Source organism: Henckelia pumila, chromosome 3 (genome assembly GCF_033568475.1).
Source record: "Henckelia pumila isolate YLH828 chromosome 3, ASM3356847v2, whole genome shotgun sequence".
Classification (NCBI taxonomy): domain Eukaryota; kingdom Viridiplantae; phylum Streptophyta; class Magnoliopsida; order Lamiales; family Gesneriaceae; genus Henckelia; species Henckelia pumila.
In genome coordinates, this window is record NC_133122.1 from 142,538,900 (window position 1) to 142,683,078 (window position 144,179).

The 144,179-nt window shown below is 35.3% G+C and overlaps 5 protein-coding genes, 1 long non-coding RNA gene and 2 pseudogenes across 10 annotated transcripts; 4 read left to right on the forward strand and 4 right to left on the reverse strand.

The window, feature by feature from the left end:
- Window positions 1–5,655: 5,655 nt before the first annotated feature.
- Window positions 5,656–13,035, reverse strand: LOC140890596 (protein DAY-LENGTH-DEPENDENT DELAYED-GREENING 1, chloroplastic). 3 transcript variants are annotated; one of them, XM_073298501.1, is made up of 7 exons: window positions 12,009–13,032; window positions 10,583–10,668; window positions 9,673–9,846; window positions 9,427–9,541; window positions 8,750–8,847; window positions 7,722–7,857; window positions 5,656–6,013 (listed from the first exon to the last, which is right to left on the reverse strand). In XM_073298501.1, the coding sequence occupies exons 1-7, from the start codon at window positions 12,618–12,620 to the stop codon at window positions 5,945–5,947; spliced, it is 1,290 nt and encodes a 429-aa protein (XP_073154602.1). In that variant the 5' UTR covers window positions 12,621–13,032; the 3' UTR covers window positions 5,656–5,944. The 3 variants fall into 3 exon arrangements, 1 of the variants encoding a protein (XP_073154602.1); XR_012152219.1 differs by lacking the exon at window positions 5,656–6,013 and adding an exon at window positions 9,174–9,285 and having other exon boundaries at window positions 7,723–7,857; window positions 12,009–13,035; XR_012152218.1 differs by lacking the exon at window positions 5,656–6,013 and adding an exon at window positions 9,144–9,285 and having other exon boundaries at window positions 7,723–7,857; window positions 12,009–13,035.
- A 609-nt stretch (window positions 13,036–13,644) lies between these two features.
- On the reverse strand, window positions 13,645–18,087 carry LOC140890741 (organic cation/carnitine transporter 7-like). The gene is made up of 6 exons (XM_073298762.1): window positions 18,049–18,087; window positions 16,852–17,120; window positions 16,186–16,423; window positions 14,911–15,412; window positions 14,628–14,830; window positions 13,645–14,239 (listed from the first exon to the last, which is right to left on the reverse strand). Exons 2-6 carry the CDS (start codon window positions 17,118–17,120, stop codon window positions 14,012–14,014), a joined length of 1,440 nt encoding a protein of 479 aa, XP_073154863.1. The 5' UTR covers window positions 18,049–18,087; the 3' UTR covers window positions 13,645–14,011.
- Window positions 18,088–34,175: 16,088 nt separating this feature from the next.
- Window positions 34,176–37,860, reverse strand: LOC140887507 (organic cation/carnitine transporter 7-like; annotated as a pseudogene).
- Window positions 37,861–60,170: 22,310 nt separating this feature from the next.
- LOC140889652 (glucan endo-1,3-beta-glucosidase 8-like) lies at window positions 60,171–62,233 on the forward strand. Its single transcript, XM_073297373.1, has 2 exons — window positions 60,171–60,616; window positions 61,033–62,233. The coding sequence occupies exons 1-2, from the start codon at window positions 60,288–60,290 to the stop codon at window positions 62,231–62,233; spliced, it is 1,530 nt and encodes a 509-aa protein (XP_073153474.1). The 5' UTR covers window positions 60,171–60,287.
- Window positions 62,234–68,925: 6,692 nt separating this feature from the next.
- LOC140892042 (uncharacterized) lies at window positions 68,926–73,898 on the reverse strand. Of its 3 annotated transcripts, XR_012152708.1 has the most exons (6): window positions 73,767–73,898; window positions 72,536–72,642; window positions 70,880–71,337; window positions 70,723–70,803; window positions 70,566–70,637; window positions 68,926–69,089 (listed from the first exon to the last, which is right to left on the reverse strand). It is a non-coding gene; the product is annotated as an uncharacterized lncRNA (long non-coding RNA). The 3 variants fall into 3 exon arrangements; XR_012152706.1 differs by having other exon boundaries at window positions 70,723–71,337; XR_012152707.1 differs by lacking the exon at window positions 73,767–73,898 and adding an exon at window positions 72,851–73,306 and having other exon boundaries at window positions 70,723–71,337.
- Window positions 73,899–77,464: 3,566 nt separating this feature from the next.
- On the forward strand, window positions 77,465–97,715 carry LOC140889653 (glucan endo-1,3-beta-glucosidase 8-like). Its single transcript, XM_073297374.1, has 3 exons — window positions 77,465–77,669; window positions 96,171–96,435; window positions 96,533–97,715. Exons 1-3 carry the CDS (start codon window positions 77,465–77,467, stop codon window positions 97,713–97,715), a joined length of 1,653 nt encoding a protein of 550 aa, XP_073153475.1.
- A 4,530-nt stretch (window positions 97,716–102,245) lies between these two features.
- On the forward strand, window positions 102,246–104,029 carry LOC140889654 (glucan endo-1,3-beta-glucosidase 6-like; annotated as a pseudogene).
- A 929-nt stretch (window positions 104,030–104,958) lies between these two features.
- Window positions 104,959–106,594, forward strand: LOC140889655 (glucan endo-1,3-beta-glucosidase 8-like). The gene is made up of 2 exons (XM_073297375.1): window positions 104,959–105,308; window positions 105,412–106,594. The coding sequence occupies exons 1-2, from the start codon at window positions 104,959–104,961 to the stop codon at window positions 106,592–106,594; spliced, it is 1,533 nt and encodes a 510-aa protein (XP_073153476.1).
- Window positions 106,595–144,179: the final 37,585 nt, after the last annotated feature.

Here is a 144,179-nt window from a genome sequence, read left to right on the forward strand (position 1 = left end):
GATGTTCCTCGAAATCGCATAAATTTTATTTTTTATGTTCATGCTCCTAGTTAATTATTTATGCTCCTGAAGAAGCATATCATTTAATTTTATATTGATGTTCTTGATGTAACACAACATGTTTCTATATTGATACTTGATGTATCTACGGATATAATATAATGATTTAATCTATCAATATTCCGGAAGAATATTGATACAAGATATAAAATTGTCAATATTGATAGATTATTTAAGATCTGACAATATTTCTGAATAATATTGACTTGATAGCATGATATATTAATCATCAATATTCCGAAAGAATATTGATTTGATTTTAACAAAATAGTCAAACTTATGATTTAATATTTAAATCAGAGATTGTTTATATTCTTGAAGAATATTGATTCAAGATTTAAAATTGTATCTATATATTTTGTAGATCTATCAATATTTCTTGAATGGATATTGATCCAAGATATAAAGTCTGTCAATATTTATTAAGAATCAAAACTTTTGAGATTTGCCAAAATTCTAGAGGAATTTTGATATTTGATTTGTCAACGATAGTGATATAAGATCTAATATTCATCAATATTAACAAAGAATATTGATTCGAGATCTAACATATATCAATATTCTTGCAGAATTTTGATTAAAGATTCAAGATTTGCCTATTTTCTTGAAGAATATTAATTCAATACGAAATGTATTCTTGTTTTATTTAAGTTTTCTCATCATATCTTGACATGTATGATTATTATTTGCATTCTTAATTTTATTGATTTAAGAAGTTGCTAATATTTTCTTTATGTAAACACAAATATTTGATTGATTAATAACTATGTCAACATGACAAGTTTATACACATTTCCATAGTCTACATGATACTATGTTTATTTATATTTTCTTTGCATAAATCGTGATCTATACCTTAGATAAATTTAACTTATTTATTTTTATGGGTATCTCATTATTTAATCTTTTTATATGTTCACATCCTTCATGAAAATAATGATATAAGTTATAATATTTTTTTGTGTAAATTATATATGCATTGGTTGTAATTATCTTTGAGCTATAACTTATCTAATTTATTTTTAGATTAATGAAGGAATATCACGATGAATGTCTAGCTGATAGTGGTACAACGCACACCATCCTTCAAAGCAAAAAGGTATTTTTTGGAATTAACATTAGCTGAAAATAATGTTATAACAATCTCGGGTGCATCAAAAATTATTGAAGGTTATGTGAAGACAAAAGTCATTTTACCAAATGAGACAAGCCTGTATATTGAAAATGCACTCTATGCAAGCAAATCCAGTATAAATTTTCTTAGCTTTAAAGATATCCGTCGAAATGGATATCATATTGAAACATTAAATGTAAACAATGTTGAATACCTTCGCATTACATCTATTATATCTGGCCAGAAGCATATAAAAGAAAGATTACGTGCACTTCCCTCATGGATGTATTACACAATAATAAAATCAATTGAAGCAAATACAATCACAAACAAGAAGTGTGTTGACAATAAAATTTTTTATTATGGCACGACCGACTTGGTCACCCTGGGAGTTCAATGATGCGAAGAATAATAAATAATTCTCGTGGACATCCCTTAAAGAACCAGAAGATTCTCTTACATGATGATTTTTCATGTGTGGCTTGTTCACAAGGAAAATTAATTATAAGACCTTCCCCAACAAAGGTTGATATTGAAATTCCAACCTTCTTGGAAAGAATTCATGGGGATATTTGTGGGCCTATACACCCACCATGTGGACCATTTCGATACTTCATAGTATTGATTGATGCCTCAATTAGGTGGTCACATGTTAGTTTGTTAGCATCTCGAAATATAGCTTTTGCTAGATTACTTGGGCAAATAATTAAATTACGTGCTCAGTTCCCTGATCACTCAATCAAGGCAATTCGTCTTGATAATGCTGCTGAATTCAAATCACAATCATTTTGATGAATTTTGTATGTCGATCGGGATTTCAGTTGAACATTCAGTTGCCCACGTTCATACACAGAATGGTCTTGCAGAATCATTTATTAAACGATTGCAATTGATTGCTAGGCCGCTACTCATGAAAACAAAACTATCTGCAGCTTGGGGTCATGCTATAATACACGCTGCATCATTGATTCGTGTGAGACCAACTAATCACCACCAATACTCACCTTTGAAACTTCCATATGGTTAAGAACCTGAAGTTTCTCATTTTCGAGTATTTGGTTGTGCGGTACAAGTCTCTATCCCACCTACACAACGGACCAAAATGGGTCCACAACGTAGACTTGAAATTTACGTGGGATATGATTCACCATCTATCATTAGATATTTGGAGCCTTTAACGGGTGATTTATTTACTGCAAGATTTGCAGATTGCCACTTTGATGAAACTGATTTTCCAACTCTAGGGGGAGCAAAGTTGTATCCTGAGGAACAATGAAAAATTTGTTGGATTGAGAAAACATTATCTCATTATGATCCCCGTAATAATCAATGCGAGCAAGAAGTTGAAAGAATTATTCATTTGCAAAGAATTGCAAATCAATTACCCGATGCTTTTGTTAATACAAAAAATGTGACAAAATCATATACACAAGTAGAGAATACTCCGGTGAAGATTGATGTCCCTGTAGGACCATGTAATACTTTACCCGCAAACGAATCTAAAATACGCCAGAAGCATGGTCGACCAATTGGTTCGAAGGATACGATACCTAGAAAAAGAAAGGTACAAGATAAAGAAGCAGTTACAGCTCCAGAAGAAGCAACTTTACATGATACAACAAGAGAAATAAATGAAACAGATGTGAAAAACATGATTCATGAAGAATCACAATCACATGAAAATATCGAGATTTCGACAAATTATTTGATATCTCGTAAAATATGAGATCAAAGTAATACAAACATCGATGATGTTTTTACTCTAAACGTAATCCTTGATATTATGCAAGACAATGATGATCCTGAACCACAATCTGTTAAAGATTGCCAACAAAGAAATGATTGGCCAAGATGGAAGGCGGCTATACAAACTGAATTAGATTCTTTAGAGAAACGTTGAGTGTTTGGGCCCGTATTTCAAACACCTAAAAATATAATCCCTGTAGGATACAAATGGGTGTTCGTACGAAAAATAAATGAAGATGACGAAATTGTAAGATATAAATCCAGACTTGTAGCCCAAGGTTTCTCTCAGAGACCTGAAATTGACTATGAGGAAACATACTCACCTGCAATGGATGCCACCACTTTTCGATTTTTAATTAGCTTGGCTGTATCAGAAAAATTGGACATGCGACTTATGGATGCGGTTACTGCATATTTATATGGTTCACTTGATAACGATATATACATGAAAATTTTTAAAGGATTTAAGACATCAGAAGCAAGTGATACAATCCCTAAGACCATGCTCTCAATAAAACTGCAAAAGTCATTATATGGATTAAAACAATCCGGGCGCATGTGGTACAATCGCCTTAGTGAGTATTTATTACAAAAAGGTTACACAAACGATGCTATTTGTCCATGTGTTTTTACGAAAAAAAAACGGATGAAGGTTTTGCAATCGTGGCAGTATATGTGGATGATCTAAATCACATAGGAACTCCCGAAGAGCTCACCAAAACTGCCAATTATTTAAAAAGTGAATTTGAGATAAAGGATTTGGGAAAGACAAGATTTTGTCTTGGCTTGCAAATTGAACATTTACAAGAAGGAATATTTGTTTATCAATCCTCATACGTAGAAAAAATATTAAAACGATTTTACATGAATAAAGCATATTCATTAGCATCACCAATGATCGTTAGATCACTTGACACCAAGAAAGATCATTTTCGTTCACTTGAAGATGGAGAGAATATCATTGGTCCGAAAGTACCATATCTGAGTGCAATTGGTGCATTATTATATCTTGCAAATTGTACTCGACCAGATATAGCTTTTTCTGTTAACCTTATAGCAAGATATAGTTCTTCTCCAACCCGAAGACATTGGAGTGGTGTAAAACATATATTTCGTTACCTTCGTGGTACAACTGACATGAAATTATTTTATTCGAAAAAAATCAAATTTCTCTTTAATAGGATATGCAGATGCAGACTATCTTTCAGACCCACATAAAGCCAAATCCCAAACGGGTTATGTGTTTACATGAGGGGACACCGCTATTTCATGGAAGTCGACAAAGCAAACTTTGACAGCGACATCATCAAATCACTCTGAGATCATTGCAATGCATGAAACAAGTCGAAAATGTATATGGTTGAGATCTATAACTCAATATATTCAAGAATCATGCGGACTACCAACAACGAAAGATAGCCCGACGACTATTTTTGAAGATAATGCCGCTTGCATTGCACAACTAAGGGAGGGTATATCAAAGGCGATCGAACGAAACACATTTCACCAAAGTTTTTCTACACGCACGAACTACAACAAAAAGGTAATATTTATGTCCAACAAATCCGTTCAAGTGACAATGTAGCTAATTTATTCACAAAGGCATTACCGACATCAACATTCAAGAAATTGGTGCAAAAGATAGGGATGCATCAACTAAAAGATATTCGGTGATTGAAATCAGGGGGAGTATCAATTGTTGTACTCTTTTTCCGTCGTTCAGGTTTTTCCCACTGGGTTTTACTGACAAGGTTTTAACGAGACAACATTGGACTCTTTATCAATCATCTAAGGTGGAGTGTTATATATAGATGATTTGTAGTTGATTGATTTGATTGAGATTTTCCTTTCTTTACACTAATCCTTCTACCCTATAAATAGAGGTGTTTAGTTCATATATTGTAGACTCTTTTTTCTCTATTACATTTCTCTAGTATTTCATTCTCTTCCTCCTTTCCCCCAACTAAATTTATAACAAGCAACATTTATTTCTTTGTCCGAAATAATACAGCACATGTGCTGGACATTAATTTATGTTTATTAATAGTGGGGGCCGGGGACGAAAACAGGTGAAGAGAGTAAACAACATTGGATCATATGTTTCAAGGATTACAACGGCCGTGAGAATGAATGAGTTGATTTGATGGTAAAAATGAGACAACATCAATTTTCGGCCCCATCATAGGGAACCAAATGCTTGGTTCGGCAATCAATACAAAAACGGGCGTCGAGTCATCGAAGTGGTTCAAGAAAGCATATCGTGGTACGTCGTGGATTGCAACAGTGCACACCCTTGGTATGTCTTGCACAAATACAAAATTTACGTACTTGTGTTTAATTTCTTTGATTTATAAAATTTATTTATCAATTTTATATCAAGTCGTTCGTTCCCATTAAATTTCACGTCAGAACAATCACAGAGATGGAGATGGTGATCGAACTATGACACTTCGACAACTGATAGTTCAATTTAAAATATTTGCCTCACATGGTTGTACAAGAACTAAAGTCATTTTGTTCAACCCCGCAAACTGAAGTAGCTATTGCTGGGAGAGGTCTGTGATGTTTCGCATAACCGACGACTATACCCCCCCCCCCCCCCCCCCCCCCCCCCCAATTGTCCATCTGTCCTATAGGCCGAGGTTATGCAGTGTATGCACGACGTACGTTTTAAAACATTTGAGCTGGATTAGTATAACAGTTAAAAATTTGTTCTTGGTCTAACAGAAACGAACTACGAAAGTTTAACCAGTTATATAAACCTCAAAGTCTCAACATATTTCAATTTTCGTGCATGGATTAGTTCTATATGTGGACATACATACAACTTGGCCAGGCTTTAAAAAGCTCCTGCTTCATCGTCAGTGTAATAGCTCCGTAAAACGAAAAAAAAATCAACCCCCCACGAAGAGAGAAAACAGAGAGAGATGGAGGGAGTACCCTTGAGGTAAAGAATACAAGTTGTAGCAAGATTCTTTTACTAGTTGAAAGGTGAGCCTCGGACAAAAAAATATATGTATCTGGCTAATGCCTCTTCATTTCTTGGAAAATATTCGATACCTTTGTGGATAGTTTTGGCAGATACTTGAATAACTGAAAAAAGAAAACAAAGATTAGCATAATGGTTTATAATATCGGTAAGCTTTGAATAAAATAAGATGAGCCAGCGAGAGACGAGATTTTTTGAAGGAAGAGACTGTGAAAAATGATGCAAATGCAAGTTCTATTTTCTTTTTTACATTTCTGCAAGAAAGGAAAGTTTATTGACTTTAGAGATGCGAAAAAGGCAATTACGAGGAATCTCCAAATGGCATACTAAACCCGAAAAACAAAGATAATCCATTGTGAGTTTCTGAGAGTGTTTCATCAATTATTATGACAAAGATTCTTCACATTTTCTTCCGTTAGATACTTGTGCTCTAGTAGTCTCTTAAAAACACAAACAACTAAAAGGTACGAAAAGGTCACGATTTCTAAAGAAGAGAGCTTCACTGGATTGTACTTATGAACTCATCACATAAAGTAATATTAACCATGCACCTACATTATAAAGCAAGATGTAGAACTATATCGCATAAGATACACAATTAAAAACACGGAAATTCGCATGCATGATAACCTTCATGAACAAAAGCGTGTCATATCAATGGGAATTGAAGAAAATCTTTGTTCAGAATGTGATTCTCTAATTTATCGAGGAGATATGAAACATGCCAAAAAGGCCTTTCAGGACATTTCTACACATTCAAGTTGAACAGATATTTGTGTTACACGAGATAGGTTTTATTAACACAGCTTCTGGCATCATTTTGTTTCCTTCAAAGCAAATGTGTACATAAAATTTCTATACCAAGTTGTTGCTCAGAAAACTGGAAGGTGTTTGATTATTTAGGGAGTGTTTGCAATCATTAAAAAAAATGATCTTTAGATTTTGGCTTAAAAATCACTTTTGTGTGTTTCTTAAACCCAAATTATGTGTTAGCTTATGCTTAACTTAATTGAAATCCAAAAGCTAGTTATATGATGAGTATGATTCTCTAAAAGTGATTTTAATAAAAAAGTCAATGTTAAAATAACTCTAATCACTTATTTATCAAACACTATCCAACTTTGGTTTTTAGATTTTCACGTTCGTTTCCAAACACTACCAACTTTTGATTTTTCTTAATTTTTTTAAATCTATAAATTTAATCACTTCTACAAAAGCATAATATTTTGCAAAAATTACTCTAATCACTTATTTATCAAACACTATCCAACTTTGGTTTTTAGATTTTCACATTCGTTTCCTAACACTACCAACTTTTGATTTTTCTTAATTTTTTTAAATCTATAAATTTAATCACTTCTACAAAAGCATAATATTTTGCAAACACTCCCTTAAGCCATCATCAGATTACGTTCTTTGACCCATAAAGAACTAATATTTGCATTGTGTATGCATAGAGTCACAAATCATGCATCAGCTTGTTTAAAAAACTAATAGCAGATAACATAGGATCGGGTTTGGTTTAAAAATACCATGGACGCACACGTTTGGAATTTCTAATCCAAGACTAAAATCGAACAATGTAATGTAAAAATGTACATGGGATATATTGCTAACTTATAGTATGGTCGAAAAATTTAAAGAAATATTCCCTACCTATGTGTGCATTACATTTTGCTTTATCTATCGACCTAGATTTTGATGACATAATAATTGGAGTAACCTCAAAAAAAGCTAGATTAGTTTTGATAAAAAGGAAATTGTTGATGCATAAAAATAAAATAAAAGATAGACTATGGATAGGCAACATACCCAGAGCTTCACACAAGCATCTATTACGACCGGAACAAAGCATATAAATATAGTTATGGCAGCCTGATCCACCTCTAGTCCATAATGCTCAACTATAACCTCTAATAATGTCTGCCAGCCAGATTCAGAATGATACCTGCACATTTAACTGTTGCTTTTAACTAAACTACAAAAGAAATAACAGAAGGAGAAAAACACTTTCTTAAGTAGTTGCAGAATACTGAAATTCCTGGAAAGTGGCGCTATCATATTCTCAGAAAATTTAGACCTAGTAACAATACCGTGACCAAGGATACAAATGAATTCAAATGACTGGCGAACTTTCCTAGCCGGTTCAAGTATAATTTGATTCATATTCAAAATTATCAAACTTAATTGAGTGTTTGCACAAAATTGCTTGTTGATTAGGTTTGGACCAAACAAACCAAGCTCGAATTCGAACTTTCACTAGTGTGAAAAATTGTCTATATTTTGAGATTTTAGGTGAGCTTCAAGCCATTTAAAAATTTTCAAACATGAGTTTGGAGTGCATGCGCACCTTATATATCAGTCCTTTGAATTTCAAACTTGCTCAAAAACAGTTCAAGGATTGTTGAAATGCACAATGCTCATGTTTTGCATATTTTTTTGTTTGATATTGATATTAGGAGAGACTTTATTATTGGAGATAATTTCGAGTTGCACCAACACTTGGAACAGTGAACGATTTGTTCACACTCTAAGCAATATAGAAGTTCAATAAATAAAATCAAATTGAACGAGTTTTAAATTGCATGACATGCAACATATTGTAGAATGAATTAAGTGACGGGAGGTTTCCTACAATATACCATGTAAACCTCGTCCGTTGTGTTGAGGTATAATATAACTCGGATCATAATGGAGTGAAATAGGCAGGGCATGAGTGAACTTCACTTGTATAAAATTAATAGATCTTCCCCTTTAAACAGGTCCTTCGGCGAAAACCCCAACTGATCAAACTACCATAAACTGTGATAATTTTGTGGAGAAAGGGAGGAGAGTTTTACCCCAAAAAAATATCGGTGATGAGTATAATAAGAAATGCTTTCCCTGTGTCTGAGATGTTATTGAGTAGCTTATAACCTGTGAATTTCAGCAAAGCTACCTGCAAAAGTTTGTGAGAAAGTGAAAAGGCATCATCTGAAGTTATACAAAATGTATTCAAATGCGTATGAATGGCAGAGAAAAAATGCAGGGATGTGATCAGGAAACGATGATGAAAATTTATGAGAGGAAATATCAGATTAAAAATGGACTTCTCTTTCCTTCCACATTAAAAAGCTGGATCTATTGTATTTCAACCCAAACTAAAAAAATTTACGTGCAGTGAACTATTTTGTGTGAAGTATCAAGAATAATAGTTGAAACCTTGACAAAGAAACAATGGAAAGTGGGCCCTACCAGAAGAACAAAAATGGTTAGTCTTCGTACCATCAACAAATGTCAAGCTCAAGCAGTTTGCACTCAAAACTGTATTTGTTTGCCTCTTGTTAATGTTTGACTGGAGTCTTTTAATTATCTTCGGTTTCTGGTGTTGAAACATCTTAGTAGCAAATATAACAGACAGAGTTGTGAAATTAATGTAAGCCCAGTGTTCATATATCAGAGTTCAAGAGACAGAAGAGATAGAAGAATAATATGTTGCAGTAGAAGTAAGAAGAGAGGAAAATTTGATGAAACTCACTTGATTCTGAAAGAAATATAGAAGAGCGAACAATGACACCCCAAACACAATGTCTGACCAGATATTTGCGAATGCTTTACGGTTCTCTAACCTCCGCTCATCTCTCAATGCTATTCTGTTTATAGTAACAAAAAGTGACTGATGACTCCAAGTAGTCTAGTCCTCTTATTCGTAAGATATTTAAGTATGATCAGAGGGGGAAAAAGGCATTAATGAATTAATGATTATAATGTTAGTAAAACTTACGCTTTCTGTCGTATTACCAGGAAAAGATCCTCATCAGAAAGAGACGGAGATTTACCAATCTCTACTTCAAGTCGATAACGTGCCTTCTCAAGATTAAGAACCTTGACCATTTCTATCTTTTGTGATCTCCTCACATCAAGCATCTGCGCAGCAAGTGGAACGGTCTTGACGTACCTGGTCAAGACAATGGGAACCGTGATTGATTGAAAATGGATAAAACTACACTAGGCCAACTGTCAAGAGACATAGCCAGTACCAAATGAATCTTAACTTGCAAAGAGCTACTTTATTATTAATATAGAGTAGATCATGGGCTAATCATGCCCCTATACAGCTTGAAAATTGACTTCCTCTCTAAAGCATAACCCAACAATTTAATTCATAGCAGAATGCCTAATTAATATTTTCCACGTTTCTGCGGCTTAAGTTTGGTACTTGTTAAAATTTAACTGTTTTCTTTCTCATCATTCTGTTCTTTTACAAACTCGTCATAGTTCTTTCAATCCTCTCGTCCCATATGAGCATTTGTTTCAACTTTATGATTCACATTCAAAAAGAAAAAGAAAGGGAAACTTTACTATGTAGAATGTGATCCCCTTGCCCTCTCACCTTTTGTTTCCTTACGTTGTGTTTGTGGTGATGAATTTAAGTTCAATGAATTTCAAACCAAAGGCTAAAAGTCCCTTTTCAGCCCAATAAAATTCAGGCACTTTTAGATAAATTTGAAATTAGCTCTCTGCTTAGCTGTCATTGCAAATCTATACCCTTCAAAAAATGACAATAGTAAGCTGATTCTCTCCACTTTTTTAAATTTAGAAATCAAGATCACCACCATGTCATCACGAGGACTTCAAAGAGTGTATCACTTCACTAATCCAAAAGAGGCAATGTATAGCATGTAAAAATATACCTGTCTAAGAAAGGCATGAGAGCATAGTCATGAACCAAGAAATCCATAGCCCACGGAACAATAATAAGTACTGCCAAAAATTTGGCCTGAAATCAGAAAATTATTGTGCACGTCAATTGGGATGGAAAGATGTAGCATGCATGGATGGCTTATTAAACTTTTCAAACAATCATCAATCCAATTACACATTAATATTTAGAAAGTCATAAATATAGAACTTAAATCTCACCAATGCAAGGACCTACTGCATCTTTATATGCCAAAATTGTAACATTCCATTACCAACAACTCAACTCAAAAGTAGATAGGTGGAAAAATGAAGGCAATGGCTGATGCTATAAGATTTTATTGTACAGACATAAGCATCACAAATAGGAATTTGTTTTTTTACTCAATTTGGCCAATTTATCAAAACTCATGGTGCATAATTTCCAAGCATCTTGCGCATTTTTCAATTTAAAATTGATTTATACCGCAATCGGCGTTCAAAATAGTACCAACTTCAACTATAAATAAATAGTACCAACTAAGCTGAGCTGCAGAAATCACTAACCTATGCCTTGTCCAAGAAAATAATTGAAAAACCATGGAAAATTTACTTCAATCGCTTAGATTAGCTGAGTGATTATGTACAGTGTTTGGCTCCACTGAAGTCTAATCTTCCATAAATTATTGTTCATGGAGAAGATTAGGTAGTTACTCACATATTCATACTGTTCCGCTTATCCAAGGAGCAACTAGCAACAAGGCCAATAACAGCAGTGCCTGTTTTCTGATTACTTTGGCGCAGCCTAATAATATTCATGACTTATCATATTTCACTAGAAATAAGAAAGATCCACACATAGAAGAACAAAGAGACATGTACAATTCACCGGACTGAGGGCTCTCTTATGTTTTATTTTAGTCCCTTCATTATTTGTGCCCTTGAATGGCATGACAAGAATCTTTTAGCTGCAACATCTTTCCATTTGGACTTAATGGTTTGGAGCATCAAAACCAATCTATTCGAACATCAAGATTCAAATATTAGACGCGTATACATAAACATATGATTTCCCTATAGGATGCCGACTTTCATAATCGGCATACTAGTATTGGATCATATTTTGTGCTTTTGGCATTGGTTACTAATATCAGTCCTCTCGAACTCCAAACAGGTTCTTTCAGGCTGTAAGACTGAAGTATGATATGATCTACATGATGAATTTGGACAACCAAATTAGATAACAAAACAAAAATCCTACTGCAGAATCTGGAACTAATTCACATTGCACCCATATTCTTGTATGTGATAGCACCATAACAACACCACAAGATCGACAAATAGTAAGGTATGGTATGAGAATTGTCATCTTGACCAATACAAAAACATAAGATTAAATCTTAACAGAGCTATATCGATGCCAATGTGTCAATCACTCACCGAATTGATCGAGGCATAACGAAAAACTCGATCTTCATAAAGAATGTCATCATCTTCTCTGCCTAGAACCATATCCCTCACAGACTTAACCAATCCCCTCCCAGAAAACACGTCGGTTAAATCTTCTACTATATCATTTCCAGGCTTTCCAACAGCATCATTCGAGTTTTCAATCCATGATGCGCCGTTACCAGCATCATTACTACTTCCATCAACAAGCCAATCCTCCCACCTTCTACTCTCCTCATTCTTTACATCTTCCTGTGCTTCCCTCAACTCAACAATTGCCTCAGCTCGTCTTTTCCACGCTTCAAATTTCTCATAATCAGATACCTCATCATCGCTAGAATCTTCGGACTCTAGCACATCAATCGTGTCGTCATCTTTCAAACCAAGCCAATTCCCATCCTCATCAAAAAGGAATCTCTGCCACCAACTTTTCTTCCTCTTCGGATACTTTTTCTTGGCATTCGCAACCAGGTCACGAGACTTTTTCCGTACACTTGACAATCGAACCACAGCAGATGCGGGATTATGATTCGGAAATGAACTACTGGAGCTACTGCTCTTGCACCAAGCTAGACTTTGACACAAGACAATTGAATTGCTCATGAAGAAAACGTATGAAATTCCACATTTTCAGCCTCATATACCTATAAAAATGCAATCTTGGTCAGAGAAACTCGCCAAACATACAATAGAAACCATTGATTCAATCACCCACACAGCCCCAAGAAATGCAGCATCATCTCTCAATAGAAATCAGACTTTCAAAAGAGACATTTGCTAGTGCGCCATTCTTGATAAGATGATCCCAGAAGCTAGAAGAGGGCTCTAAAATATGGAGGAAACAAAGCCCGTGAAGCTTCCAGCAAAAAGCTGAAAAAGAAAACCAGAATTTTGTAGTGGGTTTTATCTATTGGCAGAATAAGAAGGCGAAAGGAAATGGATAACGGTCTTGTCTTCATTCTCTTTGGATAAACCCATCGCTGTTTTCAGTAATCGCGCATTATCACTGTAGAGTCGAATACTGACTTAAAAGTTAAACCAGGCACTGCACATTTTCGAAATAGTAATAAAAAATTATACTTATTATAATATATTTGTGTCCCTCGACTATTATAAAATAGTAGAGATAATTATCCAAAAAAACTGCTAAAATAAAGTGAAAGATTATTTTTCTATTATTTTAGATTTACGTTTATCTTGAAATAAATAAAGACCATAAACACATGATTCATATTGATTTTTTTTAAAAAAAACAATCAAAATCATATTTCAAAGATATAATTTTTGAGCTACCACATGAGTTTTTGTGAAATGATCTTATGTATTTATATCTTTAAAAACAGATTAAACGTACAGAATGAAAAATAATATTTTTGACATAAAAATTAATAATTTTTTACATGGTCGAATATGAGATATGTGTCACAAAATTAACTTATAAGACGAACTTACCAAAGTTTTTGTGTTTATGTATTTACTCAAAATATCACTAAATTTGATTCTTAAAATATCGATATCACACATTCATTATACAAACTCAACGTCACCACATTTCTGAAATATGTATAGACAAAAAGACCAAGTCGACAATTTCCTAGTGAAAATTTGTCAAGGTTCCACTCTTTAATAATATATATTAATATTTTATATATATATATATACGACTATTATATTATTTATTAAAGTATACATTTATAATAAATTTAAAAAATGTAATAAAAAGGTTTAAAAAGTAAAGCCCTGCACCAAATTCGTCGGAGCAACTCCAATGTGCCCATGCCATTTTAGTGTGCAGCATTGGGGTCAACGTTACTTTTACACAAATAACATGCTACTTCTACACCAGGTCCTGTACTGCAACGCTATCACCACCGTGTCTTAACCTTTACCGCGAGTTTCGTTCGTGGCAGATCCATCTTTGTTTCACATTTTCCACTGCAAATCGCAAAAATATTAACATCTATTATACACATGCATTGTAATCCCACCGGCGATCAAGTATTTCCTAGATTGTCCGACAAATTCCTGCCATTTGTCTCGAATGGGGAGAGCAAGACGCTGAGTCCCGACAGCAATATAGCGATAACAAACAGGACAACAGCAGCTGCTTGATGGCAGCCATTGACCAATCCAACCGCCACAAGAGGGCATACCATGCCACCAATTCTTCCTATGGCAGTGGCTATTCCTACACCAGTTGATCTTATATTTGTAGGATATACCTGTTAAACAACAAAATAACTTGTAAATGAGAAATTTGAATAGACAGAATGGAAGAGCCAGACAGGAGGTTTATGTGGCTGCAACATGTCGCGAATAATTTTATTTGGCCAGCCACGACATGACAGTAGGGTAGATGTGTAGTTACGCGAGAATGTTTCAAACAGAATTACATGAAAACATATTAAACTAGCAAAAAAAGTGTCCATGGCGATTCACTTCGTAAAAGCCAATGCGCATGTGGTCCATGAAGTTACAGAATGGTGGTACTTTAGTCCCTTCTGTTTTGAAGCAAGAAGTTTAAATTTTCCAGAAACTCCAACAGCGCATTCAACTCATTCCTTCATGAAAAAGAAAAAGGTTCATGATTAAATCCACAGAAAGGCTAACCTCTGGGGCGTAAATACAGGCAACGGTGAAAGTTGCAGAAATGAATGTGCGAGCTCCAAACAATAAAGTTGTCGCCAAAATCTCATTTTGACGACTCAACAGTGGAAGAAGCAGAATTGCACCCAAGACGAACATCAGCGCCATGGAAAGCTTGCGACCCAATCTGTCTACCACAAACGCTGATAAAATAAGCCCGGGAAGCTCTGAAAGTAGATCCAGAATCAGTTTTGGAAACAACAGTAATGAAAGGTTAACCTTCTTTTTACATCAATAACGTGCTTACCTGCCAGACTTGTAAGAAATACATCAATGTAGAGGCTAGAATTTTGGTCTTTCACTGAATGCAATGTGATGTCGGCACATTTACTTTCCCCACTGCTCAGTTCAGAGGTTAACAATATGATGCCATAATATGAAAATGTATTCCCAAAGTACAAGAACCATAGAAGAAGGTTTGTTCTGATTAATTTCATAGAAAAAAGTACAGATAGTGATGAGGAACTGGAATTACAATAATTTTTCTCTCTTTTCGGGGAAAGTAAATGAGTATTTTCTGACGCAGTATCGTGATCATGCCTTTGATCAGAAATAAGCATTCCGGTTCCAAGTGAAATTCCGTTTAGCAGTGCTGCACTTTCCAGAATACTACGAGCCTCCACAATTCTGCCTTTCATGAATAGAAATCTTGGAGACTCGGGCACAAAACCATAAAAGAGAAGTACGATGAATGCAAGCACGGAAGAAAGTGCTACCAACCATCGCCAGCCAAGACTTGGTGATACAATCTGTTACAAGAATAGCCAAATATGAGGTTGCAAGGCTCCCAAATTTTCAGATACTGTAGCTGTTGAGTGGAGATGGATGATAACGATAATTTAATTCTTAGTCTGTGAGCAACTTCGAGCCATGGTTACTCTGGAAGATTTGAACCACCAATTATTGCCCAAAGATGTTTCTTTAAAACATAGTCGCACATTGGTTTTGTCTGGTTATCAACTGAACTGAACTGACCAAACATATTTTTTGTAAAAATCAACTAATGAATCAAATTTACAAAAAATCAAACAAACAGAAATAACTGATAATCAAACTGACCGAACTAACTAAAACCAAAACATGTATAAAAGGACTCCCCTAAGTTCGATTTATTTGGTACTGAAGAAAAATAAATGACACCATTGAATTGATAGATAATTATCAAGAAAGAATGACTGACTTAAATTGGTTCTGTGGGTTAGTCAATTGTACCGAACTTTTGAACAACATGATCAATTACCATTCAAATTTCTAATCAACTCTAAGAATTAACAAGTGTGTGTATAAAATATGTATTTTCAATTCTATTCCTGGTCCACGAGAAATTGACTCTAGCAAGTAGCACAAACACTTGAGTTTTTAAACCAGAATCCGTCACGGGATAGGAAGTATATATCCCAGATCATCACTTGGCAAAATTACAAGGAGAAAGAAAACAGCAAAGTGAATAAAATAACTAATGATTGTCTTGAAACTTTTGAAGATTTGAATGATAAACAGAAGATATAATATAATAGCATACCCATGCAAGTGCAGCCTCAAAAATTGTTCCAACTGTCCAAAAACTAGATAAGACAATCATCCACGCACCCCTATTTGGTGTTGGAACAAATTCCAAAAACCATGATGTAAATATATGCATACCCCCAAGACCGATTCCAGCTATGCAACGAAATATTATTAGAGAAATATAATTCGGTGAGAAAGCACTTAATAGCCCACCCACAGCTGTTATAGTAGCCACACCAAGGATACCTTTTCTGAAAGGAAAGCAGAAGTAGATTTTGTCAATAAGATATGAGACATATCAGTGTTGATTATAGAACTGACATAGCACTTGCCACTATCACGGAATGAATAGATATATTGCTATTGCTACTTGAGCCCTGCGTTTCGACTACTGTCTCCTAATAAATGCTCAAAATTGTCATTCATGAAATCGAAAACACAATTTTTGTTCTATACTTAACTGGAGGATAGGAAGCAGTCAAACTATACCAAAAATTATAGATAATGGTAACGGTAAAACTCAAATACTTTAAACTATATGACAGCTCAGATACCATATATTAATACTTGTACATTGTAGTCTGGTATTGTTGCTCCCTAATGCAGATGAATTATCACACCTTTTGCCAAAATTGAGAAATTGAAACTCGGGTAGACAGGTAAAATCCAAACATCTTACTTTCGTCCAAAAGAATCTGAAACAATACCCCAAAAAGATGCTCCAACCAACATGCCAGCAAAAACGATGGTTGATATCAAGCTCTTCTCAGTGGGAGAAAGATTCCACTCAGATTGAACAGAAGATCCAATAAATGAGAGAATCATCATTTCCATAGCTTCAGCGATCCAACCCAATCCTCCATAAGCAAGTAGAAGATATTGGTATCTACCAAACCCAATAGTAGCAAGTGCTTCATCTAGGGTAAATTCTGGATCAAAATCTCCCATCTGGATAATTAAACGAGCAAAAACCATGTAATGGCGTATGAAAATGTGACTGGGAATGGGACAGTATATGATACATATTTATGGGAAAATGTCTTATTTTCTTCTGTTAATCACCGAATAAGTCCTAAACAAATTATCGTCATATCACAACCAAAAAATATATTCCATGAGCATCATCATATAACACTTGATATAAAAGGTTGAGTAAAGAATTATCATCCTTTGGGCTGTGAGGCACTAAGGCTTATATATAATATATTCCAACATCTGTTTAGCCGAAGGGATTTCATAACTTAAAAATCCCAAGAAACTTCAAACTACAACCATCATTGCTCTTGAAAGAAAAGAGATTAAGAGAGATAATCTTGACTACCAAAGACTAAAAAAAAACTTCTCAAAGATTATACAGAGGAAAATTCAACCAAAATCTAGAATCTTGAAATATAAATTCGTTATCACGCAATAACTTCGTAACAGCAGTGCAGAGAAAGGCCCAGAGCACAACAAGAATCCGATAGAAATTGAGACGATTATATTACAATCTGCTCTTCTAAAGTTTCAAAATCAAACTAATCTGTGTTTCATGTCATACTGAGACACCATCTCTCTATACGTAAAACCTGTCATTTGAACCCCCATCAAAATCTTGGGGCGATATAAATGGGCTAATGCGAGCATGAACTCTTCGATAATTAGCAACACAAAATTCAATATATATCGTTCCTACAAGAACAAGCGTATAAACAGATATCATTTCATTTGAATATCCATTGAGGATAAACCACCTTCTCACAAACCCACTCACCTTCTCACCCCCAGCCACCAAATTTCAGCAAAAATTTAGAGGTCGATGAGCAATAAAAATAAGGAAAATCTTCAAGATCTCACTAATGCAATAATACTATGAAGCTAATCATAGGATTCTTACCGAGTGGATTCTGCTGGCTAGTGTTCGCGTTTAGTTGTGTAAATTATATTATGAACTTTTTGTTCCTAGTTTTTCCATCTATATTTACAAATATTGATGGATTTAGGTATTAAATAAATTAATTAAATAAACTAGAAGCTTTATTTTAGAAATTAAGAGCAGGTAATAAATTTATTCTAAAAACAGTGGAAAATATTTAATAAAAAATTAAGTACCCAAATCCATATTGAAATCCTTTGAGTTGTCCCCTTGTAATTATTGATAAATAATTAAATCGGATTTCTCCTCCTAAAATATAAAAACCCTAAAAAGGATAAATTATAAATCAATACCCAAACCTATTTTCATCTTACATCTTAATATCTCATCCATTTAAACTTATTTTCTACTCCCTGAAAAGAGAAAATTTTGTTTAAAAATACCAATTCTACCCTTATCTATTAAAAATCCTAAATCATCAGTAAAAAAAAAAAGAGAATGGAAAATAAAAACAAAATTAATCCAAATAGTATATATGTAAAAATTCAAATTAAAATCAAAGAACATAAACCATATCATATATATGTTTATGTTGATACATGAGCAAGTATGTGTTTAGGAAGCAAACATATACTTCCAAATCATTATTGAAAGAAATACGATAAATGATTAAAAGTTCGAATAGGAGATGGATCAATAATCATGCTTGATACAGTAGCAGAAAAATTAAAAATAGAAATTGTGGAAACAAAATTTGTAATACCCATTATATACCAAATAAAATCAGGAATGAAAATTATAATAGGAAATAACTTTTTAAGAGAATATCTTCCTTTTACACAATTTGAAATCACATAACTTTAAACAAAGAATCATCAATGATTTACATTCCTAAAATACGAACAACATTTCGTGTAGGAAATGAATGATTTACAAAGAATTTTCATAAACGAAATACAAATCCAATAGAACTAAAAATAGAAAATATTTTAACGATTAATCTTGAAAAAGAAATCATGAAGAAATTTCATGATATTTGTTCCGAAAATCCTCAAGACAAAACTAAGAAAAGAAAACAATTCATTGCTTCAATAAAACTCAAAGACCCTAATATCACAATTCGTGAAGCACCAAGAAGATGTAACATGGATGATGTAAAAATATTTGAAAAAGAGGTTCAAGAATTATTAAAACTTAAGATAATCATCCCTAGTAAGAGTCCACACTCTTCACCAGCCTTTTATGTCAGTAAGAAAGATACTGATAAGAAAATAATGGTAATTGATTATCGAAAAATGAATAAAGCAACAATTATGGACGGATATTATATCCCAAATAAGAATGATTTACTATCTTATATAGGAGAAATGAAATATTTTTTCAGTCTAGATTGTAAATCAGGATTCTGACAAATTCAGCTAGAACCACAAACACAATTACTTACAGCATTCAGTTTTCCAAAAGGACAGTATCAATGGACTGTATTACCTTTCGGACTCAAACAAGCACCAGGTATCTTTCAAAGATGTATTGTAGGGGCCCTACCCGGATCCACTACCTAATCAGAGTTAAGAGCATAATTAAACATGCATTAAATAAATTGTTGCGGAAGACTTTAAATAAAAACAGACCGGCAGAATACAACCGGTTAAATAAATTCGATTATACAACCCAATCGAATAAATAAACCCTAAAGGCAAAACCTACAGCTAATCCTGCTGTCTTCACTGGTCACTGGCTACTCCAAGCTCCTGGTGCTCAATCCTGCACCTACACCTGCCCCGTCGAATGGGGTGTCCAGATACACAGAAAAGACTGAACATGAGCTCTAAGCTCAATACGAAAGCACTGGGTAAAACATATAAATATGATGCATGCAAATGATAGGGTATCCATATCTGGGATAACTGTATATAATTGCTCAGTAATGGCGCCTAGGACATGAGTGGTACAACCCGGGGAGCAAACCCTGTGTACACTGCTCATTCCTACAGGACGTAGACTGTGTCCCCAGATGCTAATCACCCATGACCCGTCAGTCACTAGGCCCTAGACATCAACCGTCCTAACAGGGCTGAGCGGCCCTACATGGCTCATCTCAAAAGATGGACAGGCATAATATGATATGCACATGCTGCATAATAATATGACACATAAATGCAACATATAAGCATGCAAAACCCGCTGGCTATCTCAGTTTGTACTTACGTACCTTACTACAGGCAGTTCCTAGCTGTCCCGCTCTAGGTTCCAAGCCTATATCAGTTCTACAATGCAAATAGCCATGCATCAATAATTAAGCTCTAAAAACCTTAATTAATCTATTGCATACTCCTAAATAATTTAAGGAGACCATAGCTATACCTGCGTCCGTCGTCAGCCCGCTGATGATAATTGCCTCAAAACTTAGGCACATCTCCGCCTCGACGTCGGGATCGCTATGCCACTTCCGGATTCCCAATAGGATGCCTAGAACTCCCTAAATCTGAGTTAGAAGGCAAAGGAATCAGAGAGAAAAGAGGGAAAGGTGCGAGTTGAAAATGAAATTTCGGACCTCTATTTATAGACGGAGTTCGGAGCCTCCGAACCCGGTTCGGAACGTCCGAACACGATCGGAATCTCCGATCGCCCAATATTACGTCAGCCATGATGTCACCTTGCTGACGTAAGCGATGGCGTGTGCCCTGGTCCCGATCGGAACGTCCGATCTCACCGACGGAGCTTCCGATCTCGATCGGAGCCTCCGATCCGAGTTCAGATCCTCCGATCCATCCGAACCCTCGGAACCTTTCCGACCATTTTCGAGTGCCCTGAATCCATTTCTGGACTCCGTTAATCCATTTGAAATTTCCTTAATCATGTTTTATTTAATCTAAACATGATTACACGATTAATATACTCATTAATCGCTAATTCTGGATACGGGTTACTACATTCTCCCCCCCCTTAAAAGATTTCGTCCTCGAAATCTAGGGTAAAACCTCGAGAACGTACAAGAAACCTTGGCTCGAGTGTCTGGTCGAAATATCCTCCGACACACTCAGACTCCCGTCGAATTCTCTGCAAGCTTCATTAATGCTGAACCGCATTAACATTTTCCCAGCTGAAAATTTCTGCGCTACTGGTCGACAATCGAACTTCCTTGACGCTAGCGTATCGTAACACTGATACACCTTTCACTCAGACCACGATCTTCCTGACCACGAAGGATACAATACCCGCTTGATCAATATCATCGTCCCAAAGTAATTTTAGACTAACAAAGACCAAGTCATAACTTGGCTGGCTTACGACAATCGTCGAATCACTAATCAAATTAACCATCTAATGGTTCCAAAAGTTCCCGGTGCTCAACACCTCTAGTTAGGAAAACACTAATCCCCAACATGTGCTGACACATTCTAACATGAATCTCGCTTTAAGATAATCCAGTTGACTCAAGTCTATACTTCAACGTAACTGCTCACAATGTTCCCTAGACTACCCTCCCCACTCTCCCTGAAGCACAACCGGCTTCCCAAGGAATACTGGGAACTTAAACCATCATGTCTAGTACATTATGTTGTCCACGTTTCTCAGTATAACCTCAACACTGTGCCCTGATGATAACTATCATCACTTGAAATTCATGACGCTACGTCATCTCCTAGCCATTGGCCTGCGAAGTCACGCATACATTGTAATGGAAGTCATCACGCCGCTGATGATCTACATCACCTCGATCATAGGTTATTCACCTCATGAATTTCAATCGATAGACATCCTTTGGTTAGTTATACATACTCGCAACCACTGTACACATATCAAGACTAAGGCAAGCTCCCACCAATATGCTCGACTGGGAAATTCCACAGTGCACAGACATATGAAAACGCTTCCTATTCTGTCTCGAAACTCGACAGTCATTGTACCTGGTATAACTCAACTCAGAGTCTCAGATAATACCATCAGCTCATACCAATCTCCCAAGGTTGAACATACTGATCTTGGAACTAAATCCCAACGGATTCTCAATAGTCAAATCGCTCCCTTGCTGAATGCATCATCCTTAGCACTGAAAAGACGAAGATTCCTGATGAACATGTCATCCCTGGAATATCGCAATTCGCTTTTTACCAAATTACTTGTCACCTAACACACGTCCGACTATCGTCCATTGCTAAAGCGCAATATCCTTGACAAATAGTCCGCACGGATGTGACTCACGGCTTGAAAAGAACAAACCTGATCCCTCCCGATCTTGCGAAATCTTCAATTCCCACAACAATCTTGTTGGCTACTAAGTTGAAATTCTACTATCTCTGTCATTTCAGAGACATCGTTCATCACACGCTAGAAGGCTAGTGACACCTCCTGCTAGATCTCGAGGATCAGATCCTAGCTAATGTCACAGATCAGACAACTGATGTTTCCTTGCTAATGTCCATTAGCATTTCCAACTACTCGTCGGATCCAACCACAACGGTACACATAGATGCCCTCACTTAACCTAAATGTCCCGTCAACAATCTTCACTATTGTTGTTCAATGGAAAACTCTCACATGAAACAATAACATGATCCTTTCCTGACCTATTGCTATCACTAAGCAATTGATTGGATCAATATCAGTTTCCTTCTTAACAAGAATGCACTATACTGGAAACTACCAACTCCCTTGCTTGTCTCCACTGTCAAGTTAGCACCTAACTTGATCATACAAGTCCACTTGCAATCGTTCCCGATTACAGCAATCCCAGAAGATTCATCTCTGACGATCATTGAGACTAAATAACTCAAATCTCCGATTTCTCTGAGATGGTATTCAGTACTCTTCCCATAAGAATTACTTGACAAAATACTATCCCAAGTATTTCTTAATTGCTACATCCTGATCAACCCTGATTGGTTCAACCAATCAAACTCGCCGATCTACTTAAGCTCACACACATCTGGTCAGACGACCACTGATCATTCAACCTGCCTGGCTCGGTCAATAACTATGACTCAGCTACCACAAAGAACCATTTCCAAACGGTGTCAGATCACAATACATAAGTAGTTTACTTGGCACAAGTCCTGCGCCTTTTCAGCACTACTAACCGTTGCTTCGTATTCTGAACTTAATCATCCTAACTCTGACAGAGTTACCCAATAACCACTAGTAGTCACTAGCACAAATCCCGTGCCACCTTAGCACTACTAATCGTTGTCTTGTTCACCCAAGGCAAACATAAACTAAGCCCATTCCATCCCATGGAAAATCCTACGCTCAATATCTGAAAATATCAGACAGTACTTAGCGCAACCACTGGACTCACTATCCTTACCTCGTTCATTCAGAATGAACACCACGTCTCGTCAAGTCCAAGAAGAATAACTAAAGAATCCCAAAGATTTCCACAATCTTCGGACACAATCTTGATTATATCCCTCGCTAAGATTGTTCAACAAATTAAGACCGAGGTAGCCTACCACCATGTCCCACCTGGAATCACCACCAAGTGTATACTGGCATCACGCTTTCCGCATGCCTCAATTAGTCTTATACAATCCTTAGGACGAACAACCCCATTACTGATGAAAAACTAACATCGCTGGAATTACTCACCTCCGAGTCAACGTCTCTGATAGTCTTCACTCTCCCCTCCTAAATAAGTCTCATATCAGGAGAATCCAATCATATTTCTAATATGATACTAGTCAGATGATATCCCCAATCATCATGGTGTAGTCCTCGTATTTGAGTCAAAGTCTCGTAACAACATCCCATCCAATATCTTGGATAATTCCTATCACAAGGAAATTCTAACCACAACTTTGATGACAACCCATAGCCATTGCTGGTAGAATCCGTCCACCTACTAGATCCATACGTCTAGCAGTAACCCAAAGGTTAAAACCTATCTGCCCAGAGTACACACTTGTCAAGAAAATCCCTCCATGACTGGTTCCTACAGCAGAATACTCAAACTATATCTCTGGCACACCAGACGATATCAAACCATTGATATCAAACCTGATATCTAATCCAAGGTCATACCCTGTCGTGACTGTCACCAAATCCCTAGACTGAACAGCCTTCCCACCGCCAATCCTGAAGCACATGGCTCCCAGATAACCTCTGAAGTACAAGAACTCCCAGAGTAACACTGGCATAGGGTCGCGCCCCATCACGTCTAGTCCTGGTCATGGTCCACAACTCTCGGCATATACTGGACCTGGCATCCTGATGAAAACCCATCATCACAAGTCTCAACCTAACGAAGGTCAGACAGCCTACTGTTCTAAGGAAACAACCTAGAACAAAGCCCAAATGTTCTAAACCGAACAATACCCTTATGCCCCTAGATGAGTCCACTCATCGCTAGCACTAACATACTCCACTGACTAACCAGGTCAATCCTAGGAAAACGCCTAGACTAACCACAAGTCAAACCATCACAGTCGGCCCACTCAAATCCCATGAGCTACAGCAGTTGAACACTAATCAACTAAAACAATGTCAATCCTAGCAAAATCACTTGCAATCATCCACGAATTACTAGATAAATAAAACATGTATCATTGCTTCCATTTATGTACAATTTCTCAATTACAATCCCATGTAATACATACAGTATTCAAAATACAATGAAATGTACAATCGAACTTGAAATGATACAACCATAGTATGATGATTCATTATAACTGAAATACTGTTTACAACTACAACGATACAGTATTTAAATCATCGTACTAGTCTTCGTTTCTTGAGCATGAAGCTTCTAATCGACACACGCATTGATACAAGCATACTCCCGACCAAGTCTCTCTACATGTCCTCCTACGAAGAACTCTGGAGAAATGGCTCGTGATAGCTAATCAGCTATGCTCTACGTCAGTGCATGTCAGTCGACTCCTTCTGCTCACGATCTACCATCAGCGTTCTTCTTGTATTCATATCATGCTTTTGAACATGAATTTTCCCGTGTGCTTACCGAAAGCATCGATACAAGCATACCGGCAAAACCATGTTCTGTATGAGGTTAAAGACCTCACGCTCGAAACATGTCATGCTTTAGGCACTCGAGGCATTCTCTGGTGAAAGTCTATCTGACAATCTCTCCATCTACGGCTGGAGAATCTTCAGAGTAGTGCTATCATGGTATGGACGATACAGATGCAAGCATCAAGTGCATCCCATTCAATGCTCTGCCACTGCCTCTGGCATCCGGTACTTGATCCAAAGCTAGGATTCACATGAGTAGAAGTCTTGAAAACTCGGACACGATCCATCACTCCTATCCGCACTTGCTGGTATCCCATAAGCCAAATCTTTAGAAATCCTGCCGATGATGATAGTCTCTGGGCAACTAATTGCCGCATCATCACTTCTTCCAATGTCTCATCCATCCTATAAGGATAACCCAAAGTCTCATTACTATATCACAAGTCTCTTGCATGCATATGCTCTGATACCAAAAATGTAGGGACCCTACCCGGATCCACTACCTAATCAGATTTAAGAGCATAATTAAACATGCATTAAATAAATCACTGCGGAAGACTTTAAATAAAAATAGACCGGCAGAATACAACCGGTTAAATAAATTCGATTATACAACCCAATCGAATAAATAAACCCTAAAGGCAAAACCTACAGCTAATCCTGCTGTCTTCACTGGTCATTGGCTACTCCAAGCTCCTGGTGCTCAATCCTGCACCTACACCTGCCCCGTCAAATGGGGTGTCTAGATACACAAAAAAGACTGAACGTGAGCTCTAAGCTCAATACGAAAGCACTGGGTAAAACATACAAATATGATGCATGCAAATGATAGGGTATCCATATCTGGGATAACTGTATATAATTGCTCAGTAATGACGCCTAGGACATGAGTGGTACAACCCGGGGAGCAAACCCTGTGTACACTGCTCATTCCTACAGGACGTAGACTGTGCCCCAGATGCTAATCACCCATGACCCGTCAGTCACTAGGCCTTAGACATCAACCGTCCTAACAGGGCTGAGCGGCCCTACATGGCTCATCTCAAAAGATGGACAGGCATAATATGATATGCACATGCTGCATAATAATATGACACATAAATGCAACATATAAGCATGCAAAACCCGCTGGCTATCTCAGTCTGTACTTACGTACCTTACTACAGGCAGTTCCTAGCTGTCCCGCTCTAGGTTCCAAGCCTATATCAGTTCTACAATGCAAATAGTCATGCATAAATAATTAAGCTCTAAAAACCTTAATTAAGCTATTGCATACTCCTAAATAATTTAAGGAGACCATAGCTATACCTGCGTCCGTCGTCAGCCCGCTGATGATAATTGCCTCAAAACTTAGGCACATCTCCGCCTCGACGTCGGGATCGCTATGCCACTTTCGGATTCCCAATAGGATGCCTAAAACTCCCTAGATCTGAGTTAGAAGGCAAAGGAATCAGAGAGAAAAGAGGAAAAGGTGCGAGTTGAAAATGAAATTTCGGACCTCTATTCATAGACGGAGTTCGGAGCCTCCGAACCCGGTTCGGAACGTCCGAACACGATCGGAACCTCCGATCGCCCAATATTACGTCAGCCATGATGTCACCTTGCTGATGTAAGCGATGAAGTGTGCCCTGGTCCCGATCGGAACGTCCGATCTCACCGACGGAGCTTCCGATCTCGATCGGAGCCTCTGATCCGAGTTCGGATCCTCCGATCTTTGGTTCGGATCCTCCGATCCATCCGAACCCTCAGAACCTTCCCGACCATTTTCGAGTGTCCTGAATCCATTTTTGGACTCCGTTAACCCATTTGGAATTTTCTTAATCATGTTTTACTTAATCTAAACATGATTACACGATTAATATACTCATTAATCGCTAATTCTGGATACGGGTTACTACATGTATGGATGAATCTTTTAAATCATATGTAGATTTTTGTTGTGTTTATATAGATGACATATTAATTTATTCAAAAACACTAGATCAACATTATAAAGACCTCATGACAGTATTAGATATTTGTCATAAAGATGGAATTATACTTTCTGAAAATTAAGCACAATTGTTTAAAACAAAAATAAATTATTTAGGATTACAAATAGAAGATCGAAAACATTGTTTACAACAACATATACTTAATAAAATTCATGATTTTCCTAGTGAAATCAAAGATAAAGATCAATTAAGAAGATTTCTAGGATTATTAACTTATTTTGGAAATTACATTAAGAAACTTGCAGAAATCAGAAAACCTCTTCAGGCAAAAACTTAAACAGGACTATAAGTGAAAATGATCTAAAGAAGATACTAATTATATAGACATTATTAAAAAGAAAATAATTAGTAATCTTCCTGAGTTATATTTTCCTTCTAATAAAGACATAATAATAATTGAAACAGACGCTTCAGATGAATACTGGGGAGCATGTTTAAAAGCTTATACAGGAAAAAGAAATTTAGAAGAGCTTACTAAGACAGCTACCAGGAATAATGAAGAATTATGTAATTATACATCAGAAACTTTTCAAGGTGCACAACTAAATTATCATTCAAATAAAAAAGAATTATTAGCTTTAATATTTACAATTAGAACTTATGAAATTTACCTTATCTCTAAACCATTTCTAGTAAGAACCGATAATATGAATTTAACATATTTCAAGACAAGAAAAATATCAAAAAATGTAGGGAAAAATGCAGCAAGGTTAATTAGATGGCAATTGGAATTGAACCAGTATCAGTTCGAAATCCAGCATGTCAAAGGAACATATAATTCATTACCCGACGCATTAACCAGAGAACTTCATCCAAATTATACTATCTGTAGTAACGGAATAACAAAGAAGATCTTAAATGATCCAAAAAATGACTGCGAGTCATCCGAACATGCCTTAGAAATCATGATGAATATAAATTGATGAAATGAGATTTATATTCAGAAACATGAATTATTTTATGGCTTCAAGTCATCCGAACATGCATCAGAAAGCATGGGTAATATAAATTGATGAAATGATATTTATATTCACAAACATGAATTACTCTATGAGTAAAATAATCAATCTCATAAAGATTGGTTCAATTCTTGCAAAAGAATTCATAAATGCAATGATACACATAATAAAACTATCCGAATTACTCACGATAAAGAGTTAAATTTCTAACCATTTACATATATATATATATATATATGTGTGTGTGTGTGTGTGTGTGTGTTTTTTTTTTTTTCTTGTGCAGGATGGACAAACTAAATCAATTAAAGGAAATATTGATCGACATAAAGGAAGAAATTCAAATTCTTCAACAAAAAAAAAGAATATAATCGGAAAAATTCAGAGGATAAAAGAGAAGATGACAACCTCGTCATCATCATCCTCACCAAGAACACCAAAAAGATAGCAAATCCATTTGATAAAATAATGGAGATGAATGAGAAACAGTCAGTGGTCACAGCCAACACTGACAACAAAGAAAAAGAAAAGAAAAAATAATCGGTGGTCACAGCCAACACCGAGAAAAATGAAAAAGAAGAAAGGACGTTTAAAAGCGTACTTGAAACAAGAGAAAGAAAGATGGTCATTTTGCGACCACAAAAACCAATTTTTGAAAAAACAAATTTTCCAGAAAAACTCAAGACTGAATTCTTTGAAACACTAAACTATTTGAGAATAGCCAAACCATCTGCAGGATCTTGGCTACAAACTTGTGACACACAAAGCATATCAAGAGCAAGAACACTGCAGGGTGCTCCAGCGCATGAAGTCGCAAGATTCTTTTCAAATGGATTATTAAGTGGATTAGAAGTCAGTCCCAACAATCAAGAGATAGAACTATTTCCATATCAATTGAGAAATAGTATCATCCAGTTCAAGAAAGCAGTCTTCAAAGACGATCTGGTGTTAACATTGAGTATTCATTCAACCCTTCCAGATTGGGAAAATGAAAAATTCTATCAACCGATGACATACATTCAATGTCGAAGAAATAAAGACAAGTTCTTATTTGAAGGATCAAATGAAGAGAAACCAGTAATGGATATCTCAACACTTCTTGAGATAAGAATAAATACATTAATTGACACGATCTCAAAGACAGGAAAGATTGATGGAAATTCAAAGATTAAAATAAATTTTGCAACTAGTAAAATTTTATTAACCACTGGACACAAGGAGACAATCCAAAAGAAAGAACAAGCCATGTTAGCTCAATTCGAAGCTCCAATCTATGAAGCAAAAATTGACATGACCAGAGAAACTCAACAAATGCTATGTCAAAGACTAAGAATAATGATTTTCACTCACAAATGTGGACATTGCCAACCAATTCAGATAGAAGAAGCAGCTGTCAAAGAAAAGACAAACCAATAAAGAAATGGTTCGAATGTGAAAGTGACACAATATAAAAAAACAAAAGAAATCGTGGACCACACCACATGTGAAAGGCATCCACTCAGATGTAAAATGAGATGTTTTCCATTATGTAGTGTCGGGTGGTCCCCCTCTTTTTCTTTTATTTTAATTTTGTATGCGTTTCTCCACGCCTATAAAAGGAGATGTTTCTGTTGTAAATAAACAGGTGAAGTTTGAGTATCTCTCTCTTCTTAAGTTTCTTACAATCTGATTCATACAAGACGTATGAAAACTATCAGAAACTAAGAAACATAAAATCAAAAATAAAATTAAGCCTTATGGCTAATAACTAAACAAGCAGGACGTAAGGAGGATAAGGTTAGAAATCAACCATTGAAGTTTCATGTCTAGAATAAACCTGGAGATCCATCTAGCAAGTACCAGTTGATCAAGTGATCATTAAGGAAAAGCAAGGATTTGACCTCTGCTAAAAAACAAGACTCATTCAATCAAGGTAACCTTCATAAACTTCCTGCAACCCTTAATTTAAAGAAATATTCAAAATATATTAACCATGTCATCATCCTTTATAAGAAATGGAAGATTAATAATAAAAAACTGGTTTGAAACAGAGGATGATCATGAATATGATACATTTCATGAATATCGTTTCAATAATTCTGTTTTAACCATATTCGAATCAATTTATCAACTAAAATTTGTAATAGTAATTTACAAATGGGACCAAATTGAAATTAAATCATTTATCTGTTATAAATGAATCAGATCTGTAAACCAATGGATAAGAAGTTCATAAGAATTCCGCAACCTAGTATTAGAGCAGTTATTAAAACAGATTACTAATGTCTGGATTAACCTTAGATATTGAGATTAAAAATTTATTTGATAAAATAATCTTACTAAAAGATTCACGTCAAATAAATCAATATTGAAATAGAATAAAAGATCTCCAAACCCTCTATTTCAAAAATCATAAAAAAAAACATTTTTCAAGAAACTGGAAAATGATAATTCAGATTTTTGAAAATGAAAAAATTGAAGACATAACAATATGTTATGTATAAAAATAAGCTTTGTTATCGAAACCCGGTCAACAAAAACAAAATAGTAAAAATAAAAATTTTTAATAAATGGAAAATGTATGAACATACAAAAACAAATATCTTTAATTTATATTCCATGAATATAAATTTTGATATAGAAAATTGTGAAAACAATTTGAAACATCTAAAAAATTGTCAATCTTCAATTGATAATTTCGAAGATTTTCAGAATCTATTAGAACAAATCGATTCAACAAAAAGACTTCTAATAGCCTTAAGAAAATTAAAAAGTTCTATCATTTGTTAAAATGACAGAAGTAACAATTCCAAATCAAAACAATCAGATTGATGAATCTGAAGAAAACCAAGAGTATAATTTGAATATTATATTTAATCAAAGTAAGTTTGCTGAAATACAGAAAACAGGATTTTATAATTCAAAAACTAATCTAATAGATCAACCGGGAATATTAAGCAATATTTCAAATTTTATTAATCCCAAAAAAAATTTAATTTATTATTCGATTCAAACAAAAGAACGATCATGTAAAATAAATAACGAATTAAGGTCTAATAATCTGAAGTTGTTAACAACTCAAGATATTGATACCATCATGACAAAAAAAGTGAAAAAGAACGATCTGAACTGAAATATGTTCATATCGGAGGAATTGAAATAATAGTATCAGCTCACTACCCAGAAAGAATAGATACACCAATTGAAATCACAGTTCGTGACAAAAGGATACGTAATTTTGAGGATTCTATCCTTGGAAAAATTGAAGTAAACTTATGTTACAAAAAAATGAAATTTTTTATTTATCCGCAATACAATATATCTTTTTTTGATAAAAATATAAATGATGTTTTAACACTAGATTATTACTTTTATAGAAATAATCTTATGTTAACAGGAAACCATCCAATCAATATAAACTATGTTGTCGGCGTAGCAATGAGTAATAATTCTCAAACAGGAATAATTTCAACAAAACCAACTATTTCTGTTGAAAGAATGTTTGAAAATATTACAAGAATTGAACACACTCGAAAGACATTTATTGAAAAAATAAATCCCTATAAAATATGAAGTTCAGACGACCTCCAAATCACGAAACAATCTGTACCAAAAAGATCATTATCATTTGCTAGAAATGATAAAGATATTCTTGAGAAGATTGAAACCATGAATCAAAAAATTCTAAAAATTAAACAAGTTATTGTTAATGATTCAACCTCATCGCAATGACGTCCTTAATAAAATTAGAAAAAGATCTAGGAGATTTAAAAAATAACATTAATAAGATCAATCTAACAATACAAGAATTAGAGAAAAATTTCAAAGAATATATTAATTTAGCAACGACTAGATTAATAATTGAACAAGAAAGACATATCAATGAAATATTAAATTATCTTAAAGAAATTCTTCCAATAGATAAAGGAAAAAGGAAAATGGAGGAAGAACCACCATTCAAAATCGAATCATGGTATAGAAATCCCCTTAGTTATGGAAAACATAAGTATGAAGATGTTTAGTGAAACAGACCAATCTGATTTTGAACAAATAGGAGTAAATACAGAAGAATTATATCATTCACATCAGAAATCAGAACAATACAGAGATATGGATATTTCAGAATCAGAATCCGAAGATAATTCTAGACCACGATTAAATCTACGAACAAATGTAGAAGGTAATGGCGGAAGAGATGATGAAGAATTTAAATATAATAGAGACCAATATTCTGGATCTTATAAAGATGTTAGAGATATTATTAGAGAATAAAAAACATCAGGATTTGTGAAACAGAATATTTTAGATTTAGGCTGTTCAACAGCTAAAGAAAGAAAATCAAAGATAGATCATTGTGCAAATGAACTATCAGTACACATTCAATTAACATCATTATTAAATAAAAGTGAGAATATTCAAGTTTTAACTCATGAGATGATAAAAATGACATTGGTAGGAGCAGTAAGAACGTGAGCTGAAAATCTAGTAATTACTAATCTACCACAAGGAATGACAGGACATCGATATTTTGAACTATTTGTTGATGCCTTGTACCAAGAATTTTTGGGAGTTTCTAATAATGATGCTAATCTGGTAGCAAAAAACATAGAACAAAATAGAGCAATTTTTATTTTGGATAATATAAAATTATGCAATTTATGTTATCTAAAAGAATTTATATGTGATTATAAAACAAACTATTATCAGTTAATAGAAGCTGATAAAAAAGAACATTATAAATTAAGTATTTTTAATAAAATATCTAATATACCAATAAATAGTAAAGATGAATTCTTAACTAGCGCTTATGCCAAAACACTAGGAGGAGCTATTAAATTTATTAAAGATATTATAACAAAGAAATGTCATGAAGTAACATTAAATAAAAGAATATCCAAATCCTATAAACAAAATAATAAACTGTGTTGTGACAAAATGGAATTCACAGTAAAAGAATATGATTGTAAAACAAACATGTCACACAACCATTTCAAACGACAGAAACAAAATAAATTTAATAAACCTTATAAATCTTTTAATAAGAAATTTATTCCCTATAAAAAAAAGAAATTTAAAAAAAATTTCTTCAGAAAACCTTATAAAAAAATTTTTTATAAAAAGTTTGATAATAAAAAACCAACTTGCCCAAAAGGTAAGGGAAAGAACTGCACTTGTTGGTTGTGCAATGAAGAAGGTCATTATGCAAATAAATGTCCAAAACGAAATGAAAAGAAAAACAAAGTTAAACTATTAGAAGAATTATACACTCTTGGATTTTATCCAGTAGAAACAGTTGAATTTTCATCAGATGATGAAAATATTTATTATCTTGATGAATCAAGTGAATCAGATTCTGAATCCGACTATACAATTGATAATTTCGAAAATAATAATGCTTTTGGATAAGCCAAGGGCATTTTTGGAAAATAAAAGTCTAGGTACTAAACTCAAACTTTTGTTTGGTTTAGGTACCTATTGCCAAGTTGCCCATATAAAAATAACAAATCTTATTATTTAATGAACTCTTGATTAATTTTACAGAAATACTCTCAAATCTCATTTTTTTAACCTCTCCTCCAACTTTTCTTCAACAATATCCCTTGCTTATCTATATAAACATCATATTTTATTTACTTTTAAAAAAATTCAGTTATTAAATATTTTTTAATCTTAATCTAATCTTTTAAGACATAGTTTGGTACATAGAATAGGATAAGTGAATTATATAATATATAATGATAAATTAATGATAAGTAAAATGATATGATATTATATTAAATGTTTGGTATGGTTTTAATAAGAGTGATTAAATTTATATATTGGATTGTAATGACGAAATTAACCTTACTATAATACATTTTATTTTTCATTGTTATTCTAGATCTTGCACATGTATAAATGTAATAATTAAATTTGGATTTTTGTAGTATTTTTTTGCTTGTATTAAATTTATTACACCAAATTAAAGGGATATATAGTTCACTTGTAGAAGCATTTATCACGGGCTCATTGACTTATCATGATCTTTTTAAAAATGTACCAAACTATGCCTAAAAATGACAAAAAATATAGATATTAAAAAAAATTTACTCATCGGCGTCATCGCGAGCAAACGAAGCTGATATTTATAAAATATAACTTAGCTTCTTTATTTCTATCGCATGCAATCAATAATCGAGAAAGAGATATAAAATTTAATTAGGAGTGACTCGTACATTGACAAGGACAAAATGAAGTACTTAATTAGGGATTTAAAATCAACATTTCTTCATTTATCGTGAATTATTCTTGTTTAATAGTTAGAAATACTTTATACCTGATCTCTTTTGCTAACATTTTACAAATTACATGCAATTTCAACTAAATTATTGGCCAGACCAGATGTTGTTTGATATACAAATGAGTCTAATTATTTTCAGCTAACTATGTCACTTAGCTCCCTTCCCTTAGTCTCAAGGGTAAGAGCAGCACACTGATTCCAGCCAAAACTAATGCAAGCTCGAATAAAGTGATTGCAGCCACTTGATGGCAACCGGAGACCAATCCCACGGCTACAAGAGGACATATCATGCCTGCGATCCTTCCCACAGAATTCGCAATGCCGTATCCAGTTGACCTCACAGACGTCGGATATATCTGCAATGGAAGTAAACGACAGCCAACCAAGGGCAACTGAATTAACACACTTCGAACTCTCGGATAGGATCAACAACAGTTTAGCAGACCCTCAAAGAGAAATATTTAGTTTGTGTATGATCAAAGCTCACAAAGCATAAAAATACCAAAAGAATACAACTAACAACTACAGCTTATGAGGGTCAAAATATAAGCTTGCCCAACTTTCTCCTGGAATCCAGTACATATTTCCAATTCAAAGCAACACATTTAATTAGTGACAGAGGAAGTAATGAGTATGTCATAAGGGAGAGAGGTGGCTGGTGGTGGTGGGTAGCATATGACTATATAACTAAAAAGGGACAGTTCTTTGTTGGCATAACAATTCGAGTATAAATATAACTCATCTTCAAATTCTGTATCACAAGAAAAGGAAGCAACACTGTTGAATTTCAAACAGCGACGACGTAGTGAGGAGACAGTGCAACACGAAATAGGAATACGTGGTTCAACCAGATGGCCCATATCCACGGCAAAAATGTCCGAGCCAGACAAAACTCTTATTACTCTCCCTCACTTCAGAACGTAACCTCAAAATCATATCAAAGAGCTTGATCTAAAATATATTAATTGAAATGACATATATAGCAACAAAGAAGAAGGAACAAATAGCGACTAAAGGTGAATGGAGTAACTAGGATGACATACCTCGGGACAGTAAATTCCAGCCACTGTGAAAGCCCCGATTACAGACATTCGGGCCCCAAACAACAGACATGCAGTCAACAGTTCATTTGTGTGAAACATCAGTGGTAAAAGGAATATGAAGCAAAACGAATACATAAGCACCATTGAAATCCTACGACCAATTTTATCCACAATAACTGCTGCTAAAATGAGTCCAGGGAGCTCTGTAAACATTTCAGTTCACCGAATCAGGGTACATATGTAAAACCAGAAGCAAGAAACAAACATCATCATGAAAAAATGCGACAGAACCGATTCACAACGTTAAAGAGCGTACCTGCAAAACTTGTGATAAAAACATTTATGTAAATGCTAGAATCCATCAACTTGTGCGAATGTGAATTGTTTAAACTACAAATGCTTTGACTACTGCTCAACTCTGAAGTCAGCAACACAACACCATAGTATGAAAAAGTGTTAGCAAAGTAGACAACCCACAAGAGAAGGGTGGTTTTCAATAAATTCGATGACAGAAGCGTGAGTACTGACGAGAAGCCTCGTTCATGTATTGCGATGTTTCTTTGTCCTTCGGATAAGAAATGGGCATCTTCTGAAGGTGTAAATTCTTCATCTAGCTCAGCCATTTGATCACAAACCAATGTGCCAGAAGGGAGCTCCTTTTGATTAATAGCTGCCATTTTCCTCAAAATATTATGTGCATCAGTGATCCTACCATTCATGTACAGGTACCTGGGTGACTCTATTGTAAGAAAATAAAAGACAAGTGCCCCAAAACAGGGTACTGATGACAGCACAAGAAGCCACCTCCACCCCAACCTGGGCATAATGATCTGCAGAAAAAGTACAAGAATAGTTCCAAAATAAACAAATACATAATTTCTTTCTCCAACATTACACGGATAATTTGAAGGCATAAACAAAAGAAACAACACCGTATCCTGAACCATACATATATATTGAGTAAAAAAATGTGTAATCAGTAATTAGTGCCAGTTAAAGTTCAGAACTAATCTTTGCTTCCTAACCGCTAAAACATTAAATTAGTAAGACACTTTGCCAAAGATTCTCAATAGAATCTTTTGATGATGAACAGGGAAAAGGTCATACCCATGCCAATGAAGCCTCGAGTATTGTTCCAATTGTCCAGAAAGTTGAAAAGATAACCATCCAAATGCCCCTATTTTGCAGAGGCACAAACTCGAGAAACCAGGTCGAGTATACGGGTCCACCACCTAGGCCTATGCCAACTACCATACGAAAGAGGACCAATGATATATAATTTGGGGAGAGGGCACTAAACATAGCAAATGTGCTTGTCACTACAGCTATACTCAGAAGGCCCATCCTGATGAAACAGAGTAGTGTTAGATAATCTTCATGAACATCTGTTCATGAAATGAGAGAACAATTATAATAGGAAAAACAGGAAGAACCTTTGAAGTTTGGTTCAAGATACAAAGTTTCATGTTCTTTTTATGTTTGAGAATTGTTAACCGGAGGCATTGCATTCACTGAGATACCTCAAGGACTGAGCACTTCTCACTTACAATAATACTTGATCGGTAGAAATACTAAGAGATACAAAATTTCGCCATTTCTTCTGATGTTGTACTACAAGAAAATGCTCTTCAACTACGCTAGTGAACAAACTTTGCAATGCAAAACTCTGTAATAGGGAAACCAAAAACTACATAATATGGCAAGTTATATAATTAGTTGCAAAAGACTTCAAGCTTCGCAGCAGGCACCGTAATAAAAATTCGTGCAGAGCATAACCAAAATAAACTGTAAAAAGAAAAAAAGGAAAAACTCCAATTCTTGCCTTCTTCCACAGTTGTCTGAAATGACACCCCAGGAATAAGCTCCAATAAGCATGCCAGCAAAAACCACAGTGGTTATCAAGCTTTCTTGCCCTGACGAAAGCCCCCATTCAGATTTAACAGCCGGCCCTATAAAAGATAATATCATTACCTCCATTGCCTCTGCCATGGTCCCGAGCCCAGCATAAACTAACACAAGAACTTGAAATTTCCCAAACCCCACCACTGTCAGAGCTTCATCCAGTGTGTACACTTGTCCATCACCAGAACTATCCATCATCTGGCAAAACAAATCGATTAAACCCAAAACAAGACTGTAAGTTACTACTTAGTAAATAGCACCATCGTGCATCAAATTAACTGCAAAAAAAAATAAAATAAAAAAAAACAAAAAAAAAAAAACTGGTCCCGTCTCTACAAATCCGAATCAAGAAACAAGCAAAGCGCTTTCCAATTGCATTTCCTTTTTCGTCTGTCAGCAAAATCAGAAAGTCATAGAATCTATCTAAATAAGAATGGCTCACAAAGCACAATTACTTTAAAAAAATAATAAATAAATAAATAATCTTGACTTTATTCAGATTAAAAGCTATCTGATAATACATTTAAAAAAAAAAAAACTATCTGATAATGTTTACCTCGTTTATGGTTGCCATTAGTTGAATTGATGTTGGATTTTGAATCGGGTATCAATGATCCACCAAAGATTCCATCTTTGACCTCCAAACGTGAAGAGTTGTAAGGAAAAGTATGTTGACAAATGAAATTGTATTCCAGCACCCGGTTATCCAATGAAACAGAGACTAGTTAATGTTTGGGGGTGGCAGGCCTTTTTTTTTTTTTTTTTAAAGACAAATGTTGAATAATATGTGGACATCTGGAAAGTATTTGTTACTATTAATTTTTCTTACTAATATTATAGATAGAACGAAATTTATAAAAGAAAAATTTATATAATAAAAAATTCAAAATAAAAATTTTATTTATCAAATCTTATAATATATTGAATATAAATTTTTTTGATAAAATATTAAAATATTACGATATAATAGCAAAATTTTACTATATAATTGTTATAAATATCGTTGCATGATATATTTGTTGTACATTTAACATTATTTATTTTTCAAATCTTTTTCAATAAGAAAAAAATGAGTGAATAAAATTTAAAATTAAGGTTTTAGTTTAATGAGATATTTGTTCGTTTAATGGTAATACTTCATAAAAAAACAAAAACCTTAATCATCTCAATTCTCAACAAAAGGTTAGTTTTCAGCTCAGAAAATAAATATAAAAATTGACGCCTATTGAATCCAATATAGATAAATTAATAAAAATTTAAAACAAACTTAAAAATAGATAAATAATTAATAATTTAAAAACAAACTTAAAATTAATAATAATGAAAGGTATTGAACCATGCGCCTCTAGTAATCAAATACCTTATCATCCAAGCTATATCGTATTATTAAGTTTCATTAACTATTTGCTTATATATATTAGTAAAAGTCACTTGAATACATGTGGGAATATCTTCTATTGTCAATAAACATTGCTGAATAAATTAATTGAGATGAGAAGATATTAACACACAGTTAATAAATGATTTTTATGGTAATAATATATATTTTTTTGAAAAAAATCTATTACATGTCTTAGTGATGTAATCAATATATTATTCGACATTGCAACTAATAAAAATATTTGTAATATTTTCGAACAATATAACACTTGCAACTTTAATGTTTGTATTATTATATTTACGGTCATGATTATTTTATATTAACATTAACAGTTTAGAATAAGACATTATCGACATTCATGTAAACTTATAAATATAAGTGTTATGTTTATTGTAGTTTATATTAACATAATATTGATATTGAACTTATGTAATTATTACAGCTCGATCGAATTTTTTATTTTTTTTATTATTCTTGAGAAATTATGACATGTTTCGTACAATAAATTCGTCATATTTTCTAGTTATCTCATGTATGTATGATTTATTTTTTATTTGTTAATAAGTAGGATATGTTAATCAAATTATATTAAATATGATTTTGTAATTTTTTTATGTTATATGTTGATCATTATTGATTTATGGAAAAAAATTGGTATAGATAATTTTTTCTCTTTAATATTTTTTTCATATCAAGTGTTTTTTTTATTCTCCATGAAAGAATCATTATTATCATCATCTTTAATAACAATTAATTTGTGAAACTATATTCTTCAATAATTTGCATTTTTTATCGTCATTATTTAATCAGACGGTCTCTTCTTTATGCTAGTTAAAAATATTTACTTACAAAGAATAACCATAATTTCATCATTCTCATCTGCATTCTGGTATGCTATCGTCTTTCATTACTTATATGTCAGTATCGTTAACGATCAATGTATTTGTTGGACATCCTCTTTTCTTTTTGATTTCTCGTTTTTTGAAATCTATCCATCTCTATTTGCTTACAATGCTATGATTGCTTAAACTTTTGAGTAAATTTTGAATGTCTTTAATTACAAATGTTAACATTTTATATTTTATCTCAACTGTTTTGTATACGTGTGTACTAACCAAGGACAAAAAATACACAATGAAAAAATTTGACCGTGGTTCACACTTTTACAATTGGTATAGATTATCTTTACCTTTTTGTTGAATATTTTTCTTTATTTATTCATGTGATTGAAAATTTGCATCAATGTAATTTTTTCAGCATCTTTAATTTAATGTGAGACGTGACATTCATAATTTTTCTAGACTGTTTTTTTGATTTATTAACTAACTCGTAGTAGATTGATTAACACAGATATATTTATAGACTTCAATAATATTTAGATAATATCAATCTTATAGTTTTGCGAAATTTTTTTTGAAGATATTCATCTCCAACTCTTGTCATAATATTCCTTTGTTAATTTTAACATCATCTCATAAAATAATTGTTATATTTTTAGATTTTTTGAGGAGAAAAATAGTTAAAATTTTAAATTTTAACTTTTACATATATAATATTTGGATAAAACTTGACTTCATATGAATTGATTTATTTTAACATCGATGTGTAATTTAATTTATATATATATCTATATATATTAATAACGTTTAAAAATTTGATATTTTGTTATATTTATGAACTCATGATATAATTATTTAGTTCAATAGGTCCTTACGCAAATTAAAAGACATAATATTTTTTTGTTGAAAAAATGTCATTCCATCTACAAACAAATAAAAACCAAAGTATTTTGGTATTTCAATCTTTTAGAAAATTGGTTAAATATTTAATTTAATTAAAATTTTTGTGTATGCATGGGAACGCCGGAGTTTTTTTTTTTGAATGATAGATCTTGTAATTAAAGACATACGTTCCTGATTATTATTATATTATGAGATCTTTCCTTAAATTTTTTTTAATTATTGTGAAAAAAAAAATATGTTCACTTTATCTACAAAAAAATAAAAACTAAAGTATTTTGATATTTCAATCTTTTTGAAAACTGAAATCTTATTTAATATGTACACATTTCCAATTTTGACCTTATCCTAATAATTGATTTTAAAAAAATATCTTTATAAAATTTATCAAGTGTGTACTAACCAAAAACAAAATTAAAAATACACAATAAAAAACTTTGATCTTAATTCACATGACAGTATACTGCATCCACCCGTGAAGAGAGACTGCCATAGTGTCTCCCGAAGACATGGCAAAGGACGAGGATAATGGATTGAAATTACACGTACACTCTCACAGAACCTAGAAAACTAGATGAACAATTGGTAAATCATTTGCACTTTTATATGAAATCAATTTGTGTATATGCATGAGGAGAAGGTCAAGTGAAATAGCATATGGTGAAAATACAAGCCGCCCATGATAATGGTAAGAACAAGGCACCATATATTTCATGAGGAGGTAGTAATTTTTAAATTTGGATTAAAACCCAAAACATGGTAAAATCAAATTAAATACGATCAAATTGAAAAAGGAATTTTTAAATTGGGATATGAATGCTAAAAATATAAGTTTATATGGTTCGATTTTAGATTATATATGTAAAAAATGACTCAATCGAACAAACTGAATTTCGCTAGATTAACTGATGCTAATTTAATTAATTTATACTTTATATTAATTAAAATTTTATTTAAAACAGTTATCTAAAAATAATATATTATATTTTTTTACTAGCTAATTTAAATAATTGTCAAAACAACTGAATTTTTATAGAAAAACTAAATGTGATGACAATTTAGATGCTACTTATAAAGGCATTGCATGCTTTGATATACATCTAATGATTGACATCTAATCTCTATATTTCACTAATCAAATTAGCAAATGTTCACATTAAAACTTAAAAAAAAAACTTGTGTTAGATTATTTTCATGTTTCCTACTCTTGGTTGCTTGCAATCTATTCGCCGACGACATGATTGTTATAAACTTTAGAACTAAAAAATATAAAATTTTGATATGTTGTCCTACCTATGTGAATATAATTGAGATGACACTCATCTATTGGATATAAAAATATATATACATATGTATCATGATGGCCATGATCGACATGATCAAGTAAAATATTGGTGGACGTTTAGTTCATACTAGAAAATTGCACGTGCAACGCACGTGACACGTTATAATAATTTTATTAATTATTGCACATGCAACACACGTGACACGTTATAATAATTTTATTAATTGATTGCTTAGCTTTTTTAATTAAGTGTTATATATTTTACTATCAATTTCAAACTTTGGTTATAATGATTTGATCTCTAATTAGTTATTGAAGTGAGAACATTATGTCTTTAATTTTTTCTCTTTACGATCGATTTTTGGTATCTAATCGATGCTTTTATGTTTTACACCTTGGATTTAAAACAATAACATATGTTATATATTTGTCGAGAAATGTAAAAAAAATACATTGATTTTTAATAAACCGTAAGACTGAGCGTTTGCATTTTATTAAAAGCTATATATAGTTGATATATAATTATGCAATTCAAATATTTTAATATGTGTAACAGTTCAAACACTACATTTTGATTGTTTTACATAGCAAAGAGATAATTATTTTACCCAATAATCTCATTCGCAATAATTATGCTCGCAATCAATGTGAATCGAAGTCATGACCTTCACTTTGATACATATTGTATGGTCGAATGCTTATTGCATTTTCAATAATTATAGTCATTGGTAACAATACTAATCCAATATTTTAAACTATGTTGTATCTCAAACATCATGTTTCGATTGTTCTTCTCAGTATGAATATTTATTGCACTTCATCAAAAGTAATATCTGTTAAATAATAATTTTACTTCTATTGATTTGTAAGTTAAAACAGTAATTTATTTGAAAGTTAAAACAATAATTTATTTGAAAGAAAATAATTTTTTTTTAGTTCCATTAACACATCACATTTTGCTTTTTAGTCAATTGATTTGTCAAATTTAAGTTTTAATACACTAACTTTTAATTTTGACTATTTTTAATCCAATTGTTGACGTGACATCTAATAAGTCAAATTTTTTTTAAGTTGCATCATTATTATAATGCCCATGTCAGTATTTTTCGATGCAAAATAAAGCATTTTCCAGTGTCACCACAACAATTAGGTATAAATAGATTAAAATAAAATTTAGTATACAAAAAACAAAATTTAAAAACTTAGTGACCTAAACCTAAAATTTAAAAAGTTAGTGAAAAATAATAATAATTTTTTAATTTAAAAGTTTTAGTTGAAGATAAAATTTGATCTTCTATGAATAAAGTGTATATAAATCATATATATTTTTTACGTCTGATAAAACATGATGTCTATATGACTTGCTTTGATTTTCAAGTTTTTTGCTCATGCATAATACATTCACAATTTTGTGTATATTTTCTAGCGTATTGAATAACTTTGTTTCGTTAGTTTTGAAAATCAAATTTAATATACATTGAATAATATTTAGCATATAAAATAATTAATGTCCTAACAAAAATACAATACAAAATAAATTTTTCTAACATAAACTCTTATGTTAAAGTATTAACAAATTTATGCCAAAAAATTAATTTAGTCGTACAATTATTTATTTAATTAATGATAAACATAATTGTTTCATAATTTTGTCATAATCTTATTTTAAAATAAAAAATATTAATATGTAAATGTCTCTTTTTTTTTTTTTTTCCTTTTTCTGAAAAATCATATACATATAATATGCAATAATCAAGGTAAACTTTTTTTATTTCTTCAAATCTTGTAATATTTTTTTTCAGTGAACTATCATAGTTAGATTACATAGTCATCACCATTAGTTTTATAATATTATTCCTACAATCTAGAATACCAAAAATTTTAGTTAGATTACTAAATTAAAAAAAAATAAACGAATTAAAACGAATTGATTGGATAAAATATGAGAATATCTTTCATTTATATGTGAAATATAGTCTCAATTATTTATGATCTGATTTACTTGTCTTGAACCAGATAACTAAATTAATGATTCTATTCATTTTTTTGGCGAAACTATAATGACCGAAATATTATGTTAAAAAGTTTATAAGACTAAAACAAAGCGATGATGATAAATGTTGAAAGTAAGTTGTAAAATTAATATATATTTTTAGATTAAAATAGCTTTAAATTAATAAAATTTAACTTTAGAACATGAATTAAATATTAATAATTAATTCACATAAATAAATAAATAGACATAAATTAAATACTCATTGAAAAGCTACAAAATGACATAAAATAACTTTGAAAATGACAAAAAGTTAGTCATTAAATGAAATAAAATAAATAAAAAACTGTAAATTCATAACTAAATAATCACTTTTATATAAATAAATATTATATTATAATGTAGTTCAAACATCAACATGAAAATTGGTTATAATTATATATTTTTTAATTTGGACAAAAAAATATCAGTGTTGATTACACTTTTAGTTCAATACTAAAATATTTTTAATCCCAAATTTTTTTTAAAGGATTACATAGTTAGTTATCACCATTATTTTTGTAGCCCCCCTTCTTAAAAAATGAAATTCCAAATATTTTTGTTAGCTTACCAAATGCAAAAAAATAAACTAATTGATTGAATAAAAGAAGGTAATACATTTCTAATACAAGTGAAATAAAATCTCGATTTATGATATGATTTTATTTATTTTTAACAAGTCGATAAAAGTTAATAACTCGATTGAAATTTTTTGTTTTCTAAAAGTTTAATACTAAATTATGTTAAAAATTTAAAAGACTAAAAACATAGCGATGAAGATAAAACTTGAAAGTAAGGTAAAAAAATTAATAAATTTTTTAGATTTATAGACAAATTAAAAATATTCCTTTCAATTGTTAAAACTTTCTTTTCGAACATGAATTAAATATTAGCAATTAATTTTATCTACAATAAATACATAGATATATACAAATTAAATACTTATTGAACAAAACTATACAATGAATAAAAAAACTTCAAAAACCTTAAAAATGACAAAACTAATTATTAAATTCATAAATAAAGTGCTACTTTTACCTTCGATTTGATAAAAAGTATAAATGTTGTTGATTAAACTTTTAGTTTATCACTGAAATATTTTTGGTCCTTAAAGTTTTCTAAGATATTACTTAGTTAGGCATCATTGTTAATTTTATAGTTATTCTTCCTAAAAACAGGAATACAAGAAATTTTAATTAAATTACCAAATTCCAAAAAAATAAACGAATTGATTGAATAAAGTATGAGATACGTTTCCTATATAAGTAGAATACAATATCGATTTATGATTATGATATGATTCTACTTGTTTAGAATCAGATGATTAAAATTAATGATTTGATTTAATTTGTTATTTGTTTAAAAATTTAATAATCAAAATATTATGTTAGAAGAATGAAGACTAAAAGCATAGCGTTGAAGATAAATGTTGAAAATAATTTCACAAAATTAATAAATTTCTTTGATGTAGAGAAAAAAAATTTAATATAGCTTTCAATTAATAAAGTTAGACTTTAGATTTCATAACAGGATCTTTAGCATTCACATCAAATTATTAGAATTGTTGTAAACCATACCCGAATCCATATTGAAGAATTCGTTTGAATGAAGCCTTCCACAACCAAATCTTGTTTAATTCTTTACCGATCAATCGCACAGAAACACTCAAACAACCACAATATACACCATTACCAATTGAAAAACAAATTCTAGTCATTTTTGCTGCTGTCAATGGATTCTGTGATAGAATGCCTTTTTGTTAGCTTACCAAATGCAAAAAATAAACTAATTGATTAAATAAAAGAGGATAATTGTTGGGAAATTTAGTTTTGGTATTTACAAAACAAAGCCAAACTACTTAAGCATCTACAGAAAACCAAACTGATATACAGAGGTTGATGACGTCATGATGACCTACAGATACCTCGACTAAACTGAATCTATCAGTCACGCTAAAGGAACACAATTCAGTTTACCTTGCTAAACTGAATTCATCAGTCCATCCTTACTCAACTGATTATCTCAGAGATACAAAGCAGTTTACCCTACTAAACTGAATCTATCAGTGTACCATTGCCCAACTGATTGCGCAAATAAATTCACAGTACTTCCGGATCAGATCGTTCGTACTCTAACATATCTGCAGAATGTAGTGCCGCGATACTAAGGGAATGTTGACGTCAAAGATCGTTGATGATAGTGACAAATCCGTCGGGAATAATTTGAATCCTATCTGAAGAACACTTTGAAATTATGACCGTTGCAAACCAAAGCTTATAAATAGGGATCTTGATCAAAGTTCAAAGGGCTGATATCTCTGCTATTGCTAAAATTTCAAAGAAGCATCTTACGCTCAAGACTTGATCAAGAAACTCGAAAGCACAAACACTCAAAAGCATCATTCTGACCATTGAAGGGTCGATCTTTGTGCTAAAATATTTCGAGTTGTATTTATTCTACTGTAAAATCAGTCTAGGACTGAAACCAAGGTGATATACTAGGAGTTCTTGTTTAGGCAGTGTTTTAGACCTAAATCGGATTGGGTTTGTGCAAATTGCTTGTATAAATCAAAATCTTCTAGTGAATCCTTCCGAGGTGGAAGAAGGGGTGACGTAGGAGTGTTTGAAATCTCCGAACATCCATAAACAATTTCTTGTGTCATTTCAGTTTACTATCCATCCTCATACTTCATACCTACTCCTAAACTGATTTACACCAAGTGTTTTAAATCTGTAGCTTGACATCTTTTCGCACACATTCTGTTTGCCAAACTACATTCGACACTAAGATAAGCCTTGAACTCATTCTTAAATCGATCGAGTTCCATTTTACTTAGTTAAAACTGCTTGAAAGTATATTCACCCCCCCTCTAGACTTTCAACCGATCCTAACAAGTGGTATCATAGAGGTTATTATCTTATTTTTAAAACACTTAAACAAAATGACTTCATTCAGCAAAATTCCTATGTTCTCAAAGGAAGATTTTGATGACTGGAAAATTCGCATGCAAGCACATCTATCAGCACTAGACGATGACATGTGGTTTGTTATCACTGACGAACCTCTTGAGATCACAAAAGTCAATACTGCTATAGCCCTCTCTGGAGGTGGTCCACAATACATTGAGAAACCTAGAATTGAATGGACTGCTGAAGACAAAAAGAAGGCAAATCTGGACAATGTGTCTAAGGATATCTTGTATAAAACTCTTGACAAGAATACCTTTAGCAAAATCAAGACATGCAAGACTGAAAAAGAGATTTGGGAAAAGTTGATCCAACTTTGTGAAAGAAATGAACAAACAAAGGTAAACAAGCTATCTGTAGCTACTCAAAAATTTGACAACATCAAAATGAGACCAGGAGAATCAATGACAAAGTTTGATGAAAGAGTAAGCAGCATTGTTATTGAGCTCAACGGATTGGGCAAAACATATCCCAACAGGGAAGTCATTCTCAAAGTAATTCGAGGCCTTCCTAAAGAATGTGATGTGAAGACAATGGCCATGAGAGAATCGAAGGACCTGAACAAATTAGAATTGCATGACCTGTTTGCAGATCTAAAAGCATATGAATTCGAGTTACAGACTCGAGAGGAAGATCAGTCTACCTCACAATTGACCAAGGTCTTGACTGCAGTAAAAATTGAGTCACCGGCCAAATCAAAAAATTCAGCAGAACAACTGAGCAGTGATGCCATGTCCTTGTTTGTAAAGAAGTTTGGCAAGTTCATCAGAAGAATCCAAGAAGGATCACACAGAAGAAATCTCCAAAAGAAAGATTCAGTTGAAGAACCAAGAAGCTGTTTCAACTGTGAAAAAACAGAACATTTCATTGCCGATTGCCCCAAACCAAAGAACTTTGACAAAAGAAAAAGTTCAAGGAATGATAGATATATCTCAAGACAGAAGCATGAAGCATTGGTTGCAAAGGATAGCAAAACCAAGTGGGCAGAAACAGACAGTGATTCAGAGGGATCAAATGGCTCTTCTAGCTCAAGTGATGATGAAGAAGAAGTCAAATGTCTTATGGCAAACGATCATTAACTTCCATCCACCAGTGAACATGTATTTGATTTTGGTTCTGAGAAATTTACCAGAGAAGAACTAATTAAAGCTCTTCATGATATGACAAATGAATATCATCAACTGTCCTTAGCATTCGATGAAGTCAAAGCCAAGCAAAAGGATCTGCAAGACAACTCAACTGAACTCTCCTTTGAACAATCAGTTGAGATAAGCTGTCTTGAAACAGAGATTGCTGTGCTCCGAACGAAGAATGAACAGCTCAAGATCGATATCAAGAATCTTACAACAGAAAAACATAAAATGGATGAAATAATAAGATCATGGAATAAATCTTTGAGCCTGTTGACAGAAATGAATGATTCACAAAGACCACTCCATGACAAAACTGGTCTTGGTTTTGGTAAGACAGTGGAAACTAGTGAATCAAGTACTCTACCCAAACTGAATATGTGCAAAGGTAAATACATAAACTTTGTATGAGCAGTTAGGGAACATGAATATGAAAAACCTATTCTGATGACTTGGCAATAAATAGAGCAGATGAACAGAAGAAGATTTGGTATTGGCTTCAATCCTCATGAAACTAAGGCAGAGATTGCTAAAAGTCCTAAACAGAATAATGCATATCAACCTAATATCATGAGAGGAAATAGAAATCAATACCATAATCAACATCCAGTTCAAAAGCGATATAGAAATATCAAGGATATTGGAAAAGGCAAACAACATACAGTTTCACAAGCACATTACACGCCACTATATAGAGCATCTAACTTAGTACGTACCTATAGGAACAAAGAAACTGGCAAACTAGTTAAAGTATTCCAGGTTTGGGTTCCTAAAGGATTAATCCCTCGTGGACCCAAATAGATATGGGTACCAAAAGTTATTCAACCTTGTGAATGCAGGAAGCAGGTATCAAGAAAAAAGAAGAAGAATCATGGTACCTAGACAGTGGATGCTCGAGACACATGACTGGAAATGATAAACTATTATCTGAGCTTGTTGAATTCAATGGTCCCATTATCACCTTTGGTGACAACTCAAAGGGTAAGACCGTGGGTAAGGGTAAGATTATCCACGGCAACATTATCATTCAAGATGTCCTATTGGTTGAAACTCTCAAATATAACTTACTCAGCATTAGTCAAATGTGTGACTATGGGCACTCTGTTGAATTTCAAAAGTTAAACTGCATTATTAAGGATGCCTCTGGTAACATTATTTTGACAGGAAATCGATATGGAAACACTTATAAAGTATGCTGGAATATTCAGTCTAGCAAACCAGTTTGCCTCGTACCTTCCAATTCTAAGCGCAACTGGATTTGGCACAAGCGACTGAATCATCTTAACTTCAAATCAATTGCCAGTCTGAGTAAGCTCGAGCTAGTAACAGGACTGCCTAAAATTGATTTTTCAAAAGACAAAGTTTGCTCAGCTTGTCAATATGGGAAGCAAGTTAGGTCATCCTTTAAAAACAAGGGTTATAACTCATCTTCCCGATGCTTTGAACTGTTACATATGGACTTATTTGGTCCAATCCCAGTAACAAGCTTAGGGGGAATGAGGTATACACTTGTCATCATTAATGATTACTCACGTTTTACCTGGGTCATTTTCTTGAAATCAAAAGACCAAACTGCTTCTCAACTCATAAAAATATTTAAAAGACTATTTAACAAAAAATCAAGTAATATTGACAGAATCAGGAGTGACAGAGGAACTGAATTTGTCAATCAAACTTTATCTTCATTTTTAGAGCATTATGGAAACAAACATGAATTCTCAGCAGCTAGAACACCACAACAAAATGGTGTTGCAGAAAGGAGAAATCGTACTCTTAAAGAAGCCGCGAGAACCATGTTAGTTGACTCCAAGATTTCTCAAAAATTTTGGGCAGAAGCTGTGAACACTGCTTGCTACACTCAGAACATATCAATGATATGCAAGAAATTTTTTAAAACCCCATATGAGATCTGGAATGGCAGAAAACCAAATGTATCATACTTTAAGATCTTCGGGAGTAAATGCTTCATTCACAACAATGATAAAAATCATCTGACTGCATTTGATGCAAAGTCAGATGAGGGTATTTTTCTGGGATATTCCTCAATCAGTAAAGCTTACAGAGTCTTCAACAAAAGAACTCTAAATGTTGAAGAATCAATCCATGTTATTTTTGATGAAGATCTTACTATTGATGTTGCAACTAATACTCATCAACTCTCAGATCTATTTCAAGAAATACAATTGGACAACGATAATCAGGACGAAAGTGAAGACGAAGCTTCACCACCCACAAGAACTCTTCAATCTCCTGAACCGGAACTAATTGATCCAGTAGTTGAGGATCTTAACATTGATAAATCATTTGATACTCACCAAACTCACACAGTTGAGGATATTGAAGAACAGCACCATGAGACCACAGAGCTTGACCAAAATAACGTAACTAGTCAAGATCCAGAAGCACAAGTGATCAGTGGAAATCAGTCTAATACTAGACTGAAATGGTCCAAAAAGCATCCAATCAATTCTGTTATTGGTAATCCTTTAGCAGCTCTAAGGACTCGAGGACAAATGATTAAAGAACTTCTTCACGCAGCCTTTATATCTCAAGAAGAGCCAAAGAAAATTGAAGAAGCATTGGCTGACAGTTGTTGGATAGATGCAATGCAAGAAGAGCTAAATCAGTTTACTAGAAATGCAGTCTGGGATCTAGTTCCAAGACCAACACATCAATCAGTCATTGGCACTCGATGGGTCTTTAGAAACAAGCTCAATGAAGAAGGAACTGTGGTTAGAAATAAGGCAAGATTAGTAGCTCAAGGATACAGACAAGAAGAAGGAATTGACTATGACGAAACTTATGCACCAGTAGCTAACTGGAAGCAATAAGAATATATCTTGCGTATGCTTCATTCAAGAACTTCAAAGTTTATCAAATGGACGTTAAAAAGTGCTTTCTTGAATGGAAAACTCCAAGAAGAATTATTTGTTGAACAACCACCAGGATTCACAAATCATCAATTCCCAGATCATGTGTATCATTTAAATAAAGCTCTTTATGGGCTGAAACAGGCTCCTAGAGCTTGGTATGGCACTCTAACCAAATTTCTTCTTGAACACAAATTTACTATAGGCACAGTTGACAAAACATTGTTCAAATTTACGAAAGGCGATCACACTCTATTAGTTCAAATATATGTTGATGATATCATCTTTGGGTCAACTAACCCCAAATTATGCACTAGATTCTCAAAGCTAATGCAGGAAAAATTCGAGATGAGCATGATGGGTGAACTGAATTTCTTTCTTGGATTACAAGTTCGACAAATGGACAATGGAACATTCATAAGCCAAACTAAGTATACCAAAGAATTAATCAAAAAGTTTGGTATGGAAAACTGCACGGTTGCAACAACTCACATGGGTGCATCAATCAAACTTGACAAAGACGAAGGAGGAATATCATTTGATGCTACAATGTATCGAGGTCTAATAGGGTCATTGCTTTATTTAACAGCCAGTAGACCTGACATTGTTTTTGCAGTATGTTTATGGGCAAGATTTCAATCAAATCCTAAGCAATCCCACTTCATAGCTGGAAAAAGGATACTGAGGTATCTAAAGGGAACTCAAAATGTTGTCCTATGGTATGCTAAGCACAACTCCTTCAATCTAGTTGGATACTCAGATGCTGATTATGCTGGATGTAAACTGGATAGAAAAAGTACTAGTGGATCATGTCAATTCCTTGGGGATAGACTGATTTCATGGTTTAGCAAGAAATAGACATCCATTGCTACATCTACAACAGAAGCTGAATACTTAACCGTAGGAAGTTGTTGTGCTCAACTGCTCTGGATTCAACAACAGTTGAGAGATTATGGAATTAAAGAACATGACTCCCCAATCTTCTGTGATAACACCAGCACAATTGCAATTACTTACAACCCCATTCTTCACTCGAGAACGAAGCATATCAAAGTTAAGCATCATTTTATCCGAGATCATACACTCAAGAAGAACATTCGACTGGAGTACATTTCCACAGAGCAACAGACAGCAGACATCTTCGCAAAACCTCTCCCAGAGTCTAAGTTTTCTTTATTTCGAAATATTTTAGGACTTATTAATTTAGATTAAAATTAGTTTATCCATTGCAACTTGTCTACACAGTTTAGTATGATCTAAACTGAATTCTCCGCAGCGTCTTTAAACTAACTCTCTGGTGTTATTTTAATTGTTGATAATTCTTTTTTACGCATATTTTAAGGGGGAATTTCTTTTGCAGGTTATAATATAGACTAACATCAAACAAAATAAATTATAAACAACACATTCAAAATAAAAATGTACTTTATTAATAAACTCCTTTTACAATATCTATTTCTATCTCCACAGCCATTTTTAGAAGGCGAAGATGCTCCTCCAAAGGGCCATCTTCCACTTCTTCCAGGCCATGGAGAAGGGTTACCACCCTTAACTCCTTCTTCAAGAGCAGGAGTTGTATGCCCTCACGACCAAGGACATACGCAGTATTGTTGATTCCAAGCACTTGTTTGTATTTCTCCAGACGTCGCACCTCCTCAGGATCAAGTGCATCGGGACCTCTAAACTGCATCCGAATCAGTTTTGCTCGAAGATGAGCAACTTTCTCCTCGACAAAACTCTCATGAGCAACCCTTCAACTATCCATTTATTTTGCTTAAATTTATGTTTATTTTCACTTCACTATTTTTCTGTCTTATATAGACTGATAGTCCGGATATCGAAGAGTCTCTCGCATTTATTATATTCAGAATATAAAAAGTCTCTTACATATAAACTTTCACGAAATAAGGCACTATTTATGACAAAAAAATCTCTGAAATACTGATTGCATGTAATCATTACCTGATAACATAGTTTCTCGTGCCCTTTAGTAGTTCAGTTTACCTTCACTTAGTTAACTACATTACACAATATCAGTTTAGGAAAAATCAGTTTATGCACCATATCAGTTTAGGAACAATCAGTGAATGAACAAATTCAGTCTAGTTAAATTAACTATTTTATTAAAACTTCAGAATCAAAAAGGTTACAATCACACACTTTTTATCTCCCTCATCTTGAGAAAAACTTCATAACTCCAGCTTGTCACCCATGCTCGAAGAGGAACAACAATAGGATCAGTTAGCTCATCAGTTGCAATGCGAACCAATGTGATGTACTCTTTACTAAGCATCATATAGAGAATATTTTTATCCTTAAAAATATCTCTGGGTGTAAAAGTATCCAGTGCTATCATGTAGTAAATTGCCCTTTGAGCTATCTTCTTAGCATCCTCAAATTTTCTCGGAGGAAATTGAGCATGATGATACATATGGAGCTCTTCAATTTTTAGCCAGACCTTCATTACTTTTTCAAAAACACGTTCTTCAATCTTCCTCTTCTCAGCTTCAAAATATTTGTCGCGACATGCTTCACATGCCACATACGGACTTTGACCAAAACCAAACAAGGGAATATTATCACTCATTTTTTTTAGCTATCATATAACAGCTTAACCTTTTTTATAGGTTTATCTGTAGCGTGTTTAGAGGGAAATACGTGTACTATCTCCTGCCTTACTATACTATTAGATTTGAATTTTAAATTCCTCTGAAAGCCACGTCATTCCTGTATCGTATTGACCAAGTCTCCTGTTTTATTTTACAATAACTAAGTTCTTCAAAGAACCCTAAACTTCCGACTAACTTCTCTTCCGATTACTCTATTGATTCACAGGAAAAACTCTCGATGGCTACTTCATCTGCAGTTTACATTCTCAATGCTCTTGCAGTTGATTTTGACTCACTAAACGGAATGGAAAACCAGAAATATCCAAGGTCTGCACTGCTTTGGAACTATCTGGACTTCGCAAATTCCTGGATATCAAAAACTTGAATATCTATCAAAACGATCTCCTATCTCTATATCATAAATGTAAGCTCGGCGATGATGGAATTTTATTGATATCTCTCGGAGGACATACGGTTCAGATCAGCGAAGGATTCTTTGCCAGCACTTTCAGTTTACCTACGTCAGGTAACACTGATTTCAAAATTATCTCAACTACTGATATCACTGAGATGCAAAGTTTGATTTCGGGATCAAGTCAACCAATTTCTCTATCTGGACTCAAAAGAGACCTTAAACCTGAATATCAAATGTTAGCTGATATTGTTGCCAAAAGTATTTTAGTCAAAGGAGGGTCCTTTGCTAGGCTAACTGTTGGAAAGTTTAAAGTAATGACGGCTATCATGAAAGGTGTAAAGATCAATTGGAGTAACATTCTCTTCAATATCTTTGTTCAAATGATGACACCTAAAAAGCAATCTTCTGGTTATATTCTTCAAGCCAGTCAACTTCTTGAAGCCCTGGGAATTACTCTTCAAACTTCCTCCCAACTGCACAAGTTTAGAATTCTGAATCATGAATATCTCGCAAGCTTTCAATCCAGAGAATCAGCTGACTCAATGATTGCAAAAGTACAGAAAACACCAACGAAGAAGTCTATCAAAAAGAAAAGAAATCTTGTCATTTATGACAGTGATGAAACTAACAGTGAAGAAGTGGTTAAACTGCCTCAAACCAAGCGAACAAGAACATTACAAACAAAGGCTGTAACTTCCCCATCTAAATTGATCATTTCCTTGGTTCCTAAACCAGCTAGTTTGATCTCAACTGAAGATACTCACCTTATTGATAAAACAGCTAAGGAGTTCACAACCAAAACTGATCCAAAAGGAAAGCAACCTATGATGATTGAACCACTTCGGCGCCTTCAAACATCTCTAGAAATCACAACACCCAAAGATTTGAGCACCGTTGTTAAAACTCAGAAAGCTACCCTGCAGTTTATCTCACCAATTATAGCTCTGCCTCCAGCAACACCAATCGGTGGTCTATCCTCGAAACAAATTGTTGAATACACTCACTCAGGCTTAGACTTGGTTGCAGGAAGTTCACAATTAGCATCATCCTCAGACCCTGACAGACCATCCAATGCCATTCAACTACAAATTGACTTGACCATGGATGAAGTAATTGAATATGCTGAGAAACGCACTGCTGAAATCTTTGATACTTGGCATCAATACAGGACTTCTACATTAGCCAGGCACTTCACCAAGAAAGCTGAGCTATCTAAGTTTGTCAAAACTGAAGAGATTGTGCTAAGAGTAGTCAAGACTGCCAATATTCAAGACGCTTTGATGAGAAGAAAGTACTTCTATGATCTCTTACGGATAAAGAAGCTAGGAGAAATTGTTGGCGAATTTCAAAGCAATTATGATCCATGTGCTAGAACTTCTTATGAAGACAGAGCCATATTCACTCAACTGCAAACTGATCTCATCCAAATCCAAACAGAAGTCAAATTCTGGGAGACTGATCAAAATTTGGAGATTCCAGAAGCATTTGAATGGAAGAAACACAAAACTCATTCCTCATCCAAACCCAGACACAAGAAGAACAAGAAAAGTCATACTTCAATTGAATCCTCCAACCAGTCTATTGATCAGGCGTTTGATGAACTTTAAAAAGAAACTTCAGTTGCTCCGGATACAACCATTGAGCAGCAATTACACTCTTCAGATATTGACAAAACTCTACCTGAGCTTCAACTTATGCATGTTGATGAAGTTGTCTCTTAAATTGAGACAGAGAATAACTCAATGTTATCAGCGCCAACTACAGAAGAATTTGTATCTCCCGTGTTTCTTCAAAAAGAACTTGAAGAACCTCAACAAATCATCATGGACACACAATCTTCTCCAATTCATGATCAAACAGACGAGTCATTCACTTTAACTCAGATGGAAATCTCAGAACCACACCTGTCTCAAGTAGATGAGTTATCAAACCCCGTCGAATCAGTTATGACAGAACCTAAGGAAGTCAGTCAGACTTTGGACAATCCATCTCAGCTTAATGACACACCTGTTCAAACAGAGTCTGTTGCGGAGGAAGAACCCTCTAAACTCACTTCAACTGATGATTCTTTGGTTCCACCAGTTCATCTTGAGGACAAGGAGTTGCAAGAACCGATGAATGAATCTTCCCCAAATGAACAAATTATCAATGATTCATCTTCTCCTGCCAAAGCTGTTGAGACAGAGACTTTACCTCAAACTCTAGCAATGATTGTTCAAACAGCTCCTGAATCATCAACTCATCGGACAAGGGTAAAGGAAAGGTTGAAATGCTCACAATTACTCCTTCATCTCCTCCTAAAGGACAGAAGCAAGATTTTTCCAAAGAATATCTCTTATTCTCTGACAAAGGACTTCCATCTCCAACATCCACAACTGAAGATGATTGGTATCAAACTCTTTCTCAAATTGAGAACTCAGTTTATGACATGTCCAAGACTGTCACCAGTCTTAAAGAAAATCAACAAACTACAGATAGCAACATCTCCTTTTTGAGACAATCGATTAATGCTGAGTTTGGAAAACTTCAGGAAAAGCTTGCGCTACTGGATAAGCTCCTAGTAGATTCAAATAAATCAACTAGCTCATTGTCTCATCTGCAAAACTCTCATCAGTCTTTGGAGACAAAAGTTTACAACTTGAATGGCTTTGTTCAAACACTTCACAATTCAGTTCAGTCCAATTTTCAAGGGATCTCTCGGCAACTGAACTCGTTAGCTGACTTATCTCAGAATATCTTGCGAGCTCAACATGAATCTCAGGCTCTACAACGCTCTAATTCAGCGGCTCATCCACCAGCTCGTAGTTCAGCATTTCACAGACCATCTTCCGATCGGCGATAGTTCTTTTTCTCTCACATCAAGAACATTATCTTATCTACTCTAGTATTTCTCAGTTTATCAAAAAGGGGGAAAGAGTTCTTATGACCTTGATTAACTTTGCATGACAATGAAAATCAGTTTTTGATGATAAACAAATATATATCAGTTTATGATGATGACAATGAATATCAGCTTATGATATGACAAACTGAAATGTTTTGATAAACACCAAAAAGGGGAAATTGTTGGGAAATTTAGTTTTGGTATTTACAAAACAAAGCCAAACTACTTAAGCATCTACAGAAAACCAAACTGATATACAGAGGTTGATGACGTCATGATGACCTACAGATACCTCGACTAAACTGAATCTATCAGTCACGCTAAAGGAACACACTTCAGTTTACCTTGCTAAACTGAATTCATCAGTCCATCCTTACTCAACTGATTATCTCAGAGATACAAAGCAGTTTACCCTGCTAAACTGAATCTATCAGTGTACCATTGCCCAACTGATTGCACAAATAAATTCACAGTACTTCCGGATAAGATCGTCCGTACTCTGACATATCTGCAGAATGTAGTGCCGCGATACTAAGGGAATGTCGGCGTCAGAGATCGTTGATGATAGTGACAAATCCAACAGGAATAATTTGAATCCTATCTGAAGAACACTTTGAAATTTTGATCGTTGCAAACCAAAGCTTATAAATAGGGATCTTGATCAAAGTTCAAAGGGGCTGATATCTCTGCTATTGCTAAAATTTCAAAGAAGCATCTTACGCTCAAGACTTGATCAAGAAACTCGAAAGCACAAACACTTAAAAGCATCATTCTGACCATTGAAGGGTCGATCTTTGTGCTAAAAGATTTCGAGTTGTATTTATTCTACTGTAAAATCAGTCTAGGACTGAAACCAAGGTGATATACTAGGAGTTCTTGTTTAGGCACTGTTTAAGTCCTAAATCGGATTGGGTTTGTGCAAATTGCTTGTATAAATCAAAGTCTTCTAGTGAATCCTTTCGAGGTGGAAGAAGGGGTGACGTAGGAGTGTTTGAAATCTCCGAACATCCATAAACAATTTCTTGTGTCATTTCAGTTTACCATTCATCCTCATACTTCATACCTACTCCTAAACTGATTTACACTAAGTGTTTTAAATCTGTAGCTTGACATCTTTCCGCACACATTCTGTTTGCCAAACTACATTCGACACTAAGATAAGCCTTGAACTCATTCTTAAATCGATTGAGTTCCATTTTACTTAGTTAAAACTGCTTGAAAGTATATTAACCCCCCCCCCCCCCCCCCCCCCGTCTAGACTTTTAACCGATCCTAACAGTAATACAATTCTAATACAAGTGAAATAAAATCTCGATTTATGATATGCTTTTATTTATTTTTAACAAGTCGATAAAAGTTAATAACTCGATTGAAATTTTTTGTTTTCTAAAAGTTTAATACTAAATTATGTTAAAAATTTAAAAGACAAAAAACATAGCGACGAAGATAAAACTTGAAAGTAAGGTAAAAAAATTAATAAATTTTTTAGATTTATAGACAAATTAAAAATATTGCTTTCAATTGATAAAACTTTATTTTCGAACATGAATTAAATATTAAAAATTAATTTTATCTACAATAAGTACATAGATATATACAAATTAAATACTCATTGAACAAAACTATACAATGAATAAAAAACTTCAAAAACCTTAAAAATGACAAAACTAATTATTAAATTCATAAATAAAGTGCTACTTTTACCTTTGATTTGATAAAAAGTATAAATGTTGATTACACTTTTAGTTTATCACTGAAATATTTTTGGTCCTTAAAGTTTTCTAAGATATTACTTAGTTAGACATCATTGTTAATTTTATAGTTATTCTTCCTAAAAACAGGAATACAAGAAATTTTAGTTAAATTATCAAATTCCAAAAAAATAAACGAATTGATTGAATAAAGTATGAGATACGTTTCCTATATAAGTAGAATACAATATCGATTTATGATTATGATATGATTCTACTTGTTTTGAATCAGATGACTAAAATTAATGATTTGATTTAATTTGTTATTTGTTTAAAAGTTTAATAGTCAAAATATTATGTTAGAAGAATGAAGACTAAAAGCATAGCGCTGAAGATAAATGTTGAAAATAATTTCACAAAATTAATTAATTTCTTTGATGTAGAGAAAAAAAATTTAATATAGCTTTCAATTAATAAAACTTTAATTTTAGGACATAGGTTAAATATTAGCAATTATGTTTACTTAGAATAAATAAATAGGTACAAATTAAATACTCACTAAATAAAACTACAAAATGACAAAAAAAAACCTCAAAACACCTTGAGAATTAAATGAAATAAAATTGAGGATATAAATAAAAAATAATTTTAGGATATGAATTAAATATTAGAAATTAATTTTACCTATAATAAATAAATAGTCATAATTAAATACTCATTGAATAAAACTACAAAATGACATAAAAAAATTCAAAAAGTATTTGGAATGACTAAAAAAATTAACCATTAAATGAAATAAATTGAGAATAAAAATAAAACTTTAATATTAGGACATGAATTAGAATAAATAAATAGTGACATGCAAATTAAATACACATTGAATAAATTTATATAATGACCTCAAAAACCTCAAAAAGTTTTGGAAATGACAAAAAATTAACTATTAAATGAATTAAAATGATGATAAATTTTAGAATATGAATTAAATATTAGAAATTAATTTTAACTATAATAAATAAATAGTCATAATTAAATACTCATTGAATAAAACTACAAAATGACATAAAAAAATTCAAAAAGTATTTGGGATGACAAAAAAATTAACCATTAAATGAAATAAATTGAGAATAAAAATAAAACTTTAATTTTAGGACATGAATTAGAATAAATAAATAGTGACATGCAAATTAAATATGCATTGAATAAATTTATAGAATGACCTCTAAAACCTCAAAAAGTTTTGGAAATGACAAAAAATTAACTATTAAATGAATTAAAATGATGATAAAAATGTAAATTAACAACTAAACTTTAATTTTAGGACATGAATTAAATATTAACAATTAATTTTACCTAAAATAAATAAATAGTGACGACAAATTAAATATGCATTGAATAAATCTATAGAAGGACATAAAAAACCTCAAAAAGTCTTGAAAATAACAAAAAATTAATCATTAAATGAATTGTAATGAGGATAAAAATGTAAATTCACAACTAAAGTACCAGTTTTATATAGATAATAGATAATTCTTGTAAGTAGAGAAATATATATGCATGCACATATATTTTGGAAAACACAACAAAATGTTTTTTTTTTTTTGGACGAAACAGAATGAATTTAAGGATATAGTAAAAACTTGAGTCGGGGTTTAAATTAAGCTTTTGAATATAGTTCTAGGTGGTTGATGAAAATATGTTAACAAAAACAGCACGACATGGATTTATAATATCACCAATGCAGTTACTTCTCCAACTAATTATAGATAATAATCTTTAATTTGATCTTTAATATCTACCATTTTGATAATGTAAAGTATGCCATATATAATTTTCCCAAAGAAAAAATTCACAATTTAAAACGTTATTATTAATTAGGCAGCTTAAGTTTTTTTTTTGTATGGATAATATGAAACCAAGCCGAGTCGACTATTATCCTCCATTCAGCCTCCCCTTGAAATCCTCTGGTAAATCACTGATCACTCTTATGGCATCCTCAAAAAAAAACCTCTGGTAAATCACCTCTTTTTTCCGCATTTTATAGATGAACACCTTCGTCCTCCAAATTTCTCTCTGCGTTTCTTGATATTGGGGCTGTAAGTACATGCATATATATAATATATATAGTCGAGATCATGAAGAAGCCATATTCGAGCAGCTCGTTCTTGATATTGGGGTTGTGCATGGTTTCATGCGCGGATGCATTTATAGGCATAAACTGGGGAAGATTGAGCTCCCAAAGACTAATCCCTTCCATGGTGGTTGATTTGCTGTTACAGAATGGGATTACAGATGTCAGGATTTTTCAGCAAGTAAGCAATGTTTTGGAGGCTTTCTATAACAGTGGAATCAATGCTACATTCGGCCTCTCCAATAGCGTATTGGATAATTATTTAAACCCATCCACAGTACAATGGTGGATAGATAACAAGATAATCAAGTATGACAATATAATGAAATTCCGGTAAGAAGTACTGATCATCGATTTGAGAATTACCAAGCTAAAATTAATTAGGAAAAACTGCAAATTTGGTTATGTATGTTTGTCATTTTGATATTTTGCTCCTCTATGTTTTCATATTTCAGTTTTAGTCCTGCATGTTCCGATTTTTGGCAATTTCGGTCCTTTTTTTTATTCGAAAATGCTTACGTGACATTGTACACGTCAGCTCCACATTAGCACTGAATTGGTGCTACGTTAGCGCCATGTTGGAAAAAGGACTAAAATTGCCAAAAAAATAAAGACAGCGGACTAAAACTGAAATCTGAAAATATAAAGGACTGAAATCGCAAAATGAGAAACATACTGACCAAAAAAACAATTTTTTCAATTAATTAAAACGTTGAATGAAGGTGTACGTTTAATTAATTAATTTTCAGGTATGTCACCATTGGAAACAATCCCTTTTCTCCAATGTTCAGCGACAAGATGTACTTCAACTCAATACCTGCCTTGAAGAATCTGCAAAAAGGCCTCAACGCCAACGGCAAAAGAGATATCAAAGCAACAATCCCACATTACACAGATGTCCTCACCGTGACAGCTACTTCGAAGCCATCGGAAGTCGACTTCCGGCCCGATATCAAAGAGGCAATGGTCGACTACGTGAGGTTCCTTGGAGAAGAGGAAGCCCCTTTCATGTTGGCCATTTTCCCCATCGACTACATCAACAGCAACGGCTTGGATATTGATTTCGGGTTTATGGACAACAAATCGAAACACAAAATAAAAGACATAAACGCCACCTACACTAATGTATTCGAGTTGCTATACGATTCACTGCATTGGGCTTTGAACAAAGCCGGCGCGGGGAAAGTGAAAATCTTGATCGGAGGCATCGGTTGGCCTACGGACAGTTACCCCGGAGCCAGCGTCGAAAACGCGCAACGTTTTTACAAATCCTTCCTCCCTTTCATCGCCAGCGGCGTGGGGACACCCATGAGACCCAATGAGAGCATCGAAGTTTTCTTGAACACACTGTCTGATGAAAACCAGATGCCTCTCAAAATGGGTTTGTACCACCGTCACTGGGGGATCTATAAATTCAACGGCGAGCCCAAATACAAGATCGATTTCTCCGGAAAAGGAGGGGGCGAATATCCCAGCATCGCTAAAGGAGTGATACACATGCCCAATAGATGGTGTGTGTTCAATAAGAAGTTCGATGACCCTACGTTGGTGCAGTCTATGAAGGATATGGCATGCAACGTTTCGGATTGCTCGAGCTTGGACGGGGGAGGATCGTGCTCCAAATTATCGTACGAAGACAAGATTTCTTACGCGTTCAACGGATACTTTCAGACCAAGGGGCAGGCGTCTCAGACCACGAACGAAAAATGCGACTTGGGTGGGCTGGGGGTGGTGGTGTCTGAAGATCCGTCTGACGGGACGTGTGAGTTTCCGGTGGAGATTTTGTCGGCCGAATACGCCATTGAAGGTGCGACGTTTGGCTCCGTGGATAGCGGCGGGGAGAGATCAGTGCATGCAGGAGGGTGGGCATCTGCATTAGTACTGTTGATTCTGCTAATTCGGATCCTTCTTCAATTCAAACAACAAGAGTACTCTTTGACGACTACTTAATTTATAATAAGTGGAATTAAAAGATGTAGAAATTCAAGAGTTTGGTTACTAACGTGGGACGATTGGACTTATGTCTATGATAGAAAAGTAATATTTTTCAATCGTCTCACAAGAGGTTTTTTTGGGATTTTGTTTTGGTTTCGGTGGCTCATTTTGTATTTGAAATTGAAAATTCTAGATTTAAAATTTGTGAAAATGTGTTCGTGACTTGGTATCATCGTGATTTATGTCATTTAAACTAATTAAATTTCAGTACTAGTTTGATGATTATATTTGCCTTGTAGTTGTAGTTCTCTTCACCCGAAAAAATGCTAATGCGACACCACATATTGTTGGAGATTACTCAGGGCATACACAGTCCTCCAACATTTGTGCTAATTTCCACTTACTTTTTTTTTATTGACTCTACGGGTGGACAGCTGTCCATCCGTTGAACTTTTTTTTTTTTTTTTTAAAATAATAATTTATTAAATAATAAATATTTTATTAAAATAAATAAATGAAATAATAAATATTTTAAATTTATAAGAAAATTTAAAAATTAAATTAATTAAAATAAATAAATAAATGATAAAATGACAATTGTATAATTTATTTTCAAATTTAAAAATATTTTATTAAAATAAATTTAGGCTTTTAAATTAATTGTAATTGTCATATAGTCGTTATAAAATAATGTTGGTAATTATTTTTTGAATGAAAAATAAATTAAGAGTAATAAAATATTAGTGGGGTTCACAAATGTTTGGTTTGTAGGATATTTGATTGTGAGAAGTGAGATATTTGAGATGTGAGATATTTGAAAGATGACGTGGATAGATGGACCCATAAATATTTGGGAGTAATGTTCCCACAACCGTGGATGCCCTTAGAGCATTCATTATAGTGAGGGCTTTTAATTCTCTCAAATATTTAAGGGTTAAATCATGTCCCACATCATCAATTAAATATCTCTCTACTCAAATATATCACATTTCACAATCAAAAAAATCTCGCAAACCAAATATTTATGGGTTTCACTTTCACTTTAATATTATACAGAGAAAATTGCTTTTTTAGTATTGTATATTTGTTACTTTGAGATTTTGGTCATCTATATTTTTTAATTTCAGTTTTAGTCCGCTATCTTTTTTTTTTTGTAAATTTCAGTTTTTTCTGATATGACGCGGATGTGGCACCAATACAGTGCTGATGTGTATAATGTCACGTACGTATTTTCGAATAAAAAGGACTGATATTGTCAAAAATTGAAATACGCAGGATTAAAACTGAAATATAAAAAAAAACATAGATGATCAAAATTGCAAAGTAACAAACATATATAAAAGATTAAAATTGCAGTTTTTCTTATTATATATATTTATTTATTCATTTTAGTAAAATCATTTTCACTTTTCGAATAAATTTATCTCTATTTTAATTAATTATCTATAATTTAATATATATATTTTTATTAAAATGTATGAAAATATCTAGAGGGACGTTACTCGATAAATATTGATAACTTTGAAAATTAAGAGAATATGGCGGTGGGTATGAAAAATGTCAAATTATGTCTGTTTTGTGAGAGAAATAGAAATTAAATGGTGGATGTGGTAGATTCAGACGAACTCGAAAATTTTTTCTACTCAAATTTTCATGGATATTAATTTGGAAATTTCAAAACATTCTATGCTAAAAAAAAAATAAAATTCAAAACATTCCCAAAAGACCTACTGGAATTTTATCCATTCCAGCGTATATAACATTTTTTTGTGATATAAAAATTGATGTAAAAAGTAGAAATATATGAAATTTTGTTAAGAGAAACAATTTATTTATAAGTTGTTTTTAAATGTTGGCACAACGTTAGACGATATCCTAACATAGTGTTGGATTTTCATCTCTAACCTAGCGTTATTTTCAGCGCTAGGTTGGTGTTGATCTACAATGTTGCACGAAATTTGGTGCAACACCGTAGTTCTATGCTATTTTTTTTTTCTTCGGTTTTCTATTTCTTATTTATAATGGCCCCGTTTGGTTTCAAAAGCTAGCCAGGCCAAAAAAACACTTTTTTTAGTGTTTTTCAGTTAACAAGGTATTTGGTTGACAAAAAAAAATGATTAAATAAGCACTTTTTTGAGTCAAAATTTTTGAGCTTTTTTAAAAGTAAAAAATTGTAGCTTTTAAAAGCACTTATTTTAAAAAATCTCTACAAAATCCAAACGGGCTCAATATATATTAAGATTGGGTATAATATAATATATTATAATAATATTATTATGTACATTGTTAAATATTTATTTAATTTATTTAATAAATAATAAAATTAGGGTTTTGAATTATATTATCAATTGAATAAATAATAATTTTTAATTCCATAATTATGAATTTTATATGTAATTGTTTATCTTAATATTATTTTTATTTTTAATTTATTTTAACAGTAATTTTAATTCTATGAATTATGTAACTCTAATTTAATTAATTGACATTGAATATAAAAATATAATTTTGGGAAAAAAATTAAAATTAAAAAAACCAAAATTTATTGAAATCAAAGAAAATGATACAAAATTTGTTATTTTAAATATTAATGATATTTAAATATTGCGTTTAAAAATATTTGGTTGAATAAATTAATTGTTGTGAATAAAATAATAGAGAATATTCTGAGGATATTTTTTTTAGTGTAGAGTTTAGAGTAAAAAAATTGAAGATGAGTTTTATATTTGGTGTAAGAATTACAATATCTTGAAGTTAATACGACATCAAAATAGTATAAATGATTGGAGGACCTTAAAAAAAATTATGAACGTTCACCATTCAGAATCTGCAAATATTTATGTTGGTATTTAATATTAAATAATAATTAATTTTTTTTTTAAAAAAGACAAATTTGTGGGTGGGCCAGTGTGATTTCACGCTGCAGCATATCATGTACTTAAAAAAAAAAGTTTTTGAATCTGGTTACAATTTTATACCGGATACGTATTTATCACATTTTTTAATGCTTCACAATGGTGAGAACTGAGAATATTGATGCATGAGTCGGGGTGGTTTTTCGGTATATCTTATTATAAATATTGGTATGAAAAAAATTAATATCGATACCGATAGTAAAATTCCAAAACTTTGGTACGAAAAAAATCCATATTGATACCGAAAAAAAATTCGATATACCGAAAAAATATCTGTATATCGAAAAAATTAGGATACGGTATGCCAAAATTTTGGTATTTCGATACGGTATACCAGCCCTGAACATGACAACCATTAATATCCACCATGCATTGTGGATGTTCTTAACGTGGAAGTCAATGCATAACCAGATTCTTTGGTTGGGTGGGCTAAAAAATATATGTTTATATTTTTTATGTGGAAAAAGTCATTGATAAAAATCAGTCATCGATATAACTATGCAAACTCTAGCTAGGATTTCATTCATGCTCTTTGAAGTTGAAGAAAATTTTAGAATTATCCAGCAGCTAAGATTAAAATTTCACGATAGTTAAATATCAATAATATTGTTGGATTCCTTAAGCCATCTCATACATCAATCAACTCGTATCAATGTATATATTAAGGGCGATGAGATTGTTTAATTCAAATAAGGGAAGAAAAGGAAAAAAAAAAAGTGCAATGGGATGTGATACAGGTATGTATGTATATTTCTGTAACGAGTTGATTCTCTAATATTGGTATATTTTCGTTAACACTTTTACATTTTTAATGTAGGCTCCTCGACAACCTGATGCGAAACAATGTGGCTATTACGTAATGAGATTTATGAAGCAGATTACTGAAAAAGTTTCAAATATCGAAAGGGATTCACTAAGATCGTTAGTACTATTTTATCTCTTACTTAAAAAATTTGAAGTTATCTATATCATTTTAAAATTAATTAATGGTTTGTTTTTAATAATATAATGTATTTGTGTGTTCTCAGTTCACGAAAGTAGAGTACACTATGGAAGAAATTGATGAGGTGCGCTCTGAGGTGGCTGAATGCATACAAGATCATATCTACATATCCACATTCTTATTAATGTGATTGGTTGATCGAGGAATCTTCCTTGTGGTTTATAACTTGAAGAGATCTAATGTTTTTTACTTGCTTGTGGTTTGTCGTGCCTACACTTGTATTTATTTCAAGTACTACCTCTTTTTTTTTTTGCCTGAGTAAATCTTTGAGATCCGCTGGTTACTGTTTCCGATTCTCAAGGTTTTCATATCGGTTTGCTAATCTTTAGCTTATGAGCTGTTTTGATACTCCTCTACCTCAATTAGCATGCATAATCAAGTAGTTGTTATATGCGGTTGTAAGATATGCAAATACTTATGTTCGAGTCATTCATCTAATCATGTCAGCATCATTATGTACGAGGTGTGTTGCATTCGATTAACTTTCTAGACTTTCCTATTGCTTGTGCTAAAACCCAAGTTTTTGCTTGGTTTTAGAGAAGTTAACTGGAGCATAGAGCTCATATTAGAAGAGAAAATTGACGTGGAATCTGTTTTCTTGGTATGGTTCTTGGGTTTGCACACTGCATACCATTTTTTTTTTAAATATTCCATTTTCAATGGTTTTTTTTTTGAAAATTATGATTTATGTCAATAATTTTTGCTTTCATAATTTATAATTAAAATGAATTAAGTAGCATATTAACCTTGGAATCGAACCCAAGGACCCATAGAAGAAGTATTTGGAGACTAAAGTTTCCAATACTTTTTTAATAGTTTAGTTATAAAAATGGTGAGAGTGTTTGCATCAGTGATTCAATTGGATTCTCTTTTAGATAGTTTAGATATAAAATGGTGAGAGTCGAGCATAAAAGATATTGCATAACATTATATTGCAGATGTCCTATAATTTATGGATGTCTTATATTATCAGATGAATAAAAAAAATCTTGGTGTTTAGATATATTTACGGATGTCTTATATTATTGGATTCCGTCTTTAATTAGCTCCATAGTTTTGCTGTCGTTATAAATTTATTAATAGTGGTCTACATTTGTTTCTTCACTACAAGAAAAATGGCTAAAGACAATGGATTTTATTCGTTGTCGTAGGCTGCATAAAACTGTTGTACTTTTAGGTGTTGTTGAAAGTGCGTCCAACGACAACGGATTTTATCCGTTGTCTTTTCTTCCTACGACAACGGATAAAATCCGTTGTCTTTTTCTCTCAACGACAATGGATTTTATCCGTTGTCTTTTATCCCTACGACAACGGATAAAATCTGTTGTCTTTTCTCTCAACGACAACAGATTTGATCTGTTGTCTTTTCTAAAATCCGTTGTCTTTTATCCTTACGACAACAGATTTTATCCGTTGTCTTTTAGCGGACTTTTAACAACACCAAAAATACAACAGTTTTAAAATGACAAAGACAATGGATAAAATCCGTTGTCGTTTCTAAAATAAAAAACAAAAAAATAAATTTAATATACAAATTTCAATATTATAAATAAATCAATATTTAAAATTTCCAAAATAAAATTTAATATACATTTTTCAATATTACAAATCAGTCAAAACTCTAATTCTAATTCAATCTACACTGTAAAATAGAGTTATGAACTAATAAAATTCGAATTCTAATTCAAAGCATACTAAAAAATATAGCTATGAACTAATCTTCATAAACATGGAACCCTTGTTTCACAATATTCAATATTCAATCTTCAATCTTCAATCTTCAATCTTGCTGGACAATACAAATGTAGCAATCTCAATTATCAGAATATATTTTTTGAATCATTTAATATATAGGCAAAACAACATATTAGGAGAGGAAGAGGAACTACGACAGAAACAAAATCAAAGGCAGTCAACTAACCTACTTGGCTTATGAAACAGGAAGTCTAAACCAAACCAAAAAAGTATCACAGTAAAAACATTTTTTTATATGAATATTTAAATCAATTACTTTGTCAATTTCTTGTATCATTGTATCGTACAAATAGTATCCTAAAATCCAAATATACTCTTTAGATTACCAGATAATAGTTTGCACAAGTGCCAGAATGGTTAATATACATGTAGTAGGTACAGAAGATGGCACTGTCAATTCTTAATAGAATTCTAAATGCCCTTACTTACCCTCTTTAATTCTCCTAAAAGAAATTAGTTAAGTCTCTAACAAAGATAATTCCCAAACATTGAAATCGAAGTATGCAATTGAAATAAATGGAATTAACTGCAATAGAATGAAACAATTAAGTCAACATACTTACCAAAGGTGGCAATATATTTTTTACATCGAGAATCAGAACCCAGCAGTAGTCACACTTGATGCCTATATGTTCATCAAACATTTCTCGATGCTTCCCTATTTGGAAACTAGCTGCTGGACTTGATGCCTATCTGTTCATCAAACATTACACTACAAGAAAAACTTCTAAAGACAACATTTTTTTTCAATTGCCGTAGGGGGCTCAAAACTGTTGTAAAAGCTTGTGTTATTAAAATTCACGCTCAAGAGAAAAGACAAATGTTGTCTTTTAACGTGATTTCTAACAACACTAACTTTTACAACAGTTTTGAGCTTCCTACAACAATTGAAAAAAAATGTTGTCTTTTTCAAATAAAAAACAAATAAAATAAAATAAAATAAAATAAAAATTATAATATTATAAATTATTCAAAATAAAAAAATTGAAATAAAATTATTATACAATTTTTCAACATTACAAAATAATATTTACGACATTCTAAAAATTTCATACTTAACCAATCAAATGACATAAACATAAAATTCTAAAGTATACAAGATAAATTAAATACAACAAAAACCATAAACATAAATCTGAAATTAACTAAAAATTCATTTGTAGCTTGTTTGATCTAATTTCTCTGTCATTGCAATTGCCTGCGAAAACAAACACCAGCCATAATTGTTGAAGTGAAGTTAGTTTGTTAACCAAACATAAATTATAACATTGTTCATTCTGGAACTGCCTCGAAAAATAATGCGCATCTTGCATGTAATAATCAAACAATTAAGGTAATAACACCAAAAAAAATATGTCTAATTAACTACCAAAAAAGAACTCATATTTATGTTAAATAAAGTTTTTATAAAGACTAGGTATGGAGACCTCAATACTTGAGGTGCTTACCCAGGATTGTAAATCAATGAGATAACTGTTATGACAGCTCAATGTCCACAAGATATAGGCAAAGTACATCATCTCTAATACATTTAAAATAGATGTTGAGTTCCAAATTTAGAACATGGGGATGCCTTGAAACACCCAAAAAACTCTCAAATACTGAGAAAACAAAACCTCATATACATAAAAATTAAGGTACAAGCAATTACCATATATTTATTTTACAAAGTTCAGTCTAAAGAAATAAAGATATTTTGCTAAAATACAGTCTAAAGATCAGTTTACATATAAGTATGTACATTCCCGCCACATGTAACAATATAAAAAAGTGAACACCAAATATTTCATGCGATGTGTAAGTTAAATTAACATTGTAATAAATAATAAATCAATTTTTTTGCTAATAGTAATCAACTTCTGAGGTTATTTGTAATTTAAAAAGTATTAAAGGATTTCAATGTTAATTAATGCATGAATGGTATGTGAACAAGATTACTGCCATCTTTTAGTTATCTGCTCAAAATCTGTAAAAAAAAAAACGATTTTCATATGAAGCAATAGTCACTGAACATGCTGCCAAAAATTCATGAAATGAATATAGTCATTAATATATTTGTATTGGCTGACAAAAAATTTAAACTATCTGTTTGGAAAACACCTCACAAATTTTAATCAATAAACCTGACTTCAACTAAGATTTAGGAAGGTTTTACTACTTAGTAATCTTCAACTAACGACAATACTAACAATTTCTCAAATGATAAGATCTATTAAAGCTCTTCTTATAAAAGCCCAAAAAACGTTAACTAATAAGATGTTATATGACAGCTCTAAAATATACCTGCTTAAAATCTGTAAAATAGAACAATGTTAAGTGTGAGCCTAAGTCACAGATTCCAAGTCACATGATCAATTTCCTTTTCCCCATAGTTTCTACTGTATCCCCACTTCTCTAATAAAAAATTTCATGATCAACTAGGCCTTAATATTTTCTCCGGAGTCAGATTAAGCTAATTACAACCTTAAAATCCACATACTAATACATGTTTTGAAACATTGAAAACAAATACCCAGGATAGATAACACTATCGCGTAAAGATTGAATTGAAGCAAAGTGCAATGCAAATGCATAATATAAGTCCATAATATGATATTTTTAAATCTTTCCTCCACATTCCAATATATAATTTAGCATACTTTTTCCTGCAAACTATAATTATTTAAGGCCTGACCTTTCTAAATTTTCCAGCAGCCATGTCAGCAGAACTTTTGCTTGATGAGCTCTTGCTCTTTCGCTTCTTACTCTGCAGAGAAATGTGAAAAAAGAAGAAATATCATACAGCTGCTCAATCGAATGCATCAACAAACACAAAAAACAAGCAGACTTACCTAATCTTTTTCAGCGAGTAAGATATATGTCGTTGCATGAGGAGATTCTAAGAATTCTAATAACTTCACAGAGAGTTCTTCCTGGAAAACACAACTGCATATGATCAAAGAACTGTAACATTTATGATTTCAAAACAAAATTAAATAATGAGATTACCTTATTTACAGTGGTTTCGGAGACAGGAATATTGAGGACATCACAAAAATCCAACAATTTTTCTTTAACAGATTTGTCAAGCCCTATCTGTAACTTTAGCCCACTATTTTTCCTTTTACACACATCCATTATAAACTTGAGTTAATTGTTTATGCACACATTATTTATGACTCAATCGCTAAAAATCATCATAATAATCCAAGAATGACCAATACATTGAGAATTTCCAACAATATCACATTACCTAGTTCGACACTAAATAAACGAGATATAAAAGGGACAAAAATTGAAATCGAGCGGCCATTTTCTAACCTCCGGACAGCATACTATGGTCAAGAATAGGGGCTGGAACCTAGCTATAACTACTTTAAAAACTTATAGAATCATAGCTAGACCAGGATGGAAACCGGACATCTCTTGTTCCACGATGGTTGAGTGGCAGCAACTTGCCAAAGAACCTAAAATTGCAGATGAAATGAGCAAAAAGTTATGGGCCGCCAGAAATACGAAAAAATACAGGACACTAAAGGCTAGAGCCTGGAGGCAATCATATTTACAATATCAAGATCTGCACTGCATAGCATATTGAGCCTACTACGAAATCAAAATATTTCAAGTATATATTAGGTTCATATTTTTAATTTTCTACCATGATATTTAATTTAAAACACTAGTAAGAATAATTTTTCAGGTTCAATACATCTCATAGACACAAAATTAATGCCATTTTAAGTATATTTAAAAAATTGTGATAATTTTCATGAAATATTATACACACACATGAGATAACATTTGCCTACTATATATTCAATACACCGACACTAAATCATTGATTTTTTAAAACTAAATTTACGCGTTATAAATTTAGTTTTTAAAAAAACATCTTTATAATATGGATCGATGGTATAGATATTATAATTAGCAGTGTGTAATTCTAATTATTTGATCCTATGGGTTAATCAATAAATACATGGAGATGAAGCATTTTAGGACATTTTTATATCTAAAGTTGGAAGGATTATACTTAGATAAAGAGGTAAAATTACCGTGACATTTATATAAAATTTGAAAAACTCAATATAAATTTGTCCGACCATTTGAGGTAAAAGAAAAAAAGAAGACATGAAATACGTGGCTTCAAATCCTTGCATCCTACATATTCCTTCAAATATTTTAAAAATCTATGGCAAAATTTTGTACATATTATACCAGCATAATTGGATATTTCATCAACAATTTTTAACAAAATTTTGAACTTTTGTTAAAAAAAACTAAGTGCTCCGTAGAAATTATCCAAAACACTACCTTAATGTTATCAAATAAAAGCGATTGTACGTCAGGTCGGCCAGCTGAATCAAACTTAAAAAAAATACCTTGTTTGCGAACATTATAAATTAATTAGTTGAATGATTCAATTGTGAGTTTGGTCTTTGGAGGTAACGTGAACTAGGGAGTATCACCTTAATTCCAATATTTGGTTCAAATTTAATAATTTGTCTAAAAAATGTTATATTGGATTATGGAATTTTATTTTAAATAATATCTCTCTCTCGTGTGCGGGCATGAATTTTGAGAATAATTTGTTGGTTTTGTATTTTGGAAGCTTGAGTTAATTACAAGTTGCGTAGCATCCATCAAGCAATGAAGAACTTTTACCTGGCGTTGTGCTACCTGCTCCTGCCATTTATTTTCCTTTTTCTTCGAAGCTTTAGTAGCATAGCATCCATCACCAGCTGGTTTGTCTTCACTTCCATCAAGATTCTCTATATTAATGTAAAATTACAAGTTACATTTCATTCTCTACAAACAAAGCTGAAACTGGAAAAATCAATGATAGAATAGGCCATTCTCCTGAATCCCTTTCCAGACAACAATTTAAGAACGACACCAATTTACAAGTGAACCAGAAACCACATGAGATTAACTTATGAAGACAAATATCACTCCCACTTCATCAGAGCATCAACATACCAGTCAACTTTCCTGAAAATAACATTCAATGCATAGACATCCCAAGATCGCATTCGGGTGGTTTAACCTTTACACAAAGATCGAGCAAATCTTAAGTATGGTAGATGCCCGATTAACAAAAGAGAAAACAAAGGAAAACGGACGCCGACGGAACCGACAAGCACCTATGAACAAAGCAAAACGCAGATCTAAGATCACAAATAGATTGTACAGCATGAGGAAACAAACAAGGGGAAAAGGCGATGAGAAGAAACCCGTACGAAGGTTTCTAGTCCGAAGCAGAAAATTCAAGACGCAAGACGATTGTAAGATAAGAGGATGGTGAACTGATTATTCACGAAAGAGAAACACAAACAAAAGTAACAACCATTAAATTCTGAATGAACTTCGAATCACAGCGGGGATATATGGAGGTAATCTATGCCCATATATGCAATTGCAATTGGTGGCTTCATGTCTGCATCCGAAATTTAATGTGGGCATTTCAGTACTCTATGAAGTTTAAAGCTCGAATTAGACATATCGGAGAAAGAGAAAGGTGTTTGACATATACTAGCATTTTCACATTGTGTATGAAATACTAAACTTTGAGGCCTGAAACAAAATAGTATAAAGGAAAATTTGACATAAATTAATGAATAAATAAGTTTAATTGGCAAATATGTTTAAGTGGAAGGAGCACAGCAGACCATCGTGACAAAGATAAGTGGGAAAGAGCACACTTTGCTGCCTTATCAAGGATAAAAAATCCAACCAATGCCTTGTTCACCTCTTGCACAACAGAGAAACTCAAAAGCGCTCGAAATTGATCCACCCCAAATCAATTCTCGACAAAATTTAAACACTCAAAATTCATATACTCGGCAATAGCCCATGATTCAAAATTAATCGCTTCGAAAAAGTAAGGATTACATACCCATCAAAATAGGTAAAGGCTGTAGAGAATTGCATACTCGCAAAGAACATAACTCGCACTACTTCAATTTGCCACGAGGGTTCGAGTTGCCAACCGCCCTCGGAGAAAAGACGAAGAAGAAGAGAAGTGGCCAAGAAATTTGGGGCTGTAGAAAACAAATATTATTTATTATATTTATATAAAAAAATAACCTTAATTAAAAGACATCATTTTTATACAACATTTTTTAAAAAAAATGTTGTCTTTGATTATAAAAAACACACTCATTAACAACACTTTATAAAAATTATTGTTGATTGTAAAAAAACTGATGTCGTAACTTTAAAAGAAAGCTTAAAGACAACAGTTACGCAACAATTTTTTGTAAAAATGTTGTCTTTCATAATAAAAAACACTCAGCAACAACATTTTTAATAAAAATGTTGTGAAATTGTAAATTTAACTTAAAAATGTTGTCTATTGGCTGTTGTGTATTTAAGATTTTCTTGTAGTGATTTCACCATCTTTTTGCAGATGTATATACCAGCTTGCAGAAAATTCCTTGAGCAATATAGAAAATAAGAACTAACTGGAACATAAAAGGAAACTTATACACCATTGATTAAAGGTGAAGCAAAATCTGACTACTTCAACAAAAACAAGTGATCCACCCTGGCGGCACTGGCCATGTTAGTGAGAAGTTAAAAGCTTATTTAATGAAATTTGATACTATGAGATTGGATTAATACATAGTGAATGCTGCACTATAAGATGCTGCACTATTAAGTACCATAATTCATCCTTTCCACTTTCTAGCCTCTGTAAGAAACATCAAGAGAAATAATCCACTGTCGAAGTATATTTGCACGCCTTACAATTAACAATTTTTAACAATTTTCACGCAGCTGAAAAAGACTGTGAGAAGATGCAAAATAAAATATTTTATACCTCGCAAACTCTCTACGCCCTTCTAGATAAATGGGAGGTGGAGATATGAGCACAACAAGTGTCTTGGGAGACCAACTCTGCAGAGGTCAGTAAACCAAATCCTGATGCAGATATAGTATTTATAATGTATTTGGACAAGTAAAACTTATAACTTCAATATTTAATTATATGCACCAAATCAAAAGCATATAATGTGAATGTTTACATGATCAGCAAGCAATCCCTGTTAACGGTCAGTCTACTATACAAACTAAAGATTACCAAGGATTTAGCTTTTCACCGAATTCCCAGAATAGACGACATAAATTACAGAGTAAAACATAAATCAATTTCAAGAAAACTATTGAATTAAATGATGAAAGAAATGTGATGTGTCGCACATCTTTTTACTTTGCTACTCAAGCAAGGGCAAAGTTATACAAGACAAGTCCTTTCAATTGCATAAAACTTCTTCAAGGATATTTCTTAGGAATGATAACTATCTTAAAAAATATCAGGAGAAACTTGTGCTCCCCTTGGATGAATAATAGGAGAATAAAAATTGAGCACAAACAAAGTAGGAGAATAAAAACTTTAATATGTTGAACCATTGTTCTAAGATTTTCCCTGTACTCTTCCATGGGCACATGCTGCTTTCCACCAGTGCCTCCTAGTAGGGCAGCGTCATTTGCACCGAAAAATATGGTAACAGCCGTAGGAGGTGTTGCAGATCCTTGCATAAGATGTTAAAGCAATGGAAAAGTTCATTAAAAATAAGATCAAAGAATGTCCCCTACTGAGTTTTAGCATACCAACAACATCACACATTTGGCGTGATCATGTGAGAACCAACGAAGCTAGTTGTTCCCTCTGGGTTGTCTCATAATCTAATCTTTGTTAATATGATTAAAACATTAATACACATACTTTTTGCAATAGAACTGAGCAAACTAAAATGGGAAAATCCAATTCAATGGGCAGCAACACTTGTAGATATAGCCTACATCAAGGTTCTCAATGATAACTCTAAAAAAATAAAGAGCCCAAGATCACATTGGCACACTCCTTGTTTCCCAGACGACGCAGTTGAGATAAGTTAATATCTTTGTTATTGCATTTTCTGTATGTTCACAGAGTATGATATGAAGAGTAAAATTGTAGTAGCCCAGTTCCAATTTACAAGATTAATTGGTTAATTATATTTTATTAACAAGAGCACAAGTTAAGATCAAGAACACATGACATGAGTAGCTCGGGTCGGTCATGGTTATTCAACAATAGCTCGGGCATTGAGCAAGAGCTCGGGCATTGAGTTAGAGCTTGGGATTGGAGCTAGGGCTCGGGAATGTGTTTGTGTTTGGCTCGGGTCGGGGCTTAGGGTGCTCAAGAAAGTGATGTGCAAGGCCAGGGTAGTGTTCGGTCATGGGAAGAATACATGGTATTCAGGCCGGGAATGGACACGTGGCTGGATCTAAAACACGATTAGTGTCCTGCTAGGTGTCATGCACTCGATTGACACCTGTCCCAGCTCATCCTCTATAAATAGGAGTTGAGAGTTCGGTCATTTGTACACCATTTCATCTCACTTCTTAGTTCTACTCGGAACAAAGAGTAGCTCGGGATCTCGGAAAAGAGTAGCTCGGGAGCTCGGGAGTTCGGGAAGGAGTAGCTCGGGGCTTGACCAGGAGCAGTTCAGGTCGGGCTTGACCAGGAGCAGTTCAGGTCGGGCTTGAAGGGAGAGGTCAGGTCGGGTCAGTCTTGAGACCAGGTCGGGTCGGGACTTGGACCTAAGGCAGCTAGGGGTTGTCTTCTTCCAGCTTAGTTCAGACTTCGGTGTTAGGTACAATAGTACTGTTCGAGATATCCTGACTGAGTATGCATGTATTATGTGACTGCATGATTTATATGTCATTGATTTATGCTGCATTCATCTGCATATTGAGCTATCTCCTTCGAGATGTATATTAGTAGGGTTGTATCCTATCCTGTTAGTGGATGGACTTTCATCGATTTGGGTCCGGCATATCCACTGGTATATTGGTATGGGAGCCACCTCCTGCAGCGATGGCACAGCGTGCTACATACCAGGGCCCGGTCTGTCTCTGTTATCTGATATTTGACCTCGAGTTATAGGGAGTTCACTTTGCATGCATGTATACTCATACGAGCGTTTTATGCTCACGTCTCGTACTTTGTGTTTCTGGACACCCTATTCCATGGGGCAGGTTTGCGATTGGACGAGGCGGGTGGTTCCAGGAGGGGCTAGGCAGCGGTTGGTCAGCTGGAGCTTCGCTTAGATTTTTATTTCTGTTGTTATCGGATTGATACAGCTTTTCGATATGGTTGTATAATCTATTTGGTTTTTTACAGATTCCTTGCCTTGGGATTGTAGTATTTGTAATGTTTCCGCAGTTTATTTTGATATCTGTTTAATTAAGTTAATTGCATGCCTAAGTTCTGTTTAGTAGGTGATCCGCCTAAGTTCTGTTTAGTAGGTGATCCGGGTAAGGGTCACTACATTTATGGTATCAGAGCATGCATAGTTTTCTTGGGATTTAGATTCTGCATAAGATAACCATGAGGTAATTTGTGTAGATGGCAGATCGTGACGATCAGAGCAGCCATGGCAGTGTAGGTGGATGCTGGGGAGACGATGACCGAGACCGTCGTCGTGAGCACCTCATCATCGCCATGATGATCAGCGTTTTAGCGTACGCCAATTTCTTTCGATGGGTCCTAAGCCCTTGGTTGGAGGTAAGTCTCCGGAGGATGCGGAGAACTGGTTAGACCGCATGGAGACAAATTTTCAGACGTTCCGTTGCACTGAGGAGCAGAAGATGGAGACGCTGGGATATCTTCTGGAAGGGCGAGCCCGAAAGTGGTGGAGGTTCACTTCTGCACCGTTCTTCACGGCGAGAGGGGTTGCTACTTGGGCTGAGTTTCGCACAGATTTTCAGAAGCTGTATTTTCCTTCTGCACTTTGTCAGGCGAAGGCAGGTGAATTACTGAGTCTGCGACAGGGTGCCATGTCTATTGACGAGTACCAGCAGAAGTTTTTTGATCTTCTATCCTATTGCCCCGAGATTGCTGACAGCTCGGAGATGAAGTATAACCTGTTCCTTTAGGGTCTCAACCCTGAGATTCATGACCGTGTGGCGGTTGGAGATGACATGTCCTACGAGGGTTTGGTGAGCCGAGGACAGCATTTGGAGGAATCGGTCTTTTTCTCAGTCCAGGCCTGCTAGTTCTTTGGGTCCCCGTGCTCAATCTTTCAAGAAGTCTGGATCTACTTCTTCTTCCTCTGGTTCGGCTGGTGTTATCCGTTTTGGGAAGAAGGAGAAGTGTGATCATTGTGGGAAGAACCATCCGTCAGACAAGTGCCGTAGAGCTTCTGGAGCTTGTTTCCGTTGTGGATAGGTGAGTCATCTCCGGAGAGTTTGTCCACTATCTGGGGGAGGCGGTTCTGGTTCTGGATCAGGTTCTCAGGCCACCGTTCAGCAGAGGTCGCAGGGACAGCCTGCTGAGAGTTCTCACTTGAGGCCGCGGGCTTCTGGCCAGGTGTTTGCCTTGAGGCACGACCAGGCCGTGGAGGAGAATGAGAAGGTCATTGCAAGTACATTTCTGTTATATGGTTTACCTGCTCTTGTACTCATTGACACTGGTGCATCTCATTCCTTCATTTCTGCACGTTTTGTTAAGAGACATAAGTTACCTTACATTGTACTAGACGTAGTACTTTCTGTTTCTACTCCGACGGGTCAGTCTGCTCTGGCCAAGCGTCTAGTGATGGGTTGCCCTTTAGAATTCGAGGGTAACATTCTGATTGCGAATCTCATGGTTCTTGCAATGGACGACTTTGATTGCATTCTGGGAATAGATATGTTGACTACCTATCGAGCTTCAGTGGACTGCAATTAGAGATCAGTACGCTTTCATCCAGAGGAGAGTGATAGTTGGTTTTTCTATGGTGAGGGAGCGCGACCCCCGATGCCTTTGGTATCTGCTTTGAGAGCCTATCGAGCTCTAGAGTCTGGCGGGGAAGGTTATCTCATCTATGCAGTTGATTTGTCCGCTGAAAGCGTAGGGATAGAGAGCATTCCGGTCGTGAATTAATTTCCAGATGTATTTCCAGACGAGATTCCGGGTTTACCTCCTGTTAGGGAAGTCGAGTTTGGCATAGAGTTGATGCCAGGTACTTCGCCTATTTCTTGAGCACCATATCATCTGGCTCCGTCAGAGATGCATGAGTTGAAGAATCAGCTACAGGATCTTTTGGACAAGGGGTACATTCATCCTAGTGTATCTCCTTGGGGAGCTCCTGTTCTCTTCGTGAAGAAGAAGGATGGGTCGATGCGGCTGTGCATTGACTATCGTCAGTTGAACCGAGTTACTGTGAAGAACAAGTATCCTTTGCCTCGTATCGATGACTTGTTTGATAAGTTGCAGGGTACTTCAGTCTACTCCAAGATTGACTTGAGATCTGGGTATCATCAGATGAGAGTCCGAGATCAGGACGTAGCCAAGACATCATTTCGTACTCGCTATGGGCATTACGAGTTTCTAGTGATGCCATTTGGTTGACTAATACGCCGGCTATATTTATGGATCTGATGAACCGTGTCTTCAGGGAGTACTTGGATAAGTTTGTCGTCGTCTTCATTGACGACATTCTGGTGTATTCAGGTAATGAGGACGAGCATGTTTCTCACTTACGGGTGGTACTGCAGACTCTTCGGGACGAGCAGTTGTACGCCAAGTTGAGTAAGTGCGAATTCTGGATGAATCGAGTGGTCTTTCTTGGCCATATCATATCCAGGGAAGGGATTTCTGTCGATCCGAGCAAGATTGAGGCTATGCTTAATTGGTCACGTCCGATGACAGCTGCTGAGATCCGTAGTTTTCTGGGTCTAGCAGGGTATTATCGTCGTTTCATTTTGAATTTCTCTCAGTTAGCTCGACCTTTGACGCAGCTTACCCGCAAGGGTGTGGATTTCGAGTGGTCTTCCGAGTGCGAAGAGAATTTCTGTGAGCTTCAATGACGGTTGACTTCTGCGCCGGTGTTGGCATTGCCGTCAGGATCTGGAGGGTATGTGGTGTACACTGATACTTCTCTTCAGGGGTTAGGTTGTGTCCTGTCTCAAAATGGGCATGTGATCGCATATGCTTCTAGACAGCTGAAGCTTCATGAGGATAATTATCCGGTTCATGATTTGGAGTTGGCAGCGATTGTGTTTGCTTTGAAGATCTAGCGTCATTATCTGTATGGCGAGAAATTTGAAATCTTCACCGACCACAAGAGTCTCAAGTATTTGTTCACTCAGGCAGAGTTGAACATGAGGCAGAGACGTTGGATGGACTTGCTTAAGGACTATGATTGCAAAATTAAGTATCATCCGGGAGCTGCTAATCTCACTGTGATGCCTTGAGTCGCAAGGTGCGTCTTTTCGCACTACAAACTTGTTCGATGTCTAGTGCGATTGAGGATTGTTGTTCTTCAGGGTATACCTTCAAGCACAAGAAAGGTATGCAGTGTATCAAGATGTTTGCAATTTTATCTGACCCAGCTTTGTATTCACGAATTCGAGATGCTCAGATGTCTGATTCGAAGACCCAATGTTTGGCTCGCCTAGCCAACGAGGGTAGTACGTCTGGATTTCACTATCAGTCAGATGATTTTCTGTGTTTGTCTGGTAGGCTTGTGATTCCGGAGGATGAAGAGTTGCGAGATGATATTTTGTCTCAGGCGCATCGCACTAAGTTGAGTATTCATCCAGGGAGCAACAAGATGTACAAGGAACGTTTGTATCTTGTTTTACATTCATTACTTAAGATCTTATTTCGAGGACGAAATATCTTAAGTGGGGAGAATGTAGTAGCCCAGTTCCAATTTACAAAATTAATTGGTTAATTATATTTTATTAACAAGAGCACAAGTTAAGATCAAGAACACATGACATGAGTAGCTCGGGTCGGTCATGAGTAGCTCGGGTTGATCATGGTTGTTCAACAATAGCTCGGGCATTGAGGAAGAGCTCGGGCATTGAGCTAGAGCTCGGGCTTGGAGCTAGGGCTCAGGAATGTGTTTGTGCTTGGCTCGGGTCGGGGCTTAGGGTGCTCAAGAAAGTGATGTGCAAGGCCAGGGTAGTGTTCGGTCATGGGAAGAACACATGGTATTCAGGCCAGGATTGGACATGTGGCTGGAGCTAAAACACGATTAGTGTCCTGCTAGGTGTCATGCACTCGATTGACACCTGTCCCAGCTCATCCTCTATAAATAGGAGTTGAGAGTTCGTTCATTTGTACACCATTTCATCTCACCTTAGTTTTACTCGGAACAAAGAGTAGCTCGGGAGCTCGGGAAAGAGTAGCTCGGGAGCTCGGGAAAGAGTAGCTCGGGAGTTCGGGAAGGAGTAGCTCGGGGCTTGACCAGGAGCAGTTCAGGTCGGGCTTGAAGGGAGAGGTCAGGTCGGGTCAGTCTTGAGACCAGGTCGGGTCGGGACTTGGATCTAAGGCAGCTAGGGGTTGTCTTCTTCCAGCTTAGTTCAGACTTCGGTGTTAGGTACGATAGTACTGTTCGAGATATCCTGACTGAGTATGCATGTATTATGTGACTGCATGATTTATATGTCATTGATTTATGCTGCATTCATCTGCATATTGAGCTATCTCCTTCGAGATGTATATTAGTAGGGTTGTACCCTATCCTGTTAGTGGATGGACTTCCATCGATTTGGATCTGGCATATCCACTGGTATATTGGTATGGGAGCCACCTCCTGCAGCGACGGCACAACGTGCTACATACCAGGGCCAGGTCTGTCTCTGTTATCTGATCTTTGACCTCGAGTTATAGGGAGTTCACTTTGCATGCATGTATACTCATACGAGCGTTTTATGCTCACGTCTCGTACTTTATGTTTCTGGACACCCTATTCCATGGGGCAGGTTTGCGATTGGACAAGGCGGGTGGTTCCAGGAGGGGCTAGGCAGCGGTTGGTCAGCTGGAGCTTCGCTTAGATTTTTATTTCTGTTGTTATCGGATTGATACAACTTTTCGATATGGTTGTATAATCTATTTGGTTTTTTTTACAGATTCCTTGCCTTGGGATTGTAGTATTTGTAATGTTTCCGCAGTTTATTCTGATATCTGTTTAATTAAGTTAATTACATGCCTAAGTTCTGTTTAGTAGGTGATCCGCCTAAGTTCTGTTTAGTAGGTGATCCTGGTAAGGGTCACTAAAAAAATCATAATTGAAGGCCTACTTAAAGCAAAAGTAGACATTAGTTAACATCGAATCATCAAAGCAGCTACTTCTAATCACTAGAAAGTAAATAATAAGAAAGCTAGTGATCAACAAACAAATTAGACCATAATTTAAGTTTTCTCTGTTCATGTCCTCACAAATGGAACTCCTCAAATGGAACAAAATCTGACCTTGAACAATAACCTCCTAATGAAGCCATGAGCTGCTAAGTGAACATGAAACAGTAGCAATCATATTAAATGCTGAAACGAATGACAATGAAGAAGCCAAAAGCAAACCTTTCTTTGAAAAATAAGAAGACTCGTAACATATATAAATACTGTAACGCCCCGTTTTTTTTTTTTATCTTAAATGAACTTATTTGAGATAATCAGTATATCAGAGTTCAAGAGCCGACTTGTTTTTTATCAGGGTCTATTTTGCAAATTTTGGAAATTTCAGGGACTAAAGTGCAATTTTGGAGTTTATATATTATCTTGACTTGAGACTAGTTTTCATTCTCTCCATCTTCTTCCTTATTGCACGCCACCTCCATTGAAGCGCCCTTTTGAGATTTCAAGCTTCCAGATTTCCTCCCGAGCTCGATGCGACCGTTGGAAATTAATTCTGAAGGCAGATTAGCGATCACTGCAGCGAGGGCTCCGTTATACCGTAAGTTTTTCTACGATCAGATACATTCTAGTTTTTGGATATTGTTAGAATCGTTCGAGATTCGAGTATGTTGTTCTTGGCAGAGTTCTGATCGTTTATTATCTGTCAGTTTTGAAATAGAGCGACGTTCGGAATTGTTATTATTTTTGGAAGCTATTTTCGAAAGTTTGAGTTTTGAGATTGGTTGGGTTTGAGCTTTTGTTGTTGTATTAGCATTGATTCGTATTGATATCGATATAGAACTGTTGTATGCATTTCCGGTTTGATCATTTATAGCGGTTATGCCGCCGGTTTAAGTTTTTAGGATCTCGAACCGTGTTTGAGTTGTAGAACTTTGGGCATTGGGTTTGTTCGTTGTTGTTAATCATCTTTTGTCTCCGTACAAATTCGTTTGGAGTTGTCGAGACAGAGAAGCAGCAGTCGATCGTCTAGAGTTTGACGAAGAATCGGTAAAGAGATTACCTTGAGCCGATATTGTTTTTAGGTTGTATAGTTTCTGATATAACCTTTTTATTGTAGCTTATCCAGAGTTGGAACTACTTGCATTGAAAGGTAAAAGCAGTCATCGTAGCGGGATAGCATACTCGGGACAGTTGGTTCTTGAGTTTCCCTTAAAATCACATATTTCATCAATATTGTTCTAGCATGTGGAATTGTATTTGTTGATTGATTGAGATTGGTTATGTGGCTTACGTTTTATGTTTTTGTTATGCATTCATCTTGAGCCAACTTTGATTTCAGCGGGCAGAACAACCCTTTTTGTTTAGACGTTTTGGGGGCTATGTTGCGAGTGGCCTGGGTTGTAGAAGTTCACCTAGTGTCAGCATACTCCTCATAGTCGCACCGAAGTCTAGGGGATTGGGATATGTGACGCCACCTCGATTGGGAGAGTCAGTGAGTTGTTACGTGGTCTCATCCTCGGGATCCCAAAAAGCACAGCAGCAATCCCTCGTTTATCAGAATTGATATCCCGATTTAAAGACATGCATTTCATTACATTGGTATTGGTTCATTGTTACCTTGAAAGCATGTTTGTTGTTGTATTACTTGTTATGTTGCTTTTACTGGGATTATCATTCTCACCGGTTATCTGCCTGTTGCTTTGTTTTGTATGTGTACTTGGCAACAGGTGGGGCAGGATCGAGTCAGCGAAGACCTGGTTAACAGCCAGAAGGAGAGTTAGTAGTGGGACTCGGTTTAGAAGTCGAATCAACATGTTTATCTAGTTTAAAATTAAAGCATGTTAGAACTCGAACTTGTTATGTTTTTTATTCGAATTTGTTGTATTCGGATTGTAATCTAGAATCGAAGCATGTGGTGTTGTATCGATTTAGATTCTTGTTTCTCTTAGGCTTGATGAAAGCATGTTTGATTTTGTGTATTCTTTATACCCTATGTTAATGGTTGTATTCGAATGAACGTCGGAAGAAAGCGCGGAATCTTTGTTTTTCAGCCTGGGCATTTTTGCCCAGGTCTGCCGCTTCCGTTTGGGCTCGGGTTGAGCAGCCTGCGCGCGCGCGAGCATGGCTCCTCGCGCAGGAACGAGGCGTTCAAAAAAAAAAAACTTTTGATTGCTTTTAAACTTGGGTTCTGGGGCGATTAATTGTTTTTTAATCCGAGATTAGTTGTTTAGAACCGATGTCTCACATTAAGTGGTATCAAAGCGTTAAGATTCTTGGTTGAACTAGAGTGAGCGGGGTAGTTCGAGTCCGCATGTATTTGCTCCTCGCATGTGTTTGAGTTCTTTAATTGTTTAATTAATACCATGCGAACATGCTTTATTATTTAAGAATTAATTGAATTACATGATGTTGTGATTTAATTTATAAATCATGAACTACTTGAGATATAACTGCTTTTGTTATCGACTGGTATCCGGCATTCCAAGAGGTTGTAAAGGCACCGAATTGTAGCGATTGAGATATCTTGTGTCCTAACCTTTGATTATCAGATGGGTCCTCGTCGAGTAATTAACAGAAACACACCGCCAGTTATTCCTACGACTGAACAAGCTAGCACTGAAGTTGATCAGTTGGATGCTACAGCTACTCCTATGGAAACCTTGCTGAAGAGGTTTTAGTCATTTAATCCGCCGTTGTTGATGGGTACTGAGAACCCAGTTGACTGTGAGAGTTGGTTGGATGATATTGATCAGTTGTTCAATTCCATTGATTACACTGATGACCGTCGAACCAGGTTAGTCATTCATCAGCTTCGTGGTGTGGCCAAGAACTGGTGGATCATGACCAAGAAATCCTTGGAGAACAGAGGTACAGTTGTCGATTGGTCTCTTTTCAAAACTGAGTTTTATAAGAGATTTTTCCCTGTTTCGTACCGAAAGGACAAGGGAGCAGAGTTTGCCAATCTGAGGCAAGGGAATCTGAACATTGAAGAGTACGTAACCAAGTTTGATAGTCTGTTGAGTTTTGCACCACACATTGCCGACAGTGAAGAAGCCAAAGCCGATCAGTTCATCAACGGCTTGAATCCCGACATCTTCACATTGGTGAACACTGCTAGGCCAGATAACTTTGCGGATGCCATGAATCACGCAAAGGGAGCTGAAGCAGGCTTGTGGAGACTAAGAGGTAATCAGATGGTGTCTCAGCAGCAGAGGCAGTCTCAGAACCAACCATATCAGCATCAGAACAAGCCACCTCAGTATCAGAACCAACAGCAGAGGTATGAAGGTGGAAACAGTGGGGGAAACAGAAGGGATGAGTACAAAGCAAGAGGGAAACAGTTCAAAAGGCAGGAAAACAGTTCTTATAGTTCCAGTGGTTCCAAACAGTTCGGTTCAGGACAGAGTTCTGGATCTTCATCCATGTACTGCAGCAAGTGTGGAGGTAGGCACTCACCAGATCACTATGTGGGAGTCTTTGGTAACTGCAACACCTGTCAGCAACCGGGACACTTTTCCAAGGTGTGCCCTTAGCGTAGTAGAGATCGAGCTCAGAGTGGGAGTTCATCTCGATCTACAGCTCAGCCTGAGAGGCAGTCTTCTGCAGTGTACTCTTTCCAGACTCAGCAGCAGAACCGACAGGGAGGTAACTCCAGTGCGAACCAGCCTCCGAGACAACAAGCACGAGTCTTTGCTTTGACAGAGGATCAGGCTCAAGCAGCACCAGATGATGTTATAGCAGGTAACTGTTCGATTTTTGGTTATTCTGCTCATGTTTTGATAGATACAGGTGCTTTCCATTCCTTTATCTCTGAGAAATTTGTGTTATTGCATGCTTTGCCTACTGAGTTGTTGACTACTGTAGTAGCTGTTACTTCACCTTTGGGTGGAGGAATTGTTTCTGTCCGATTAGTCAGGAAATGTGAACTCTGTTTTGAAGGAAATTTGTTAGAATTCGACTGTATTGTACTTGGACTGTCAGATTTTGACAGTATTGTTGGTATAGATGCTTTAACCCAGTACAGGGCAACAGTCGATTGTTTTCTGAAAGTTGTCAGGTTCAGACCTGAAATGACAGACAAGTGGAAATTCTTTGGTAAGGATTCTCGATCTATAATTCCTTTGATTTCAGTGTTATCTATGACTCGTTTGTTACAGAAAGGTGCAGAGGGATTTTTGGTTTATGCAGTTGATGTACTGAAATTTAGCCCTGAATTGGTTGATATACCAGTGGTTAGAGATTTTGCTGATGTGTTTCCGAAAGATGTTCCTGGATTGCCGCATGTTCGAGAGATCGAATTCAGCATCGACTTAGTGCCAAGTACTCAACCCATTTCCAAAGCTCCATATCGTATGACACCTATTGAACTGAAAGAGTTGAAGGAGAAGCTTGAGGATTTGATTGCCAAGGGATACATCAGACTTAGTGTATCGCCTTGGGTGCTCCTGTTCTTTTTGTTCGGAAGAACGATGGTTCTATGCGACTCTGTATCGACTACCGTCAACTGAATTAGGCTACAGTCAAGAACAGATATCCTTTACCCCGAATAGATGACCTTTTTTATCAGCTGCAGGGTTCTTTTGTCTATTCGAATATTGATCTGAGGTCAGGTTATCATCAGCTGAGGGTGCGAGAGGAAGATGTTCCTAAGACCGCATTCAGAACGAGGTATGGTCACTTTGAGTTTATAGTCATGCCGTTTGGTTTGACTAACGCTCCAGCGGTTTTTATGAGTTTGATGAACCGTATCTTTCAGCGTTATTTAGATGAGTTTGTTATTATCTTCATCGATGATATTCTTATCTACTCGAAGAACCGTACTGACCACGCTGAGCATTTGAGGACCGTATTTCAGATTTTACGAGTTGAACAGTTGTTTGCCAAGTTGTCTAAGTGTGAATTCTGGTTGGATCGAGTTGTCTTTCTCGGTCACATTATTTCTGGAGATGGGATTTCTGTCGATCCCAGCAAGATTGAAGCGGTTATGAATTGGCCTAGACCGACATCAGTTCCTGAGATCCAAAGCTTTATGGGTTTATCTGGTTATTATCGCCGATTCATCGAGAGTTTCTCGTCTATTTCCAAGCCGATTACCCAGCTGACACAGAAGAATGCGCCTTTTATCTGGACTACAGATTGTGAGGCTAGCTTTGTTGATCTGAAGAGGAGACTGATCAGTGCTCCGATTCTTTCTATTCCGAAGGGTACTGGAGGTTTCACAGTCTATTGTGATGCTTCTAACCGAGGCTTGGGTTGTGTTCTTATGCAGCATAAGCATGTGATAGCGTATGCATCGAGGCAGCTGAAGCCTCACAAGACTCGTTATCCGATTCATGATCTTGAACTAGCTGCAATTGTTTTTGCTCTGAAGATCTGACGTCACTATCTTTACGGTGAGTCATTTGAGATCTTTTCTAATCATAAAAGTCTTAAGTAATTGTTTTCACAGGCAGAACTGAACATGAGACAGAGAAGATGGTTAGATCTGTTGAAGGATTTCGACTGTGAAATCAAGTATTATCCGGGAAATTCGAATGCAGTTGCAGATGCCTTGAGCCGAAAGCTTTGTTCTTTATCTCTTTCTAATATTGGTGTTTCTCAGTTGATCGATGATTGTTGCACTTCTGGTTTAGAGTTTGAAACAGATAGGAAGACTATCAGAGTATTTGCTATTCAAGCCGAGCCGGAGTTGTTGATTGCGATCAAAGAGGCACAGAGGTCTGATCCGAGCGTTCAGGTTTCAGTAGAGAAAGTCAGATCTGGGCATCAGTCTGAATTCCAGGTTAGAGATGACATTTTGTTCGTGAATAACCGTATTATTGTGCCTGATATTTCGGAGTTGAGACAGTGTATTCTCCGAGAGGCTCATTGCAGTCGGTTCAGTGTTCATCCTGGAGGTCGTAAGATGTACAACGATCTGAAGAATCAATTCTGGTGGAAGAAAATGAAGAGAGATGTTGCGAGGTTTGTATCTCGATGTTTGAACTTCTAGCAAGTGAAAGCAGAGCGGAAGCGACCGGGTGGTCTATTGCACAGTCTATCTGTTCCTGAATGGAAATGGGATCACATTTCCATGGATTTCGTCACGAAGCTACCGCGATCTGTTCGGGGATGCAATGCTATTTGGGTAGTGATCGACCGATTGACGAAGTCTGCTTGTTTTATTCCGTACAGGATGACGTATCGTCATGATCAGATGGTTGAGTTATATGTTAGCAATGTTGTGAGATTGCATGGGGTGCCGAAGTCGATCGTTTCAGACTGAGACCCTAGATTCACGTCGCACTTTTGGCACATTCTTCAGGAGGCACTTGGTACTCGATTGCATCTGAGTACAGCTTATCATCCTCAGACCGATGGACAGTCAGAACGGACTATCCAGACGTTAGAGGATATGCTTCGAGCGGTAGTGCTAGACTTTGGCACTAGTTGGCAAGATTCTTTGCCTCTTGTTGAGTTTTTTTTACAACAACAGCTTCCAAGCGAGTATCGGTATGGCACCTTTTGAGGCTTTGTACGGCAAGAAGTGCCGATATCCTTTGTTTTGGGATGATTTGTTCGAGTCACCTGATTTGGGACCGGATATGCTTAGAGATATGTCAGAGCAAGTTAAGATCATTCAGTCTAGAATGAAGTCAGCTTAGGATAGACATGCGAAGTATGCTAATGTCAAACGCAGACCTCTGAGTTTCGATCAGGGAGACCGAGTCTTTCTGAAGATTTCACCTTTCAGAGGCACCGTTAGATTTGGGAAGAGAGGAAAGTTATCTCTGAGATTCATCGGTCCATACGAGATTCTCGAGAAGATAGACGATCTTGCCTACAGACTTGCACTTCCTCCGTCTTTATCTGGTATTCACGATGTTTTTCATGTCTTTATGCTGCGGAAGTATCATCCATATCCTTGTCATATTCTTCAGCCTGACAAAGCCAAGTTAGATGAGACTTTGAGCTACTTTGAGCGACCGATTCAGATCCTTGATCGGAAAGAGAAGCAACTCAGAACCAAGCTGATTCCATTGGTGAAGGTGTAGTGGAGCCGTCACGGGGTCGAGGAAGCGACTTGGGAGACAGAATCCGACATGAGACAATATTTTCCTGAGTTATTCGGATGACGTGAGTTCTTCTTACTGTTTTCAAGTCTTTATTCTATCTTATAAGTTGCGATTCTTATTGATTTCGAGGACGAAATCTCTTCTTAGAGGGGGAGAGTTGTAACGCCCCGTTTTTTTTTTTTTTTTTATCTTAAATGAACTTATTTGAGATAATTAGTATTCCAGAGTTCAAGAGCCGACTTGTTTTTTATCAGGGTCTATTTTGCAAATTTTGGAAATTTCAGGGACTAAAGTGCAATTTTGGAGTTTTATATATTATCTTGACTTGAGACTAGTCTTCATTCTCTCCATCTTCTTCCTCCTTGCACGCCACCTCCATTGAAGCGCCCTTTTGAGATTTCAAGCTTCCAGATTTCCTCCCGAGCTCGATGCGGCCATTGGAAATTAATTCTGAAGGCAGATTAGCGATCACTGCAGCGAGGGCTCCGTTATACCGTAAGTTTTTCTACGATCAGATACATTCTAGTTTTTGGATGTTGTTAGAATCGTTCGAGATTCGAGTATGTTGTTCTTGGCAGAGTTCTGATCGTTTATTATCTGTCAGTTTTGAAATAGAGCGACGTTCGGAATTGTTATTATTTTTGGAAGTTATTTTCGAAAGTTTGAGTTTTGAGATTGGTTGGGTTTGAGCTTTTGTTGTTGTATTAGCATTGATTCGTATTGATATCGATATTGAACTGCTGTCTGCATTTCCGGTTTGATCATTTATAGCCGTTATGCCGCCGGTTTAAGTTTTGAGGATTTCAAACCGTGTTTGAGTTGTAGAACTTTGGGCATTGGGTTTGTTCGTTGTTGTTGATCATATTTTGTCTCCGTACAGATTCGTTTGGAGTTGTCGAGACAGAGAAGCAGCAGTCGATCGTCTAGAGTTTGACAAAGAATCGGTAAAGAGATTACCTTGAGTCGATATTGTTGTTAGGTTGTATAGTTTCTGATATAACCTTTTTATTGTAGCTTATCCAGAGTTGGAACTACTTGCATTGAAAGGTAAAAGCAGTCATCGTAGCGGGATAGCATACTCGGGACAGTTGGTTCTCGAGTTTCCCTAAAAATCACATATTGCATCAATATTGTTCTAGCATGTGGAACTGTATTTGTTGATTGATTGAGATTGGTTATGTGGCTTACGTTTTATGTTTCTGTTATGCATTCATCTTGAGCCAACTTTGATTTCAGCGGGCAGAACAGCCCTTTTTGTTTAGACGTTTTGGGGGCTATGTTGCGAGTGGACTGGGTTGTAAAAGTTCACCTAGTGTCAGCATACTCCTCATAGTCGCACCGAAGTCTAGAGGATTGGGATACGTGACGCCACCTCGATTGGGAGAGTCGGTGAGTCATTACGTGGTCTCATCCTCGGGATCCCAAAAAGCACAACAGCAATCCCTCGTTTATCAGAATTGATATCCCGATTTAAAGACATGCATTTCATTACGTTGGTATTGGTTCGTTGTTACCTTGAAAGCATGTTTGTTGTTGTATTACTTGTTATGTTGTTTTTACTGGGATTATCATTCTCACCGGTTATCCGGCTATTGCTTTGTTTTATATGTGTACTTGGCAACAGATGGGGCATGATCAAGTCAGCGAAGACCTGGTTAACAGCAAGAGGGAGAGTTAGTAGTGGGACTCGGTTTAGAAGTCGAATCAACATGTTTATCTAGTTTAAGATTGAAGCATGTTAGAACTCGAACTTGTTATGTTTGTTATTCGAATTTGTTGTATTCGGATTGTAATCTAGAATCGAAGCATGTGGTGTTGTATCGATTTAGATTCTTGTTTCTCTTAGGCTTGATGAAAGCATGTTTGATTTTGTGTATTCTCTATACCCTGTGTTAATGGTTGTATTCGAATGCACGTCGGAAGCAAGCGCGGAATCTTTGTTTTTCAGCCTGGGCATTTCTGCCCAGGTCTGCCGCGCGCGAGCGAGGTGGTGCCTCACGCGCGCGAGCGTGGCTTCCCGGAGGGTTCGGGTTTGTTGGCCCGCGCGCGCTAGCATGGCACCTCGCGCGGGCACGAGCCCCCGTTTGGGCTCGGGTTGAGCAGCCTGCGCTCGCGCGAGCATGGCTCCTCGTGCGGGCGCGAGGCGTTCAAAAAAAAAAACTTTTGATTGCTTTTAAACTTGGGTTCTGGGTCGATTAATTGTTGTTTAATCCAAGATTAGTTGTTTAAAACCGAGGTCTCACAAATACGCATATCCATCACAACAATAGAAGTAACACTAAACTATGTGATACTTCATAAATCTAGCTATAGAGCAAACCTACTGATGCCATTGTTACCATAAAATTTTCAAATACAAGTCGGAGAATCCACCATGGGTACTTGTATCTGATGCAGTCAAAACCTTGCAGAACGAGTGCACTGCAGGTTTAGGAGGCTCCTCCGGGGAGTTATCAAAGCTTCTTGGCTCAGTCTGCTGCAAATATGGGAACAAATTTATGGCTTAAATCGAAGATGAAGATGTAAGGAACAAATTTTATATTAGAAACTCAATTGTCTCTAGTCGTCTGAGTAGCACAAAAATCCAAATCAAAGGGAAGTAATTATTAAGTTAGTATAAAATTCCACAAAATTAACAAACCATCATACCATTAGAATTGAACTTGACATGTCATTTGTCGACATCTTGATTTGTTGGTCCCTGAGCTTCCGTGTAGGAAGCTATGACACTCACTACTGGAGCGGTGATATCAGGCTGAAATTACAACATGAAAATTTATCAAACCCCTTTTTATATGAAAGGGAAGTACTTATTAAGTTAGTTAATTTGATGTCAAAAAAACCTTTAGTATTTCTGGTGTGATGGTGCTAGGACCCTTGGACAAAAAGGTCGCCATGGATGGAGCTGGTTTTGTACCTAATTGAGTTTGGATCGGGTGATAGAAGATACACCAGACATGCGGTAAGAGTTGCTAAATTTTCATTTTAATCCCTACAAATGAAAGCAGGGGATATATCTTGGGTCTTGATTAAGAGGAGAGGCGAGTAGTGCTAACCTCGTGGAATTAACGTAAGAAAAAAGGGCAAGTCATCGATATAATTGATATGTGAAGCGGGTAGGACATGAGGATCATCAATAATTTCATAACAAGAAGCCTGATTGTTGGCTAAAACCATTCCCACTGATCCAGCTAAGGCCGCTTGCTATCCTTTGTCGACCCTCATGTTTTCTCCTCGTAGGCAGACCAAGATTTTCCCCTTCACCTTTTCTGGGTCAGAGTTCCAGCTTGACAAAGAATCCTGGATCAAAGTTATTTTGCAAATCCGTTATCAGTAAAAAACACTCTCCAACACAAGTAAAATAGGCATTTTTGTGCTCTTACGCCTTTTCAGCAGACACATTAGCGGCATTAGCGAATGCAACAGAAATTATGAGGAAGAACTTATAATTTTACTTCATACAAATCAACGAAGAAAGTAATGCATCCCAAGAACACAAAACCGACAGATCTTCAACTGATATGGAAAAAAAAACCAAAAAAATAGAAAAACGTGGAACAGAGAAAGACTGGACTATGCTCGAAATATCTTGAGGTTAGGTTAAGAGCAACTTACAACCGAAAATCAAAGCAAACTCGCACAAGAAAGATTGAGAACAACGCGTGTAGTAGGTCACCGAACAAGACTTCGAGCAGATCGATTCCTTGCTCAAAAATTATGATTTATTGCTTAAATCGAAGCTAGATATGGGTTAAATCAAAGATGGAGATGGCTTAAATCGAAGCTGGAGATGTTTCGGGTGATCGATCGGTGGCTAAGGCGCCGAATCTGAGCTGGTTCGGAGGGGCGACGGGTTTGGACTAGGGTTTGGGCTTCTCTTTTCTTTCCTTTCTTCATTCTTCCCTTAAGAGTGTAGAGACGATGTAGGTTATATGTGCTATATATATATATATATATTTACGGTTGTCGTTTTTCATTAAAATACGGCCAACGACAACGATTTTTGTAAAAACCGTTGTTAAAGGTCAAAAGACAACAGTTTGTCTATAAAACCGTTGTCTTTTTAGTGTGGTTAATTAACATATTTGTTGTAGTGCTTTTATGTTGTAGGCTTATTACTTGTTTTGTGATGTCTGATCTTTGAAGCCTCGCTACGTCCCAAAGAAAAAGAAGATCTTTTGTGATGTCTTGATATAGCAGAGGAGTTGCTGTCTGTGCAATGTTGTTAGTACAATCATTTTGTCTAAATTGATGTTTTTAAACTTAATTTACTCGAACGTTTGTGGTTTATGACTAGTGTTTTTGTTATTGGAACATACATAGATTATGAACAGTTTGTAAAAATTGTACGTAATTTTGATCAACTAATTGCATATTTTATGATGTTTTAAATATTATGGACAGCTATTTTTTGTAAATTGATCGTTAAATGCGCGTTGGATTTGGTTTTAATATAAAAGACAACGGTTTAAAATCGTAGTCTTTTACGACAAAAGAATACAGTTTAAAACCGTTGTGTTTTACGACAAAAGACTACGGTATTTAACGACAAAAGACTACGATTTAAAGCCATTGTGTTTGAAGAGAAAATACTACGGTTTATATGACAAAAGACTACAGTTTCAAACCGTTGTGTTTTTCAACAAATGACTACGATTTTAATATAAAAAACAACGGTTTAAAACCATAGTTGTTTACGATAAAAGAATACGGTTTAAAACCGTTGTGGTTTACAATGAAAGACTACAGCTTTTACGACATAAGACTACGGTTTTAAACCATAGTCTTTTACGACATAAGTCTACGGTTTAAAACCATAGTCTATTATCTCACTTTTAACTTACATAACGTTTAACATCGGTTTTACAATCCTAATTAACTACGTTTTTACACCGTAGTCGTTGACGACATACGACTACGGTTTAAAACCGTAGTTTTTTACGATAAAAGACTACGATTTTAAACCGTAGTCTATGAGCGCAATTTTAACTACATAGCGTTTAACATCGGTTTTACAATCCCATTTAACTACGTTTTTTCACCGTAGTCTTTCAGTTTTTTTTGTTGTAGTGTCAATTTTATAATATTTTCAATTGCAAACTAAAAATATATATCTTATTTTGTTATAGAAGAATGAATATATATGGAAATATCAATTAATGAAACGTCATTAGCCTTCAATTATCAATGAAGACAAATAAAAGAAGAGTAATACTTTTGTGAGACGGTATCATCTGTGAGACGGGTCAACCCTGCTTATATTTATAATAATAAGTAATATTTTTTTGAATAAAATGTAATATTTATTAATGGATAACCCATATAAGAGACACGTATAAAAAAATGACAATTGAAACCGTCTCATAGGAGTATTTGTCATAAAAAATATTGGTGCATGGTAAATGGTGATTTTTTTTCCTTCATGTATTTTAATAAAATATGAAAAATTACAAATTTGGTTTTGTATGTTTGTCACTTTGCGATTTTGATCATCTATGTTTTCATATTTCAATTTTAGTCCTGCATGTTCTGATTTTTGGCAATTTCGATAATTTTTATTCGAAAATTCTTACGTAAAACTGAACACGTCACCTCCACATCAGCACTGAATTGGTGTGACATCAGCTCCACGAAAAAAGGACTAAAATTTTCCAAAATAATAATAAAAATAGCAGATTAAAACTAAAATCTAAAAATACAAATGACTTATATCTCAAAATGATAAATATATATGACTAAACAAGACATTTTCCCATAAAATATTACCACATGAAATCAGTTTTTTCCACTTTCCTTTAATCATATATGTTTATAATTAAAGTGTCATTCTATGATGATATCACAATTCACATATAATCAAAATTTTGTACTACTGACTGATTCAATCATTATTTCTTAAACATGTATAATAGTAATTTGTACACATGTATATTTGAGATATTGTTTTCATCACTTCGATCTTTTTCGTAATTGATATATTATATGTTACCAAATAACACAAAAACTTCATTAAAACACTCATATATATGTCTCAATTTTGTGAAACCATGGATTTCCGATCCAACTCAACTTATGAAAATTATTTTTTTATCAAAAGTTTTAATTTAATTAAAAATATGGATTTATATAATTTGTCTTACAGATGTAGATCTGGTTACTCACAAAATAATAGGTAAAATGAAAAATATTAATGGAGAGCTGTAAACTCATGATTATTATTTTTTATGATTGGATTTTTTTTATTATAATGTAAAACTAATATTTCTTAATTACGTAGCTAACGTTGATGACTCAATTTGTATTGTACCATAATTAACTATGACTAGCTGATCATCATGTCATTTGCAATACGTGTGATCATATAAAACTAATCTTTGTTTGTATTTTAAAATTTTTAGATTAGATGGTTTGTTTTTTGTTTTTTTTAAATGAGATTAGTTATCTATCACTCTTAAAATTTAAGTCCTAAAAATAACATGAAAATTAATTAATATAAAAATTTATATATATACGCATCGCGTGCAAAAGACCCTAAGGTAGTATATATAATTTTTCAGATGTTCTCTCATTAACCGCTAAATGATTGAATATATGGGACCGTTGCTTTGATATTTACTACATCATATATATTTTATCAAAGTTATTCTCTTGTATTTTTCTTGATTGATCATTGATGTGAAGGAGATTTTTTTAATTAGTCAATCCAAAGAGTATATATAAACTATAATATCCCAAAAAATATATATAATGACTATTTATAGAAAGCGTTAAAATGTATGTACGTATGATATATTCTCGCCGGGCCCCTTGGTCAAAAAAAAAAATTCTCTATCCTCCAAAAATTCACCTGAATATATTATATGTAAGATCCTCTGTGGTCCATAAAAACCTCTGGTAAATCATCTCTTTACGTCTTAAAACACCATTAATTAACTCCAATTATGTCGCGGATATATACCCATGCACTCTGATCAGACCCCTTCAAAATATTCCCCATAATATTTTTTTTCCCAGAGAGGAGAAATTAAACCTAGCTACACAATCATGATCAAGAAGTCATTATTAATGTTTGCACGGGGTGTGTGCATGATCATGATTTTATGGTCATACAATTATTCATGCGCAGATGCATTTATCGGCATAAACTGGGGAAGATTAAGCTCCCAGAAATTGGTCCCTTCCATGGTTGTCGATTTGCTGTTACAGAATGGGATCCAAGACGTGAGGATTTTTCAGCAAGCAGAAAATGTTTTGGAGGCTTTCTATGGAAGTGGTATCAGTGCTACCCTCGGTCTCGCTAATACGTTGTTGCAAGATTATGTAAACGAAACTAGATTGAATGGGTGGATAAAGGACAAGATTATCAAGTACCAAGATGTAATGACGTTTCGGTATGTTGTCCATTATATATTCGTCTTATATTGTCCGTCAACATTTGATATGTATGATGGATGATGAGTAATTAATTAATTAATTTTCTGCATGCAGGTACGTGACGGTGGGAACTAATCCCTTTTCTCCAGCATTCCAGGGCAAAATTTTCTTTGACGCAGTACAAGTGGTAAGGAACATGCAGAGACAGCTTAACCTACTCAGCGTATCAGAAATCAAGGCAACCATCCCAAACTACATAGATGTAATCACTTTCTCAAACACTTTGAGGCCATCGGAAGCCGATTTCCGGGACGATATAAAAGAGAAAATGGTAGAATACGTAACGATCCTCAATGAAAACAAGGCCCCTTTCTTCTTGAGCATGTACCCCATCCACTTCGTGATCAACAACAGCTTGGATTTCGATTTCGCATTTATGGACAACAAATCCAGTTACTCCATAAACGACACCAACGCCAAGAAATACACAAACGTATTCGAGTTATTATACGACTCATGCCATTGGGCTCTGGCTAAGGCCAACGCGAGCCAAGTGAAAATCGTGATCGGAGCCATCGGTTGGCCTACGGATAGTTACCCGGGAGCCAACGTCACGAGCGCGGAACGCTTTTACAAATCCTTTCTCCCATACATCTACAGCGGAAGAGGCACGCCTATGAGACCCGACGAGGAGATCGACATTTTCATAAACAACCTGTCGGATGAAAACCGGATGACCATCCAGTTGGGTGGGTTCCAGCGTCACTGGGGGATCTATAAATTCAACGGGGAGCCCAAATACGCCATCGATTTCTCCGGACATGGAAGATACGTCGTCCCCAGCAAGGCTAAAGGAGTGACGTCCATGCCCAATAGGTGGTGCGTGTTTAATGGGAACATGGACGACCCCAAGAGAGTGCAGTTCTTGAGGACAATGGCGTGCAACGTAACGGATTGCTCCAGTTTGGATGATGGCGGATCGTGCTCCAATTTAACTTACACGGACAAGATTTCTTACGCCTTCAACAGGTACTTCCAGGCGCAGGGGCAGTCGTCGGAGACGTCCGAAGAAGAATGCTACATGGGCGGGTTGGGGAAGGTGGTGTCGGAGAATCCGTCCAACGGGAAGTGCGTGTTCCCCGTCGAGATTTTGTCGGCGGAATACGCCGTTCAAGGAGCAACGTTCGGCGAGGACAGCGGCGGGGAGAGAGTACAGTATGATCGGATGATATCTGCGTCCGTTGGGCTTGTAGCCTTTACTGTGTTTTGGATTATTGGCAGTGCTTGCAACCTCTGAAAAAAAAGAAAGAAAGTGGTTATGAAAAAATCCAATAATTACTCGTTGCAAACAATATCCAATGGTGCAGAATTGAGACGAGAGATTTTGTGGATATCACTAAATGAAGGATTTATGCATCTGTTGGTTTATGAATGAAGTATGTGCGTAGAAAGGCTGATCTGTACACTAATAATGTATCTGGTTGGGTTTTATTTGGTTTAGTTTCGAAAGCTCGTCGTACATGTGCTTGAAACTTGAAAATTCTAGTATGTAAATGGGTGTAATTGCGATTTTGATCATTTATATATATAATTCAGTTTTTGTCAAATATTTTTACTTCTTTTTTAAGTTTAGTAATATTTTAATATTTTATCACCAAAATATGCACATACGTACGTGTGATACGGGTAACCAACTAATTCATATATATATAAAATCGATTCGACTCATATTAACAAAGAAAACAATATTTTTGATTTGTTTTATAGGTTGGTTTGGGTAGACCTCATTTTATAAAATTGATTCGTGAGACTAGAGTTTTAATGTTAATATATTATAAGTAGGGGTGTATTTTTGATATACCGTATTCAAAATATTGGTATGAAAAAAATTAATACCGACACCAATATCGAAATTTCAAAATTTTGGTATGAAAAAAATCCATATTGATACTGTACAAATATCCAAAAAAAATTCGATATTCTAAAAAAATGTTTATATATCGAAAAAATTTCGGTACGGTATCCCGAAAACTCGGTATTTTAGTTCGGTATCCCAGCTCTAATTATAAGTGTTGTAAATCATGATCGAATGCATGTGTATATGAGGCTTACTATAATATTATATTTTTTTAAAAGGTTTCCTTCGAAAATTCTAGTTGATGAATATCAAACGACCAGAGGCGGACCTCCTATCCCACTCTTGCCCGGCAGACTCTTGCCCATATTTTGTTTATACATATAGCATATACTTCAAATTTTGTGGCAGTAAGAATTGTATGATCATAGTCTTTATTCTACGTCTTCACCAATTACTTAATATGTTAATGCTCTAGTCATTTTTGTTATTATTCTTTACATATTATCATGGATTTTTTATTGTAAAAAAATCTGGAGATGCATGCCAATATTTATCTAATATAAAATTTAGGTGGAAATCTTAAAAGAATCCAAAATCGAATGTGTCTTTGTTTTCAATAAATTGATTAGTTCAATTTTCAAGTCTATTTTCCTGAATAAATTGATAAAATTTTCACTTTCGAAATATCATTATTTAAAAAATATGTATTCATTTCATTATTTATAAATTAAGTTATAAAATTAGTAATACATTTTTTTCGGATATGATTAATACTTTAATTGAATATCTTGTGAGACGGTCTCACGGATATAAATCCGTGTGACGGATCGACCTGCCCTTATTTAAAATGAAAAATAATATTTTTGATATAAAAAATAATATTTTTCATGTGTCGGGCCAAATAGAATATCTGTCTTACAAAATTTACCAACCATCTTACGAAAATTTTTGTGACTTTTAATTTATAAGACAATGAGTTTATTTTTGGAAAACAATAAGTTTACATGATAATATTAGATATTATAGGTTTGATATGTACAATTTTGTATTTAATCATTATTATATTATTTAGCCAGCTTTGACTATTAGATTAATTGCGAATAAAATTTTGCCCACTAAATAATTTTTTTCTCAATACGCCCCTGCAAACGACATTATGGGAGTCCAATGAATACGAAATCATGACAAGTTGACAACGTTTTGGTTTTACGTCTTATTACAATTTTTTTCTAGACCAACGTCTTATTAATTACTTTTATATCATAACCGGCCTGTTTATCTTAAATAAAAATAATTTCCAGTTTTCCCCACAAACAAAATTTAATTATCACATATCTTACTATTTAATTATACTATTATTAAGGGAAGGACGTTGTCACGTTGATATATATTTAGCTAACTTTTGGTAAAGTTTTTTTTCAATTCCAAAATTACTTCTCACATATTTGATTATAATGTGTATAATTTTATTCGTTAATTTAACTCTTTCAAAAAAGAAAAATGATTATATTTTATTTAATGTATCATATTATACATGCAATGTATATGTTTTTATCGGGTGAGGATCCTATGCTGTGCAGAGGATACCGCACCCCGTGCTGCGTTTGATGGCCACTCTTCCCTTTTTCTTTTCTTTTTTTCCTAAAAAAAGAAATTTGTTTTTATTTTAATTTGGCTTTTAAAAACATGTGTTCCAAACATTTCTTGAATTAATTAATTCCAATAAAATGAATATAAATAATAATTAGTCTTGATATATCGAAATTTTAGCACGCATATAATTAGCATATCGATTATACAGAAATTTCGATACGATATCGGTGCATATCATTTAAATTGAAAAAACTTAAATATTTTTTAATTTATAAAATTTATTATTTAAAAATATTATATATATTTTTTGTTTATATATAGTGTTTCTGTATTTTGATATATGCTAAAATTTTCAAATTCCATATCATTATCGTATCGAAAAATTCGGTATATAACGGAATTAATTATTATTTTAACTTAAAAATTAAATTTAAAAATTATTTAATTAAAATATAACTTTTAAAATAATGAACATATTAGTTATTATTAAATTTATGTTATATGAAATCATATATACAATTATAAAGTTCAATCAAAAATTTTAAAAGTAAATATTATTATATTAATAATAATATTTTTATCAGTTAACAATTTCGATATGATAACTGTACGTATCAAATTTAAAAATTTTGGTACATAATGAAATATCAAAAAATATATATAAATAAATAATATATAATATTTTTAAACAATATATTTATAATTTATAAAAAAAATACAACTTTGTTTTTCAATATATAATTGTATATGCTTCCAGAATTTTAGTATAATAATTAAGTATGCAAATTATACATATAAATTTTTTTGATATATTAAGAGTTATTATTTTCATCTAAATTTTGGTACAATCGATGCTAATTATACATACAAAATTTTTAATATACCGAAACTAATTATTATTTTTAGTGATTTATTGTAATTAATGAATTCAACAAACCAAAATTTAAAACCAATGTTTTTACCAAAAAAAAACCAAATTTGTTTAACGAAAAAACCCAATTTAAAACCTAATTTAAAATAAAAGATAAAATTTAAAAAAAAACATAAAGAGGTATGGCCATCAAATATATATATATATATATAAATTTGGAGTCATTATGCTGATTAACTTTTAATTGATTTGATGATATTTTATTTAAAATTATAATTATACCCTCATTATTTTGCATTATTGATATTTTTTCACAAAAACTTTTATATATGAAAAACCGATGCACATGTCAATTTTGTGATAATGATCTACTGCTCAATCCGACTCATTAAAAATTATTATTTTTATTCAAATTAAAGTATGAAAATAGAATATCAAATCACAAATCGACAAAATTATATGACCAAAAAAACACACACACACACAGTTTTCCATTATAATAAATACTTTGTCTTCTTACTTAAAAAAATACATTGTCTTGTCACCGACAATACTAACATAGTGATGGATATTCCTCATGTATTTGATGTCACGACGTCAGTTTGGTGAAAAATGACTAAAATTGTGGGAAAATATATGCATGTTGATTTGTATAATAAGGCATGAAATGACCAATTATATGATTACAAAAAACATATATATATATATATATATACAAATTACTGGACCATGATCAAATATATTTTCTCTACGCTAAAACTAACATCTCGTTAACGGCGAAATGAGAGTATCTTTAATATTTAATAATACATAAATTCCTTAGAATTAAAATTGTTTAATTTGGTCATTTTAATTAGTAATTTAGTGGACTTAATTACCCTTTCATTTTATTTATTAAAAAAATACAGGGAAGGAATGGACGTAATATCAACAACACATGCATTTTAAAATTAAAATCCCAACAAAACCCACTCTCTCTTTTCATGCCCATGTTTTTCTTCCTCCAACTATATATATTCGTATAATTTTTAATTTTTCCTACCTATCATTTCGTTTCAAAATTGCATTTAAAAATACAATTAATCTGAATTTGAATATTAACTTATATATACAAGTTTTTTTTTTGTTGGGTTTTGTCATCATATTTTTTTTTTTTATATGTAACGAGAGTATACTACTTAATAATAAAAATATTATCATATCTATTTATAGAAAGTGTTAAAACGTACGTACATACGTATACGGTATATTCTCCATCCTCGAAAAATCAACCTGAACATGTAGTACAAGATCCTCTGGCATATCCTTAAAAACCTCTGGTAAATCGTCTCTTTACTTGTCAAAACACCATTAATCTCCTGCTATATCTGCGTATATATAACCCATGCATCGCCATGCATGCATGCATTTCTCATTAATTTTCTTGAACCCCTTCAAAATCCCACATATTAAAACTAGAAACATATATATATATATATATATATATATATATATACAATATAATTATGAAGAAGCCATATTGGAGCTGCTGGATCTTTACAATATTGGGGCTGTGTGTGATTTTATACATTTGTTCACCCGCAGACGCATTCATAGGCGTAAACTGGGGAAGATTGAGCTCCCAAAGACTAATCCCTTCCATGGTGGTTGATTTGCTTCTACAGAACGGTATCCAAGACGTGAGAATATTTCAGCAATCGGAGAATGTTTTGGAGGCTTTCTATCGCAGTGGAATCAAAGTTAGCGTCGGTCTCTCTAACAACGTCATGGAGGATTACGTAAACGAGACCAAAGTAAGCGAGTGGATAAAGGATAAGATTATCAAATATGAACAAGTCTTGGAATTTCGGTATGCTGTATGCATGCATGCATGTCTTATCATCAACAACATATATACATATATATATAAAGTTTGATCACATGGACAACCACCATATATGAGCAACTACGTGAGCAATAGTTGACGTAAAAATCACTCATTAAATGTACAAGGTGACACGTCAGTTTTTGCTCATGTAGTTGCCCATGGTGATCGAAACTCATATATATAAATATAAAACCTTTTTAATTTTTTTTAAAGTAAAATTTGCATGTGTTGTTTAATTTTCCTGCAGGTATGTGACCGTTGGAACCAATCCCTTTTCTCCGGCATTCCAAGCCGGCAAGATTTTCTACAACGCAGTGCAAGTAGCAGGGAACATGCAGAGACAACTCGACCTACGTAACAGATCGAACATCAAAGTCACCATCCCACAATACGTAGATGTCATCCATCTCACCAACACTATGAAGCCATCGGAAGCCGATTTCCGGGACGATATCAAAGAGATGATGGTGGAATACGTTACACTCCTCAAACAAAACCAAGCCCCTTTCTTCTTGACATTGTTCCCCATCCACTACGTCTACAACAACAGCTTGGATCTCGACTTCGCATTCATGGACAACAGATCCACTTTCACCGTACAAGACATCAACAACGCCAACTACACCAACGTGTTCGAGTTACTACACGACGCGTGCCACTGGTGTTTGGTTAAAGCCAACGCCAGCGAAGTGAAGATCGTCATCTCTTCCATCGGATGGCCTACGGATAGTTTCCCGGGAGCCAACCCCCAATGCGGAACGTTTTTACAGATCCTTTCTCCCTTACATCGCCAGCGGAAGAGGCACGCCCATGAGACCCAACCGAAAGATCGACGTGTTCTTGAACAACCTGTCGGATGAAAACCGGATCAACATCCAAATCGGGGCGTTCCAGCGTCACTGGGGGATCTATAAATTCAACGGCGAGGCAAAATACGCCATCGACTTCTCCGGGAACGGAAGGGATAACGTGTATCCCACCACGGGTAAAGGCGTGACGTTCATGCCTAACAGGTGGTGCGTGTTCACTGGAAACATGGATGATCCCGGGAAAGTGGAGCAGATGAGAGCGATGGCGTGCGGCGATTCGGATTGCTCGAGTTTGGACGACGGGGGATCGTGCTCCCATCTGACTTATAAGCAGAAGGTTTCTTACGCCTTCAACAGGTACTTCCAGACCAAGGGGCAGGCGTCGGAGGCCATGAATGAAAAATGCGACATGGGCGGGTTGGGGAAGGTAGTGTCGGAGAATCCGTCCAACGGGACGTGCGAGTTTCCGGTGGAGATTTTGTCGGCGGAAAACGCCGTACAAGGTGCGACGTTCGGCGCAGCGTACGGCGGCGGGGAGAGAGTGCGGGAGAGGATATCTGCAATATCTGTATGGATTTTGGTGTTGATTAATTTATTTTGGATCATCGTGTAGAGATTTCGTACGTGGAGATCCATATTGCCTGAATATTGAAGAATTGATATATGCAATATCTGATGAAGATCTTTAATTTCTTCCATTTCAAGAAATGAAATGAAGTAGAGATGTGGATGGAAAGGCTTTAATTTGTATACACTACAGAATCTGCTTGGATTCTATTTTGGGAGAGAAATTAGTCTGTTACAAAAGCCTATAACATCTTCTGTGCCACAACCAATTATATTTTGTCACGTTTCTTACTTCATTTGCATCGACTTTAATAATTCATCTCACCAAACACGTTCGTACCAATGAATTGTAATTTAATTATTAATTATAAAATATCTAAAATAAATTAAATTAATTTATTATCAACATAATTAATTAATTAATTCCTTCCCTTTAAATAAATAAGGACTAAAACAACAGAACCCTAAAAACTTAGTCTTTAGTCTTCCTTCCCTACGTCCCTAGGATAATTTTTAATTTTTAATTTTTCCTACCTATCATTTCGTTTCAAAATTTCATTTAAAAATATAATTAATCTGAATTTGAATATTAACTTATATATACAAGTTTTTTTTTGTTGGGTTTTGCCATCATATTTTTTTTATATATGTAACGAGAGTATACTTAATAATAAAAATATTAACACGACTATTTATAGAAAATGTTAAAACGTACGTACGTACGTATACGGTATATTCTCCATCATCGAAAAATCAACCTGAACATGTTGTACAAGATCCTCTGGCATATCCTTAAAAACCTCTGGTAAATCGTCTCTTTACTTGTCAAAACACCATTAATCTCCTGCTATATCTGCGTATATATATATAACCCATGCATCGCCATGCATGCATGCATGCATTTCTCATTAATTTTCTCGAACCCCTTCCAAATCCCACATATTGAAACTAGAAACATATATATACAATATAATTATGAAGATTAAGCCATATTGGAGCTGCTCGATTTTTACATTAATATTGGGGCTGTGTGTGATTTTATACAATTTTTCACCCGCAGACGCATTCATAGGCGTAAACTGGGGAAGATTGAGCTCCCAAAGACTGATCCCTTCCATGGTGGTTGATTTGCTGTTACAGAACGGTATCCAAGAAGTTAGGATATTTCAGCAATCTGAGAATGTTTTGGAGGCTTTCTATCGCAGTGGAATCAAAGTTAGCGTCGGTCTCTCTAACAACGTCATGGAGGATTATGTAAACGAGACCAAAGTAAGCGAGTGGGTTAACGACAAGATTATCAAATATGAACAAGTATTGGAATTTCGGTATGCATGCATGCATGTCTTATTATATATCAACATTAACCCTTTTTTTTATTTTAAAGAAAAATGTGCATGCATGCAGGCATGTTTAATTTTGGTGTTGCAGGTATGTGACCGTTGGTCGAACCAATCCCTTTTCTCCAGCATTCCAAGCCGGCAAGATTTTATACGATGCAGTGCAAGTAGCTGGGATCATTCAGAGGCAGCTCGACCGACGTCGTAACGGATCGAATATCAAAGTCACCATCCCACAATACGTAGATATCATCCGTCTCACCAACACTATGAAGCCATCGGAAGCCGATTTCCGGGACGATATCAAAGAGAAGATGGTGGAATACGTGACACTCCTCAAACAAAACCAATCCCCTTTCTTCTTGACATTGTTCCCCATCCACTACGTCTACAACAACAGCTTGGATTTCGATTTCGCATTCATGGACAACAGATCCACTTTCACCGTACAAGACATTAACAACGCCAACTACACCAACGTCTTCGAGTTATTACACGACGCTTGCCACTGGTGTTTGGTTAAAGCCAACGCCACCGAAGTAAAGATCGTCATCTCTTCCATCGGATGGCCTACGGATAGTTTCCCGGGAGCCAACGCCACCAACGCGGAACGTTTTTACAGATCATTTCTCCCTTACATCGCCAGCGGGAGAGGCACGCCCATGAGACCCAACCGGAAGATCGACGTGTTCTTGAACAACCTGTCGGATGAAAACCGGATCACCATCCAAATTGGGGCGTTCCAGCGTCACTGGGGGATCTATAAATTCAACGGCGAGGCCAAATACGCCATCGACTTCTCCGGGAACGGAAGGGATAACGTGTATCCCACCACGGGTAAAGGCGTGACGTTCATGCCTAACAGGTGGTGCGTGTTCACTGGAAACATGGATGATCCCGGGAAAGTGGAGCAGATGAGAGCGATGGCGTGCGGTGATTCGGATTGCTCGAGTTTGGACGACGGGGGATCGTGCTCCCATCTGACTTATAAGCAGAAGGTTTCTTACGCATTCAACAGGTACTTCCAGACCAAGGGGCAGGCGTCGGAGGCCATGAATGAAAAATGCGACATGGGCGGGTTGGGGAAGGTGGTGTCGGAGAATCCGTCCAACGGGACGTGCGAGTTTCCGGTGGAGATTTTGTCGGCGGAAAACGCCGTACAAGGAGCGACGTTTGGCGCTGCGTACGGCGGCGGGGAGAGAGTGCGGGAGAGGATATCTGCTATATCTGTAGGGATTTTGGGGTTGATTAATGTATTTTGGATCATCGTGTAGAGATTTGGTACGTGGAGATCTATATATGTTGCCTAGCAAGACTGAATATTGAAGATGATTTGATACAAGAATGGATGCAATATATATCTGACGAAGATCTTTATAAATTTCTTCCATTTCAAGAAATGAAATGAAGTAGAGATCATGTGGATGGAAAGACTTTAATTTGTATACACTATAGAATCTGGTTGGATTTTATTTTGGTTTAGCTTTCGTGGCTCGTCTTGTATTTGAAGATGGAAAATTATTCTCTCGTTTTATTGGGAGATATATTTTGATCATTTATATAATTAATTAATTAATTATGAGTCAATCCCGTAAATCATGTTTCTCAAATATAGACCATATATAATTAAATCACTCCTCTCATATTAAAAAATTTACCATCCGATCACAATTTCGAGAAATTCAAAACCCAAGCTCAAATTCAAACTCACATATTTTCATAAGCAATTATCACGTAATCAAAAAAAATCAAGATCGCCTATAATGCTCCCACAATGATATAGCGAAGAACATTTAAACATATGAAAGACTGCTATGGAGCAAGTGACAAAATCTATAGTGATATGCAACAAGAGATGAAAAACTAACAATCAATCAAAAGGTAATTACTTATACTTTTAATTTATTTTTTGGGATTGAATTTTTGATTTATTCATACCGTATATTTAATGTTTGAAATACAAGATGAGAAAACTATCCTTACGCATAATTTTTAACTTGTTATTATGTTATTGAACTCCTTCTGCTTATATGCATCTGAAATTGATATATAGATGGATAAACATCAACTTAAAATGATATGTAGATGATTGTCAATAAATTTCTAATAAAAATGCATTATCTACCATAGATTTAACTTTCTTGAGAAGATATAAGTAGTTGTTCCTACTAAATTGATAACCTACAAACAAAAAAAAGATTGTTGAATTAATATTATACTTGTGCAGATGATTATATTAATTAATCTAAGTTATAACAATATTAATCACTTTAAATCATTTTCAACATATGCATATATTGAATCCTTCTAGGAGAACAACTATAAAATAATTATCTAAAATCGTTTATAATTAAAAGCAATATTTCAAATTGTTGATAAATCAAGATGTAACATACATAACAGGATGCAAATTAATAATCAATAAGAAGCATTAACATTTAATAAAAATGTTTTTATCCAACATAAATAAAAAAGTGAAAACTATTTAATTCATAATACAACAAAAAATATGATTGAATGTCAGTGATTAATTTAAGTTGTCCAAAATTTTAGTATTATTATTGTAAGAAAATGTATTTTTCATCCTCTCAACAATGAGTCAAACGATATTTATTACTTTAGCTAATTTGATGTTTAGTATTTTTTAGACGCATATCTACTATTTCTTAATTTGATCAGTTAGTGTTAATTTAGTTCTTTAGTTACAAAAAAATATTTGTTCGTTTCCAGGGAATGAAAAATATTTATTTTAGAAAATATTAGTTAGATATATGGACTCAAGATTGTACACATTTTATTTTTATTGAAGTTATAATAAAAATAAAATTTCTTCAGCCAATTTATTTAAGTAAATCCATTTTTAATATAGTTTATTTATTATTTTACCTTACATTTAAACATTTATATTTTTAATTGTTATTATAATTTTTTTTCATTTGTATTTTGGTAATTTTATTTTCAAAATTTTACTTAAATATTGAAACAGAAAATTTGGATTCGAGAGTCAGAGTATCCGAACATTGTACTTTACGTGGTTAATTTAAGATGGTATTGACAACGTCAAAATCTCCATTAAGTGAGATTACAAATGGTATGATATTTTTTCCATGCGTTATTACTCTTATTTGTCTACTCAAATGATTATATATATTTTCTTTTAACATCGGTATATGATAAGTGTATTTTATACACTTAATTTATATATGATTTTAATTGTTAAATATTTGTTTTGAGTAGATTTATGTGGGTATTTTAGTGTTTTTGTGTTTACAGTGAATTATGGAATTTTGTGGAGAAAAGAATAATTATTGAATTTATTTGGAGAAAAGAAGAAAATGAAGAAGAAAATAAAGAAAAGAATACAAGAAAGAAAAGAAGAAAAGAAACGTAGAGAGAAGAAAGGAATGAACAGTGATGAGCTTTCTTAATGGGCTAGAGATTAGTGCTTGTTGTTGGCGCTTAAAGAAGAGCTATCGCTCAAGTTTCTGAAGGCGTGAATAATTGATTTCAGAAGCCTATGCGCGCCCGCCTAGGAGTCTGAAGCGCCCGCGCGTCGCAAGATTCAGTGTTTTGGAATTTTTATTGGAAAGAAAACTTTCATATATCTAACACCCGAGGCTTGTGCGCGCCCGCTCGTCACCTATCCCGCGCACGCTCTTCCTCTACGCATTGGTACTAGCTATTTGGTGCATCTTAAAGCGCAATCGCACAACCCATCTGCGCTTCATATAGCGCTATCGCGCATCAATCTCAAGCGCCAACAACCAATTCCATTAGCACTTAATCAAATGCAATCGCGCTACCAGCTCCACCATCAGCGCATCATCCAGCGCTAATCACCCCTCCATCTTGCGCTATCGCGCTCTAGTCCTCCTCATTTGCGCTAGACATGGCGCAATCGCGCAACCAGCCATCCTCATCTGTTCTTGTTTAAGCGCAATCGCTCCCTCCATTTGCGCTGCTACCTAGAGCAATTGTGCGCCACACCAGCTTCCTAACAGTGCAGCTTCTCCATCAACTTCACGCAGCACCATCTGCCATTCCATGTGCTAACCATCATCATCAGCGCAGCTCACCTGCTCACACAAAAATAACGCAGCATCCCAAGGGCGCACACTCCTTACATGATTCCTAACCAAGCAGTTTACCATGCGTAGCAACCTCCAGCTGCTAAACCATGCGCCAACTTCTTCATCAATGACAACATTTCAGTGCGCCATCAGGATCATGCTCGCCGTGCCTCGCACTCTTCCTTAATTTCACATACATTAAGCGAGATATATTGTATTGCATGCTTTGGGTTTCATTTTTGTGTTTTAATCGAGTGCATGTACTCTTTTCAGGTTCAAGTGGATGTTAAGTCGTGTATCTCTACCTTCTCCACCTTGGTTTTGCGGCTGCAAGTTATTTTATTGGAAATTTTGATAATACCGGGTACTGATGCTCGGTGTTGAACGTATGTTTCCCTTGTTCATTTTATTGTTTTTAATCATTAGGGACAATAATTACATTAAGTTTGGGGGGGTGAATTAGTTTTTGATTTAGTGATTAGGTTGAAAGTTTGTTGTTTAGTTTAATTATGTGTGCTTTATAGATAAAATTTTTTTTGTTGAGTTTAGTTTGTTAGTTGAGTTGAATTGAAAAGAAGTTGAGAAATATTGGATGCATGGCTGATGAAAAATATTTTTTGTGCTATAACTGAAATCCATGATTGTCTACCTATCTAAAAAATATTTTTGAGAAAAAATGGAACCAAGTGAATGAAAAATTTCTTATATACTCTGTGATTAATACTTGAATCTGATTTTTGAGACATACAAACATAGATATGATTGAGGCATTGTTTGAGATTTTGGGCCTGATTTTCATTGAAATAATCTTATCTTAGTCGCCTATTTGAGCCTACACTTATATGAGTACATCGAGGTACAAAAATCTGAAATTTGTTGAAAATCATCGTTTACTGCTGATGATTATTTTTTCTGCACTGATTGAATTTGTATGATTTAATTGTGGATTGAGACTTGTCTAGAACTAATTCGGACACTCTTCGAGGCGAAATACGGGCAAAACTGAGATTAGGAATGATTTAGGCGATTTTTCTGAATTCGTTTGAGCCTTTCAAGCTACCTATTAATTTATTTTATCCCTAGTACCCTGTTTGAGCTTTATTGAAAATCGAATGACATGTGTGTAAACGTGTGATTAAACCCCCATTCTTCATTATTTCAAGGTCCTACATTGACTACCTGAATAGCCTAAACACTATGTCCTACCTTTAAGGGAGTAATTTAAATGCTAAAATGTTATATGCTCCTAGTTTTATTTGTGAAAATGGAATGGTGTGGTGGTGAATTGAAAAGAAAAAAATGAAAATTGGTAGTAGAAAAAAAAATGTGGTTGAAAAGTTATGAAAAAAGTTGTGAAAAAGAAGAATGAATAAAGTTGAAAATATTGAGTGAAGTGAAATAAGTGTGAAATTGTGAATGAAAGGAGTTGAAGTTAGAGCATAATTATAAATTACTCCTTTATTTGAATTCCAATCCTTCGTTTGTAGCCATGAGCCAGGCCTTACATTACAATCTAATTAAGTCCTAGTGACCGAGTCTCAGTTGCCCAATATACTAGTGGAGAAGAGTTGCGAGAATTTAGCCTATGGACTGTTGATTGATACTTTTAATGATTATGAATTTTTATCTAAACACGCACACACGCTTATTCTTTGCATTTATCTATATGTGAGTGTTTTTGATAAATATCATATATTTGATCCTATGCTACCTTGAAAAGTCCTCATGATCTATGAATGTGTGAATTGAATTTGGATAAGGGTGTTTTGAACGTGAGTTACGGAGATTGTGAGTTTATGCGGTTATTTTATTATGACTGAAATTTTCAAATATTAGTAGGTTGGATGAGATTGGATTTGAATTTTTGAAATCGTTGATGATGCCATTGCTCCATAATATTTCTTGGCTATTCTTGTTGGTTGTTGGGTAGTAATAGTTTTTGAAGTTATTTGTTTTGAATTGTTTTGCTCGGGACTAGCAAAAGTCTAAGTTTGGGGGTATTTGATAAGTGTATTTTATACACTTAATTTATATATGATTTTAATTGTTAAATATTTGTTTCGAGCAGATTTATGTGGGTATTTTAGTGTTTTTGTGTTTACAGTGATTTATAAAATTTTGTGGAGAAAAGAATAATTATTGAATTTATTTGGAGAAAAGAAGAAAATGAAGAAGAAAATAAAGAAAAGAAAAGAATACAAGAAAGAAAAGAAGAAAAGAAACGTAGAGAGAAGAAAGGAATGAACAGTGATGGGCTTTCTTAATGGGCTAGAGATTAGCGCTTGTTGTTGGCGCTTAAAGAAGAGCTATCGCTCAAGTTTCTGAAGGCATGAATAATTGATTCCAGAAGCCTATGCGCGCCCGCCTAGGAGTCTGAAGCGCCCGCGCGTCGCAAGATTCAGTGTTTTGGAATTTTTATCGGAAAGGAAACTTTCATATATTCTTGGGCTTTTGGGTGAAAAAATAAAAAGGAATTTTTATCAGATTGAGAAGGAAAGAGAGCCGCCACACATATTTTACACAGTACATCAGAGTTGATCGTGAGATTTTTCTGAGAAGAAATTTTGGGCTTACGTGATGAACAAAGACGGAGATCGATAGTCCGAACACGGCGTCGACGACGGATTTGTTTCTTTTATCTATCTTTTATTTTATTCTGAATATGTTGAATTTTCTGAACATGTTTTGGTTTATTCAGAATTTTAGTATGAACTAATTTTTTTTAGAGTCTAGAGGTCGGATGGAATCTGGTGTAAACACTTTCATGAATTTTTGATTTTATTGAATTGAATTTCTTCTAGATTAATTGTTTTCTCTAGAATTGATTGTCTTTTCAATTATCTGATCAATAATTGATTTGTTATATTTATTTGAAATCTGGCACTCGGGAGAGGAGATTTTGAATAGGACCATTGGAAAATACACTGTTAATTATTTATATCGCTCGGGAGAGTGTATAAATTTAACAGAGCTTTTAAAGAGAACATAGTTTTGAATTGATCACTGCAAATAGATTCTTAATAGGGATATTGGAATTGAATTGTAGTTGATATAGTTTATTCGGCACTCGGGAGAGGGAATAATACACTTAAGTGTTCTTGGCTATTAATTCCTTGAAATTCATGAAACTAAATTAATTAGGATTGATTGTTGTTGAAATCAGGTAAAATCTATACCTCTAGACCATTATTCACTGATTGATTTTATCTGCTAGTTGTGTGCGTGCTATCAAAAACTTCATTGCTATTTTTATTTTTCTGCAAAATTCTAAAAGTTTGATTTTCTAGATAAATTTTAGACTATTTTAATTACAAGTACTAAATATTTTCATTTTACTCCCTGTGGGATCGATATCTGATTTAATCACTATATTAAAACTTGACACTCGTACGCTTGCGAGGATTTTGCATAATAGTATACGTGCAGCTACTTCATCGAGCTTAATTGATACAGATTTTTCTTCTCAATACCTAGCAGCTCAACTACAAATAAATCAGATATGATTGATCTAACGATTGATTATGATTTTCCTATCTTTGATGTTAATACTGGCGACAAACTGTCGTTTGTTCATCAATGTAATTTTTTAATAACTACACTTTTTTCTAATTTTAAGATATTATATATATTTAAGATATAAGTATAATCATCAATTAATAACGTTTTTTTTTTGTTTTTTTAAAGAGTTTTTGTCCTTTTAAATTTTTTTAACATTATTCTAATCACTCACTGTAAAATTAAATTTGTTTATATTTTACTTTTATAGTAAAATTTTTAATTTAATGTTAATTATATTATACATAAGATATAGTTCGTGCACCGCACAGATGAAATACTAGTTATATACAATAACTAAGTTTAGACTAAGGTTGGGAAAAAATATCGAAAAGTTTGATATACCGCAGTTGCCGTACCGCGATATACCGTACATACCGAATTTTACGGGATATCGAAAAATTCGGTATCGGTATGGTACTAAAAAAATTTTGGTATTTGTTATATACCTAAAAAAAATTATATTTAAAAATTATAATATTGATTTTGTATTGGGTCAATTGTTTCAATGTTTATTTTTGTGTTGGGCTTTTTATCCTTTTAAACAAAAGTCCAATTAGACTCCAATCAATACAAAAAAAGCGCCTTTATTTTCATCTTCCTGATTTCTTTCTTCTGTTTTGACTTCTCGTTCACTTTGCCCTAACCCTAATGTACTGCAGTATAATTTTTATGCGATAAATGCACTTATCCGCTTTCATATTCTGCAAGAAAGTTAACTTGTTGTTTTGTACAACATGTTTCGTTTTTAAAATTACGTTTCTTCGATTTTCTTTTTAACAACTTGTTGTTGAAGTAGGGAAGGAGTCTTGGTTTTTTTACCTTTGCTTCGGGAAATAAAAGAAAGCCCAGAAACCCATTTCAGTCCCTTTTCTCCGATTGTATGCGTATGTTTAAAAAAAAAAGATATCTCATTTTATTTTCTTTCTTTTGATTCCGTCCTCTGGTCATGATAGCATGTTGTGATTTCTAATTATTGCTGGAAGTGCTTTGATTTTTTTATGTTGCTGCGGGGTGTGTTCTTCTTTTGTCGTGATTAATGGGTTGCTTGAAAAGTTTTTTGATTGGGTTTTGTTTCATTTGTCTGAGTGAACCTTATTCTGGAGATATGTGTAATCTGTAACAAGGATTTCATGAGTTTTATTTTTTTATGTTAGAAAATGATGTACTGTTTCAACAAGGTTGACGCTACCCTCGGGATTCTTGGTCTTGTTAAATTCAACATATGCTTTATATAGGTGGAGGCATGATACTTTCTGCAAATTTCATTTTTGTTTTTTTATTTATATTAAAGTTTTGTCATGTATTTTGATAACTTAAGGGATTTGCGTTCAGGAAACTTAGGGGTTCAAATCTTCTTGGATTTTTTCCATTTTCATTACGTCCTGCACTACTAGGAATAAATTATAAATTTTCTATCGAGATTTAATTATTCGATCATATTTTAAAACTCTATCTCTTGGTTTTCTTTCAGGATGGAGTCTAATATTGTCCTAAGTTCATTCCAAATATCAAATGCAACAGAACATGAAAAACAACCGTTGACGGCTCGAAAAAGACCAAGGAAGCCTCCTAAAGCTCCTAAACAAGGCAAGAGTATATTTTGGGAGCATTGTATAAAAAGGACAAGGAAGTTGAGCGATGATACCGTACAACAAATAGAGATATGCAAATATTGCAAAGTTGAGATCCCAACAGTTTACGGATGTACTAGTGGGTTAAAAAACCACTTAGTAAAGAGGTGTAAGTCAAGTCCGCTCTACAAAGTGAGTGGGGATGATAAAAATCAAACTACATTGACGAATGAGACTATGGGGCAAGGAAGTGTCTTGGTTCCTCACACTTTTAATAAAAAAAGATGTGAATTGAAACTGGCAAGGTACGTGATTTTCGATGAAGTATCTTTTAGGGCTGCCGAAGGGAAGGGGTTTGTAGAATTATTTTATGAATTACAACCGAGATTCAGAATTCCCAATCGAAAGAAAATTACAAGTATGGTTTATGATCTTTTTTTAGTTGAAAAAACTAAGATACAAAGTGTGATTGGCGACCTTAGGGTAAGTATCACTACTGATACTTGGACATCCATTCAAAACATAAATTACATGGTAGTGACAGCGCACTTCGTGGATAGTGATTGGAAACTGCATAAAATAATACTTAACTTCACAAAAATCACTAATCATTCTGGTGAAGAAATTGGAAAGATGGTTGAGCTTGAAAGTCGGGCTGACGACTGTAAACCAAGCGCTTTGTGGGAGGCAACCCAAAATTTTTATGTTCTTTTATTTTTAGTTAATTTTTTTAGTTTTATTTAATTTATGTTTTAATTTTTCTTTTTTTTTTCTGATTAATTAATTTATTATTTTTGATGCATTATTTGGAATTTTGGAGGCTTAAAATTACAAAATTTTTGATTTTTTTTTCAGGATTTTAGAAGTTCGGGCAGAAGCTTGTGCGTGCCCGCTCGTCACCTATCCCGCGGCCGCCTCTCCTCTATGCATTGATGCGTGCAAATTGCGATGCACTAAAGCGCAATCGCGCATTCCTTCTGCGCAAGACATGCGCAAACGAGCATCTTAACAGCGCAGCCCTACAACGCAATTGCGCATATTATTAGCGCTCCACCCTGCGCTAACAACCATCCCCAACTGCGCTCCACCAGAGTGCGCAATCGCGCAAGTCATCTGCGCAACATTCAAGCGCAAAAAAGAATCCCCAACATCGCACACTCTAGCGCAATCGCGCATCTGAACAGCTCCGTTAAGCGCAACATAAGTCCTTCAAACGTGAGAATCGCACTAAAGGCTCTTTTGCTCAATATAGTCTCTATCTCTCCCTTACACTATATCTCACGCACGTTCTTGCCTTTGCGAATCCTCCGATCATCCAAATTAATAGCATCTTTGGGGTTTCATCTTGATAATAAGCACAACCACTCAGAATTTGTTTCTCTGATTCATCCACATGCTCGCACTGAAACAGGGAGTCGCTTGGAGGGTTTGTGCAGATTTCTTGAATCGGTACAAATTCAACTTTTTCTCAAAAATTTGAAGCCGTGTGAACCTTCTGTCATGGGGTATGTGAGTTCTCTGATATTTGTGGTTTGAGAAGGTTTGATGGTCGTGTAGTTAGTTATCATTGAAAATGTGCACACTAAGTGTTTGTTGAAAAGTTTGGGATTACTTGGGCGTGAACTTGCTGTGCCGTGTAGTTGAGATTTTGGAAATTTGATTGAGGCTATTGATTTATGTTGAGTTATTGAGATATAATGCCGCCAAAAACTAAAGGAAAGGGAGCATTGTCTTCTTCATTTGCTGCCCCATATGATCGACATCGTTTTTGAAATGCCATGGCCGAGTCCTATTGTGTTGAGTTGACGGATAAGGAAATGCAGAAAGAAAGAGGGATGAGCCAAAAAAACTACGCGGCTCCGACACTAATTGAAGCAAGGAGAAGAGGTTGAGAAACATTTGTCAAGAGTCCGCAAGAGGCCGTTATATCTTTGGTTTGTGTATTTTACGCCAATCTAATGATCAAAGATGTGAATCTCAAGGTTCGAGTCAGAGGAAATTTGGTGGATTTTGACACGAGCACAATTAATACTCTCTATGGCATGCCAAACATTGAAGATGATGAGTATCAGGCATTCAAAAATGATCCATTTCCCAATAAACTTGTACTTCATACTTTGTGTCATGAGGGGGCGAAATGGAAGAAAAATACAAGGCAAGAACCTGTTACATTTCCATTTATTTTTCTTCGACGAGAAGCGAATAACTGGCATGAGTTTGTAGCTGCCAAGATGTTGCCACTGGGCATACATCGAATGTGACGAAGGCTAAGGCCACTCTTGTTTACTGCATAGTGACAGGGAAATCCTTTGACGTTGGGAGGGTGATTCAGGAGTCTATTATTGCTACTGTTAGGGGTTCATCGACTATCAGTCTACCCCATTCATCTTTGATTACTGAACTTTGTCAGAGTGCCGGTGTTGTGTGGGATGACACTGAGCAGCTTCTTGAGCTACGAGGTCCTATAAAAATTACTGGTGCATTGAAACGAGATAAAAAAAAAAAAAGAAGACGACCAGTACTTTAGATCAGTTAACTGAACCACCGTAGCCCTCTGAGCCACTACCACACTTTGAGCCAGCACCTCCCCATTTGGAAGGTCCTATGTCACTACCGTCGCATCCGGCCGCTGAGTATTCTACCCCTGATGATTCTAAGGCCGTGCTTGCTCAGATGAAGAAGCAGTGAAAGATGATGCAAGAACATATGACATATATGCATGACTTCACTGCAGCTCTCGCCCAGAATTATCCTCCCACAGTTGTGCCTTATCCACCTCCTCCAAAATGGTCACCTGATGATACTGCTAATGCAGCACCTTCTTTCCGGGGAGATGATGATGATGACGCCGAGTACTGATGCTCGGTGTCAAAGGTACGAGTCCTTTGTTCTTTTTATTGCTTTTAATCATTGAGGACAATGATCGTACTAAGTTTGGGGGGAGTAATTCAAATTTTGTGAATTTAGTTGTTTAATTGTAGTTGATGTTTTGAGTTGATTGGTTTAATTCTGATTGTGCTTTATTATTAAAATTTTTGTTTGAGTTTATTTGTTGTGTTGACGTGATAGTTTTGAATTAAGTTGAGAAATAGAATTGGATGCATGACCAATGATGAAATTTTCTTTGTTTTGTGCTATAACTGAAATTAATGATTGTCCACCTATTTAACCAAATTATGATTTTTGAAAAAATGAAACTAATTAGATGAACAATTTCTTATATACTCTGTGCTTAATGCTTGAATATGAATTTTGAAACATACAAAAATAGAAATGATTGAGGCATTCTTTGAAATTTTTGGGCCTAAATTTTATTGACTAAATTTTATCCTTAGTTCCCATTTGAGCCTACACCTATATTAGTACAATGAGGTACAAAATCTAAAATTTTTGTTGAAAATCATCGTTTACTGCTGATGATTATTTATTCTGCACTGATTGAAATTTGTATGATTTAATTGTGGATTAAGACTTTGTCTAGAACTAGTTCGAACACTCTTCGAGGCGAAATACGGGCAAAACTATGATTAGAGATGATTTAGGAAATTTTTTTGAAATCGTTTGATCCTTTCGAGCTACCTATTAATGAATGTTATCCCTAGTACTTTGTTTGAGCTTTATTGAAATTGAATGACATGCGTGTAAACGTGTGATAAACCCCCATTCGTTATTATTTCATGGTCCTACATTGACTACCTATATAGCCTAAAACACTATTTCCTACCTTTAAGAGAGTAATTTGAATGCAAATATTTTATATGCTCCTTGTTTTTATTTGTGAATATGGAATGGTGTGGTGGATGAATTGAAAAGAAAAACGTAGTAGTGAAGAAAAAAAATGGTTGAAAAAAGTTGTGAAAAAATTTTTGGTGTCAAAAGAGAAGAAATGATGAAAAAATGAAGTGAAGAAGAAGGGTGAAAGTGAATGAAAAAAAGAGTGGAAATTACTTATTGAACATATATTACTCCTTTTTTTGAATTCTTATTCCTTCGGTTGTAGCCATGAGCCAGGACTTTCGTTACAAGCCAATTAAGTCTTATTGACCGAGTCACAGTTGCCCAATATACTAGTGGAGAAGGGTTGCGAGAATCTAGCCTATGGATGATTGATTGACACTTTTAATTAATATGAATATTTGGCCAAAACACGCACACAATTTTCTTTTGTGAAATAACATGATTTTGAGTGTTTTCAATTGCAATTTATCCTATTGGTTGATCCTTTTCTCCTCTAATGATTGAATTTTTATTTCTCAAGTCATACTTTTGACGGAATTCCCTAATCTATCAATATACTCTCTCGAGCTATATTAATCTAATCAACAAATTGTAATAAACAAAGCTCCTTGTGTTATTTAACAACTGCAATTGAATTAACAATTTGTGAAATCCTCTAGCTTTCGACCTGGTGGACTATGACTATCAACATGTATCCAACTTCATATCTCCATGCAAGTTGTAGATCCATGGATTATATTATTCTATCATGTCATAAAATCTCCTCTCGGTATCAATTATAACACATAAAATCAATAAAAAGTTTATCAAACTCCAAAATTTCAATAAACACAATAATATAATCAAGAACGCTTAAAAACCAAATTCAATCTTCAAAAATAAATCAAAAAATAGTTTTGGGGGTAGGATCCCCTAAATCCCAACAAATATAAGAAAAGAAAAAGAGAAAACTAGTTGTGCGGTTCTTCAATTTCTCAAGTTTCCTCCCTTTTCATGTTCTTCTCCTTGGATGGCCACCTCCTCCCTTCAATGTAATGTTTGGAACCCTTAAAACGTCATATTTTCATCTATTTATAGTGCCCAAGAGTTCCTTCCATGTAAAACACCCAAAAAAATTAAATTTCCAACTGTGCGAGGGCGCTCGATCGGTAAAAAATAGCAGCTTGGGCGCTGGGTTTCTGTTTCTGGGGTAAATTTCAAATACAGGTGCGCCCGCACGGTAATAAATGGCTGACCGCGCGCGGTCCTGTTTTTTCCAGCGCGCGAGATTTTTGAAAAATTCATAACTTAAGTTCTAACAGTTGGATTGAGCTGAAATTTAGACAACATCTTTAAAACTTTTTGAACTTTAATTTGGACGGTGGAGATTTGATTTGGAGCTCTGTATAATTAAATTTGAATTTTTGACCAACGCTTCTTCATAATTCATTCTTCAAAAATCCATTTTTCTACAAAATTAACCCGAGGAGTGAAATACACAAGCATGCACTAAAACACATAAAAATAAAATGAATGCACACAAAATAGACATAAAAATATCACGAAATAATACATACAAAATACACTTATCAACATCCCCATACTTAAACCTTGCTCGCCCTCGAGCAAGATATGCAAAAACAAAATACAAACACAAACATAAGTAAGGATGATTCATGAGAGTGCACAGCCTCCGAGAAGTTCAATCCCAAAATAAAATCACCGACATGCTCTCAACTTTTCATAATACACATTCGGTTTAACGTGAACGTGTGTGTGTGAAATGTCATTCCAGTTTCATACAACTTAGACCAAATCCGTTTCAAAACTGCTCAGCAACCTATGACAAATTAGTGCAAGTTTCACTCTTCAAGTGCCCATTCCTTCCAATGACCTCTAGACAAAACCCACCTCCCTTGAGATAATGAATTACACACCTCCGGATTTTTGCACTCGGTATTGCTTTAGCCCCAATAATTACCCGCAAACTTAGCTATAACTAAGATAGGATTCAAAAATTTTTCTCTTTTTTGTTTTTTTTTTCTAATCCCCTCGTCTATAGCCCGAATGAAGCATCAACCGCATTTAATCCGCATACTTAGCCTTAAATTTAATCTTTTAGGATTTCAATCCTTTCAAGGCCCGGATGGAGTTGTAAAAAAAACAAATTTCTAGGTGCTCCCAAGATCATAAGTGTAAACTAGAGCCTCATCAAAATTCATAGACACAATCAAGATCCACAAACCACCTATTGTCGTGCAATGGTCAAACAGACAAAAGCTTCATCAAATCTTTCGTTACACTCCACTGGTCTAACACAAGTGTTTATATATATTCACAGTTCAACTTACAGTTTCTCATGTCCAGTCAAGAGAAATTTTTTTCAAAAATCCAATTTTTTCCAATCTAATGTTTGGAACCCTTAAAACGTCGTATTTTCATCTATTTATAGTGCCCAAGAGTTCCTTCCATGTAAAACACCCAAAAAAAATAAAATTTCCAACTTCTCGAGGACGCTCGGTTGGTAAAAAATAGCATCTCGGCCACTGGGTTTCTGTTTCTGGGGTAAATTTCAAATAGATGTGCGCCTGCTCAGTAATAAATGGCTGACCACGCGCGACCCTATTTTTTTTCCAGCGCGCGACATTTTTGAAAAATTCATAACTTAAGTTCTAACCGTCAGATTGAGATGAAATTTAGACAACATATTCAAAAAATATTGAAATTTAATTTGGATGGTGAAGATCTGATTTGGAGCTTTCTATAATTAAATTTGAATTTTTGACCAAGGCTGCTACATAATTCATTCTTCAAAAACTCATTTTTCTAAAAAATTAACCCGAGAAGTGAAATACACAAGCATGCACTAAAACACATAAAAACACATAAAAATAAAATGAATGCACACAAAATAGACATAAAAATATCACGAAATAATGCATACAAAATGCACTTATCAATTGCTAAAGCCATTGATTCATAGTATTTCTTGGTTGGTCTTGATTTCTTTGAGTGAATATTCTGTGCTTTGATTTTGAGTCTTGTTTGGTTTTGCTCGGGACTAGCAAACAGTTTAGTTTGGGGGAATTTGATAATTACATTTTGTGCACTTAATTTTTATTGATATTATTGGATAATTGTTTGGTTTCGAGCGGAATTACGTGGAATTTGCTGTTGTTTGTGTTGTATGCTAGGAAGTAAAGCAAATACTGAATTTATGTTGGAAAGAGTCAAAGGATTCAAGGAAGGGGCAAAACAAGTGAAGACGGTCTAATATTTTGAAGGAAAAATGAGGAAGACCAGAGTTGTATGCGCGCCCGCGCCTCCTGAAGTGTTTTTAGAGTGTTGAGGCAGAGAATCACGCGCGCTCGTGCCTTACATTACATGCGCCCACGCGTGTTCGATAATTATGGAGTTGAAGGACATAGAGTTATGCGCGCGTGTGACTTTTGAGGCGCGCCCGCGCGTCGCTATTTTTCTGGCGAAGTGTTTCTGTAATTTTGGAAACTTTGAGATATCTTTGGGTAGATTTTTGACGATTCTTGGGGAGTATAAAAGGGAGTTTTCAGACATAATAAGGGTTATCTAGCCGCCGCACACTACAAGACTTTAGAGAGAAAAACTTTGGGAGAATTGGGAAGAGCTTGAGAATGAAGAATACTTGGAACGAAGACGAAGATTTTCAACCGGACACGGAAGAAAGACTACAGCTTTGTTATTTCTTCTTTATTATTTTCTTTTAGTTATTGAATTATGTTTGAGACATTAAACATGATTTTGGTTGTTTTGAATTTTATTATGAACTAAACTTTTTACGTCTAGAGGTTGATGGAACCTGGTCAAGAAATGTTTATGAATTTTTGATTTTATTGAATTGAGTTCTTCTAAATTAATTGTGATTCTAGTTTTGAAAGTCATTTCAATTTACTGGCCATAAATTGATTTGTCATATTTATTTAGAATCCGGCACTCGGGAGAGGGGATTTTGAATAGGATCGATAGAATTCACACTATTAATTGTTTGTATGACTCGGGAGAACTTATAACTTTAATAGAGCCTAGAAAGAACATTGTGTTACACATATCATTACAAGTAGATTTTTAATAGGGATAATGGAATCGATCTGTAATTGATACACTCTATTTGATACTCGGGAGAGGGAAATAGTATAATCTATGTGTTCTTGGTTATTAATTGAAATGAACTCATGAAAATAGATTAATTAGGAATGAATATTGTCGAGACCATGTGAAATCAAAACCTCTAGACTATTTCTCTTCGATTGATAATCTCTTAAGGATTGTGTGTGTGCACGTGTTACAAATTTCTTTATTTATTTAATTTGTCAGCAAATCTCCAAATTTTAATTTTCTAAATAAAGTTAAGACTATTTTAATTACAAGTATTGAATATTTCATTTTACTCCTCGTGGTATCGACATTTTTTTATCACTATATTAAAACTTGACATTCGTACGCTTGCGAGTATTTTTCACCACAAGTTTTTGGCACCATTAGTTTTAAATGGCCATCTGAGCGTATGAGATTCAAGAAGCCAGTTGGATTGTATGCAGTGGATCCTCTCACATCCATCACTACCCAATTATCTGCACTGACTACACAGGTAGCTTCTTTGAATAAGATTAATGTTACAGATTCAGCTGGAATTTCAGCAGTTAATGAAGGATCTTAGTCCCTAGAAGAAGTGAATTATATTAATCCTAATGGCTACCGAGGGTATTGAGGCTATAGAGGTAATCCTACTCCCAACACTTATCACCCAGGTTTGAGAAATCATGAAAATTTTTCTTACTCTTGAAAGAGTGGATGTCCCGCTAGCCAACTTGTGGTTAAGGGCTTTGAGAGTCTCTTTATGTAAACAATCTTTGTTTAATATAATTTACATTATTTAAAGGCGTATTCTTTATCTTTCTTCATATCGTTGTATGATGATATAATATTGTTGTTTTGATAAAGATCTTGAATATACTATAGTGCAAGTAAGATGAGATAGTGATGTGAGAGAGAACACTATCATGAAACACATCTTATAGTCACTGTATATTCTAAACCGTTCCTAGTCGATTTGGGTCGTCCGTAATAAGGATAAGGATCGCTCGAGATTGAGACTAGCATTTGCGATGCCGAGTACCACGTTTCATTGGTAAGGAACATGGAGATGTTCAAAGCATGAAAATGGATATTCATTGGATGAATGATCGAACTACCCTATCCGGACTTTCCAAGTGGTTATCACTTATCGAGTGGATGAAGTCCGCAGTTTTGGTTGTACACCATTAGTACTTACTACTTGAAACATCATGGAGACTCTATATTATAAGTACTGTACTTTGACTCGTTTACCGACTCCGTGAGGGTCATCAGGTGTCGAGATTGGGTGCAGTCACGACACATATATGAGTCAATGATTGGTTGTCAAGGATTCACCACACACCTACGGGAGCGGATATCCTATGTGATCTGAGGAGATATTAGTGTGACAAATCTCTGGCCAGAGTACTTGATATGCTTTAGGTTACGCGGTTTCCTAGTTGCATATGCGATGTCACTATTTGATCTCAGATGTATTGCATAGTTATCGAATCTCTAACAACTCTCGATATACCAATGGTTGTTGATTTGATCGGGATATATGGATGAAGGGACCGTACTGTACGCTAACCAAAACTTACTGGTTCTTGCAGGCGCTATCAGTGATACCTAGGGAATCATGGGGCGATGTTGCTAGGCGCTCATACCATGATTCGATGGGTAAGTCGGAAATGATGTTCCGAGTCACAAGGAGTTGTGAACCCATGGCTAGCTGTATCCCTGAACCAATGAGGGTCACACAAGTAATGGATTTCTAATCCCCGTTGAGAAAGTTAAATTTAAAGAGTTAAATTTAGCGACAGAGAAGTTGAACTTCTCATAATAAAGAAAAGAGAGTAAGGTTTCCTAAAATGACATAGGGATGGGCATTTTTGGAAATCACTGAATTCGGATTCAAAAAAATTATCTTGACTTTAAAAGGTGCATAAATGGTTTCTGTGCACATTGGTGAAATCGGTTTATCAATTGGAGTCATGATGAATTTTATATTAATTTTTATAATAACAGGCTTGACTTGTTGGGATTAAGTTATGACTAATGGGCCCTAAGGTGTTAGTGTCCTATTAGACATATAAGTTAGTACAATACATAAATTATATATAGGAGTTTATGGGATTTTTGAATACACAACACATCTTACAGTTTTCGAAAATCCTAGAATAGTTCTAAGGAGAATTTTCGAATTCTGTCTCCCTTTCGTGAGAGAATTCAGTCTGTGATTTTTGAAAATTACAATCTGAATTGACAGATCAAATCTGTAAATCTCATCGAGAAACATCTGATAGATTTTCTAGTGCAATCTATCAGAGGGTTTAGTTTTCTATTCGTGGACCTGATTAAGGAGTTGATCCAGACATCAGTTCCTGAGATTTATAACAAGAGCAGATTTAATCTGTTGGAGTCCATAGATCAAGCCATAGCTTGAAGTGGTAAAATTATAATTGTTATTATTATTTTACTCAATTGTTTTAATCACAAAGGATCTGGCATCCATAGATCTGGAATTGTCCCAGATAATAAAATTTTAAACTTCCGCTGCCTTGGGTGCCGGATCACACAGATCGAGGAACAGCGTTCCAACAGTGGTATCAGAGCGACAGGTTGCTTTTCTGATCTGTGTGATTAAAATTTTAATCGATAGTACAAAATTTTGGCCTCGATTTTTTAGAAACAAAACAAAATTTTTTAGAAAACAAATATTAATTTTTGGGGCAACGGGCATCGATCGTCGCTCCCCGGGTCAGCGATTGGATCACTGCCTGGGGTAGCGATTATTGCTGCCCAGGGCAACACCCGATCGCTCAGGGCAGCGATCGTCGCTGCCCATGGGAAGCGTGGGCTACCCAGCCCCACATGGGGCTACCCGGGAATGTCCCGGGCAGCAATAATTTTGGTACTAATGATCATAAAATATGATTTTATGGAGATATTCGATATGTGATAAAATATGATTTTATCAGCTTATGGATATGAGATAAAATATGATTTTATCTGTTTAAAGATCTTGCCACTTTAAATTGCATGATTATCCATTATTTTAAATAATGGATAAAAGGATGATCAATTGCCATGACCAATTTGTTAGGTGTATGCTAGGTTATTTACATTTGAGTTTTATCATTGTTGTTGGGTTTTTATTAATGAGTTTGTATTCTGGCCCAATTTGATTTGTCAATTGTAATAAAAAGTGGGCCTGGTTTATGGCTCGTTCCCATCCCCTAAAATATGTATCCCTTACTTGTCATCAAAATTTATTGTAAATTTGTTAGATAGTGGGAGATAATGTTTTGAAGAAAAGGTGGTGGGCCCAGCAGCAGATGATGAAGACCAAAGAAATGTAAATTGGAACGCAATGTAATAGGATTGCATGGCATACAACATTTAACCTAGAATTGGACCTAGACACGTGATTAGAAACCACGCGTTGACTAGATTTGGGCATTGATCATCCTTTAATTAATATATGATATTAATGTTGTATGCATGTTTATAAAAAATTGCATGAATCCTGCAAGCATACAAAACATGGGAATGATGAGATAAATTTTCAAAAATAAAATCCCTCATTTTAAATATGACTTAAAATTGATATCAAGATAAACAAAAAGGGAATTTAAATATTGTTTAAATGTTCCTACCTTCCATCAACGATCAATGTATGAGATGCTACCCGCGAGCGTGGTTCGGCTCATATTATTGGGGGGGCCTGTTCGTCGGAAAGCTGTACATTGGATCGACACATGTTGTAAGTTGGGTGGAACTCCCATGGGATTGGCTCATATTATTGGGGATCCACATGGCGACCGTCCATCACAACTTAATATTGATGGATTATCTTGACATGTCACAATAAACAACGTCATATTATTGGGCCCTTATTGGACATGAGGTAAATAACATGGGGATTGCTTGGGAAGCAATTGAGCTCTACCTTTTGAAATTATGGTTGGCTGATATTATTCGGGACCATGATTTGTCAATTGGGCTCCATGTTCCCACTAAAGAAAATAGTTTCTCGTTTTCACTAGAGGGTGGTGAAATCGTCAAAATAGTGGGAGTGATATTCATAAAATTAAATTAGCCTTATTTTATGTCTTTATAAATTAATTAAACAATCATTGACATTTATCTGTTTTTTTTCAGTATATTAGGATGAATACTCGTAATCCACTTTCTGTTATTCTCGAACAAAACAAACTGACTAGCGCAAACTATACAGATTGGTTCCGCAAATTAAAGATTGTCCTGAATTCGGAGAAGATTTTCTACGTGTTAGAAAAGGCTCCTCCTAAGACAGCTACGACAGATGTTTTGCGGAGGAGTTGGCCAAATTAGATCAATGGTGGGACCATGATCTAAAGGCCAAGTGTTACATGCAAGCTTCGATGAACGATGACCTTCAGAGGCGATTTGAGGATGCGGTGAATGCAGCTGACATACATCGGCATCTCAAAGAACTTTTTGGAGCTCAATCGAGAGCTGAGAGATACGCAACTGTCAAATAGTTAATGACGTGTTGCATGCGAGAGGGGACTTCGGTCCATGAGCATGGGGTGCACATGATTTGGCTCATTGAAAAATTGGCATCCCTCGATTTGGTATTGGAGCATGAATTAAATGCCGATTTAATTCTTCTTTCCCTTCCTCCATCGTTTGACGGTTTTGTGGTGAACTTCAATATGAACAAGATAGAAGCCACTCTTGAAGAGATGGTCAATATGCTTGTGAATTATGAAGCCACAATAAAGAAGGAAAAGCCGGTTCTCTTGGTGGGTCATTCTTCCTCTGCGAAGAAAGGGCCCAATCCAAAGGGCAAGAAACGTCCTGCCCCACCCAAGAAAACTGGGCCAATGAAGAAGCCCAATACCAAAACTGCAAAAGTGGACAAGTCTAAAGATGTTTGTCATAACTGCAAGAAACCCGGTCACTGAAAACGTGATTGCAAAGAATATCTCGAGCAGTTGCGAACTGCAAAGGGTATGTTTTATATTGAAATAAATGTTTCACTTAATACTACTTCTTGGGTATTGGATACTGGATGTGGATCTCATATTTGCAATGATTTGCAGATGATGTCAAGAAGTCGTAAGCTAAGGATGGGTGAGACCCAGTTGAGACTCGGGAATGGTTCCTGAGTTGAAGCCAAAGCTGTGGGAGATGTTTATTTAATTTTGCAAAGTAATTTTAAGTTATTTTTGAGAGATGTTTTATGTGTTCCAGATTTGGTCAAAAACATTATTTCTGTTTCTATGCTTGATATAAATTGTTTTTCTTGTAATTTTGTGAATGAGATTTGCAATATTTACAAGAATGAATGTTTGATTGGAAATGGACAACTTGAAAACGATCTATATAACTTGAAATTAAAAGACGTTCCAGTTAATTATGTTGATAAACCGGTGACAACAATAAAAAGGAAAAACGATAGCGAAAACCCGGCAAACCTTTGGCATGCGAGGCTAGGTCATATTTCCTCAAAGAGGATGAACAAGCTAGTGGGAGAGGGCATGTTTGATATATCTGATATTAACTCTCTACCAATTTGTGAGTCCTGCCTAAAAGGAAAAATGACTAAAACTCCTTTTAAAGGAAAACCTGAGCGTAGTCAAAATCTGTTGGATTTGATCCATACAAATGTTTGCGGCCCATTTAGTATTGGTACTAAATTTGGTCACACCTAATTCATTACCTTTACTGATGATTATTCTAGGTATGGGTATTTATATTTGATGAAATATAAGTCTGAATCATTTGAAAAGTTCAAAGAATTCAAGGCTGAAGTAGAAAACAAGCTAGGTAAGAGTATTAAAGCACTTCGATCGGATCGAGGTGGAGAATACTTAAGTACCGAGTTTTTAATCTATCTAAAAAGAATGGGATTCTCTCTCAGTGGACTCCTCCTATGACACCTCAGCTAAATGGTGTTTTGGAGCGTCGCAATCAAACTTTGTTGGACATGGTTCGACTATGATGAGCTTCACTGAGCTTCCACCTTCGTTTTGGGGCTATGCGCTTGAAACGGCACTATTGTTGTTGAACAACGTTCACACCAAAGCAGTGAATAAAACTCCATACGAGTTATGGAATGACAAAGCTCCTAAGTATTCATACTTAAGGTTATGGGGATGTCCTGCTTACGTGAAGCAGACAGTGGGAGATAAGTTGGATAGTCGATCCACCTTATGTTATTTTGTAGGGTATTCGAAGAATTCAATCAGATATTATTTCTATCATCCTACTGAAACAAAAGTGTTTGTTTCGAGGAATGCCACCTTCATGGAGAAGGAGTTCTTGCTCGATAAAAAATGCAAGATGATGGAACTCGAAGAAATTCGAGAAGAACCCGAGATACAAAATAACGATCCCACACCTCTGGAACAAATAAATGACACGCCACTTCCTAGAAGATCCGAGAGGACTTCTAGACCTCCTATTCGATTTGGTCTGCTTCTTGAAGGGGATCAAAGTGAACCCGACATTGGATGTGATCCAAGAAACTTCAAGGAAGCAATTTCTGATGTTGATTCGAATTTATGGCTTGAAGCTATGCAGTCGGAAATAGACTCGATGCATACAAATCAAGTTTGGTCCTTGATAGATCCTCCCGAAGGAATTGTTCCAATAGGGTGTAAATGGATCTACAAGAAGAAACTTGGGCCTGATGGTAAGGTATTGACCTACAAGGCACGATTGGAGGCAAAAGGATATACTCAAAGACAAGGGGTTGACTATGATGAAACCTTTTCACCAGTCGCAATGTTCAAGTCCATAAGAATCTTAATTGCCATAGCAGCATGGTATGACTATGAAATATGGCAAATGGATGTGAAGACTGCATTTCTTAATGGAAACATTAAGGAAGATATTTATATGATGTAGCCTGAGGGATTCACATCTGTGGGAAGCAAGCATAAGGTATGCAAGCTTCAGAGATCCATCTACGGTCTCAAACAAGCATCAAGAAGTTGGAACCAAAGATTCGATGAAACCATAAAGAGTTTTGGTTTCATCAAGAACCCGGAAGAACCGTGCGTGTACAAGAAAGTTAAGGATGCTGTGACATTCTTAGTACTTTATGCTGATGACATCCTACTCATTGGGAATGATGTAGGGATGTTGTAGTCAACAAAATATGGTTATCAGGTAGATTTTCGATGAAGTACTTAGGTGAGGCATCCTATATTCTTGGGATACAGATCTATAGGGATAGATCTAAAAGAATGATAGGACTCACTCAAGCGACCTACATCGATACCATATTGAAGAGGTTATCTATGGATGAGTCAAAGAGAGGACATCTACCTATGTGTCATGGAGTTTCTCTATCCAAGTCGATGTCTCCAAATACGGACGAGGATATAGAGAAAATGACACACATACCATATGCGTCAGCAATTGGTAGTATTATGTATGGGATGATATCTACCAGGCCTGATGTAGCTTTTGCTCTGAGTGTCACGAGCAGATATCAGGCTAACCTCGGCCAAATGCATTGAAAAGCTGTAAAGGATATTCTTAAGTACTTTAGAAGGACTAAGAATATGTTTATAGTTTATGGGGGAGGAGAATTAAAATTGAAAGGCTATACTGACTCTAGCTTCCAAAGCAACGTGGATGACTCGAAATCAACCTCTGGATTTGTATTCGTGCTCAATGGCGGTGCTGTCTCTTGGAAGAGTTCCAAACAAGACACCACAGCGGATTCAACCACTGAGGCAGAATATATTGCAGCATCAGCTGCTGCCAAAGAGGCTGTTTGGATGAGGAAATTCGTCCAAGAGTTGGGCGTTATTCCTAAAGCTGTTGGTCCAGTTCTGGTGTACTGCGACAACACTGGTGCCATTGCTCAGGCAAAAGAACCAAGATCTCATCAGAAATCCAAACACATACTGAGAAAATACCACATCATCCGGGAGATTGTGGAAAGAGGAGACATCACTGTCGAGAGAGTGGCCTCTGCAAATAATATCACTGATCCATTTACTAAGCCCTTGCCAGGACCCTTGTTTGACAAACATCGCGAAGCAATGAGACTATGTTGTATGACTAGTTGGCTTTAGGGCAAGTGGGAGATTGAAAGAGTGGATGCCCCGCTAGCCAACTTGTGGCTAAGGGCTTTGAGAGTCTCTTTATGTAAACAATCTTTGTTTAATATAATTTACATTATTTAAAGGCGTATTCTTTATCTTTCTTCATATCGTTGTATGATGATATAATATTGTTGTTTTGATAAAGATCTTGAATATACTATAGTGCAAGTAAGATGAGATAGTGATGTGAGAGAGAACACTATCATGAAACACATCTTATAGTCACTGTATATTCTAAACCGTTCCTAGTCGATTTGGGTCGTCCGTAATAAGGATAAGGATCGCTCGAGATTGAGACTAGCATTTGCGATGCCGAGTACCACGTTTCATTGGTAAGGAACATGGAGATGTTCAAAGCATGAAAATGGATATTCATTGGATGAATGATCGAACTACCCTACTCGGACTTTCCAAGTGGTTATCACTTATCGAGTGGATGAAGTCCGCAGTTTTGGTTGTACACCATTAGTACTTACTACTTGAAACATCATGGAGACTCTATATTATAAGTACTGTACTTTGACTCGTTTACCGACTCCGTGAGGGTCATCAGGTGTCGAGATTGGGTGCAGTCACGACACATATATGAGTCAATGATTGGTTGTCAAGGATTCACCACACACCTACGGGAGTGGATATCCTATGTGATCTGAGGAGATATTAGTGTGACAAATCTCTGGCCAGAGTACTTGATATGCTTTAGGTTACGCGGTTTCCTAGTTGCATATGCGATGTCACTATTTGATTTCAGATGTATTGCATAGTTATCGAATCTCTAACAACTCTAGATATACCAATGGTTGTTGATTCGATCGGGATATATGGATGAAGGGACCGTACTGTACGCTAACCAAAACTTACTGGTTCTTGCAGGTGCTATCAGTGATACCTAGGGAATCATGGGGCGATGTTGCTAGGCGCTCATACCATGATTCGATGGGTAAGTCGGAAATGATGTTCCTAGTCAGAAGGAGTTGTGAACCCACGACTAGCTGTATCCCTGAACCAATGAGTGTCACACAAGTAATGGATTTCTAATCTCCATTGAGATAGTTAAATTTAAAGAGTTAAATTTAGCGACAGAGAAGTTGGACTTCTCATAATAAAGCAAAAGGAGTAGGTTTCCTAAAATGACATAGGGATGGGCATTTTTGAAAATCACTGAATTGAGATTCAGAAAAATTATCTTAACTTTAAAAGGTGCAGAAATGGTTTCTGTGCACATTGGTGAAATCGGTTTATCAATTGGAGTCATGATGAATTTTATATTAATTTCTATAATAACAGGCTTGGCTTGTTGGGCTTAAGTTATGACTAATGGGCCCTAAGATGTTAGTGTCCTATTAGACATATAAGTTAGTCCAGTACAGAAATTATAAATAGGAGTTGATGGGATTTTCGAATACACAACACATCTTACAGTTTTCGAAAATCCTAGAATAGTTCTAAGGAGAATTTTCGAATTCTGTTTCCCTTTCGTGAAAAAATTCAGTCCGTGATTTTTGAAAATTACAATCTGAATTGACAGATCAAATCTGTAAATCTCATCGAGAAACATCTGATAGATTTTCTAGTGCAATCTATCAGAGGGTTTAGTTTTCTATTCGTGGACCTGATTAAGGAGTTGATCCAGACTTCAGTTCCTGGGATTTACAACAAGAGCAGATTTAATCTGTTGGAGTCCATAGATCAAGCCATAGCTTGAAGAGGTAAAATTATAATTGTTATTATAATTTTACTCAATTGTTTTAATCACAAAGGAGCCGGCATCCATAGATTTGGAATTGTTCCAGATAATAAAATTTTAAAATTCTGCTGCCTTGGGTGCCGGATCACACAGATCGAGGAACAGCGTTCCAACAACTCTAACAATAAAAATGTGTTATATCCTCCTCTGGGATACAACACAATTAAGGGTGAGGGTAAGCCATCTTTGGAGGGCGTTGTTAGTAATTTTGTGCAGGAATCTGGTAAAATGATGGCGAGTACTGAGACTCGTCTAGATATCTTGGAGACGCACATGGACAACATGAGTGTTGTACTTAAATCCATGGAGACTAGCATTGGGCAGCTGGAAAATGCCTTGAAAGATAATAATAGAGGCCAGTTCCCGAGCAACACAGAGGTAAATCCGAAGGAGCAGTGCAATGATATCATGTTGAGGAGTGGGAAGCAAGTAGATAGAGAAGAAAGACAGTCATCTGAAAGGACTGAAAAAGCTGTAGTTGAAGAGAAGAAAGTCGAGGAGAAGGAGCCTGAACCTTAGCAGAAACTGATATACAAGCCTCCACTTCCATATCCCCAACGGTTCAAGAAGAAGACTCTTGATGAGCAGTTCTCCAACTCTTGGAGATTTTTAATAAGATTCATATTAACATCCCCTTTGCCGATGCTTTGGAACAAATGCCAAATTATGCAAAATTCATCAAAGAGGTGATGTCCAAGAAAATGAGGCTGTTAGAGAATGAGGTGGTGACATTGACTCAAGAATATAGTGCGGTGCTTCAAAAGAAAATGCCACAAAATCTGAAAGATCCAGGGAGTTATACTATTCCTTGTTCTATTGGTGGATCTCATTTTACTACTGCTCTATGTGATTTAGGGGCCAGTATTAATTTAATGTCAATATCTATTTACAGGGCCTTGGAGTTGGAAGAGATAAAATCGACCATGATTTCATTGCAATTGGCGGATAGAAGCATCACATATCCACTTGGTATTATTGAAGATGTTCTAGTCAATGTGTATAAATTCATCTTCCCAGCGAATTTTGTGATCTTGGACATAAAAGCAGATCATGGTGCTTCGCTAATTTTTGGGAGACCATTTTTGGCTATGGCAGATGCCAAAATTGAAATGAAGAAGAGTGAATTGTCAATGAGTGTGGAGTACAAACGAGTGATTTTCAATCTATTTACGAAAGAACCTAATCCACCCATAGAAGAATTGTGCTTAATTGAGCCGGTTGTGAAGCTAGAGGGATGTCAAAGAACTGATGTTGTGGTTGAATCAAAGAATAACACGCCTAATTCCATAAATAAGGCCACGAAAAAGAAAACAAAATTTAAAAGGCGGTTCGTGGAATATATTTGGCATGTGAAAGAGAAAGAGAAGACCGTCTAACACCGGTGAAAGTTGGGCTGGCGACTGTAAACCAAGCGCTTTGTGGGAGAAAACCCAAAATTTTTATGTTCTTTTATTTTTAGTTTATTTTATTTTAATTTATTTTAGTTTTATTTAATTTATGTTTAATTTTAATTTTTGCTAATTAAATAATTTATTATTTTTGATGCATTATTTGGAATTTTGGAGGCTTAAAATTACAAATTTTTTAAATTTTTTTCAGGATTTTAGAAGTTAGGGCAGAAGCTTGTGCGTGTCCGCTCGTCACCTATCCCGCGGCCGCCTCTCCTCTACGCATTGATGCATGCAAACAGCGCATCCCTATAGCTCAATTGCGCATATTGTTAGCGCTCCACCCTGCGCTAACAACCATCCCCAACTGCGCTCCACCAGTGCGCAATCGCGCAAGTCATCTGCGCAACATTCAAGCACAAACAACGATTCCCAACTGCGCTTCATCTAGCGCAAACGCGCTCCTCTTTTGCGCAAACCTTGCGCAAACAAGATCACCATCCGTACCTCTTCTAGCGCAATTGCGCATCTGCACAACATTCTAAATATAAATCCTTCGCAGATTAATATTGCAATACAGGCTTGCTCCGTCTCTCAAACTCTTATATCCGCTCACTATTTGGATTGTGTAACTCTTCCAATCAACCATGCAACAGCAAAATTTTGTTGGATTTCATCTTTGACACGAGCCAAATTCTCAGATTTCATCTACGCTTCTTGCTAAATCCACGCTTGCACAGAAACAGGGGGTTCATGGAGGGTTTGTGCAAATTTCTTGAATCGGTAATAAGCTACATTTTTTCTCTCAAATTTGATCCGTGTTAAAACAATTGTGATTGGAGGCAGGTTGTTTTGTATAAATTGCGGTAATGCGAATAGTTGATGACGTGTATTTAGTTAGCATCGAAGTAGTGCACGTCAAGTGTTCGATGAATTGTCTGGGATATCTTTGTGCTTGAACGTGGTTGTGCTGTGTAGTTGAAATTGTGATCATTTGATTGAGGCATTGGATTTGTGTTACTTTGTTGACTTATAATGCCGCCAAAGACTAAAGGTAAGGGAGCACTGTCTTCTTCATCTGCTACCCCATATGATCGACATCGTTTTTGGAATGCCACGGCTGAGTCCTGTTGTGTTGAGTTGACGGAGAAGGGAATGCATAAAGAAAGAGGAATAAGCCAGAAAGAGTATGTGGCTCCGGCACTAATTGAAGCAAGGAGAAGAGGTTGGGAAATATTTGTCAAGAGTCCGCAAGAGGCCGTTATATCTTTGGTTTGTGAGTTTTACGCCAATATAATGATCAAAGATGTGAATCTCAAGGTTCGAGTTAGAGGAAAGTTGATGGCTTTTGACAGGAGCACAATTAATACTCTCTATGGCATGCCAAACATTGAAGATGATGAGTATCAGACATTCAAAAATGATCCATTTCCCGATGATCTTGTACTTCAGACTTTGTGTCATGAGGGGGCGGAATGGAAGAAAAATGCAAGGCAAGAACCTGTTACATTTCCATCTATTTTTCTTCGACGAGAAGCGAATAACTGACATGAGTTTGTAGCTGCCAGGATGTTGCCATCTGGGCATACATCGAATGTGACGAAGGCTAAGGCCATTCTTGTTTACTGTATAGTGAAATGGAAATCCGTTGACGTTGGGAGGGTGATTCATGAGTCTATTATTTCTACTGTTAGGGTTTCATCGACTATCACTCTACCCCATTCATCTTTGATTACTGAACTTTGTCAGAGTTCTGGTGTTGTGTGGGATGATACTGAGCAGCTTCTTGAGCTACGAGGTCCTATAAAAATTACTGATGCATTGAAACAAGATAAGAAGAAGAAGGCGGCCAGTACTTCTGATCAGTTAACTGAACCACCGCAACCCTCTGAGCCACTACCACACTTTGAGCCAGCACCTCCCCATTTGGAAGGGCCTATGTCACTACCGTCACATCCAGCCGCTGAGTATTCTACTCCTGATGATTCTAAGGTCGTGCTTGCTCAGATGAAGAAGCAGTGGAAGATGATGCAAGAACATATGACATATATGCATGACTTCACTGCAGCTCTCGCCCAGAATTATCCTCCCACAGTTGTACCTTATCCACCTCCTCCACAGTGGTCACCTGATGATACTGTTGATGCAGCACCTTTTTTCCGGGGAGATGATGATGATGATGCCGGGTACTGATGCTCGGTTTTGAAGGTACTGATGCTCGGTTTTGAAGGTACGAGTCCTTGTTCTTTTCTTGATTAATCATTGAGGACAATGCTTTTAATAAGTTTGGGGGAGTAATTACAATTTTGTGAATTTATGTTGTTTGATGCGTTTTGAGTTGAATTTTAGCATATGCTAGTTGATATGTTTTGGCATATGTTGAGATTAGTTGTTGTGATGCTGAGTTAAGTTGAATGGAGTCGTGAAATAATTGGATGCATGGCCAATGATGAGAAAATTTTTGTGCTATAACTGAAATTCATGAATGTCTACCTATTTAACCACATTATGAATTTTGAAAAAAATAGAACCAATTAGATGAACAATTTCTTATATACTCTGTGATTAATACTTGAATCTGATTTTTGAAACATACAGACATAGATATTATTGAGGCATTGTTTGAATTTTTTGGGCCTAATTTTTATTGAAATAATTTATCTTTAGTTGCCCATTTGAGCCTTCATGAGATATATGAGTACATTGAGGTACAAAAATCTGAATTTTTTTTGTTGAAAATCATCGTTTACTGCTGATGATTATTCTTCTCTACACTGATTGAAATTTGTATGATTTAATTGTGGATTGAGACTTGTCTAGAACTAGTTTGAACACTCTTCGAGGCAAAATATGGGCAAAACTGTCATTAGAGATGATTTATGCAATTTTTCTGAAATCGTTTGAGCCTTTCAAGCTACCCCATTAATATATTTTATCCTTAGTTACCTTGTTTGAGCCTTATTGAAAATCGAATGGCATGCGTGTAAATGTGTGATAAACCCCCATTCGTCATTATTTCAAGGTCCTACATTGACTACCTGAATAGCCTAAACACTATTTCCTACCTTTATGGGAGTAATTTGAATGCTAATATTTTATATGCTCCTTGTTTTTATTTGTGAATATGGAATGATGTGGTGGATGAATTGAAAAGAAAAAGATAGTAGTGAAGAAAAAAAATGGTTGAAAAAAGTTGTGAAAAATTGTTGGTGTAAAAAGAGAAGAAATGATGAAAAAATGAAATGAAGAAGAAGGATGAAAGTGAATGAAAAAAGGAGTGGAAATTACTTATTGAACATATATTACTCCATCTTTTGAATTTTTATTCTTTTGTTTGTAGCCATGAGCCAGGCCTTACATTATAAGCTAATTAAGTCCTATTGACCGAGTCTCAATTGCCCAATATATTAGTAAAGAAGAGTTGCGAGAATTTAGCATATGGACTGTTGATTGATACTTTTAATGATTATGAATTTTGATCGAAACACGCACACACTATTATTATATTTGCAATTACCAAATTGTGAGTGTTTTTTTATTAATACCCTTAATTTTGATCCTATGCTACCTTGAAATGTCCTCATGATCTATGAATGTGTGAATTGAATTTGGATAAGGGTGTTTTGAAACGTGAGTTGCGGAGATTGTAAGTTTATGAGGTTATTTAGTTATGAGTAAAATTTTCAAGTGTTAGTAGGTTGGATGGAATTGAATTTGATTTTTAAAATTATTGTTGAGGTCATTGCTCCATAATATTTCTTGACTATTCTTGTTGGTTTGATAGAATGAGTTTTTGAAGTTATTGTTTTGATTTTTTTGCTCGGGACTAGCAAAGGTCTAAGTTTGTGGGTATTTGATAAGTGTATTTTATACACTTAATTTATGTACGATTTTAATTGTTAATTATTGGTTTCGAGCATGTAGCGACCCAACCCGGATCAACTACCTAATCAGAGTTAAGAGCATAATTTAAGCATGCATTAAATAAATCGCTGCAGAAGACTGAAATAAAAATTTATCGGCAGAATACAACCGGTTAAACAAATTCGATTATACAACCCAATCGAATAAATAAGCCTAAAGGGTAGAAACCTACAGCTAATCCTGATGTATTCACTGGTTACTGGCTACTCCAAGCTCCTGGTGCTCAATTCTGTACCTACACCTGCCCCGTCGAATGGGGTGTCCAGACATACAAAAAATATTGGACGTGAGCGACTACGCTCAATACATAAACAATGATATATAAAATATATGCAGCACATAAGTGTATTTAAAACAAGGTAAAACAGTATACTAAGAGGCGCCAGGAATATACAGGGCAGTGCCGGATAGCTAGTCTGCGGTGCCGCTCCTATATTCCCCTATCAGCTATAGCGTCTACTCCACCGTCATGGTCGGTCCTAGTGATAGCAAAACCAGGGGCTGAGTCTTCCCAGACACGAATCCATAAGGAGTAACTCATCACCGATGGAAACTTTCATGACTCGCATCGTACCAGATGCAGTCCAGTAAAAACATGCATGTGCTAAAGCCGTAAAACATGGTAAACACATAGCACATACTCATGCAACAAATATAATATATATCATGCTGGCCATCTCAGTCAGTACTTACGTACCTTACTACATGCAGTCCTAGCAGTCCCACTCTAGGTTCTCAAGCCTATCATCAGCTCTACAATGCAAATACCCATGCATCATTCATTAAGATCTAAAAGCCTTAACTAAGCTATTGAATACTCCTAAATAATTTAAGGAGACCATATCTATACATGCGTCCGTCTTTAGCCCGCTAATGACAATTGCCTCAAAACTAGGCCACAGCTCCGCTACGACGTCTGGATCACTATGCCACTTCCGGATTCCCCATTGGATGCCTAGAACTCCCTAGATCTCAGTTAGAAGGCTAAGGAATCGAGAGAGAAAAAAGAGAGGTGCGAGTTAAAAATGAAATCTCAGACCCCTATTTATAACCGAAGTTCTGAGCCTCCGAACTCGACTTCGGACCCTCCGAAATGGTTCGGATCCTCCATTCCTGACTTCGGAGCCTCCGTTCCTGTTCGGAGCCTCCGATCCTGACTTCGGATCCTCCGGAGTCCCATCAATGACCTCACCCATGACATAATATCTTCGGAGCCTCCGATCCGAGTTCGGATCCTCCGAACCCGGTTCGGAGCCTCCGAACCATCCGAACCCTCGGAACCTTCCCGGCCATTTTTGGGTGTCCTGAATCCATTTATGTACTCCGTTAACCCATTTGAAGTTTCCTTAATCATGTTTTACTAAATATAAAAATGATCACACAATTAATTAATCATTAATCGTTAATTATAGATACGGGTCACTACATTCTCCCCCCCTTAAAATATTTCATCCTCGAAATCTAGGGTAAAACCTAGAGAACATAATAGAGACCTTTGCTCGAGTATATGGTCAAAATAGCTTTCGACACACTTAAACTCTTAACAAAATTCCTGCGAGATCCATCAACGCCGAACCACTTTCAGCACTCCTCAAACCCCTTGGTTTGATTCTGAAAGCTGTTGTGTTTCCCTATGAAAGTCAAAACTTTCTCGGCACAAATGTATCACAACACTGATACATCCTTCGTCCTCAAAGCGCATCTTCTCGAGATTCTTCCTATCGAGTCAACACTCGAAATCTACGTCAAAACCTAACTAGTTCGCAACCTTCGTCAAATCACTAGATAGTTTCCCACTATCCATATGCAAACTTCCCACAGACAGGTAATACCAATCCCAAACACTGTCCTTGACTCACAAAACATGAATCTCTATTTAAGAGAATTCAGTTGGCATAAATCTATACCTTAACGTAACTGCTTCATACGATTCCCAGACTGGTTACCCTTCCCATGCTCTCCGTAAGTAAAACCAAACTTCTAAAGCAATACTAGGAAGTCATACCACCAAGTCTAGTAATAATCGCAGTTTATGTTTCTCGATCGACTCCGTGCTGAGTCCTGATGAAAGCTATCATCACTTGCCAATCACGGCGCTAAGTTATCTTGTTACCATCGGCCTGCGAATCCTCGCATCCATCGCAATGGTAATCATTGTGCCTCCTATGAATTTCATCGACTCGACCACCTGGTCACTCATCCATGAGTTCAAACGATAGGCTAGTCAAATCTCTCTATAGGATTTTGAGCCATCTTGGGACATTCTCCTGATAGTTATACCCACTTGCAATTGTTGTACCCATATCAAGACTAAGGCAAGCCCCTACTAAAAGCTCAACTGGGACGCTCCACAGCATACCAGCATATGGAATTGCTTCCTATTCCGTCTCGAAAACTCGACTGTCATTGCACCGGTATAACTCACCTCGAAGTCTCTGATGACACCATCATCACTAGATACTTACCACGCACATGAACGTTTTCCATTGCTAAAACGCAATATGCTTGACAAATAGTCTGCACTGATGTGGCTTGCCGACTGGAAAGAACAAAGTTGCTTCATCACTACCTTGCGAAGTCTTCAATTCCCACAAAAATCTTGTTGGACACTAAGTCGATCAACGACTGCCTCAGTCATCTCAATGACCTTGCGCACCACACGCTGAGAGTTAGTGACACACTCTACTGGATCTCGAGAATTAGATCCAAGCTAATGTCACAACTCATGATCAGACAACTGATGTCCCTACGAGTACACAATCCTTGTTGGAACTCAAACCCAACGGTATACTAAGACATCATCACAAAACACTATCCAAGGAGCTACCAATTACTTCGCTTGTTTCTCGTGTCAAGTTAACACCTAAATTTCCCATACAAGTCAATTGTAATCTTTTGGTAGATTCGTCTTTGGCAAACCTAGAGACTCCAAAGCATCACCTGTTCCGAGACTGTACCAAGTACTCATCTCCTATGCACTAAGCGACAACATACTATCCCAAGCATTTCTCGATTGCTATATCCTAATCATCACTGATTGGACTTTACTTATCGACCTCGTTGATTTACTGATGCTCATACTCATCAAATCATACAACCACTGATCATCCAACCTACATGGCTCGGTCAATATTCATGACTCAGCTGCCATGGAGAACTATTACCAAAAACCTAGTAAAATCGAATGACTGCATCGGATGTCTCATATCTATTTCTGACGGTGTCAGATACAGTACATAAGTAGTTTACTTGGCACAAGCCCTGCGCCAACCCAGCACTACTAACCGTTGCTTTGTTCACTCGGAGCGAACACTAAAGCGAACTAAAGCCCAAGAAATTCCCACGATCTATCAACCTAGATCATTTTCATCCCATGGAAAATTCCTACGCTTAACTTTTGAAAACGTCAGACAGTACTTAGCGCAATCACTGGACTCATTTATCCATTGCCTCGTTCATTCAGAAAGAACTCCACGGCTAACCAAGTTCAAAATTATACCTAAAGAATCCCAAAGATTCTTAAAGTCTTCGGACACGCTCCTGATTATATCCCTCGCTAATATTGTGCAACAATTCAAGACTGAGGCAGCTTACAACAATAACCCACCTAGACAACTACCAAGGCTTCACGGTTATAGGTCATGCTTCCCTCGCATCTTAAATAGTTCTGTACCATCCTTAACATTTGATATAATCCATCACAAATGAAGTCAATCATCATGGAGTAGTCCTTGTATTCAAGTCGAAGTCTTAAAATAGCATCCATCCAGGATCTCGGATAACTCCTATCACAAAGAAACCCTAATCACAACTCTAATGAAAACCCCTAGTCACCGCTGGTAGAAATCCGTCCACCTACTAGATCCACACATCTAGCAGTAACTTAAAGGTTAAAACCTATCTGCTCAGAGTACACACTTGTCAAGGAAATCCCTCCAAGACTGGTTCTCACAGCAGAATACTCCAACTAATATCTCTGGCACACCAGAAGATACCGAATTGTTGATATCAAACCTGATATCTAATCCAAGGTCATACCTCGTCGTGACTGTCTCCAAATCCCTAGACTGAGTAGCCTCCCCACCGCTGATCCTGAAGCACGAAGGCTCCCAGGTAAACTCTGAAGTACAAAGACTCCCAGAGTAGTACTGGCATAGGGTCGTGCCCCATCACGTCTAGTCATGGTCATAGTCCACAACTCTTGGCATATACTGGACCTGGCATCCTGATGAAAACCCATCATCATGAAGTCTCAACCTACGAAGGTCAAACATCTTACTGTTTTAAGGAAACAACTTAGAACAAAGCTCAATGTTCTAAACCGAAAAATATTCCCATGCCTCCAGATGAATCACCTCATCACTGGCACTAACTCATCATGCCGACTAACTAGGTCAACCTAGGAAAACACCTAGAGTAACTACAAGTCAAACAGTTACAGCTGGCTTACTCAAGATCTATGAGCTACAGTAGTTTGAACACAAATCAACTAGAAAAATGTCAATCTTAGCAAAATCACTTGCAATAATTCTTAATTGCTGGACAATTAATACATGTATCATTACTTCAAGTTATGTACAATTTATTTATTACAATCCCATGTAATACACAGTATTCAAAATACAATGAAATGTACAACCAAACTTGAAATGATACAACCAAAGTATGATGATTCATTACAAATAAAATACTGTTTTACAACTACAACAATACAATATTTAAACCATCGTACTAGTCTTCGTTTCTTGAGCATGAAATTTCTAATCGACACGTGCATCAATGCAAGCGTAATCCTGCCCAATATCTCTCGGCATCTCGTCCAAGTCTCTCTACATATCCTCCCGCAAAGAACTCCGGAGAAATGGCACGTGATAACTAACCAACTATGCTTTGCATCAGTGCCTTTCAGTCGACCTCTTCTGCTCACGATCTACCGTCAGCATTCTTCTTGTATTCATATCATGCTTTTGAACATGAAGTTTCCCGTGTGCCTACCAAAAGCATCGATACAAGAATACCGGCAAAACCATGTTCTGCATGAGTTTAATGACCTTACGTTCACAACCAGTCATGCCTTAGCCACTCAAGACATTCCCTGGTGAAGGTCTATCTGACAATCTCTCCAACTACGAGTGGAGAATCTCTTCGGACTGAAACCACATGGGTTATGACACATGATTCGTTCCAAAAAGTACTCAGATGTATTTGACGCGATATACTTGTTCTTATCTTCCAGTCTTTCCCGGCTGGAATCCATATGTTCTTTGATCACCCCAATGTATCGAATGATGAACCGTCCACAGTAGTCACCCTATCCATCGATATGATACTACTGGTGTTCTCATCACTGTTGCATTCCTTATAGTAAATACTTCTGCCGCAAACCTCGGCAATGAAGAACCAAATCGTCATTCGTTAGGTCTCACCGATCCTACAAGGATAATCCAAAGTCTCAGTACTATATCCCAAGTCTCTTTGCATGCCTCTCTGATACCAATAAATGTAGCGACCCAACCCGGATCCACTACCTAATCAGAGTTAAGAGCATAATTTAAGCATGCATTAAATAAATCGCTGCGAAAGACTTAAATAAAAACATACCGGCAGAATACAACCGGTTAAACAAATTCGATTATACTACCAAATCGAATAAATAAGCCTAAAGGGTAGAAACCTATAGCTAATCCTGATGTCTTCACTGGTTACTGGCTACTCCAAGCTCCTGGTGCTCAATCCTGTACCTACACCTGCCCCGTCGAATGGGGTGTCCAGACATACAGAAAATACTGGACGTGAGTGACTATACTCAATACATAAGCAGTGATATATAAAATATATGCAGCACATAAGTGTATTTAAAACAAGGTAAAATAGTATACTCAGAGGCGCCAAAAATATACAGGGCAATGCCGGATAGCTAGTCCGCGGTGCCGCTCCTATATTCCCCTATCAGCTATAGCGTCTACTCCACCGTCGTGGTCGCTCCTAGTGATATCAAAACCAGGGGCTGAGTCTCCCCAGACACGAATCCATAAGAAGTAACTCATCATCGATGGAAACTGTCATAACTCGCATCGTACCAGATGCAGTCCAGTAAAAACATGCATGTGCTAAAGCCATAAAACATGGTAAACACATAGCACATACTCATGCAACAAATATAATATATATCATGTTGGCCATCTTAGTCAGTACTTACGTACTTTACTACAGGCAGTCCTAGCAGTCCCACTCTAAGTTCTCAAGCTTATCATCAGCTCTACAATGCAAATACCCATGCATCATTCATTAAGCTCTAAAAGCCCTAACTAAGCTATTTCATACTCCTAAATAATTTAAGGAGACCATAGCTATACCTGCGTCCGTCGTCAGCCCGCTGATGACAATTACCTCAAAACTAGGCCACAGCTCCGCTACGACGTCTGGATCACTATGCCACTTTTGGATTCCCCATTGGATGCCTAGAACTCCCTAGATCTGAGTTAGAAGGCTAAGGAATCGAGAGAGAGAAAAAGGAGAGGTGCGAGTTGAAAATGAAATCTCGGACCCCTATTTATAGCCGAAGTTCGGAGCCTCCAAACTCGACTTCGGACCCTCTGAACTGGTTCGGATCCTCCGTTCCTGACTTCGGAGCCTCCGTTCCTGCTCGAAGCCTCTGATCCTGACTTCGGATCCTCCGAA

What these genes read in the sequence shown, in the direction of transcription:
- LOC140890596 (XM_073298501.1), bottom strand. Translation starts at nt 12,620, where the DNA reads ATGAGCAATTCAATTGTCTTGTGTCAAAGTCTAGCTTGGTGCAAGAGC. An exon ending in GTTATGCCTCGATCAATTCG is followed by an intron (nt 10,669 to 12,008) that starts GTGAGTGATTGA and finishes TTCTGATTTCAG; the next exon opens with GCCAAATTTTTGGCAGTACT. An exon ending in CTCATGCCTTTCTTAGACAG is followed by an intron (nt 9,847 to 10,582) that starts GTATATTTTTAC and finishes TGTCTTGACCAG; the next exon opens with GTACGTCAAGACCGTTCCAC.
- LOC140890741 (XM_073298762.1), bottom strand. Translation starts at nt 17,120, where the DNA reads ATGGGAGATTTTGATCCAGAATTTACCCTAGATGAAGCACTTGCTACT. An exon ending in TTGAGGCTGCACTTGCATGG is followed by an intron (nt 15,413 to 16,185) that starts GTATGCTATTAT and finishes TTCTTGTAACAG; the next exon opens with ATTGTATCACCAAGTCTTGG. An exon ending in CCTGTATTTACGCCCCAGAG is followed by an intron (nt 14,240 to 14,627) that starts GTTAGCCTTTCT and finishes GTTGTTTAACAG; the next exon opens with GTATATCCTACAAATATAAG.
- LOC140889652 (XM_073297373.1), top strand. Translation starts at nt 60,288, where the DNA reads ATGAAGAAGCCATATTCGAGCAGCTCGTTCTTGATATTGGGGTTGTGC. An exon ending in GACAATATAATGAAATTCCG is followed by an intron (nt 60,617 to 61,032) that starts GTAAGAAGTACT and finishes ATTAATTTTCAG; the next exon opens with GTATGTCACCATTGGAAACA.
- LOC140889653 (XM_073297374.1), top strand. Translation starts at nt 77,465, where the DNA reads ATGGAGACAAATTTTCAGACGTTCCGTTGCACTGAGGAGCAGAAGATG. An exon ending in ACTTTGTCAGGCGAAGGCAG is followed by an intron (nt 77,670 to 96,170) that starts GTGAATTACTGA and finishes ATTCATGCGCAG; the next exon opens with ATGCATTTATCGGCATAAAC. An exon ending in CAAGATGTAATGACGTTTCG is followed by an intron (nt 96,436 to 96,532) that starts GTATGTTGTCCA and finishes TTCTGCATGCAG; the next exon opens with GTACGTGACGGTGGGAACTA.
- LOC140889655 (XM_073297375.1), top strand. Translation starts at nt 104,959, where the DNA reads ATGAAGATTAAGCCATATTGGAGCTGCTCGATTTTTACATTAATATTG. An exon ending in GAACAAGTATTGGAATTTCG is followed by an intron (nt 105,309 to 105,411) that starts GTATGCATGCAT and finishes TTGGTGTTGCAG; the next exon opens with GTATGTGACCGTTGGTCGAA.